We start from the raw sequence: 118,543 nt of genomic DNA on the forward strand, positions 1-118,543 counted from the left end.
AAGCATGATTCAAAAACTTTGATTAAAAAATTGTGAAACAGACCAACAAAACCCAAAAACAACCACAAATCATAACAAAGCCAGCAAATACCTACACCTATATGTTACCTATGTGTTTGGCCACGACATTATTTTTTGTATATTGTAGTGGTATTTCTTAGTCTCATTTCTGTAAAATAAGAGAGGCACAAAACGGTGAACTTTAGCAGCTGCAACAGCGTCATAAGTAACATGTGACAGTTCAAGATAATAGTTGACTACAGCTAGTAATTTACCCTAACTCAAGTTGTCAAGGTCAAGAAAATCCAACGACCAAAACTAGCAGCAGCCGTACAGGAAACACACATGCAACTAAAAAAAGTGTAACATAGAATAAAGTCCAAGAGTTCCATATAGAACTGTGCTCTATACAGTGTGGTGGTCTGAACAACCCAAACAAAAAGAAAGGTAACACAAAGAATAATAAGTAAGCAAAGCAGACCAAGGAGAATGGCTACTCTGTAGTTGATACTCTACCTGGTAAAACATAATTAAACTCATGCACTCTGATATTAGTTCAGTTAAATGGAATATTGTTGGAACTTTGCTGTGCATTCAGTGGTATCCTGTGTGTAAGGCATTTCCAGTATGTGAACTCAGTCTTGCTGCTGGTATCGACTTCATGAAGAATAGATTGTCATTAATCCTGGATGTGTGAATGAAGTCTCACATTTCCTGTTTTCTGCTATCCATGGATTCAATTTCCTCATGTTCCTTCATCTTGTAATTGAATGTTCCCTATGAAGAATATCAAGCTGTTGTCTCTTCTCTTATCTCTCCTGCATGGTGGGAGCTGGCAGTCTTTTCCAGTTGCTTTGGACTGGAAGGGGATGGATTACAGGGGATTTTGGAGGGAAGCATGGCATTTGGCAATGTGAATGACTGCTTTTAGTAGCAGCAATGCTGCAAGATCACTGTGCTGCTGCTGCGAAACATCCAGCTACCTTACCTATGCCTCTCTGTTCATACTAACGAACAGGAAACCCACTGACTGACTCAACCACTGTCGAGGGTCATTTAAAGGGTCTGGTTAGTTTTTAGAGTAAATTGGAAAAGGTTTCATGTTTTAAGAGGAATTGCTTGTTATCAAGTTTGTCTCTGCATTGAAGATCATTGCAAGGTATAATAACTGATGTCTGCAAAATGTGTGAAGATTGTAAGATTAATGAGGGATTACTGGTTCAGTTGATGTAAAAAAAATACATGCAGTCATTATCAGCATGGCAGATTTCTTTTTGTTCTTAAAGTGGAGTTTTCCTCTCCACTCTTGCTACATGCATGTTCGGTATGAGGGATTGCTGCAAAGTCAGCGCAAACGACTGTCCACTGTCTCTACATGCTCATCCAGGAGGGGTGAATTCTGCAACTTACTGACTCACTGTTGATGTAATTATTGTGGGAGACTTCAACATTCACATGGACAATCCTGAAGACAGAAGTGTGATAGAACTGTGTGACATTCTTACAAATTTTGGTTTGACTCAACATGTTAAACAGCAAACGCACAAACAGGGACATATTTTGGACTTGATCATCACTAAGGGTCTAAACATTTCCAAGGTGTCTGTAACTAGTGTTGCCCAATCTGACCACTTTTCTGTTATTTCTGAAAGCATCATCTCCAATGACTCAGTTTGCCAAAGAGACATTATATGAAAACGCATCTTTAAGGACGGTGCTGCTGAAACTTTTAACCAGATTTACTCTTCAACCTCCACTTTGCCCTGTAACACTGTAGATGAGTTGGTAGAAAACGTTCATTCTAAAATCTCTGACATTATTGATTCATTATTGCTCCAATTAAACTGAAGGTAATTTCTGAGAAGAAAAAGTCTCCATAGAAGTGCTCCACCAGTGTTTTCTGAAGTGAAAAAAGGGAGTGTCGAAAAGCTGAAAGCAGGTGGCGAAAGACTGGACTCCAGGTTCGCTATACCATCTATAAAGAGAGACTCCACAGATATAATTTACAGCTGAAAAATGTAAGAGAATCTTTCTTTTCTGAGATCATCAGCTAAAACATTAACAATGCTCGTGCATTATTTGCCACGGCTGACAGGTTAACAAACACTCCTGTAACTGCAGCACCTGAACTCCACTCTACCAGGGTCTGCAATGAATTTGCTAACTTCACTTAAAAAAAGCCAAAAGATCGGAGGCAGACAGCACATCCACATCAACTCCAGTACCAAAGTTGTCTCCAGCTAGAACTGATTTTTACAAAATTTCCCAATTTCACCAAATAAACTACAAAAAGGTGTGGTCTTCTGGTTCAAATCTACTTTTTATACCCAGAACCAGAACCAAACAAGGAGAAGCAGCTTTTAGTTCTTATGCTCTACTAATCTGGAATAAACACCCAGAAACCCTAAGTTGCTTTAAATCAAGATTAAAAACTTATTTGTTTAGAGTGGCACTTGGCTGCACTATCTAAACATTATTAGTTTTCAGTCCAACTTTCCTTTCATTTATCATAAATTTTTCATTTTTAATCTTTTTTATCATCTTATCATTTTAATTATAAATTTTTATTCTCATTAATTATTTGTTTTCATTAATTATTTAATTACCTTTATGCCACTGTAATCTACTTTTCCTAGGCTCCTAGGTTTATTTTATTTTTCTCATGTACAGCACTTTGAATTGCCTTGCCTTGCCTATTGTAAATTGCCTTTAGACAACATGTGTTGTGAATTGGCACTACATGAATAAACTGAATTGAACACAAATAAAATGGAGAGAATTGTGAAGAGTGACAGTGATGTTTGGTTTGTGACTTGGTTTCATGAGCACTGGCATTCTAGATTAGCAGTTCATATTTCTGACACAACACCCTAACTAATTTAGAAATGACATTTCATTTTTCCTAATTCACCTCACCTCACATCTAAAAAACTGAGTAATGAGATGTATTATTCTTCTAGTCAACAGCATTTCATGAATTAATGTTTGTTTTGAGTAACAATCTGCTGTTTTTGCCCTGCTGTGGTTGTGCTGTGAGATTGGAAATTCAAAGTACGTGACACACATAAATTGTTTCGTGTTCTTTTATCTACTGCAACAATGAAAAAAAGTCAACCACATGTTATGCATTTTTTCAGAGGTTCAACTGTGTCTTCCATTTTAAGTAAACTGAAAAATTGCTACACACCGTCATGGTAGAAAGAAAGTACATTCTCTGTTGTTCCTAGAGTTTTACAGTATAAATGATTTGATCTTTACCAGGTTCTCAAATTATTTTAACCTAACCTCATGCATATAAAAACAAACACCGCAAACGTTTGCTTCCTTAGTTCTTACATGAATTATGGATTTTCGATTGCCAATAATTTGATTTACAGTGTTGGGACCACAGCCATGGATTACAACATGAAGTCCGGTACAGACTTTTCTGGAACTCTCAAAATAAATTGCATTAACCTACTTCCGGCACAGCCAGGGAAAGAGGTACTTCCCATGATGCCGCTGTCTGTATAAAAGCACCCCCTTTCCAAAGAATTATGATTCTGGCACGTCTGCTATACCCTGTCTCCCTGGCTGCAATCAGCAGATTAGATGCACCTGGTGGCTGCTGCAGTGTAGTGCAATCTGTGGAATGCCAAGCACCTGTGTCTTCTCTGATATATACCGACTCTGACAAGCAGACGGTGCCAGATTTTTGAAAGCCATTGTGTGAGTAGATATCCAGCGTTCCTTCCTGTTTGATCATTGTTCTTGACCTTGCCTTGCCTTTTGGATTTATGCCTCTGCCTGCTCCCTGTCGGACTATTTGGATTTTGGTTGTCGACCTTGTTTCCTGCATCTGGTTTATGCCTCTGCCTGCCCCTTGCCTGATGCCTCTTGTTCCGATCGTTGACCCTGTTTCTGTCCTTGGATTATTGAGCCAGCCTAGCCCTTGGATTATTCAGCCTGGAGTCATTTCTTACCTGTGCTGTGGAGATCACCGCCTGCCGCCCACTAAGGTTTCCCCTCTGGGTTTCAAGTTCCACTCAAGACAAAAGCAGGTTAGTGACTTTTCTGATCCCTGCAAAATCTGGAGAGACTACAAGTCACTAATCCCTCTTTCCGCCTCAGTGATTCCTAGAAGCTGTGAGGAGTGTTACCTGTGTGACGTTTTCCTGTGGCTGAATAAACCTTTTAAACTTTCAGTACTGTGTCTGGCTGAATCTTGGGTCCGCCTTTTTCTGATTTATAGCAGGACCCTGCTGCGGAGCTGGCAGGAGAGACACAGCACGCTAATGTCTCTTTGCTGGCAAACAGACATAAACTCTTCAAACTGGATCCAAAGGTGCCATACGGTCAGCCGATCAAATGCACTAAGTTAAGTATGAACGAATTACTGTTCGTGTATCCGGCATATTCATTCATGAATGAGGTAATTAAGGTACAAGCTTTGCTTGACTTTCTCTCTGAGTTCTACAGAGGCAAACGTTGTTTATAGAGAGTTCCCAGCAGAGACGCTGTCTCTACGACGCCGAGTGAAGCAGTTTCCCGGTCTGAAAGGAGGACCACAGGGTAACGTGGTTACCGTAGCAACTGTGCAGTTTGGTCGGCCCGACAGAGCGAGCCGCCCCTGCCCAGCCACAGCTATGGAGGTTAGCTGTAGCTAACCTTTTGTTCACCGAGTTTCTTCAAACTTCGTCGTCGCCCGGACAACTTTTCCTCAGCACGGTTCATACAAGGTTAGGGGTCCCAAGAGCGGTCGTTCATTTGTGACTCTTCCCTTATCGATGATTACCGTGCCTCCCTACCTTCTACATCTTCTGGGCTGCCAAAAGGCAGCTGTTGAGGGGGAGATGATGTCAGGATCTGGGTTTGTGTTTGTGTTTTTGTGCTTGCTACATGTGTTCATTCTCAGGTGGTACTGGAGCTCTCAGGTGTGCTGGGTGACAGGTGCGACTTATTCCACTGATTGCCAGGAAGAGTACTTAAGCAGGAGGCTGCCAGCACTTCAATGCAAGAGTGTTTTGCCACAGTGGTACAAACTCGAGCCACACTCTAAGTCTATGCTTCGTTCTTCGACCTCGTTCAACTTTGTTTTTTGCTCCTCTGCAGATTTTGAAAGCCTAAGCTTTGGATCTATGTCACTGAGTTTTCTGGACTACATTTCTGAAAATACTCTGGAGGATCAAGCCTGTCATCATTCTGAGGATTCCTATCCTGTGATCTACCTTCGTTTGGATTCGCATCAAGCTGGCAGCTTCCTGTCCTCTTTGTCTCCTTAGCCAAGCCACAAGCGTACCCTGTCCACCCTCCAACATAAGCCACCTCACATCTAACTTGTTTACGGTAACCTGACCGCAAACACAGACCTGCACCGCAGTATCGACCTGGTCTGGTTTGGTTGTCGGCAAGTTATGTGCCCCTTAAATCCTTGTCTAGGAAGCTTTCGCCTCGTTTCATTGGACCCTATGAGATTGAGACGGTAATTAGCCCGTCTGCTGTTCGTCTTCTCCTTCCTGCAAGTCTTCGTATCCATCCCACATTCCATGTTTCCTAGATAAAGCCAGTGGTTTCATAATGACACTTTCTCCATTGTGGCATCAACAGCTTCCCTGTTCCTGCTGAAACAAAGCATCCCCACAGCATGATGTTGCCATCGTCAGGCTTCACAATGGGGGTGGGGAGGTTCAAGGTGATGTACAGAGGTACTTTTCCAGCAAACATGGTTTTTTACATGTAGGCCAAAATGTTCAGTTTGGGTTTTACTTCTTGACTCTGGAGTGCATGACTAAAGGTTGTCATGTCCACAGATTATCCCACCTGAGCTGAGGATCTCTGCAGCTCCATCAGAGCTTCCATGCTTCTCTAAATCATGCTGTTCTAAACTGGCAATTAAGTTCAGGTGCACAACCATCTCTTGCTAACACAGTGGAACAAACACCATGTCCCAATTATGTATACTTTCATACATACCACAAGTTAGCAGTTAAGAAGTTAACATTTATTTCCCCATTGAATACATGTTAATAAAGCATAAGCGTACCTACTGCTGTTCCTCAAAGACAATGAAATGGAGAGAAATGTATGGCCTTGGATGTTTACAGACATATTTAGGTCAAAATTATTTTTATTTCATGGAAGCACTTTACTCTCATCCTTGTCTCCTTCTTAATGAGGTTGTGAGCAGCAATGAGTATGAGCTTTGTCAGTGGGTAGCAGAAGCTCCGTAGTCAAATTAAAACCTAATTATGTTTTCATTTCATGCTTTTTTATTGGACCCCATAATGGAGAACTTGAAAATTGACACAGTAAGGAAGGACAATAGAAAAAGAGAGGGAATTGAAGTGTCTGAGAGGAAAATATTTTAAAAGGAGGGATAACTTTTAACTAATCCCTTGAGATTTCAAGGGATTGTACATGTGCCTTGCTTATCTGAAAACCACTGTAACACTCACAGGAATCATAAAAAATACAACCTACAAGCTGCAATGAACAGTATGCAGATGAAGGATGTGTGTACCACCGCATTTATATGTCAGCCTCCAGACTCAGAAAACACTGAACAGTGGTTAACTTTCCCAAGAATAACCAATCAACCAACATTTTCCCAAGAGGGCACTGACGACTCCTCCGGGAGGACACAAAATAACCTACAGCAACATCTAAAGCACTGCGGGGCACATAGAGTCAGTGTTCATGATTCAACAATTCAACAAGAAACTGAGCAACAATTTCATTTTTATATTCGAATGAGTTTCAAAGTCAAAAACCCTGCTGAGCGAAATTAACATAAAGGTCCATCTCGTCTTTGCCAAAAATCATCTTGATAATCCATAAGACTTTTGGGAAAATATTCTGTGAATCGATATGATAAAAGTGGAGAGGTCTGTTATATCTAGTATAAAATTAGCGTTTTACAAACAGAACATCATACTTACAGTCAAGCATAGTGGTAGTAGTGTGTTGTTGCTTTGCTGCTTCAAAACATGGACGACCTGTTGTAATTGATAGAACCATGAATTCTGCTTCCTTTTAGTAAATCCTGAAAGAGAATGTCCAGCCATTAGTTTGTGACCATAAGCTCAAGCACATGGTTATAAAGCAGTACAATTATCCAAAACACACCAGCAACTCTACATTTGATTGGCTAAAGTAATAAACAACATGGGAAAGCAAAATCAAGGATCTGGAGTGGCCTATCCAAAGTCTGGGCTTTGAACTAATTGTATTGGTGTGGCATGGGCTGAAACAGGCCAGTCATGCTGAAAACCACTCGTATATGGCTGAATTAAAACAATTCTGCAAATAGTCCTCCACAGTGATGTATAAGACTGATTGCCATTTATAACAAACACTGGATGGCAGTTGTTAATGCCAAGAGGGGGAGGAGCAGTAATTGGGTCTACAGGCAAACTACTATTTTACTTAGAGTCGGGTGCATTTGGATAGCTTTTTTCCTTAATAAATTAAATTATCATCTTAAAACTGAATTTTGTATTTACTCATGTTATCTTTTACATATATTAAAGTTTTCTCGACAATCTGAAACATTTTAGTGTGACAAAAAGCAAAAACAGATCAAATATGTCACACAACACTCCTTATCTTGTGTGGTGACTGTTTTATAACTTTTAAAGAAGTGCTTTTTTAATATATACAGGGGTTGGACAATGAAACTGAAACAGCTGTCATTTTAGTGTGGGAGGTTCCACGGCTAAATTGGACCAGCCTGGTAGTCAGTCTTCATTGATTGCACATTGCACCAGTAAGAGCAGACTGTTGCACCCAGACTGTTGCATGCCCAGAGAGAAGCATGGAGGTGGATCAGTGATGGTTTGGGCTGCCATATCATGGCATTCCCTTGGCCCAATACTTGTGCTAGATGGGCGCGTCATTGCCAAGGACTACCGAACCATTCTTGAGGACCATGTGCATCCAATGGTTCAAACATTGTATTCTGAAGGCGGTGCCGTGTATCAGGATGACAATGCACCAATACACACAGCAAGACTGGTGAAACATTGGTTTGATGAACATGAAAGTGAAGTTGAACATCTCCCATGGCCTGCACAGTCACCAGATCTAAATATTATTGAGCCACTTTGGGGTGTTTTGGAGGAGCGAATCAGGAAACGTTTTCCTCCACCAGTATCAAGTAGTGACCTGGCCACTATCCTGCAAGACGAATGGCTTAAAATCCCTCTGACCACTGTGCAGGACTTGTATATGTCATTCCCAAGACGAACTGACGCTGTATTGGCCGCAAAAGGAGGCCCTACACCATACTAATAAATTATTGTGGTCTAAAAGCAGGTGTTTCAGTTTCATTGTCCAACCCTTGTATATCGAAGCAGTTTTATAATTAAAATCTTAATGAGATCACATATACTGTCACAGGTTAAATTAAAGTTTGTGCAGACAAAATGCTTCAGAAAAAATATATTTTTTACTCTAAAGTTATGAGTAATTTATTAGTATGAAGGGTCTTGTTTGAATTAAAAAAAGAATGAGGGAAGAACCACGCTGATGTCATGACAGCACAGACCATACTTTTGCATTTAGCAATGTCAGATTTGGTAGATCTGAAATGTTTTCAAAAAAGATTATTAGTTATATGATAACTGAATGGTTATAGCAGTGTTGCCTTGCATGATGAAGATCCTGGGTTCAAATCCAGGTCAGGGTTATCGTTCATGTTCTCCTTTTCCCTGGATACTTGGTCTTCCTCCCAGAGTCCTGAATCAAGAGAAAGAAATAACCTAACCTATACCAATGTTAGGTTAATTGGTCCCCCTTAAATTGCCCTTAGGCATAAGTGTGTCTCTGTCCTGTGTCTCCATGTTGCCCCATGATAGACTGGCAACCTGCCCAGGGTGTGCCTTGCCTGTCACCCAATAACCACGGGAGATAGGGGAGTGTTGCTGTCCCAACTCTCACCTGTTTACTCCTGGAGAAAGAAGCAAGTTTTCTTGCTAAATTTAACAGGATTAAGAGAGTATAAACATTTGATTACAAACAAACAAAACAATGAAACTGATGTACAGGTTATTTTAAACAGCAATGGACCAATAATGCTCCAACCACTGTACATCCATGGGCATTTCTTTTATGGCTAATTATATTTAGCCTGTACTGTCTTTTTCTTTATTAAGCTTGATAAAATAAGCTGAAAATTGCATTGTTTTGGCACATGGGTATCCAAATGTAGCCTTAACAAAGAAGTTGAAAGTCAGGCTTGGTTAGCCCAGTTTAATAACGTCAACTACCTTTAAATCACATGTTGATACCAACAGATGTCTTCACGTAAACGTCTTTCCACTTTTTACTTTTCAACCATAGTTTTATGTTGTTGTAGGGTAGCAAAACACAGGTGTGGTTCAGTCTAATAAGAATGTGCGAACAGCGTGTTTTCAAGGAAAGAGCTTAAAGTCCTGTATTTAGTTTGTCAGTTAGGAGGCCCTATGACACAATGAATGCTCTGTTTTGGTTTTGCTCATGTAAAATCACAGTTGGAAAGCCTTTAATGAATTTACGACTATTTAAGTACCTTTTTACATTTTTTAATGTGAAAGGTTCATGCTAACTGTATCTATTCTGTTCAGCACTGTGATAAGTGTACCTGTTTGAATAGCCTCAGTGTGCCACACACAAGACAAGGAGTATTGATTTTGCCTTTTGAAAAAAAAAAAACAAGAAAGAAGACTCAAGTGTTATCTGAACATTTCTTCTGATTTACACAGTTCTGATCAGCAGTCTACACACACTCATGAGCATTAATGTCATATCAATTTATAATGATTTATTTGAGTAGGCAAACAACTGCACAGATTAATTAAAAACAAGAGTTTGGTCCATATTGTGTGTTTTCTTTAATCCACGCAAGAGTAAAAGAATAACAAACAGGCTCAAACATATGCACATCCCACCCCACTATAAATAAGTAAACTGTCTCTAACAAGTTGAACTCACTCGCACACGTTTTGCAGCCCCTAAAAAGCATCAAGAAGCACAATTCTGATGGTATATGTGACTTAATTGGCAGAGTTAATTGAAAGTGGTTGGTTTCTTGACACTGAGCAATATTTAAAGCCTAATCCACATGTTTTCAGTTGAGTTTAGATCAAGGATTGGCAAAGGCCATTCTGTAAGTAAACGTTAGCCTGCTTTGTCTGTGTTGTTTTAAATCTTTGGGGTCATTGTCCTGTTGGAACACCAAATTGTGTTGAAGTTTTTATCCTCTAGACTGATTTAATGTTAAATTAAATAGCTTGAGGTAGTCCTCCTTCTTAGTAATTCCATCCAATTTTATGAAATCCATATGTACTACTGGCAGTGAAACAGCTCCACAGCATGATACCACCATCACCATGTTTGACAGCTGGTGCAATGCTATTAAGTTTAAAAAGCCTTACTTTGACCCCTTCAAACATACTTCTTGTTACTCTGACATAGTAGTTCAATTTTACGTTTCATCAAGCCATAACCCTTTTCTCCTGAAGTCTTTTGGCTTATCTATGTGCCTGACTGTTAACATCAACCAGGCTTGAAAATGTTGTGATTTGGAGAAAGGGGCTTTTTTCCAAGTGAGAACTTCCTGACCAATTCAGAATCAGAATCAGCTTTATTGCCAAGTTTGTACTTACAAACAAGGAATTTGAAGGTAAATCTCTAAACAATTTATGTGCAGGGTGTGTGGGGTCTGCAGAGATTTTTGCAGCTCTTTTTTTGACCCTAGACCTGTATAAGTCCTGGATGGAGGGAAGGTCAGCCCTGATTATTCTCTCTGCAGTCCTGATTATTTGTTGCAGTCTGGACCTGTCCTGTTTTGTGGATGAGCCAAACCACACTGAGATGGATGAAGACAGGACAGACTGAATGATGGCAGTGTAGAAGATGACCAGCAGCTCCTGTGGAAGGTTGTACTTCTTGAGTTGCCTCAGGAAGTACAGTCTCTGCTGGGCCTTCTTTCGAACAGTGTCTATGTGTGAAGACCATCTCAGGTCCTCAGAGATGGTGGTTCCTAGGAACCTGAAGTGGTCCACAGCTGCTACGGTGTTATTGAGGATGGTGAGGGGGGTGTATGGGGGTGGTGTTCTCCGAAAGTCCACCACCATTTCCACAGTCTTGAGTGGGTTCAGTTCAAGGTAGTTCTGACCGCACCAGTGTACCATCCGATCCACTTGCTGTCTCTATGCCGACTCATCACCGTCCTGGATCAGTCCAATGACAGTGGTGTCATCTGCAAACTTAAGGAGTTTCACGGACGAGTCCGATGAGGTGCAGTCATTTGTGTACAGAGAGAAGAGGAGTGGGGATAGAACACACCCCTGGGGGGCACCAGTACTTATTGATCTGGATCGGGAGAAGATGCTCCCCAGTCTCACCTGCTGCTGTCGGTCTGTCAGGAAGCTGTTGATCCACTATTGCCTATCATGTGAGGGTGACAGTTCATGTCTTCTTCTAGACCTTGGTAAAGTTGTAACACATCTGAATTGCTTTACTTATACTTAATTTTGTGCCATTGTTGATGATGAGTTGTATGTTGTATAACCATTCCACACTGGTAAAACACGGGATGTATAAACAAATAAAAAGCCAAAAAGAATATGACTTAGACCAGAAACTCTTCCAGGTTTACTGAAAAAGGTCCTATTTATTCTAGTCTCATAACACGGTGGGACTATAGGTTGAAATGCTTCAGTGTAAAGCTGAAATAACATTTTCTGACCAAACGCAGACAAAGACTGCACTAAATCCTGCACCTTACTACTGTTGTGCATTATAAGAATGTGTTTTAAAATAAAACAGGCATGTGCACACACATAAACACACATATTCTCCTTTTCCCCTGTGGTGTACTATCTTGGATGACTGATTGATTGTACAACAGAACAAAACAGACACAATTAATTCATCTTGTTAGTGTCTCCCTAGGGGACCATGTTGACATGTTAGCCGCACAAACAGACACACAGTGGCTTTCTCTTACCCCCGGCGCGAAACCCCCACCGCCTCCCTGGCCCGTTCGGTCTCCCACATCTTTTCAATCACTCTCTGCACTCTGACTTTTGCCCATTTTGTTTGTCACAGGCCCCCTTCTGACCCCCTGACCTTTACTCTGTCAATCAGTCAAACAGCAGCTTATTAGCCAACACATCCACATCCTTGCCTCTCTTCCAACCTGCTGCTGTAACTCTTTTAATTACAACGAGTTAAAAAATTACGAGCCCAGAACACCGAGTCGCTTGGCAGGTTTGCTTTAATTGGCTCATGTAGTAATTTCAGACAGAGGAATGGGAGTGGGTCACAGGGTGGGTCGTACATGGGTGGTGGAGAGAGAGATATAGAGATTGACTTTCAAATGACCTCCTTAATCAATTGACAGACGATAGGGATGCTGCTGCAGTGCTTGTTTCTACTCACTCTGCCCTGCCCCGCCTCTTCAACCTCCCCCACTGAAATTCCCTTCCCCACACACTCATCTGAATATTAGCAATGTAATAAGATGCCTGCTTTGCTTCAGGTTTGCAGTTTTAAGGAAAAGAGATGGCTATATATCAGTATTTGCCTACTGGCACCTCTATTGGTGGCCAGCTCTGTAATTAAATCTCAGTGGCGGGCCCTTTTTGGCCGCTGTACATTTCAGAATTGAGATGGAGAAGAGCCCCAAGAAAAGCTACACATACACATCCCAGCAGCATTCCACTTTCAGCCATGAATTCATAATGATTTGAAATGATTTATGGCTCCACCCTCCCTCATATGGAAAGCCACCTCTGGAAGCACTCTCCTATATTAAAAAGGAATGCACTGCTCCACCACATCGCTGTAAGAGGTAAGGTTGGTCAGCCTAAACAAGTCATAAAGCTCTTCTTGCCTCAGTAGTTCCTGGACTCTGGTGCTCCACTGCAGTTTGTTCTATGGAGGCTCCACCCATCCAATAATACAGATATATTTGTGTCCTTTGCAGCAAATGTGCATTAAGATGTAGGTCGCTTAGGGGCTAAGTGGATATGTGTGTGCAGATGGCGACAGTGACAGAGATGTAGGAATAATGGCAGCTGACCAAAGGATCCATATAGGGATGACATCACCCTCCAAAGAAATAGAGGAGGGTTGATTTTCTTGCAAAACAGGTTCAGAATAATAATGCAGGAGGGGATCTCTGAGCACTGCTGCTCTTGAAACTCCTAATCTAACCATGTCTCCACCCCTGCACCCTTCACTGTCCATAACTCTTCTGTAGCTGGTCCTTTATCACTGGGTCCTGACACCTGTCCTTTTCCCACTCCTGACTCACGTTCACACGTTTTTCTCTCAAAGTGCAGGTTACTGGCCACTAATCAGGTCTCTGCCTTTTCCAATCACAGTGGTGCCACTTCTCCTTCAGCTCCAATCTGTTTCCTTTTTCTTTGGGTTTGTTGTATTCAGTGAGTTGCTTTAAGCCCGAAAGGATGCCATGCCTGACACCTTGTCACTTCAAGGCAACATCCCTTGTTTGAGAAGTAAAATGTATAACAATAATAACAATTATTAATTATTATTATTAATTATTATTATTAGCATTATTAGCATTAATAGCAATATTATTGTTATTATTATGCATTTGGTTGCTACTTGGGTGTGTCTTGGACTCAAAATTCAGTAACTGCATTTCAGACCGATATCTGTGCCTTGCAAAACTATTCATACCTCTAAACGTTTCCACATTTTCTCACCTCTTAACCACAAACTTTAACACATTTCATTGTAATCTTATGTGGTAGACTGTGGATTTAAATTTGCTCCCCTTTACTCTGATATCACCCTAAATAAAATACAGTGCGGCCAAGTGCCTTCAGAGTCAGGCAATTAGTAATATTCTGCAAAAGCCTAAGTACTTTTTTTGAAAACATTGGTGAACAAACAGTTTTGTGGATGCCAAGGATTACAGCAGACAGGTCAGGGATGAAGTGGTATCCTGAGTTTCAAACATTCCACAGAGTACTGTGCAATCCATCATCTGGCAATGGAAAGAGTATGGCAGCCTTCAAACCTGCCAACAAATGGCCACAGCAACTTAGAGACACACCCAAAATGCCCATGGTAACTCTGAAGGAACTGCAGAGATCCAGAACTCATCTGTTGTTCTGATCAGATGTGGCCAAAAGTGAACTTTCTGGCCTACATGCACAACACTGTGTAGTGGTAAACTAGCTCTTCACATCTCTCTGAACACACCAATACAACAGTAAGATGGTGGAAGCATCATGCTGTGGGGATGCTTTTTCGTAATCAAAAAACAAGTAAAGTGGTGAAAGTTGATGGCAACATGGATGCCTTGAAAATGTTTGCAAACTTTCTCCATCCTATTTTATAAAGAGTAATGAGCAGCAATGTCAGTCTGATGGAGACATACCCTAAAAGACTTAAAGATAAGTAATTGTAGTGAAAGCATGTTCTACAAAGTATTGACTCACCCACTTCACCAGGGAAGGACCTAACAATAAGTCTAAGGTTTTCATCAGGGTGCCATTGTTTGTCCTATACAGAACAGTCCATCCCTCCATAGATACGCCTCCCGATATGCTGACCCACCATCAAACCGATCATGCTGAACAGTAGTGGAGGCAGCATAATGTTCACCACAGCTTCTCCAGACCCTTTCACGTCTGTCACATGAGCTCAGAGTGAACCTACTCTCATCTATGAAAAGAACAGGGCACTGGTGCTGAACCTGGCAATGCTGGTGTTCTCTGGGTGATGCCAGTTGAGCTCCATGCTCAACCACTAGAGGGCGTCGGGCCCTTGGGCCACCCTCATGAAATCTGTTTCTAATGGTTCGGTTGGAGACATTCAAGTCAGGGGGCCCCTGGAGGTCACTTTATGTGGCTCTGGCAGTACTCATCCTGTTCCTCCTTGCACAAATGAGCAGATACCGGTCCTGCTGATGGGTTAAGGACCTCCAACGGCCCAGCTCTTCCAGAGTAACTGCCTGTCTCCTGGATATCCTCCATGCTTTTAAGGCTGTGCTGGGAGACACAGCAAACCTGGCAATTGAACTTATTGATGTGCCATCCTGATGGAGTTCGACTGCCTGTACAATCTCTGTAGGGTGCTTTCAGATTTTTATCTGTAAAAGAATATAAACACTACAATATGTATCCCTTTAAACTATGAGGTGCAGGACCACTGAAGAAGAAAATGTTATGCATACATGTTCATGCTGTGAAGCTGGAGGCAGTCAGTAATGTCTCTAGTAAGTGCAGAGGCTGGGAGAGGCTGCCAGTCATGTGGAAAATGGTCTCATTTGTTTAGACTAATTACAGCAACATCTCTAAGCCAATGGTTTACTGATTTCCTCAAGTCGAAAGGCTACATGTTTGCCTTAAAGTTGCTTCTTATGACTTTCTGCTTAGTTTACTTTCCTGTAAAGCAAGTTCCTCCTCCTCTCCCTTACCCACCGCGTCTCTCCATCCTTTCTCCTCTGAGTTCTCTCCATCCATCTTCTTTCTCACCATATCTCTCCGCCTCCATGTTTGCCTCACTCCCCGGCTGTTTGAAGGAGAGCTCTTTGAGGGTCCACTGACTTAATTAGTGTAATAGGGTTTGGACACTTGAGACTAAATAAGTAAAAAAGATGGAGAACAGAGGCTGTAGAAGGGGGCAAATGAAAGGACATTGTTATTAGTTTTATACAAAAGCCTTGGTCCACGACTCTAACAAAAACGCCCCAGTGCTCCATGGAGGAATGGTCTGTTGGAGCATTTGCTGCATGTTTTATAACTCCTTCATTAGTGTTAATGTTTAATGTTTAATTGTTTAATTTATGCTAGAAGGAAATAACGACAATTTTTGCACATTTCCACAGCAGTGATTCCGAAGCGTTCCCAAGCCTTTTAAAAAAAAAAAATCCTAATTGTTTGAGTTGGTGATTTTCACCTTGTTTATGGTCACCCTTCTTAACTGCAGTTCAAGGTGTATTCAGGGATCACTGAGGGAATTAACTGAGTGTGCTGCAAACTAGATGAACTTTTTGACATTTTGTCACATTACAAAGCACTAACATATTTGAATTGTATTGGGATTTTAGGCAACAGCCCATCACAAAGTAGAGCATAACTGTAAAGTAATATCTAAAAACTGAAATGTTCATTCTTTTTTGCAAAGTAACTCATACTTAGTCAGACTGGATGGAGAGCATTTGTGAACAGCAATTTTCAAGTCTTGCCACAAACTGGATTTAGGTCTGGGCTTTGAATGGGACATTCTGACACATAAATATGCTTTGATTAAAACCATTGAATTGTACCTCTGGTTTTATGTTTTATCGTGTCCTGCTGGAAGGTGAACCCTCACTCCAGTCTCTGTAGTCTCATGTAGCCTCTAATAGGTTTACTTCCATGACACACTGAGCTCCATCCTTCTTCCCATCAAGTCTGACCAACTTCTTTGCCCCTACTAAAGTAATACATACCCACAGCATGATACTGCCACCACCAAGTTTCAGGATGGAAATTGTGTTTAGCATGATGTGCAGTTTTAGTTGTTTTGTTTTTTCAACTTCATAGAGCATTTTGCATCTAGGCAATAAGTTAAACTTGAGTCTCTCTGGACCAGAGACCCATCTTTGTATTTCTTTCAACAATGGCTTTCTTTTTGCCACTTTTCCTTAAAATTCAGATTTGTTAGGTCCACAACTCATATTTTCCATTCATCACAGGCCTGCTTGTCTGGCTAAGATTGTTCTGTTCCCATTAAATTAAATTCAAGGTTGTGGTAGTAATGTGACAAATTGTAAAAAAAAAAGTTATAGGGGTATGAATTCTTTTGGAGGGGACTGTAAATCTGACAGATATCCCTCCATAAGTCTGGTTTCCATATGTTCAGCAGGAGATATTGTTAACCTAGGCTTTCCCCAGCTACACAATTTAAATCTGGACTCCAATGAAAGGAAGCGAAACAGGACAGGATGAATAAAACAATGATATGCACAAAAACACAGATGGCAAGAAGAAGGAAGCTGGGGAGGGGATAACTAAGAGCCAGTGGCTTGTCCGTCTTCATTCTGGTTTATTTACATTTTTCTGAGGATTTTCTCTGTATACTGGCACACACATAACAAGAAAAAGCATGTAGCTATTTAATATTACAGTTAATCTAGTTACAGCACATATCTTCAAGCATATCTTAATTGCCAAAAACATCAAATTACATTCATATAGAAGCAAACTGAACTTAACTCTACAATAGGTGAATGCTGAATGCTCACACTCCGACATATCTCCACAAATCTATTTTCTTTGAGCTCAATTATATGTATTCAGCAGCACATAGCGCCTAATTCAGTCCTTATTGAAATGTAGTTGTCTTTTTATTACAAGGTTGGGTCAATATGCAATTTGTTATTTCCTTTAGTTGACAGTTTGGCCTAATGCCAATCAGCATCCTCTTACAAACTGCCAGAAATATTGAAGGCTTATTATCCTATGAGCACCAGTCAGTTGCTGTTCGGTCAACAGATTTCCCACCTGTGTTGTGATGTGTTGTCTTTAGCCCCCACAGTGGCACTAGATGAAAGGTCAAGTGTCTTTAGGAACAGAAGATTCAGACCTTTGAGGACTACAAAAATAGGCCAACAGTAGGAAAATCAGAAGAACATGAAAAAGCAGATATTGTTATTCCAAGGCATTTTGCTGTGAAGTGCATTAGAAGAAAGGTTTTCCCACATGCAGAGAAAATGAAAAGATAAAGTTTTTTATTTTTTTAAAACTGCACCTCTTTTGGATGCTGGCATTGGTTTTAAATGTCCTGCTTTTTTTCTTGCACAATACATGCTGTCCTCTGGAGCAGGTTGGAGGCATGGTTAGGGGAAAGGTACACCCTTGTTGCTTCCATAGGATTTGGGGAGGGAAAATATGAGGTTCAAATTATCAAATGCACTTGATTAATATATCATCAGCAGGTGTGACTACATCTATTAATGCAGGGGTTTTGGCGGTTTGCATCTGGCACGTTAAGACTGTGTGTTAATACAATGCCAAGGTGGAAACACAGCAGCATAGACCTCAGAAATACAACTGTTGGTGCTTAAAATGCCATTTTCATACAATATGAAGTCTTTCATATCAAGTGTAATAATGTTACAGTTAATAACATTACAGTTAGAAGAAGACAGATGAGTGTGGAATCCATGTTCATCAGTTCTCATCAGTACTAAGAAAGAGAACCTTCTCGCAGAAATGAATGTCTTGGATTTTCAAATTTCCTTTTCAATTAACTACAAAACTTCTCAAACAATATTCCACAACTTTGTTGAAAGAAAGAAAACTTTTACCGGGGGGGGGGGATAAATCAACTTTTCTCAAAACAGCAATTTATTAATTATTAATAATTAAAACAGAATGTTGCACTAAAATACTTGAATGCTTCCCATGTATAAACATTACATGTTTCAATGAACATATTGCCACTGAATTAAAACATTTTTGAGCTCTAAGCTCAAGTCATGGCATGGGCTACGTAAGGGCAGGGGTCACAAGCTTTAACAGGTTCAAATAGCAGCAGAACATCCACAGTATGATGAAATGTCTTTGCAGGAGACCACGTAAATGAGCATCAGAACACCAGTTGCCAGAATCTTTTACCCAGTAGGGCTGACAGTGGCTACAATGAAAGGCAGCTTATAGCAACAGAAACTGCTGTACACATAATTCGACACATAATGAGAAACATTTTGACAAAAACACCCAAATAATCTTATGTCTGTGAGCCAAATTAATAAGCTCTTAAAGAGAACTTCACAAAAGCATCAGCAGGCCTAATTTGGTCCCAGGTCAGTTGCTTATTACTACTGCTTTAGAGTTCAGTTTGAAAGTTCGATCTTTCAGGTAAAACAGTAACAGTAAGAAATTACAAAAAAGCTTAACGGACAGTTGAAACTACCGCTCAAGTTAACAGAGTAACAAAAACACAGTGAATAAAAACAGCACACTTAATAGCCCTTAGGTCACAACACTGTAAAGGTTTTATTCATTCATTCCCGCAGTTTGTTTTTGAAGACCTGGATGTTGGTTGAAAGCCTGTCTATCAAGTTCCATCAGGATCTTTTGAATGAATTCAAAAGTGTACCTTAGGTCAGTTGGATAGCTCAGGTTCAGGTCACATGATCCCAAACAGTAAGGCCCAAGCAGTGGCGACATCATTGAGTTCACGAACCACCTCCAAACCTCCAACTATGACGCAAACATCTTCTGGAGACTGATCAATGTCTGCATCTGGATGTTTAATCACGTAGATGCCGATGAACGTCTGTTCCAACCCTGCAGGTTTACTTGCCAGTTAGCAACGAGGGTAGGGCAAAGAAGAGTGAACGGCAACAGTTGCATACAGTGTGTTATGTGAATAGTGTTACTATGAAGATGGTGGTGAGGTGACAGATTTATTACACAAAGTAGCAGCACAAACTATAATATGCAAGTAATTATACACAAACCTGGTCAATGACAGCCATAATGTTTTTGACTTTGTGTCCTACTGCTCCGCCTTTCTTACGGACCACTCTGGCCAAGTTGTCCGAGTAGTGGTCCAGCTGATCCAGCTGGGACAAATACTTCAAGATAAGCATGATGGTGATGGACTCTTGTTGATACAGTTGTCCCACAGTCTTTACAAGACCACATTTATGTCTGTTGGAAAAAGAAAGTGAGATTAACATATAAATGCAACATATCAATCAACTGCCTTACTTTACAGATGCTAACGGAGCTGACAGCGCTTTTCGGCAGTATCTGAGGTATATCTTACACTGTAACAAAACATACATTATTATACGTATGTGATAATCCACCGCTTCACGGATTGATTTTTCAACGGCTTTGTTGAAAACAAATGCAAACGCCCGGGAGTAAGGTTCGCAAACCAGGGAAGAGTGACCAGACTTGGTTCCACTCACCTCACCTCAGCCTCTGCCACAATATAATGTATAAAAATTACCAGACAATAATTGCTTCATGAAGTAGAGGCAGTGAAAAGATGTTTACTTAGCTTTATTTAGAAGATGGCTGCAGATGTACCCAATGCGTGTATCTCCATGTGCAATGAAAAGGATATACGTAATTGTGAACGAGATTAAAGAAGACATATTGTGTTCTGAAAGGGGCAAATTTAAGTGATTCCGTTTTACATCTTTTTTATTTTACAGAGTTGAGTTGGGGAAACTTAACACAGCCTAATAAACCTGACATTGCATACTTTTACTTTCAAACACTACAACTAACTCAATATGATACAGACAACTCATGGACTTTAAGTAATTAGACTATAATGTTTTATAGCCAACAATAATGGCATTCCATGAATGAACACAAGTAACATCAACTTATTGGGACATGCAGTATGTACCTCAGATATCTGGTTATCACCTACATCAATCCATCAAACCTATAAATTGTCAATAACAACCAATGGTACTTTCACATATTGTGCAGTCAGACTTTTCACCAGCATCGATGCACCCTCACAGCTTCACACCATTAAAAGGGTCCGCACAATTTATATGTGTCAGTGGCTAGCAAAGAAATCTCTGAATAAGATGCATAGACTATGCCCTGCTATACCATGCACAGATGGGAGTGGCTTATAAAGACACAATGGCTGGTTTGAATTCAGGATGAAAGTGCCATCCTAACATTCTGGCTGTCCTAAAGCTAGCGAGGAACTTGCATTGTAGATTATTTCTCTGCAGCACATTTATGTTATCTGTTGATGAGAAAATAAACTTTAAGGTGATTGTGGTAATATATATATATATATCCAGTCCACATGATACACCACAAGCATAGTTTCTCTTCACTCTTCACTGTGGAAAGCATTTTAACAACCTTTTTGCCACTTAAATCTGTGTCTGCATGAGGATAAGAGATTATAATTCAGCAGAAAATATCAGTTTAGCAAAATATCTGACCAGAACAGTTCTTTACCATGGTACACAAATGCACACACACAACACACATCTACCTTGACTCCTCCAGGGGCTGGAATCAGCCTATCAGACAGCTGAGGCAGGTTCCCAGTAGGGGTGCAAGCAATATAAATGGTGCTCCCAGCTCCCCATTAGTCTGTCTGAGAGGAAGATGTAGGGGGTGGACATACGGGGTGGGGTGAGGCTCAGGTGCTGAGCAGGCAGGCCTCCTCTCGTCTTGTCTAAGTTGTTGTACTTGTTGGTCAAACTGCCGCCATCCATCTTAAGCCAAGCTAAACCTTAGAGCTACCTGGAGACTAACTATTCAGCTCTATTTTAGCCTTTAAACAGGAAGTAGAAGTGTATTATCAAATTTATTATTATGCAGTTTACAATGACTCAAGTATTGTGTTGAAATCAACTAGCTTTGTTTTGTAAGTTCTTAAAATACAGTAATCATTGTGTTGGACCTATCAATATGAGATTTCAGCTTGATTAGGGATCTTGATAAATCAAGTGAACTAGGTCAATGAAATATTTTTAGATGCTTAGAAATAGTGTTGCAGTCTTCAGCTCATTGAAACTCTTGGATAACTGTCAAAAGATAGTGTGTTTTCATCAGGATGAGAGAAGGGCATGGTGTTTGTTTTTAAACCTGCCTTCTGGCATCTGTTTTGTCCAACACTTTTAATAATCCACAGAGCCTATAGACCTGGTCTCTGTTGTCTCGATATGAGATAGTCTGAACTTCTGACTGATCAGCGGTCATGTGTGTGCTTTGGGGCCGGAAGCAAGTGGGTCTCTTTGTCCTGGTAGCAGCAGGTGTATAAATAACATCCCAATATCAAATAAAGATGAAGAGCTGAGGGACTGAAACACACACTGCCTTCCCCGTCTCCTCATCAGACTGCAGCTCTGATTCGAGTTCATCTGCTCATCATCAGCATCGCCCCCCGGCTGCACAGGGCTCCCTCCCTTCCTCTCTTGTGTGCTGGGCCACTTGTTATAATTCTGGGTCTGTAGGCCTAGTGTGTTCCGGCATAATTTTGCCAAGTGTCCTGCTTACGCGCAGGCTGACAGCTGCTCCCAAATCTACTGCTTCACTGAACCGAATTACAAGCCAGCAGGCCTTGTTTGCCTCACATTGTTGGTACCTGTTAGGAAAATAAGCACAATCCATGGTGGCGAATGTAAAGGTAAATAGGAAATCAGACTAAACAGAACTGTTAGTCTTACAGTGGGCTGTAAAACGTTATGGTACTATCGCTTGAAGATTTTAGTACGTTGTCACATAACAATGTAAATACAATTAGTACTTTACTGGGATTTAATAGTATAGACCAACACAAAGTAGTACATGTGAAGAGTGGGGTGTGGCTGGTTCTAACATTTTTAAAAACATAAATTTGGCAGGTGTTCCATGCATTTTTGTTCAGAATCCATTATTACTGCAATTACAGCTGCAGGTTGTTCACTTTATGTTCATACCACCTTTTTCCTACTAGACCCTATTTCTTTGCCCATTCTTTGTTGCAACATGACTCAGACTCCTTTTTTCAAGTCATGTTTTTTATTTGGATCTAAGTCTGGACTTTGACCGGGCCATTCTAACACATGAATATGTTTTGATCTTGATCATCAGGACTGTCATGGAATTAGCTTTATACATCTTCCCATCATCATCTGCTTCTCTGTGCCTGGTGAAGAAAATTCTAACAGCATGATGCTGCCCTATGCATATTGTTTTGCACGCAGGTCAAAAGTTACATTTTGGTCTCATCTGACCAGAGCACCTTCTCCTACATGTTGGCTGTGATTTCCCAAGCTTCAAACATCTCCTAGAGCACTGATATGGTCATCATGTCGGTGTGGCAAGCTTAAAGCCATAAGATGTCCTGTTTCATTTTGGCCCAAAGCCACACGGGGGGCACAGCAAACATTTAGAAAAAGCTCTTCTTGTCAGATGTGACTTAATGGCTTCTGCGCAGTGCTGCACGGTGGTGCATTGTCGATTGTATTCGTAATGTGAAACAATTGGAAATTTTTCAAGAGAGATGAATGTTTTTGAGACGCGATGCAATTTGTTGAGTAATGACGTTTTTATGGTAGCTAATGAATTAACATTAATGACCTGTAGATCAGTGAATGGACTGAATTTATCCACAGGGATGATTAGTTCATGGTGGGCCACCCTGTAAATCCATCAGAAATGAAAAATTGGAACTGACCAACTAAAACATTTGACCTGCATGAACAAAACCTGTCGCATTGTGTTTGTAACTCCCTGACGTGTCATTTTGTTTAAAAACGCACTCATAAGTTGTGCATGTGTGCACGCCAGTGTGTGTATTTCACCTTGTTAATGAAAGATTTCCTCCATCCCTCCCTCTCTCCTCCCTCCCTCCCTCCCTCTCTGTCCTCCTCATACATCGGAGGCAGTGCGCTGGAGCGGCCGCAGAAAGCGGTGCGGATCCCAGTGTGTGCCGATCTCCGGAGGTTCCCGGATAATCCAGCTGGACCCCCAGTGGACTGGATCTTCCCTCTGGTTTACCCACACTTAGCAAAAGTGATTTTTTTTTCACATTCCTTGTGAGGATTTTTAACCACTCAGCGCAGGTAAGCCGTTTTAGTATTACAAGTTTCCATCACTCCGTGGACACTCGCGTTTCCACTGAGGCTGCTCCTCTGGGGGGTGGGCTGCCGTCTGAGATTTACTGCAGATGGGGTTTAAAAGATAGAGAGTGACGCTGAAACAAGCACCCAGAAATGAAGTGAACAAGTAGTAGACAGTGTCCCGGTCCGCTCCAGTCTCTGTGCACAAGGTCTCAGTTTACGATGCTCAAGTGCGGAGCTGGAAGTTTTTGTGTAGTCAGCTGTACCTACGGAGACCGAATCAGGTTGTCAGACTAAATTTTACATACTTGCTGCACTATTTGTACTTCAGGAAGGAAACATTTGAAATCGCTGAAAGCGTCACTTTGCGATCGGACCCGTGTCCAACCTGAATTACCGCGTCCGTGTTTTCTGACCATCAGACAACGTGTGTCAGTTGCAGGCATCTGGGTCGAATAAAGATTAAAAGTAATTTTCCTCCAGGTTGGATCTCCGTCTTTACGCGGAGTCAGTTCATTTATCAAGGAGAAAGTCCGACACCAAAGCGGCTGTGAAACCAAACACGCTCAAAGAAAACCGATTAGAAGAGTTCTGCTACCTCCTTATGTTTTTATTTTATTTTATTTTTATCATCACATCTTACAAAAACTACTGAAAAGTGACTGTGTAAAGCATCAGATTTCCTGAATACACAAATCGACGCTTCTCTGCGCGTAAAACCCAACATGTCGCTCAAGTTCGAAGTTGAACCCTTTTTATCTTTTTTTTTTAAAGTTAAAACTTACAAATTTTAACCAGTGGGAATTTTGAATTGAGAGAGAAATATTTGTGTTTTAATCTTCACAATACATTACTAATATCTTTTATTTTAAGTCACTTCCTAATCAAAAAAATAAGCAGCCGAATATCTCTGTTGCGCTGTTTAACTTCACAGTTTGAAATCAGGAGCATAACCTAACAACACTGATAAAAATAAACCGTTAGACCTTAGCCAATCGACTTGGTGTAATAATTAGCTTAAATGTTATTTGGATTAACTTTAATTAATACTTCTGAACTGTTACCTAATAAATTTGTTAAATTCTAAGTAATTATTAATATAATTATCTTGTTGGTATTCTATGTTAAAAAGAAACAAAAAGCTGGAAAAAAGAAATAAAAGAAACCAAACTATTAAATATGTCTAAATTACATAGGAGCCTTGTAAACCTTTCCTGTGACAACTAAGATGTGCTTATTGCTTATTGGTATCAGGATCAGGATCCAGGAGCTCTAGCAAGTTTCACTTTAGCATTAGTGCTATGGCTAAACTAGCTAGCTGAATACAAACTTTGTTACTCCAACACAAACATATTCTCAACCTCCAACCTGCTGGCAGTTATTAACGTCTGGTAAATTATTATATACATTCACAGTAGAACCCATGAAAACATATCAGTCTACTGTTCTCTGCTGGTCACCACAATCAATGAATGAGGATAAGGGTTAACTAATCCAACATGTTCCTTTAAAGTTTAGATAAGAGTTCTTATAGAAATTAAAGATCTGATGTTGTTAGAATTTAACCATTGTCAAGCATTACATTTGCAAACTAATTTGCCTAATTACATTTTTATTTTAATGGCTAATATTTCATATCTTCCAAAATTAATTTTTACAGTGTAACAATTGACCATAGAAGCAGGCTGTATCTGTACTTATTTACAACTATTCTGTTATCATAAAAAAGAGAACAAAGAAACAACTATTAATATACTTTGAATCACCTTATGTGCATCATTTAATACATGCCTGCTTAAACAGGTCCAGAGAGGAAGTTCTGCTTGGGTACAACACAAAAGTAATATCTCAGTACTCAAGAGCTGTGTGTCCAAATGGGTAGCCCATACAAATGCAGCGTGGCGCTCTACTGCAGCCTCTGGCGACTGGTGATAAGGCTCAAGGGAACTGACTCTCACTCTGAACCCTCGGAGTGTCGTAGCTACTGCTTACAGGGAGAAGCTCGGGGACCATTTTGATTAAGGGATAATAAACCCATTTATAGAGGGCTTGCAGGTGATGCAAGTTGGAGGAGAGAAGGTAAAAGAAGAGGGTTGGTTCTAAGCCCTTATTTCTGGGTACCGCACAATATCATCACACACTGCAGCACAAGGAGAGCAACTTTCTTTCTCACAGAAAACTTCTACTTTGAGCTTAGAATGGAACATGATCATGATGTATTCTGACCAGTAATTAGATTATGAGCGGCAGCATTATTATTAGTGCAGTAATATCATATACTCTGGACTTCGCTGTGAGGAGTTAGCAGACAGTGTTAACCTCAACTGACTTTCATCACCACAATGAAATCTACCAGACCACAGGGAGCAGTTTTGATCTGATGAAGTCTTAACTTCTTATGACTGCAGTGCAATCCATAATCAGCTTCCATTTGCAGAGAACAAGTGATATGCACATTTTAGGAATCTGAATTATGTGACAGGTAACATTTATGGTCTGAAGACTGTTGTCCATCAACAGAGTCTGCATGACACTGATGTGAACCTGGTTTTTCTACAGTGATTACAAACTGATACAATCTGACTGTCCCAGCAGAGCGTCAATCATCATTAAGCATTCATTCTCTGTCTGTTCTTGTTCTGGTGAAAGTTAAAGAAAATGTCCAGGATAGTAGCGCTCAATGAGACATTATGTCTGATCCCTGTGAAATTAACATGTTTAGCTATACTTAGTTTGGAGACCAGAAGCAGCTCAGGTATTTGTTAGAAATTAGGTTGTAACAAAACATACCTTCAATGCAAAGGAACAAAACACGATTTTGGGTTCACAAAATAATACTTCAACAATATTTTTAATAAAGTTGAGAATACCCATTTTTTGTTTTTACAATAAGAATAATGTTTTACAAATCAGAAATGCAGATTTTAATCTGTAGAATTATAAAGTCCATGTTTGACCAGTCCATATAGAAAGTTTTATTCTTGCCTAATTGTAAAGTTGTTCTACTGACAAAAAAAGCATTAAAATGCTTGTTCAGGTTTCATCATTGTAACTATTTAGATTTTGATATTGATATAAGATGTGAGTGATGGAAACGGAAGTCAAATTGTGCACACAAACTTGCCCAATAAAGTTGATTCTAAATTTGGACAAAAAAATAAACATCTTTGGTCCAGACTCATTGAAAAAATAAGTCATCACCCTTTAGTTTAACACCGACGCTCCAAAGCAGATGTGTTTTTTGCAGCTAACAGCTACTTGTGTTCTCACAATGTTTACAAATCCTTTTTATCTTGTCTTTTTGTCACTATTTCCATTTTCTAGTGAGTACCAAAATGATGTGGGGAGCAATAGACACCTGTGTGCATTGCTATGTTGCTGCTGCAGGTGGGTCTGTTGCAAATTGGTCACAGGTCTGAACCGCCTGCACCTAAAATGCTCTAAAAGGTTTTCTCCTGCATGTTATCTGATTCATGGTGATTGAGAGAGATGCAGCACTGTTATCAGTCATAACAAGTTGGGGTCTGGTCATTTTACCTATCCACTCCATGGCTGTAAAATATCAAGCTGAAGAAATTCTGTTGAGTTGACATGGCTATTATCTCCAAATCAGACTATGATTCCACGCTGAGTTGGATCGAACCAACTTAAATTTAATTATCATTTCTAATATTTTTGCCTAAAAAGGTATGATAATTAATAGAGATTTTGTAAATAGTTTAGATTGCAGGAGGTGATCAGATTTGTTTGGGTCAGAAAATTGCTCTCCCACTTTTAAGAATGGGGGAGCAGTTGCTCAACCTGCTCCATTGTTCAGGCACTATGATTAGGTATATTTATGCAAAAAAAAAAATTTAAAATGAGGAAAATAGTACTTACAAACGATAGAAACAATATATTGGCTGTTGATGCTGTTTGTATTTTGCTACTACCCCTTTCAATTGACTTTAGTTGGGTTGATGGGTCTCTTTCACTGTTAGGTTTTGGGTCAAACACTGAAAAGTATTAGCCTACTAATGAGTATACATAGATGAAGCAGTTTGAATGTAGTGTTACCTGGATCTCTGTTTCCCCTGACCTTTAAAAATCCCCCACATCAATAAATGAGTGATGTAAAGGGAGTTCTGACATCTACTAAGGAGCTGTACATCATTTGTACTGTGTTAGTGCTGCATTTAAAGGTGCATGTGACACATGTGAGGGGAAATGAGGTTGTGCATGTGTGAGTGTGCAGCTGCATTAGCATAAGTCTCAGATATTAGGCCCTGTCATGTTCGGTAAATAGCCATTTATCACGCACCCCTCTCGCTGCGATGGTACCCACAAGATCCAATCCATTTGCGATACATTAGATGTCCACCCAGCGTGCACTCATCTGTGTGTGTGTGTTTCATAATTTATTATCATGCTTAAGGAGTTGTGACACAGAGATGGCGTGTGCACATTTGCTAGAGAGCAGACAAGTTGCAGGAAGAGACGGGATACTTCATATTTTGAATTGCAATCCAATTTTCTTCACATTGTAGTGTATAGAGTGCAAGAGTCTGGGTGAGTGGCTCTGCATTCCTGGACCCAGAATTATTCTGATTGGGTGTGTGCATCTGTATAACAAAGCAGAAGATTGATGGATGATAGGGTGGAGTGAAAATGACTCTCCACAGACACACTATCCTTGAATCTGCCTGAGTTTTCTTTCCTATTCTTCTCACTTTGATATACTCAGTTTGCCCTGCACTAGACTTTTCACCTGCAAGGCGGGATCAGCATTAGAATGATGTAAAGAGCAAGAGGTCTGCGCGGTTCCCTGCAGCACGAACAAAGACTCTGGGTCTGAAAAGTGAAGCTTTACGTGTCTAAAGTCTCAGGGGAAAAGGGATATTCCTCCGTGCAACTGAGAAATGTTTTTATATATATATATAGTTACATTATATATTAAAGATGGCCTATTACATAAGATCAATTAAAAAATAATATTTATTTTAAGTTATTTTAATTATTTTAAATATTAAATAATATTTTAAAGAAAAATGTCAGGTGACTATGTTCATTTCAATGCCCTTAATACCTGGTTGGGGCTCCTTTTGCATGGCTTACTGCATCAATGCAGCGTGGCACAGAAGTAATCAATCTGTGGTTCTGCTGAGGTGTAATAGAAGCCCAGGTTGCTTTGATAGCAGCCTGCAAGTCATCTGCATTGTTGGGTCTGGGGTCCCTCATCTTTCTTTTGATAATCCCCCACATATTCTCAATGCGGTTCAGGCCAATTTGCTTGCCAATCAAGCTGAGTAACACCATGATTATTGAACCAGTTATGGTATCTTTAGTAGTGTGAGCTGGGAACAAGCCCTGCTGGAAAATTAAATCAGCATTTCCTTAAAGCTTTTCAGCAAGAAAGCATGAAGTGCTCTAAAATGTCCTAGTAGATGGCTGCGTTGAGAAAAAGTGAAATGCAAATTTTACCTTCATCTAAAAAAAGGAATTTGAACCATTGAGCAACAGTCCAGTTCTTTTTCTTTTTTTTTTCTTCTTGGATCAGTCCACTCCTTGTGAAGCTCCCCCGTTTCTTAATGCACCTTTTCCTTCCACTCAACTTTCTATGAATATGCTTGGTTACAGCACTGTGAACAACCAGCCCTTTAGCAATGACCTTTTATGGCTTATGTGTCTTCTGGACATCTGTCAAATCAGACACCGCCCCCATGATTGTGTTGGCCAGAATATTATATTAAAAACTGCGACCCACTATGGAATAAGCGGTAGAAAATGACTGACTGACTGACTTTTTTAAAATGGAGTTTAAATGAAAATTCAACATGGAAAACTCACCATTACCTCCAGCTTCGTCTAATTACTCCTCCATGCAGCTCTGCTCCACCAATCAGCGTCAAGTCTGCATTTCTCCCCAGCCAATCATCCTTCAAGGCTCCGCTTTACAAGATCTTCATCCAAGGAACCCTCCGTTCTGCAGCTGGACCTTGACCCTCCTCCACCCCATCTCCACCATTTGGCTTCCAAACTCTTTCCAAATCTCCTCAGGCCTCCACTCCACCACCAGGATCGGATCCCAGGGGGGAAGACATCTTTAAATCTAACCCTAAGATGTTCATTCAAGCCCATGTCATTCTCAGCATTCACGTCTTCCACTGGGGTCCGAGCGCCAAAGATATAAACATTCACTAATAAACTTTTCTAATTGCATCCCTGTCGTCTCTTGTGAGTTTCCAGGTTGAATTGGTGTTATGTAACATTCTATGTTTTTGAAACACTGCATTTTGGGTTTTCATTAACTATAATCTATAATCATAAAAATGACAAGAAATAATTCAATTTAATTTCAATTCAGTTTTATTTATATAGCGCCAATTCACAACACGTCATCTCAAGGCACTTCACAAATGGTTTGGAATGGTGCGGGGTTAAACTACTGAGTGTTGGAGTTCGGCCGTTTTAGAATGGGCAATGTGTAGGGGTGCTAAGTAAAATAATAAACTGTTAAAGTTTGTCCATCTGGTGGCCATTGTCATACTAAAAACCACAAGGATTGAGAATATCTTTCTCTGTCAGACTAATTATAACCATTGGAAAAGAGAAGGGGTCACACAGGTAGCAGAAATGGAGGGTGTGTTTGCACCTCAACCATAACTAAGCCGGTTTAGGCTAAACCTGACTCCCCCTTACTCCATCCAACAGGGAGGGAGGAAGGCAGAGGTAAAAATAATTGGCGAGTGTTGTTTCCTGTTGCATTGTGTGAAAGGTGGGTAACTAAAGATTTGAAATTTTTCACCTAATGTATAATGAATCTAAATAAAGTACGAGTTTCACTTTCTGAAATGAGTCACAAAAATAATAGACTTTAATAAATAATAAACTTTTTCGTGATATTCTAATTTTCTAATTCTAATGTACCTGTTTATATTTTTGTTCCTTGCATTCTGCAGTTAACCCAGTCCCACCCTGACTCAACCCCAATCACCAATTTTATAAAGCCCATTATTACCCCTCATAGAACAGGGTAAATTGTGTTCCACCTTTTATTTACTGACATTAAACCTTGTCTTTATTAATTTCTTACACTTTCCTTGGTTGCCTTTTCCTTATCTTTATACCTCACATTAAAGAGACAGCTTGTAAAAGATATCAGAGCTGTATTCTCAGTGGCGATAGGGATCAATTTTTACGAACTGCCTTTGCAGCTTTCAGCAAGTGGGATTCCATACACCAAAAACACACACACACACACACACACACACACACACACACACACACACACACATACAATATTTTCTGTATCACTTGATTAACATAATGCATAATCCAGCCCTTTCTAGTAACTAGCTATCCAAAAGGATGCTATGCCTAATGAGGATATTGAAAGCTATTTTCTATTTTTTTAATCCCTTGTTTCAAAATGATGTGTTGTATGATTTAAATATTAAAACTCCCTACTGTTTAATTAGGTCAGGTGCCAAAATAAAAGAAAATACACTGAAACATTTCCAACTGTCTGTGATTATTAATTTAATCTAATAGGTCATTCTTTGAACACTTTCCTCTGTGGTAGAGGATCATTTCCTTTTTTTGTAGAATTTAGGTCTTGCACAAGTGAGCTTCATAATGCGTGGAAGAAGTGTAGAAAGATGTGAATTAATGAAAAGAAATGAGTGAATTACTGAAACACCTGAAATCAGCATTTTGTGTTGACAAATAAAAATGTTTTCAGCGATTAAACTATAGCAAATAGTACTGTCAGAGTGGTTAGATATTATAACTTAAATAAAGTCACTCCACACAGCCTTTAAAACTGTAAAAGTTAGAAAACTTTAATGGGATTTTGTACAGAGATGGAGTTCCGATCAGGATTACAACCCTGTGTTCTACAGCCATAACTTTATTTGACAGTAGTTACACTCTGAAACAAAAATAAAATTGCTTCAAAGTAAGACTGTAAGAATATTAACATTTCTATCTCCCTACTAATACTAAGAGAAAAACACTTGAGCATTTTTAAGAATTTTTAAGGCAAAGGGTTCTGTATAGGGATGTATAACTGTATTATAATATTTTTATTGTCTTAATTAGTGCAATATCAGTTAGTACTATGCAAATTAGCAGCAATTTAGATTCAATAAATACTTGGACAGCAAAACAGTGTAAAATAATATCTACTAAAAGTGTTAATATCTTCAATGGAAGTTTGCACCTTGGATTCAGTTGAAAAAGTAATTAGAGAACAAAAATAAATAAAAAGATCTGGTCCATCTAAATTTAATGCAACAATTAGCAAACGGATAACTTATTGGCCATGTGTAATACTTCACTAGGAACAGTAGTTTTAATAACCTTTTCAAATTCCTCATAAACGTCAAAGTGCCCATATTGTCAGGGTGTGACATTCTGGACTTTGTTTATGGTTTCTTGTGATAGTTTATTTTTGTCTAGATGTTTCTATTTTGGTTTTTGTATCATGTTTATTAGTTCCAGCCTCCGTTATAGGTTAGCTTTAGTTATTGTTTACATTCTGGTTTGTGCTTATTCTATTCCTCACACTCTTTGTTTATACGTAGGTTGCCAGTTCTTAGGTTGTTGTTGTTCTTCTGTTTCCTTCAGTTTCTTTGTTTCCTTCAGTTCTTGGTTATTCTAGATTTCTTATGCTTTTGGTTATTTTATCTTGGTATATGATTTTGCTTAGGTCTGTGTCTCCTTATTGTTAATTACTCCCTTTGCCCATGTTTTAGTCTATGCATTAGTTTCACCTGTTCCTTCAGCCTCCCTGCCTCCTTGTCACACCTGTTCCCTGATCCTTTGATTACCTGCCCTTTGTATTCCCTCACTATATTAGTTAGTCTGGTATATGTGTTCAATGCTGGTTCCTTCGTTCACCACTCTGTTCACTACCTTCGTCTAAGGGCTATACTTACCATGTGCCTGCAGAGTCAACTTGTGAAAGTTTTGGATTTCGTCTATGTTTTGTACTTGCAGTGCTTTTTCTTCGTTTTTTGAAAACGCTTTTTGAATAAAGCTGAAGACTTATTCAACATGCTGCTGCCAAGCTCTTGTCTGCGCTTTGGTCCGACCCAAACTCAGAACGTGACACGTATTTAAGATGTCACCAAGTGTGTAGAGCTACTCAACCTTTTAGTCACCATTCTGTAGCAGAGCTGGGGTAAGCACTTACCAACATTCATTGGCTTTTCCTGTTTGTCTGATAGACAAATTTCCTCATAGACCACAGCAGCAAGTCACAGCCCCTCACTCTCTGCCATCTTTTACTGCAATGCTGTATTCGTCTCATGAAGAGATCAACATGCTTGATAGCTCGTCGACTCACCTGCTGCTCATACTGGGCAGGTTTGTGTGATAGAACCGAAAATGAGCAGCTGTTTTAACTGCACAATGATGTTCAGGCCATTTGGTTCCCTTTAAGAAGTGCTGTGTAGAAGTGAACCAAACCAAATTGAAGGTGTAAAGTTTTTTGGCATCCCTCATCCAATTGAACATGGTCCTGTCGAACATTCTGTTATGAAAATGCTCTCATTTTGGCTCTAAATGCTCTAAATTTGGCTCCCAAATTCTAATTCTAATTCTAGAATTGCGCCGCTCAAGGTGGCAGCAGGTTGGAGTAGCTCAGTCAAAAACTATTTCTATCATGGGAGAAGAAGTGGAAGTGGCGGAGGAGTATAAATACCTCGGTGTTCACCTGGACAACAGACTAGAGTGGAGATGCAACTGTGAAGCCATCTACAAGAAGGGACAGAGCAGACTGTACTTCTTGAGGAAGCTTAGGTCCTTTGGTGTTTGCAGCAAGATGCTGCATATCTTCTATAAGTCTGTTGTGGAAAGTGTGATCTCTTGTGCCATCATCTGCTGGGGAAGCAGCATCAAAGCCAGGGACTTAAAAAAGCTCAACAAGCTGATAAAAAAGGCTGGCTCTGTTCTGGGGACTCCACTGGAACCTCTGGAGATCATTGTGGAAAGATGGATTCTTCATAAAATGAAGAACATTATGGAGAACCCTGAGCATCCTCTTCATGAGACTGTCCTACAACAACAGAGTGTGTTCAGTCAGAGGCTTCTTCAGATGTGCTGTAAGACGGAGCACTACAGGAGATCCTTCCTGCCCACAGCCATCAGCATCTACAACGGCTCTTTGAAGAAACCTTCCTAATGAGCTACAACAACATTTAATTTCCTTTGGGATTAATAAAGTATTTTTGAATTGAATTGAAATCAGCAACATAGGTGGCCTGACAAATAGTGGGCAAGGTGAGAATATATGTGTATGTTCTTGTTGATGCAACAGAGACAATAAAGTTTGTGTCTTCCTGCAGTAATATTAGTTTACATCAATTTGGACTGACACAAGTCAAGTTATGGTTATTATAACACATCCCTATGGCCCAAGCTGATGCCCAGCTCTTTGCACACTGTCTCCAATGATCTGCAGGTAATTTTAAGTCACCCAAGGGATACTGTCTCCCTTGAGGGATGACTAGCACTAATCAATTCAGCAGCTTCAGCTGACAAACAGAGCCAGACAAAGTGGGGAAATATGTGGCAAAATGGATGTTATTCTGTCATTCTCTGTTGTTGTGATGGTGGATTCAATTTCCTATTTCTCTTGTGAGTTACAGCCCTCCTCTGTCCCATTTCTGTTTTTATTGACAGGTGACCTGAAACTGGTTGCAAAGAGAGAGGACAGGAAAACAAATGGACGGAGAGCAGAGAGAAAGTGGATAAGAAAGAGAAAGATGGACAAGAAGGATTCCTCCTGGAACAGGGCAGTCCTTTTCGATGCAGAGCTTTGATTTAAAAAGCAGACAGGGGGCATTACTTGAAAAAAGTGTAGAGGATTTTGTGCTGTAATGAGAATAATCACTTTTTATGTCTTAATTGCATTATTCTAAAGGCAGAAAAAGTTCCAACCCTTTTTCCGAAAGCCCTCAGGTCTTACGAGCTCCGTTATTATGGAGAAGACATACTCACTAACTGCCCATTATGATGAGTTCCAAGAAATAAAATACGGTGGTCGCTATAGCAGTGACATCCTCAGCAATGGCATGACCCTTCACCTGGGGGGCAGCCTGGACCGCCATATGAGCCGAGGAAGGGGAGGGACCTGGTCAAATGGTCGAAACAAAGATGTGAGCGGCAACAGCAGCAACAGAGGCCTTCCTCGCTGGAGCAGAAGGGAGATCTGCCTCCTCTCAGCATTGGTCTTTGCTGCAGGCATGTGTGTCATCCTGGGGAGCATGCTGGCACTCAAGTACATTTCACTTGATGCCCAGCAAGACCCGTTGTGCAGACAGGACTGCCAAAGCAAACGCTCCCTTCTGCGGGCAGCTCGCTTTGTTCAAGCCAATATTGACCCAACCATCCAGCCCTGCCAGGACTTCTATTCCTTTGCCTGTGGGGGCTGGCTAAGGCGCCATGGTATCCCGGAGGACAAGCTCAGCTATGGCATCATCACAGCTATTGGAGAACATAATGAGGAGAAACTACAGCGCCTCCTGCTGGAGCCAATTCAGAGACGTGGGCCAGACTCCGCAGAACGTAAGGTCAAGGAGTTCTATCGTTCCTGTATCAGCATCGAAGAGATTGACAAACTTGGCTCGGAACCCATGATAGAGGTGTTAAGTAGCTGTGGAGGATGGGACCTAGTGGGAGCTCCTCCTGGCGCTGCTGGGTGGGAGAGGGAGGGCGCTCCCCAGCGGCCGGACTTCAATGAGCTGCTCTACAGGACGCAGGGGGTTTACAGCACTGCCGTCTTCTTCTCCCTTACCGTCAACGTGGACGATAAAAACTCCTCCAGGAACGCCATCAGGGTGAGATCAGAGAACCAAGCGCACCTGTTTGATGATTCTTGTTGGGTGGCCATCTAGGTGTTCCTCTTTGTGTTTTTTGTTGTATAATGTCTTGCAAGCCTATGAAGGCTGATCACCATACCATGGTGCATGACACTTAAAAAAATTTAATCATATCCAATCTAAAAGTTTAACAACGAACTGGGCCTATGAACTAGCCCTTGGCTTAGAGGACCTATAGAGCGGAATTTTTTTTTAAATGTAGCAATGTTTAATTGTTTTTCTTTTCCCTGTACTGGCTGTGTGTAAGCATAGTGGAAAAGCATTTTGAGTCAATATGACTAGAAAAGCACAACATATGTTCAGTGCATTTACTGTTATTTAAATCTGTCAACACAACAGGGCAATTAAAGAACTACTTAATTTCTTACTTCAAAATAAAAGCCCAAAACATAGATAGAGGGTGTCAAGCTTAAAGCACTTACATTTCTATCTGGGCTCATAATGGCTTACACTTGCTTCAAAAGTCATGCTGACAGCAACTTAACACCACTTCAACTGTGACATACTTCACTTTGTAGAAAAATATTGTGTTTTATTATCGTGAAATCTTGTGCCATGAGCATTACGCCCCAATGCCCTGTAATGCTGTCAATAGAATGTTCCAATCGCAGTTGGTGAGGAAGTTATTGCGCGTTTAGAATATGTTATGATAAGCAATCATTGGGTCTCAGGGTTAGACAAACAACTTTTGGCTGTATTTGTAAAACAAATGTATTAGCCTGTGGGAACACTCAAAGGGTCAATTACCCTGAAACTAACCCAACCAAAATCCACCCACCCACAAAGTGTAAGCTGGCCATTGTCTGAGATTAATACTTGTTCGACTGTTTGAATTATTAATTAAATGTTATAAATAATTCTGATATTAGGGATTCAGTGTGTTGAATGAAATATTGGGATTACAGAAAAGCTTTAAATCATTCACCAGCTCTTTGAGTGTACATCTGTGGAGCGTTTATAGGAAGATAGAGAAAAACTTACATGAATGTAAATCAAATGGCATTCTCAGCCTTTTATTTTCCATGTTTTTGCAGATTGATCAAGAGGGACTGACACTGCCAGAAAGAAGCCTCTACCTGGGTCAGGATGAGGACAGTGTGAAGGTGAACAAGATTCAGTTTTTCCGCCTTGTTTTTTGCTGTCATCTCTCAGCATCTTTTCCTCTTTTTAATTCCTTCCATTTCTGTATTTTTGTATTTTAGTTTCCCTATTTGATCTAATTTACAGCTCCTTGCAAAAATATTCATTCAGTTGTTAATATTTTTACATTTTGTCACTTTTCAAACACAAACTTTGTTTTATTTGACTGTGATTTTAGCTGAAAGTCTAACATGGTGTACAATTGTAAAATAGAAGGAAAAGGTCCCATGGCTTTCAATGTCAAAATCTGAAAAGGGTGGTGTTGCCAATGCATTCAACTCCCTTTACTCTCGTATCCCTAAACACAATCCAGTGCACCCAGCTACCTGCCAGGTGTTCTGTGAAGGCCTTAGAGGTTTGTAGGGAACATTAGAGAACAAACAGCATAATAAAGACCAGGAAACACAGCAGACAGGTCAGGGAGGAAGCTATGGAGAAGTTTAAAGCAGAGTTTGGTTATACAACAAGATTCCAAACTTTAAACATCTCACAGAGCTCTATTCCATCCATAACTTAATAATACAAATAGTATGGCCTAACTGCAAACCTACATGATCATCAACCTAAAGTGATAGGTCAGGCACAAAGAGCATTGATCAGAGAAGCAACCAACATGAATTTGAAATATCTGCAGGAGTTGAAAGCATTAACAGCGCAGGTGGAGGTTCTGCCAAAAGGACAATTATTAGTTGTTCATTCCACAAATCTGGCTTTTATGGACGAACAGGAGGAAAAAAGCCAGTGTTGAAAGAAAATAAAAATTTTTGTTTGCTATGAGTCATGTATGGGACACAGCAGACATGTAAATGAAGGCACTCTGCTTAGATAAGGTCAAAATTGAACATGCATAATCCTATGTGTGGTGGATTGGGCTGCCATTCTTCAGAAGGGACAGGGAAGTTGGCTAGAGTAGATTAAAAGACTGATTGAGCTTGAGCTATTTTGCAAAGAAAAATGGGCAAAACCTTTAGTCTTTAAATGTGCTGGCAGAGACACACAGCAGAAAAAATTGCAAACCTTATGTTGCATTTAATTTGTCTCAGAAGGCAGAGCTTGGAGCTGGGAACGACATACCTGTGTTGAGAGCATTCTAGCTGCAAGTCCGAAAACACTGGAATTTTCTAAGTATTTTGAAGCTACCTGCTATTAGCAATGCAAGCCAATAATATTTTTTTCTCTTACTTTTATTAGTTAAAACAGAAGGGAACATTTTAACAAATTTCTATTCTAAATCGATTGCTCAGCGAGTTCCAATATTCCCAATCAGGATTCCAACATTGGCAGGGATTTTTGTGGTTTTTCCAACTGGGAACTCTAAGTGGATATATAATTTTATTTCCGCAACAAAGTTATGTGTGACTTTGTGTTGATCTATCATATAAAATTCAAACAAAATATACAGAATCTGATGGTTAACAAAATGTTAAAAGGGTAGGAATATTTCCACGAGACACTGCCTTCCTACTCTCTCTTTTAATATTTATCTTTCATTTCCTAAAGGGCCTCATTCTACATCCCTCTGTCCCTCCTTCTCCCTTTTCCATCTAAATCCTCACTGCCCTTTTCCTTTCCTCCATCTGGCCCAAATGACTCTCCCCTTGCTCTTCTTCATCAATCCACCTGTTTTCTTCGGCCACCCACTATGCTTTTGTTATCCCTTCCACTTTGCCACATGTTACCACTGCCACCAGTCATTATTGGTGCCGTCGCCATAGCGCCTTCTGTCCTTTAGTGCTGATGTCACTATATTTCTCAGATCCTGGCGGCGTACAAGGCCCTGATGGAGCGCCTTCTGAGCATGCTGGGCGCTCACAATGCCACACAGAAGTCAAAGGAGATTATACAGCTGGAGACCCAACTGGCCAATGTGAGCACGGTCTTCTGCACATGTGCAATCATGCATGCTGGTGGTTGTGCTTTTGTATTGTTTAGACACTTATTTCTTTCTGCAGATCACTATGTCGGAGTATGATGACCAAAGAAAAGACATCAGCACCATGTATAACCGTATCACCCTCAGGCAGCTGCAGCGCATCGCACCTAGCGTGAGTGCAGCACACACAAACAAACAAACACATAAGGTGCTTTAAAAAAGTTCTGTTTTGGCTTTTATGTCACAAAAAATTTTTTAGATCATCAAAACAAAATGCACTTCTTAAATGATGATTTCATTTATTTTGAGGAAGAAGCTATCCAAACCAACTAGGCTCTCTTTGAAGAAATAATTGCACCCTAACCCCAGTAACTGGTTCTGCCACCCTTAGCAGCAGCAACTGTCATAAAGCGTTTGACTTAATTGGCAATGAGTCTATTACATCACAGTGAGGGAATGTTGACCCTCTCTTTTTTATGGAATTGCTTCTGCCACATTGGCAGGTTTTCGAGTTTGAACAGCACATTCAAAGTCAGGTCACACCAGCTCTATCGTGTTTAAGTCCAGATTATATTGTCAGATCATTTGCATGCTGCATAACTCATGTCTGCTGCAGGTTTAGGTAACAAACACTCCTACAGTTTTGTTTTGTTTTGTTTTTTTCTAGTAGAAAGCTAAATTTATGGGTCTATCAATTATGGCAAGTCATCCAGGTCCTGAAGCAGCAAAGCAACTACCATCCCCATGCTTGACTGGAGAAATGACTCGAAACGTTGCATTAGATTTAAATCAAAAAGTGTCAGAATATTTTCCTAAATGTTTTGTGCATCATCAAGAGGGCTTTTTGGCAAATGGGGGAGAGATATGTGTTTGTTTTGGTCAGCAGATGTTTTTACTCTGTGAATCTACCATGGAGGCCATTTTTGTGAAGTCTTTTTTTTGTTGAATTTTGATCACCAACCTTAGAGCTACCCAAGGACTGAGGTAAATGAGACTTGCAGTGCTTTGATGTTTGACCTCAAGGATTAGTTGTCACTGCATTCATTGGTAGGTTTGCCACTCCTGGGAAGGTTCACCACTGTTTAGTGTTTTCTCCGTTTGTAAATAATGGCTCTTACTTCAATTAAATGAACTGTCGAAACCTCATAAACAGCTTTGTAACTCTTTCCAGACTACTAGATGTCAATGACTGCTTCTCTGTTCTTATATTTTTCTAGATCTGGACATGATGTGTTGCTTTTTTAAATATTTTTGCCTACTTCATTTTTGTCAGACAGGTTCTATTTCCTTGACTGATTTCTGTCTGAACCTAGGGACCAGACAGTAATCCAGCTGGGTTGCATCACAGTCAATTAATGAGTTACCTAGTGAGTGATTTTTGTTTACACATGGGTCAGGATGATTAGCTTCTTCATGAAATAATTCATAATTTGAAAACAGTTTTTTGTATTTACATGGGTTATCTTGGTCTAATGTAAAATTGTGTTTGACTATCTGAAACATTTAAGTGTGACAAAAATAGGAAAAAACAACAGAAAAATATTTCAGGGGCAAATAGTTTTTTACAGCACCATATGTGTAGATGTTCATGGATTTGTTTGGCAGAAGCAGATATAATAGATTAAGACTTGAATTCCAATGGAGTCTATTAAGTAGTGCTGTGAGAGTGTGTTTGTGACTGGGAAGCAATGAAACAGTGGAAACACACAGAAAGAGGCCTAAGTGGCTCTCAAAAGCTCACACAGAGAAGCAGAATGAGACACAGAATGGAAGAAACTGTTCAAAGAACTGAGAAAATAAGAAGACATTGGGGGGTATTTGGAAAACAAAATTTAGAAAATGGAGGAGGGAAAGGAACAGTAGATAGAGGTTAGGAGGAAGACAGAGAAAGAAAAGAGGAAGAGTCCCATGAGATGCTTCACTGTCTAGGAAAGGATGGATGAAAGTTGACTCAGAAGAAATGGAACCTGGGCAGAAGATACAGAGCTGAGTTTAAGGAGGCCAGCAAACAACAGTAGCAATAAAAACTTTGCAAAAGCTTAACACAAGTGTCAATAAATGGTATGTGAGAGAGCACGTCTGGTGTGTAGCAGATTGGATGATGCTGCTAAAAGGCAATTTGTTGCAGCAATTTATTTGGAATGAAGTTTTAGTTCCTCGCTGCTAGCTCATTAAATGGCCAGGTTGGTCTTCTCAGTAGCCTGGCTGCAGCAGACACATGTGCTAACTCGTAGTTTTTTACAAACATTAAATGTAAATGAAAGTTACATTAAAACGAGTGTTGAGGGACACTTCTGAGGTGGTAAGCAATGGTTGTGAATCTTTTTAAAAGACTGGACAAAAATTTAAACCAAAGCTTCCATCAGTGGAAAGATGTTTGGTCATCAGTAAAGGATGCATTGTGACACAAATAATTGACAATTTTACCTTACATTGGATGTGTCATATTGAAGTCCTCTGAAACAGAGCAGATTACAAAAGATCAGGTGTGAATAAAGAATCACCAATGACAATGTGGTCGAAAGTCGATCTCAGTTTTTCTAAAGCTTTGACTTGCAATAGCAATTTTATATAATTCTGATTTCTCTCAGCAACGATCTTCCAAAAGATGCAACATAAGAAGATATAGGGACAGCTTTCAAAAAAAGTTTTCTACCCTTATGTTGCATCTGTGAGAAAGCTGTTGCTGTGAAACAGGGCTCAACTATTTTAAAACAAAAACACACCTGTCATTAGCATTTTATATTAGCAATTAGCACAGTTAGCATGGCCACCAAAATCACTGTCTCCACGTGCATATAAAGAATCAAAATCAGCTTTTTTGGCCAAGATTGTGTGCACAAACAAAGAATTGGGCTCACAGCATAAGTATAAATATATAAACTTACAATACAAGGAACAGAATGTACATAGATGTGTATTTACAGACAGTTTTTTATCTAAAGAAAAGAAAAAACGAAAGCCAGGGCTGTGGTAGTGCAAATATGCTTATTTTGTTTCAGGGCAGAGTGGCTAAATACTCTAGCTGTAAGGTGTGCATTGTGTTCATCAGAGAGACAGCCTGGGGGAAGAAACTGTTTCTGTGGCAGCAGGTTTTTGAAAATGGCGCTCTGTAGCACAGACCTGAAGGTAAAAGTCTAAACAGTTTGTGTCCAGAATGTGTGGGGCCTCAAAAAATGTTAGCTGCCCTTTTCCCGACCTGTAAAAGTTGAAATTTAAAAGGCCACAGACATTTGAAATCCAGCATCCATGACAGATAGTGCTTGAAAACTCAAAAGGATATAACAGGGAACTCAGTTTAGCCTCCCTGTTATCTGATGAAAGTTTCCCTCTCTCCCTTGCAGACATGACATGACGTGTAAAAATTAGTTTCCTTTCAAGTAGCTTCTTTCATCTCTGTGCATCTTCTTAGTTTTTAACCAATAATTGTTAGGGTTTGTTGTTTCTGCGACCCGCTGTTATTTATTGTATATTCACCGATCAGAAAAATATTGGATTATTGAGTTTCTATCCCACAGGTCAGGGCAGTTTAAACTCAAAACCGGTCCATTCAGGCCAACAGCTGATATATTGGTGCATCTCTAGCCATGAATAAATTATCCGAAGCATCTATGCACTGAATAGAACAGCATTGAAAAGGATAGCTGGGTGCCGAGCCTTTGAGCATTGGCCACTAGTATTGCCCTTTACACCTTGTAGACTCTTGTTCCAAATTCACTGAAAACTGCTTCTGGTCATAATATAGCTAAGTTGGCATATGCACCCATATGTACCCATACCAAGGATCATATTAGAAGAACTTTGCCACCATGTAACGGTCAAAGTTATGTCCAATTATGCCTCATTTTTCTAATTGGTGTAATAAAATCCATACATTTATATCTATTGTAGGTGCTATATTCAAATGAACAAACTCCACTTAAAGATATGCTTGACAGCAAAAACACATATCATTTTTATATGTTTTGTTTTACTGTAAATTAATTCAGGCAGTAAGGTGTCAGGTCTTTAAAGACAGTTGCCTTTGTTAAGAGACACAATAAGCCTTATGGATCTACCTTCTTCCACAGCTTCACTGGAAGCGGTTGTTGGACAGAATTTTCCACGACAACTTCTCAGAAGATGAAGAGATTGTGGTGCTCGCCACTGATTACATCCAGAAAGTCTCGGACATCATCAAGAACACTTCAAAGAGGTGAGGAAAGAGAAATAGGGCGCAAGTGTGGAGTTTGGGTTGGTGAGCAGTCAGAGAAAGATGGGGGTGGGAAATGTACGGAAAATCGATTTCATTTGACTCATGCATTTTTGAAGTTGTACCTTTAGAGCATAAGCGCTTTAGTTTGAGGTTGTTTTCTGTGTGTGTGTGTGTGTGTGTGTGTGTGTGCGTGTGTGTGTGTGTGTGTGTGTGTGTGTGTGTGTGTGAGTGTGTGTGTGCGTGTGTGTGTGTGTGTGTGTGTGTGTGTTCTGACTTTGGATTAGGCCTGCCCCTGGTGTTTGGAGCACAACAAAGTGTCACCAGATGTACAGATTGGTTTTTTAGTGCTGCTGTGCATGTATTTGTATGTGCATCTGTGTTTGTGAGTGTTTGGAGGGAGTCACTGCTGGGTGAATTTCCAGTTCTACTGCAGCTGATTATTATTGATCTACACCCACACCTTCCTACCTCCTGCAGTCCCAGACATAGGCAGACCCCTGTTCACATACACGTTTTCACCTCCTTCTTGACAGACTTCAGGGGAGGCCATAGAGGGCTGCTTCCCATCAGGGTGTGTGTTACACCACTGACAGCTTGCAAGTAGTCACTCTGCTATACACATATACACAGCGGCTCTCAGCCGCCATGCATGGCTGAATGGTTGTATGACAGGCGGGTGGATTTCTTGCTTGTCATTTCTGTCTGAGGCAGGATATGTGTCCGTGTAACAACATAACCAATTCAGACATTTTGGTAATTTCATGAATGGCCAGTTCATGACGCTACAGTCTCACTCAGTGCTGCCATTTCTTTACCTCCTCTCACTGATTCAACCACACCCCGAATGTTTTATCTTGAAACTTCTGATTGATTTTGTGCAAATCTGAGGCTTGATAATATATTGATTGCTTACACACAAGATATGTAATCAAGTAACCAGAAACATATCCACTTAAAGTCATAGTATGAAATTGCAAATTGACAAAAGTCAGACTACGGTTGGAGATGACTGATGGCTTTTGTTTTGCAGAAGCTAAACTAATCAACTGATGCAGTAATAGATTACCTTATAAGAGTGATCAATGGGAGAAAGTTCTTTGTTGACCTGTGTTGTCTCAGTGAAATGAATTACCCAGAAACCAACACTTTGTTTCTGTTAGACAAACATATTTTTTTTAGTTTCTGTTCTTGCCCAATAATCATTTTCAATACATACACTGAACACCATTAAAAAAATATAACTTTGATTAATGAAAACTTAGGTGTGGCATAGTCAAAATTATGAAATGGGAAATACCTTACTGCCCTGTACATTCTAAAGTGATTCTCCTTTTAAAAAATGTAACTTCTTTACACAAAACTAAAGGGATTGTAGTCACAAACTATTGTAAGGACAATCTGAGATCATAAAAAAGGATGGCAAGCTAAAGAGCAATAGGCAAATTGTGCCAAAGCTTTTTGTTTTGTGAGATCAACATTAGCCACAGAAGAAATGTAAGTACATAATTTTTCTCTAATAGATTTCTCACACCAATGCAGGCACGAACTAATACCTGACATGGCTTTGAAATAGCAAAAATGTCCACTAAATCTTCCTGCTAAGATTGTAGGGATACCGGTCACTGGACATTTAATGGTTCTTCACCTGCAAAAAGAACCATAGCGCAAATATCTGCAGTGATCATTCATCGGCACTTTGATACGTGGAATGAGTGGATCTATTTCAAAAAGGTCAGTCTGGTTATCATTGCATTTTAAAATGTCAGCTGACTAATTTGCCTAATCTTTGCATATAACAAAGTCCGGAGAAAACCTTTTTTCCCTGGAAAGTTTCCAAACCATTTGTCACAAGCAGCTTGAGTCCTTGCTCAGGATCAAGTCCCAAAAACACCATTGTTGTTCAACACACAAATGACAGTAAACCACTTCTTTGAAAAAAAATACTGCAGAATTTGCTCAAGTTAGAATAATAATTAGGATTGATTATCGTAAACTTGAAAACCATTGTCTACTAACTTTCTATTCACAAAATTTACAACAATGACTGATTGTTTGTGCCTGTGTGTGTGTGTGTGGTTTGGAAGACCAAAAAAATCAAACAGCAGCGGATGTCATGTTTTCAAACTGGTTTTCATAACAAAATGGTTGATGTGACAAGAACAATGGACTGAGGTACAAGACAGCGGACCCGATGGACCACATGTTGCATGTAAGACCATGTGGACTGTTACTGTTGGTATCCTCTGCAGAGGACAATGAGGGGGTTATTTGAATTTCCCTTGAGCTCTACAGGTCCTTCTCAAAAAATTAGCATATTGTGATAAAGTTCATTATTTTCTATAATGTAATGATGAAAATTCAATATTTATATATTTTAGATTCATTGCACACTAACTGAAATATTTCAGGTCTTTTATTGTCTTAATACGGATGATTTTGGCATACAGCTCATGAAAACCCAAAATTCCTATCTCACAAAATTAGCATATTTCATCCGACCAATAAAAGAAAAGTGTTTTTAATACAAAAAACGTCAACCTTCAAATAATCATGTACAGTTATGCACTCAATACTTGGTCGGGAATCCTTTTGCAGAAATGACTGCTTCAATGTGGCGTGGCATGGAGGCAATCAGCCTGTGGCACTGCTGAGGTCTTATGGAGGCCCAGGATGCTTCGATAGCGGCCTTTAGCTCCTCCAGAGTGTTGGGTCTTGAGTCTCTCAACGTTCTCTTCACAATATCCCACAGATTCTCTATGGGGTTCAGGTCAGGAGAGTTGGCAGGCCAATTGAGCACAGTGATACCATGGTCAGTAAACCATTTACCAGTGGTTTTGGCACTGTGAGCAGGTGCCAGGTCGTGCTGAAAAATGAAATCTTCATCTCCATAAAGCTTTTCAGCAGATGGAAGCATGAAGTGCTCCAAAATCTCCTGATAGCTAGCTGCATTGACCCTGCCCTTGATAAAACACAGTGGACCAACACCAGCAGCTGACACGGCACCCCAGACCATCACTGACTGTGGGTACTTGACACTGGACTTCTGGCATTTTGGCATTTCCTTCTCCCCAGTCTTCCTCCAAAATTAACTGCTCTGTGTCATCTTGTGAAAGTTTTCATGACATGAGGTGACAGACCGCTGCTCTAAATGCCTTCTTCATTTTGCCAGGTTTGCTTTTTACAAGCAAATTGTTTTTTGGTCTTGTCCTCAAAAATTTTGTTTCTTAATTCTATCAGAAGATACACCAGCATTACCAGACAGTTCATGTAGAACATTGTAGCTGCAGGTAGTAGAAATACATTCTGGAATAAGGGAGAAACTTAGGTAACAAGGTAACAAAGTTGGTCTATTTGCCCAGGTTTTTCATCCATCTTTTGTACACTCTACGTACTTTAGGTATGATTGCTATAGTGACATGCTAATGTCAACACACCCATTAAGTCCAACAGATGCAAGCAGTTTGCACCCTTTTTGGATCAGGTCCCATTTGTTTTCTCTTCATTCATAACTTTAGCAAGTGCAGAAATGTACAAAAGTGATCCTGGAGAAATAGAGAAATATTTCTTCACATAAGGCTCTTCAGAACTGTAGGACCAATGACTGATGTGTCATGGAGGAATCAGGCATATCTAAATAAGTTCTTGATGCACAGCTGCAGTTTGTAAAAGACAGTTAACTCAGTCATGTTTTTAACTAATTTACTGGACAATAAAAACCTTTTATTTAAATAAAAAAAGGGATCAGAATGTAAAATACTTTAGGCTTATAAAAATATGTAGGGCTACTATATGAATTGACAGGATGAAAAAGAAACAGTTTATTTACTGAGATACATTATTTGTATTACTAAATAAGAAAAGGTTGTTTGTTTAGTGGTAAGGGGTGCTGCCTGTGCGCTTGCTCCCCACTCCTCATCCAGGAAATGTGTGTCTAATTTTGCTTTCAGTGCATTGGCTGAACAAGGAACATATTCCTCAGGGAAAATCAGCTGTGTTGGCATTGAGGAAGCGTTTACCTGAGATCTGTTCGTGAAGCACCATTTGTTGGGATGTTCTTTAGTCATAAAGCTGGTATCCAGAGCAAAAAATAGAAACGGGACTTTACACATGAATTTCACATTTAATTTGTAGGATACAGAAACCATTTGCAACAGCATTACACACTAGAAGACAAGATTATTTATTTGTTCTATCATATACGAACAGCTTATGAATTTGTTTGTGTTTTGAGGTAAATTACATGGAGTCAGCTAGTTGTACTACAGTACATGGGGATACAACATAGAAATTACTTATTTATTTGGTATATAAAGTACCGACCCTCCAAAAACAAAAATCTTTTTTTTTTTTTTTTTTTTTTTTATCTTACATTTTTATGTGAACACAAATCTGAAGACCCTTTAACATTTTTACAAGATTTATTCTTTATTATTGTTTTCTTCTTTATTTTGCTCTTTATTTTTGTCTGTTGTATGAGTGTTACCTTAATTTCTTGTTGTTTTTTTTTTGGTTGTTTTGCCTAAATATTAAGGGATAATCCACTTTGTTAAGTATGGTACTATTGCTGCTTTCACATCCATTAGACCTGTTCAACTCCACTTCTAATGTTCGGTCTGGTGCCATGTGTTTGCCAATTATCCCTTTCAGCTGTCCGTCTATCCATCGCTCTTGATGGCTTTTGTAATGAGTTCTACACTATGGTTCAATCATCGCTCTCTACCTGTTGTTTGTTTTCTTCAATACAGTCTAAATGACAGTATGTGCTTTCTCTATTTTATCTTTCATTGAGCATTTGGCAGATATGGGTTTCGGCTTGGAGCTACAAACACTTTCCACTCAAAGGTGCAGTTGTTCCCTTGGAAAACCTGACTCACGTCATTCTCAGTTGTTCAAAATGATCAGTACGCAACAGCAGTATGTGATGTAGTTTTTTTGCCCCTCTTCCTGCACTTTACAGGAGGTTGAGTATGCTTGGTTGGTAGAACTCTGTAGCTTCCTGGTTGAGGCTTGTTTGATAGATTTTACAACCAAAAAATTATTACAAGTTTACTAAATTTCCTCACTAAGCTGTTTAAAGCTGCCATCATCTTTTAAAAGATCAAATACACAAATGCAAGTCATGAACAAAACCATGTTGGGCTGTCATGGTTGACACGCCTCTTCAACATTGCGTGGCGGACGGGGACAGTGCCTCTGGACTGGCAGACTGGGGTGGTGATCCCCCTTCAAAAGAAGGGGGACCGGAGGGTGTGTTCCAACTACAGCGGGATCACACTCCTCAGCCTCCCTGATAAGGCCTACGCCAGGGTATTGGAGAGGAGAGTCCAGCCGATAGTCGAACCTCGGCTTCAGGAGGAGCAGTGTGGTTTTCGTCCCGGCCGTGGAACACTGGACCAGCTCTATACCCTCTACAGGGTGCTCGAGGGTTCATGGGAGTTTGTCCAACCGGTTCACATGTGTTTTGTGGACCTGGAGAAGGCATTCCTCTGTGTCCCTTGTGATGCCCTGTGGGGGGTGTTCCAGGAGTATGAAATTGGGGGCCCCTTATTAGGGGCCATCTGGTCCCTGTACAAGCGGAGCAGGAGTTTGGTCTACATTGCCGGCACTAAGTCGGACCTGTTCCCGGTGCATGTTGGACTCTGGCAGGGCTGCCCTTTGTCACCGGTCCTGTTCATAACTTTTATGGACAGGATTTCTAGACGCAGCCAAGGGCCGGAGGGGGTCTGGTTTGGGGACCAGTGGATTTTGTCTCTTCTTTTTGCAGATGACGTGGTCCTGCTGGCCCCCTCTAGCCAAGACCTACAGCATGCGCTGGGGCAGTTCAAAGCCAAGTGTGAAGTGGCTGGAATGAAGATCAGCTCCTCCAAGTCCGAGGCCATGGTACCCGACCGGAAAAGGGTGGCTTGTCCTCTTCAGGTTGGAGGGGAGTTCCTGCCTCAAGTGGAGGAGTTTAAGTATCTCGGGGTCTTGTTCACAAGTGGGGGAAAAATGGAGTGGGAGATCGACAGATGGATCGGTGCGGCTGCCGCAGTAATGGGGGCACTGTGCCGGTCCGTTGTGGTGAAGAGAGAGCTGAGCCGAAAAGCAAAGCTCTCAATTTACCGGTCGGTCTACGTTCCTACCCTCACCTATGGCCATGAACTTTGGGTCATGACCGAAAGAACGAGATCCCGGATACAGGCAGCTGTAATGAGCTTCCTCTGTAGGGTGGCCGGGCACTCCCTTAGAGATAGGGTGAGGAGCTCGGCCATCCGGGAGGGGCTCGGAGTAGAGGCGCTGCTCCTCCACATCGAGAGGAGCCAGTTGAGGTGGCTCGGGCATCTATACCGGATGTCTCCTGAATGCCTTCCTCGGGAGGTGTTCCAGGCACGTCCCACTGGGAGGAGGCCCAGGGGACAGCCCAGGACACGCTGGAGGGACTATGTCTCTCGGCTGGCCTGGGAACGCCTTGGGCTCCCCCCGGAGGAGCTGGAGGAGGTGTCTGGGGAGAGGGATGTCTGGGCGTCTCTGCTGAGTCTGCTGCCCCCGCGACCCGGTCCTTGATAAACGGAAGACGACGAGTATGAGTAAATTTCCTCACTAAGCTGTTTAAAGCTGCCATCATCTTTTAAAAGATCAAATACACAAATGCAAGTCATGAACAAAAAGCAAGTATCTCAGTTTCCACAAACGGATGCCAGGTTCCATAATGTCATCAGTGAAGACAGTGTTGGGACCCAGCCATGGATTTCAACATTAAACTCTGGTACGGACTTTTCTGGAACTTTCAAAATAAATTGCATTTAACTGACTTCCAGCAACTGAGGAAAGGGAGGTAGCAGCAGACTTCCCATGATGCCTCTGTCTGAATAAGAGCAGCCCCTCTCCAACAAGCTGACCTCTTCTACACCGGTGTTTATCGGGATAGGAGGGGGACAAAGCGCGCTAATGTCTTTTGCTGGCAAAAAGACAAACTCTTCAAACTGGATCCAAGAGTGTCATAAGATCACGCGATCATATGCACAAGTTAAGTATGAGTGAAGCACTCTTTGTGTACCCGGTGATTTCATTCATAAAGAGGGGAAATTAAGGTATAAGCATTGCTTACTTTCTCTCCGAGGCCTGCCGAAACTGTGTCGCAGAGAAATCCCCAGTAGAGAAGATGTTTCTACCAGCCGAGTCTGAAGGAAGGACAATGGCCCGCATCACCGTGGATACGGTAATGAATAGCTGGTTGGCGGACACAACGAGCCGTTTTTCGTCCACAGCTCGAGGTTAGCGGGAAACTAACCCTTGTTCACTGTGGATACCTTCTTCAAACTTCATCGTCACTTGGACAACATTCCTCACCACAGTTCATGAGGTTAAGTGTTTGGGCAGAGCAGAAAAATAATAGAAAGATTTAGATTGAAATGATCTAAATGTTTTTCATCTTATGAAGTTTGGTTTTGTTTGTGTGAAACTCGGCTATCTTAGTGCTAGCAGGCTATCTGCAGCACGCGTGCCCTGTTTGTGTTCTGTGTTTGTGTTTTTAAAGTTAAGTCAAACTTCATTTCAAGGGTGATTTTAAACACAGAAGATTGCTCATAACGCGCCGTCTGCGCTTATGCATTTTAACCCTTATATTAACCGAGGTATTTTAAAGGTATGTGATTGTTTCTGGTGCTAAGCTATCAGCTTCTTTGTTAGCTCAACGCTAACCGGTAAGAACACGTGCTTGCTACTAAAGAGTATTTAACAGAAAGGTTGTTAGTTTTCAAGCTATTGAATAATAGTCCCTAAACATTATTTTACTAAATCTGATAACTAAGTAAACACTATTAAGCCCCATTTCTCCAGAAAGGTTTGGCTGTTTTCCAAAATATTCCCTTAATAATATTTCTTCAAATATTATTTCAATAAATAAAGGCAGCTAATTAGACGCCGTTGAGAAATGGTCATCCAGAAGGTTGGTTTCATTCAGCAGATCATTATTTAAAACATTATTTTATTAAAATAATATTTTATCTGATCTTGCATTGTGAATTGTTGTCTAAAGGTATGCTGATTATTGTCTAAGTTGGTTCCAAGACTAACTTAACTTCACTTCCAGGTTCTTCAAGATAATCCTTGGTTCTCCAACATAAACATTGCATGGTAATGTTGCATCACTCTTTTGGTCATGGTTTTCAATCATCTTTCATCAACTTGTTTATATTGCACATAGTCCATTAGTCTTCCCTATTCTTCAATTCTGCTTGGTAGTTTAGTTGGATTATTTTAGCATAGTAAAGAGTTTGTTAATTGAAATATGTTTGACTTTGAGTTGACTTATTTTTGTTAATAAATTCTTGTATTTTAAGAAATTGTGTGAATTCATTCCATGTGTGTGCAGAGTTTTGCTGTTCAATAATGTCAGAGCACGTTTCACACCTTTCTATTTTGTCCTAATACCATCTCGTTACTGGGCCGGTATTCACAGGATAACCCTTAACAGACCGAAATATTATTTGATAAAATATTAATATTAAATAATATTCTCAGATTAATAATCACAACAACAGAATGGCAAAGCTGTGTGAGAGCTAAACCTACTGTTGCATTTCAAAGTCAAGTTAGCATTCAGGTACTGCTGATCAAATGCACTTGATCAACCAATAATCTGCATTTTTTTGCAATTTGGAGGCCTGTAGCATAGAGGTGGTTGTTAACACGATGCCAGGATGGAAAGGCAAGGACAGTCCGTGGAATACTCAGACATGTTTCAAAAAGCCACGATTTACTTCTAATACTCATTACTTGTACCACTATTACACACAGACCACAAATAATACAAATCGTCAAGATTTGCCAAATTTCAGGATTCTTAGTTTAATCATAATAGGTCTCTGAATACTCAGCTGATTCATAATGTATTCTTAGTCCCTGTAATTCTTGAGCAATCTGGAATTCAAGGCACATGTCTTGAGCTGTTCAAAATTTGGGGCCAAATTCCTGATTCCAAAACATCTCAGTTAATTCTTAACTAATTCCTAGTTTTTTCATAGGAATTAAATTATTTTTTTTCCTATGTATTCTTAACTCAGTCAGGGATTGGTGAAGCATTGTCTTGACCACTCAGGACCATCGTGTCTAGAACTGCCCAAATGTCTCTTCTGTCTTTGGAAAAGAATGAAAAAATTAGTAATAAGGAAAATAATTAATAAAATCAAGGTAAAAAACAAACAAAACTAAAATATTTTTTTGGGAAAAATCACTGAAAAATCACTGAAATAATTCAATCCAACTAGCCCCTCATCACTTTTTATTACATCTTGATGGAAAATCCCATGAATTGTCAAGAATGGTAGCAAATTTAAATTTAATTGTACCTGATTCTTCTGCATGTTGTTAACTGATTCCTTGTAATGAATTTTTGTGCAATCAACCCAAACTCTGTACTAGTATAAAAAGCAAGTCAGCGGAATCTCCATTGATGAGAGGGGATTTTCCCAACAGCCGCGTTCGGGTACCGCTTGTAAACTAGGTTGTCAAACTATCGGAAAAACTCTAAAGTAAACATGTTTTATTCTAACAAAGGGGCACATTCGTATTTCAACATTTCCTAAACATCTATATTCACTGTTTTCAAGTGTTATATTATTGTATAATCTATCTATTTATGCATTGGCTATGCCTGCTTATACTACTTTATAAATTGAAAGAAATCCAAACAAACCTCGAGCACGTTATATACTTTTAGAACATGATAAAATCATATTAATTTCAGCGGTTTTGTTTGTTTCTGACCGAATTTTAAAAAAAAAACAACATATTATTTTCTTGATTGAAACATACCAGACACATATCAAACTGTGAATTTAAAACCCGAATACATATCGAACTGTGGTATTTGTGTACTGGTACACCCACACAAGTTAAATTTGCTGTCTTAGTTTTTGAATGCCATTGTATCTCCAGGCAGATACCATGATGTTGCAGTTCACCTTTCCAGTGTTAATAATTTAGCCTGGTAGGACCTCACCCTCCTTCTGACTCCTCCTCAGTCCTCGTGCCTCAAAGTTTTTCCTTCTCTCTGATCCTCTTCAAACTTTTTCTCTTATCATCTGCTCCTCCCGTTGTGCCCATCTGTCTTTTCTTTCCTTCCACTCCTCTCTCTGCATCTTGCACAACTCTGTCAAATGAAGTCTTTTTCTTCACAGTTCTCTTTCAATTCCCAAACAATCCCTACTCTCCTTTCCCTCCATCTACACTTTGTTCATCTCCACATCTCCTCATTCATATACACAAAACTTCCTTTTCTCTCTCAGCTTCCTGTAACAATGTTTTTTAAACCTCGTTCTTAGTAGCCTCCGACACCCTTTTTTACCGGCTTCTGACTCAGATGAGGTTAATTGTTGGAATTTTAAAAAGGTTGGGAGAAAAGGAGTTGGTATATTTTAATAAGGACATTATTAAATAAGCTCAATGTCCTCACATCATGAGTGCAGTTTTCATGCAGTCAGAAATTAAAAAAAACGTTGTCAGAGAACTTTTGTAAGATTGATCAACCTTGTTTAACATCTTTATTTGTGGGGTGCTTATATCTAGGAGTGAAAAAGAAACTAATGCAACAACATCAATCTTTTGAAGTTAAAACCATTGGTCTTAGAACTGTGACTTGATCTAGTACAGAGTTTTATAGCCCAGTTTATAGTTTAGTTGAAGTTTATTGTCACTCAGTGTTGTCCAAATAAATGTTCGAAGCAGTCAATGTCAACATCAACACCTAATACATCTTAAATATCACGAATATTCTAACAATTGACAGTTATACCATATAACAACAGTAATCGTTCAGACTGATAAAACAGACGATGGAGATATCCTGACATTCTAAGAACAATCACAAGCATTTTTTCTCAATTTGAGATGTCCTTTAAAATAAAGTTCTGCACAGCATGTGCTCATCATCCATACACTTTTTTTTTTTTTACATGTCCTGTCAAGACATGTCAGGCATACATATAGAGAAGCTGCTTGCCTACATTTGACAGGGCAGCTTTGTTTTACAAAAAGGATATCTGATATCCTAATTGATTTATTGACCTTATTAAATCAGGGTTGCATGTGGAATCAAAGTAGACAGGTTGTATGGCCTCAACATTTAGGATTAATTGCATGGGTGCACGAGTGTGAACATTTGTGCGTATGTGTGTGTTGGTGTGTGTTTGTGTGTGTGTGTGTTTGGGTGTTGTCCCTCTCACAGTTTTTAATGCAGCCAATCCCATTAAGAATAGGTGTGTGTGGAGTAGGTATGTGTGCTAGTTCGCCCCCTGGTATAGCAAAGATGTTGCAATGGTGAGAAGAGTAGCAACCTGGCAAAACTCGGCACTCAAGAGCAGCAAGGGGCAGGTAGCCTCAGCTCCCACAGCAGCTACAGGCAGAGAGACACCCCTACCGAGCAACCTTACGACTGACACGGAGGCGGGTCGACATCGGAGCATAGGAGTAGCAGCCCCCAGGGCAGAGAGGCACAGCAAGAGACACAGGTTACCAAACCCCCCCCCATTAGACCCCACCACCACATCCCCCAGTACAAGTCAAGCCAGCAACCCAGTCGCCCTGGGGTGCACAAGCTTTAATTTACCATAGATTTTCTTTAATCCATACATGGTGATAGATATACATGGTAGCGAAAATCTAGATAGATAGATAGATAGATAGATAGATAGATAGATAGATAGATAGATAGATAGATAGATAGATAGATAGATAGATAGATAGATAGATAGATAGATAGATAGATAGATAGATAGATAGATAGATAGATAGATAGATAGATAGATAGATAGATAGATAGATAGATAGATAGATAGATAGATAGATAGATAGATAGATAGATAGATAGATAGATAGATAGATAGATAGATAGATAGATATCTCTACTCAAATGGCCTCCACAGTCACCAGATCTCAATCCAATAGAGCACCTTTGGGATGTGGTGGAACGGGAGATTCGCATCATGGATGTGCAGCCAACAAATCTGCAGCATCTGTATGATGCTATAATGTCAATATGGACCAAACTCTCTGAGGAATGTTTCCAGTACCTTGTTGAATCTATGCCACAAAGGATTAAGGCAGTTCTGAAGGCAAAAGAGGGTCCAACCCGGTACTAGCAAGGTGTACCTAATAAAGTGCCTGGTGAGTGTATATAAAGGTTAGCTGGTTTCACAGTTTGATGCAGTGATTGCAGATAGTCTGCGACATCAGTTGGTGACAAGATAAAAGACAAAAACACACCTGTGTGGTGCAATATGTACCATGTATTAATATTTGCCATTAAGACACCTTGGACAGTTGCCCAGAAGTGCACAGAGATCACTTAACTTTGTGCAGTCATGCAGCAGTTGGTAGTAAGTAGCGGGATCTGGTGTTGGTGGTTATAATTAAAAATAACTGGGCACATTTTCATTCAGACATTCAGACGTCTTATGCATCGCAAATTATATCACTCCTGCTGAATTCAACTCCACTTATTTTCTTTTATACCGCAATACCAGCTTTGGTTATGAAAGATTACATGCCCTGGAATATATGATTTGTGATTTATGAACAGCCACAGTACATTTAAAGAGGGACATATGATGGAACTGATTTGTGATAGTATTGTCTTAGGCATACACAAACTTATTATGCAGGGAAACCATAATAGTGTTCAAATAAACTGAAATCTACCCTAATGTGACCTGAAACATTTGAAGCAGTACTGGGACTTGGCTGTGGTGCAATTTGTAGAATCCTTGTGGACTGTACTGCAGAGATACAAAGAAACTCTGGATGCAGAAGTTGGCTTTGGAGAAATCTGATTGGTACAGGACAAGTAGAGTTGTGTAATTATTTAAATAGATTTTGGTTCTCCTCCAGAGAGCTTTCTTGATTCAAACTGAAAATTGTAGGGTCTTCTACTTCAATATTGTAGCAAGGTCCGATTTCATAGATGCTCTGTTGCCCTCATTGTAGCCATTTTCTGCTCTCAAGATGCAGTGCAGTTTTCTTTTTGCCAGGGGGCTGTTCTTAAAGATGCCATCAACTACCTTCTTCAGCAAGCACTGTGGGGATCATGTTCTCTGATTTCCCCAGTGCGTATAACACAATTCAGCCAGAAAATACGGGTGGATATCTCTACACCAACCTGGATTATTGACTACCTGACAAACAGGCCTCAGTGTTTAAAACTGACAGGTTGTGCATCATAGAGGGCGATCTCTAGCTCAGGGGCACCATTAAAGCTTGTACAGCCTATTCATCCACAGAGACACACTGATGACCCTGCAGCCAGGGGTTTTGTCAGTGCTGGGCAGAGGGCTGAGCACGGAACTGGCTGAGGGCTTTGTGTCATGATTAGGGTACAATCACAATTAAAGTCAATCTTATTAGAAGTAAGAAGGATCATTGCACTGTTTTCATCTTAAGACAAAAGGTGGGGCTGGTGAAGGACAACAGATACCTGGCTGTCTATATGGACAACAGCTTAGAGTGAAAATGCAACACTAGGTGTGTTTGGATCAGACAAATCAAAGCAGGTATTTGCTGAGGTTTAGGACTTTCAATGTTAGCAGTAGAATGTTGCATAAATTTTCCAGAAAATAACTTTAGTTTTTCCATATCTGTCAAGGCAGCATAATTAAAGCAAGCAAAATAAATAAATTGAACAGTCTGGTTATAAAGGTTGGATCTGTGCTGAGGTCTGCTCATGATTGAAAGATAAATACCGTATAATATTTTTACTAATAATCTAGTGCAACAACGAACTTTCCTGATTAAAAAATACAAGTATTTTAAATGCACCTTTGTCAATTTAATTTATGAGGTGGATGCAGCATCTATGTTTATAACATGACTTACACAAACTGCATTTTATCACTGATTCCCATCAGCAGAAAGATGTCAGAATTTGCCTTCTCATCCACTCTGTATTTAAAAAAATGATCAACCCAAAACCATCCTTGTCAACTCTGATATGTGCAGCAGTGCTCTACATCAGTTTGAAGGAATTAAAACTGCCACAACCAAAAACTCCTCATACAGTTGCAGTCAGGAATTTACATACACTCAGAAACACATTTAAATCTACATCTGCCGTCAGTTTTAAACACCTAGCTCTCCTACTGGTGGTGTAGCCTCCACCATGACGTACCTACCACACCTAACAGCTGGTACAGTGTTCTTTGGTGCGCACGTTCCTTGAATTCTCAAAATACTTCTTGTCATTGTCATCAAATAGCTCAATATTTGTTTTTGTGACCATGAAACATCCCTGAAACTATTCAACTTATATATATATATATATATACACACTCACCGGCCACTTTATTAAGTACACCTTGGTAGTACCGGGTTGGAACCCCTTTTGCCTTCAGAACTGCCTTAATCCTTGGTGGCATAGATTCAACAAGGTACTGGAAACATTCCTCAGAGAGTTTGGTCCATATTGACATGATAGCAGATTTGTCAGCTACACATCCATGATGCGAATCTCCCGTTCCACCTGATCCCAAAGGTGCTCTATTGGATTGAGATCTGATGACTGTGGAGGCCATTTGAGTACAGTGAACTCATTGTATTGTTCAAGAAACCAGTCTGAGATGATTCGCGCTTTATGACATGGCGCGTTATCCTGCTGGAAGTAACCATCAGAAGATGGGTACACTGTGGTCATAAAGTGATGGACATGGTCAGCAACAATACTCAGGTAGGCTGTGTCATTGACACGATGCTCAATTGGTACTAAGGGGCCCAAAGTGTGCCAAGAAAATATCCCCCACACCATTACACCACCGCCACCAGCCTGAACCGTTGAGACAAGGCAGGATGGATCCATGCCTTCATGTTGTTGATGCCAAATTCTGACCCTACCATCTGAATGTTGCAGCAGAAATCGAGACTCATCAGACCAGGCAACGTTTTTCCAATCTTCTATTGTCCAATTTTGGGGAGCCTGTGCGATTTGTAGCCTCAGTTTTCTGTTCTTATCTGACAGGAGTGGCACCCGGTGTGATCTTCTGCTGCTGTAGCCCATCCACCTCAAGGTTCGACGTGTTGTGTGTTCAGAGAGGCTCTTCTGCATGCCTTGGTCGTAACAAGTGGTTATTTGAGTTACTGTTGCCTTTCTATCAGCTTGAACCAGTCTGGCCATTCTCCTCTGACCTCTGGCATCAACAAGACATTTTCTCTTTTTTGGACCATTCTCTGTAAACGCTAGAGATGGTACTGCGTGAAAATCCCAGTAGATCAGCAGTTTCTGAAATACTCAGACCAGCCCGTATGGCACCAACAAACATGCCACGTTCAAGGTCACTTAAATCACCTTTCTTCCCCATTCTGATGCTCGGTTTGAACTGCAGCAGATCGTCTTGACCATGTCTACATGCCTAAATGCACTGAGTTGCTGCCATGTGATTGGCTGATTAGAAATTTGCGTTAAAAAGTAGTTGGACAGGTGTACCTAAAAATGTGACAGGTGAGTGTAAGTCCATCTATAATTTGCTGTCACTTCAATCCACCTTGCAGCCACAATACTTTCAAAAAACACACAAAATACACCAGCATATGTTTAGGTTCAGCCTGGAGTATTTTGAGAATGGGGATACCCAGAAATTAGAGAGTCCACTGTGTTCTTCATTTGCCCCAGAATTAGGAATGTTCACATGTCATTTTATCCAACTCCAAGTCTAGTCTCAAGCCTTTTGTCCCAATTCAGAGTCAAGTCTCTAATGACATACATAGACATCGAATTCATCAAAGATTCTGTCTTTTCAAACAGTCAAGCAGGTCTCATGCAACGGTTATACCTTCACTCAGTAGCTCAATCTTGAGAGAATTCAGCCATGTCGAATGTCCTTTTTGTTTTGTTTTTTTTCCTTGAGGCTGTTGTAGTTCCTATTTTAAACAATGGATGGCACTGAAAATAAAATATTTCTGTATCCCAAAATAGACGGCAGAGGAAGAGTACATAGAGGGAATGCATAGCTAATACAGCTCTTAGTAAATGTTACTTTTACATGAGTGTTACTTTTACGGTATTTTTACAAGCCTGTCAAAGATGAACACTTAAGAGCAACAAAGAGCATGTAGACCTGGCTCCAGAAGGCAGCAGCAGTCCCAGGCAGCCAGACATTAAGCATCAACACCACGGGTCATGAGCTGTTTTAAATGGAGATGTGCACAACCGCCGGAAACGACAAGGCATGTTCTCCAGAAACAATGTGCGCATGTGCACTTCTGTAACAAGGTACTCTGAGTTAGGACAGTAACAGTGAGCGCTAAGCAGGTCTTAGTCTTGCCAGCTATTTTTTTTTCCTAGAAACAGAAGGGTTGAAGGGAGAGGTATCAGTGTAGTTGTTGTTGGGTGTTATAATTGTGTCATAATTATTTTAATCAGTGAATGCTCCAATTTGTCCCATTTTATGACACAATTATCGTCAGCCTGCATCTTGGAACTAATGAATCACCTGGTCACGTAGTGAATAATTCTGTAGTGTGACAATTCCTACTTATGTCATGGGAACCAAAGATTAGTTACCCCTAAAGGAGCCTGTGTATTACAGAAAATCATATTGCAGGCTTGGCGAACAAAGATAACATCCTCACGAGAGTCGTGATTTTGAACTTAAAAAGAAATTATCAAGGCCCAACATTTTTCAAACCCTTAACAGAGATAAGTTTATGGTAGTCTTTTAATTTTACCAATATGTTTCTTCTGAATGGAAGTAGTATTGAAAATCTGTGTGTCCCATCCGTAGGAATCCCTTGAGACTGAGAGTCTGTAGAGGCAGTTAAAGATTAGGGTGATGGCAAGGAGGACTTCCAAGCTGTGAGACATGGAGCTCATCACCAGAGATTAGTCATCAAAGTAGCAGTGGAAACATGTCAAAAGCTGCTCAGCAATTAGAAGAAGGAATTGATTCCTGTAATGCCAATAGAGGACCTAAACCTCCAAGCATTTGTTTTGATTACTGAGAAGGGTATCACAAATTTTATAGGTGCCAATAAAAGGTAAATATCTATCTATCAATCCAGCCATCTTTTGTTCATGCTTATCCTTGTATGGGGGACTCTCCAGTGGTTATTCAGTAAGTGGCAAGGTATACCAAATTAACTTATCCATCATGCTTTAGGACTGTGGGGGAAAGCTGGAGAACCCACTCATTTAAACTCCCCCTTCCTGCTTCAAGGCAACAGTGCTACCAACCGCACCACCATGCAGCCCTAAAATGTGAATAAAAAGGACTTCAGTTTTGAAAAAAGTAAGTTTTTTTATTGTTGTTTTTGTTCAAGCAAAATCAAATGAGTTTTTGTAGTCCTATGAATTTGTTTAGTATCTTTTAAAAGATGCCTGTCTCATTTCCTATCAGAAAGTTCTTGGTTAAATAAAAATAATTTTAAATCTGATTCTGCAAGGGGTATAAAAAATGTCAGGCTTACCTGTAATTACTGTAGTTACATCCCTGTTTCTTTTTTCTTGTTCTCTCTCTCAGATCACTTTTGACCTGTGTTTTCTAAAGCCTTTTATCACCCTCTACATCTTTACAGCACAAAATCCCGAACTTTCTCCCCTACTCCATCATCCCCATTTTTTTACATTGATGAAGTTCCTGACATACAGGGGTTGGACAATAAAACTGAAACACCGGTTTTAGACCACAATAATTTATTAGTACGGTGTAGGGCCTCCTTTTGCGGCCAATACAGCGTCAATTCGTCTTGGGAATGACATATACAGTCCTGCATAGTGGTCAGAGGGATTTTAAGCCATTCTTCTTGCAGGATAGTGCAGGCCAGGTCGCTACGTGATACTGGTGGAGGAAAACGTTTCCTGACTCGCTCCTCCAAAGCATCCCAAAGTGGCTCAATAATATTTAGATCTGGTGACTGTGAAGGCCATGGGAGATGTTCAACTTCACTTTCATGTTCATCAAACCAATGTTTCACCAGTCTTGCTGTGTGTATTGGTGCATTGTCATCCTGATACACGGCACCGCCTTCAGGATACAATGTTTGAACCATTGGATGCACATGGTCCTCAAGAATGGTTCGGTAGTCCTTGGCAGTGCCCATCTAGCACAAGTATTGGGCCAAGGGAATGCCATGATATGGCAGCCCAAACCATCACTGATCCACCCCCATGCTTCACTCTGGGCATGCAACAGTCTGGGTGGTACGCTTCTTTGGGGCTTCTCCACACCGTAACTCTCCCGGATGTGGGGAAAACAGTAAAGGTGGACTCATCAGAGAACAATATATGTTTCACATTGTCCACAGCCCAAGATTTGCGCTCCTTGCACCATTGAAATGAGTGACCAAAGGTTTGGCTATAGCAGCCCGGCCGTGTATATTGACCCTGTGGAGCTCCCGACAGACAGTTCTGGTGGAAACAGGAGAGTTGAGGTGCACATTTAATTCTGCTGTGATTTAGGCAGCTGGTTTTATGTTTTTTGGATACAATCCGGGTTAGCACCCGAACATCCCTTTCAGACAGCTTCCTCTTGCGTCCACAGTTAATCCTGTTGGATGTGGTTCGTCCTTCTTGGTGGTATGCTGACATTACCCTGGATACCATGGCTCTTGATACATCACAAAGACTTGCTGTCTTGGTCACAGATGCGCCAGCAAGACGTGCACCAACAATTTGTCCTCTTTTGAACTCTGGTATGTCACCCATAATGTTGTGTGCATTTCAATATTTTGAGCAAAACTGTGCTCTTACCCTGCTAATTGAACCTTCACACTCTGCTCTTAGTGGTGCAATGTGCAATCAAAGAAGACTGGCTACCAGGCTGGTCAAATTTAGCCATGAAACATCCCACACTAAAATGACAGATGTTTCAGTTTCATTGTCCATCCCCTGTACAGGTGCTTCTCAAAATATTAGCATATTGTGATAAAGTTAATTATTTTCCATAATGTAATGATGAACATTTAACATTCATATATTTTAGATTCATTGCACACCAATTAAAATATTTCAGGTCTTTTATTGTCTTAATACGGATGACTTTGGAATACAGCTCATGAAAACCCAAAATTCCTATCTCACAAAATTAGCATATCATTAAAAGGGTCTCTAAACGAGCTATGAACCTAATCATCTGAATCAACAAGTTATCTCTAAACACCTGCAAAAGATTCCTGAGGCCTTTAAAACTCCCAGCCTGGTTCATCACTCAAAACCCCAATCATGGGTAAGACTGCCGACCTGACTGCTGTCCAGAAGGCCACTATTGACACCCTCAAGCAAGAGGGTAAGACACAGAAAGAAATTTCTGAATGAATAGGCTGTTCCCAGAGTGCTGTATCAAGGCACCTCAGTGGGAAGTCTGTGGGAAGGAAAAAGTGTGGCAGAAAACGCTGCACAACGAGAAGAGGTGACCGGACCCTGAGGAAGATTGTGGAGAAGGGCCGATTCCAGACCTTGGGGGACCTGCGGAAGCAGTGGACTGAGTCTGGAGTAGAAACATCCAGAGCCACCGTGCACAGGCGTGTGCAGGAAATGGGCTACAGGTGCCGCATTCCCCAGGTCAAGCCACTTTTGAACCAGAAACAGCGGCAGAAGCGCCTGACTTGGGCTACAGAGAAGCAGCACTGGACTGTTGCTCAGTGTTCCAAAGTACTTTTTTCAGATGAAAGCAAATTCTGCATGTCATTCGGAAATCAAGGTGCCAGAGTCTGGAGGAAGACTGGGGAGAAGGAAATGCCAAAATGCCAGAAGTCCAGTGTCAAGTACCCACAGTCAGTGATGGTCTGGGGTGCCGTGTCAGCTGCTGGTGTTGGTCCACTGTGTTTTATCAAGGGCAGGGTCAATGCAGCTAGCTATCAGGAGATTTTGGAGCACTTCATGCTTCCATCTGCTGAAAAGCTTTATGGAGATGAAGATTTCATTTTTCAGCACGACCTGGCACCTGCTCACAGTGCCAAAACCACTGGTAAATGGTTTACTGACCATGGTATCACTGTGCTCAATTGGCCTGCCAACTCTCCTGACCTGAACCCCATAGAGAATCTGTGGGATATTGTGAAGAGAACGTTGAGAGACTCAAGACCCAACACTCTGGATGAGCTAAAGGCCGCTATCGAAGCATCCTGGGCCTCCATAAGACCTCAGCAGTGCCACAGGCTGATTGCCTCCATGCCACGCCACATTGAAGCAGTCATTTCTGCAAAAGGATTCCCGACCAAGTATTGAGTGCATAACTGTACATGATTATTTGAAGGTTGACGTTTTTTGTATTAAAAACACTTTTCTTTTATTGGTCGGATGAAATATGCTAATTTTGTGAGATAGGAATTTTGGGTTTTCATGAGCTGTATGCCAAAATCATCCGTATTAAGACAATAAAAGACCTGAAATATTTCAGTTAGTGTGCAATGAATCTAAAATATATAAATATTGAATTTTCATCATTACATTATAGAAAATAATGAACTTTATCACAATATGCTAATTTTTTGAGAAGGACCTGTATAAGTCTACTGACAATAGCTGTCACTCCTTGATGTCTCCCTTTCAACCCTCCATCACTTTTTAACTTTTTATACTCCTCTTTCTCTCTCTCTTGTGTGTGTGTGTGTGTGTGTGTGTGTGTGTGTGTGTGTGTGTGTGTGTGTGTGTGTTGTTCCCCTCACAGTTTTCAATGCAGCCAATCCCATTAGCCAGATGAGCAGACCTCCAATGAGGGGGAAAGCATAATGACAACACCGATGTCTCCCCCACATTCTTCCCTCCCTCGTACTACCGTCTGTTCTCCCCGTCATTGATGAGTAGCTGTGAATACAAGTGTGAAAATCCAGCGTGTGTGTGTGTGTCTGTTTGGGCCTGGCAATCTGAAAGCATAGCAGGAGGAGTGTGTCGGCTGTGTATTTACTTAGGTGAGTTTGAGTGTACTATGTGAGTGTTCAGGACTAATCCAGAGATGTAAAACAGCAGCAATTGAAGGTTCACGTCCCGCTGGGGCCATCAAGTATTTTCTGAGAAAGCTTTTCCCCAAACAACAGTGGATTTTATGGTGCAGTGGCTGTCAGCTGTCAAAGTTTGATTCCCAGCAGGGCCTCCTGAGCTGAGAACACATGCCTTACAGCTACCGTAAGGTATTATGTATAAAGGTCCCACTTAAAAGCATATTCTTCTGTCTGCTTAGAGTATGGGTAGACAGTGGTGGGAATTAGCATATATCTGTAATTACTCTAATTTAGCACTCAGCTTGATCAAACTCAGAAAGTTGCCCCCTAAGTGTCCATCTGAAATAAAAGTGTAGCTGGAGTGAACTTTGGAATAGAGGAGGCCCTCCTCCATTACCTGCAGGGTCATTACCTGCAGTAATGTGTTAATGTAGTGCAATGGGACAGTGTATTTTCATCTCCTTAACTAGGCCCATTAAAACCCATTCAGCTAATGAGGCATCACTCAGCCCTTTGGTAATTAAAGCCTACTGCCTAAACTGTGCAGCACTCTGACAGACAACACTTTCATTCCTCTCTGCTGTGGCTTCTTCACCAAACAAAGTCTGCTCTAGGAAGCAGACTTCCTGTGTGCCAGTTCCTACACCATGCAACATTTCTAGAAGCAAAAGTGTAATGCAGTCAACACCTTTGTTAAAATGACAGATTTTTGTAACGTAAAAAGTAGACTTTGATCAATTGTTCAAAGCTTTTTCACATATAATGTGATTTATATAATGTTCATATCAAGTAAAAAACAAATATTTATCGAAATAAATTATATATATTTTTAAATCTGGAATAGCCTTTATACATAATTGTGCATACCAAATGTCCAAATATTTTGCACTGCAGGCCAAGACCGCCAAGTTTAATACTCAGAGGCCATATTATTATTTTTTTTTACAATTGAAAATGCTAAATAATTTAGTTGCTAATTCAGAAACAATTAAACATGCAATATTTAATGAAACAGTCTCAGATGTTTGTCTCAATAAAAGAAAGATAAACAATTTTCTGACTTTTTGGGTCAAATATCTTTTATCTTTTGATCCAGAAATGTGCTTTTAGACTTATCTCCGCAACAAAACAAGAACTTTTTTTGAAAAGCCTTGCTGTATTTTGCCAAGTTTAATGAATGCACAAGTCTCTTTTTCTGAAATAAGTGACAAGAGATACTGAAATATGTTGAGCTATTTTAGGTTTTTGAGACATACCTGATACAACAGCTGCAGTTCTCACTGCTTCTTCTTAATATATAGTGTTGCTACTAGAAAGGCTCCGACCCAGGATTTTTTCAAACAATACACTTAGGCCCTGACCTTCACAGACCCCAAACAACAAGTGCTAATTTGCGTGTACTATAAATAAATTGCACGTGCAATTTTCAAAGATTGTGCATCTAATGTATAACAGGTGCAAAGCAGGTGCAGACTGCCCTATTTAAATGAGGAAATTGCATGTGCTACTGGCTGGAACAAGAAGAAAAGCAAACAGATCCTCTGCTGTGTTGCTAGAAATATGCAGCGATTGTTACGCTGCATCATTATAAATTATCCAGTTGCTGATTTTTTCCTTCTGTTTGGTTCGGCTCTTGCTTTTCTGGACTGTTACAGTTAGTTAACTTTTGTTGTGCTAATCACAGCAGGTTTGTCATCTGCTCTGAGTATATGTTTGAAGAGTTTGGAGTTTATCATAAACAGCCACAATATTTAAACCTAATATTAATAATATTAGCAACATAAAAATAGATTGTTGTAGGAATTGGCAATCTGTATGTTATAGCTTTGCTAATTTTAGAACATAGCATCACATAACTGTCCTGCAAAAACGTTTTTCGAACATTTATGTACATAAAAATAAATACTTTTCCAATGATTTTGCTGAATCCCTTTTGTTTGTTTTGCCAATATTTTAATGATATACAACGTGTTTGATTGTTTAAATAGTTTTTTGTGACACAAAATCATTTTTTATTGCATAAACAAAATCCTACCCTGGCATATGTTCACATTTAAACAATGTACTCAAACTGATCCTGCTCAGATTGCCCTGCAATGACATAACGTTACTGTCATGCTTGTTTACTGACAAGTTTAAAGGATACACTGTCTTTGTCACCACATGGAAAAGCTGCCCTAAAATTGTGATTTTTCACTTGTTAATAAGTGATTTTAGCATCCAGTTTGCAAATGAAGGATTTAATCTGCCTTTTAATGTCTTTAGTTCTTTCGTATTACTTATATTATCAACATCAAAGCACAGTGGGTCTTTTGCATTATGTGTGATTACAGGCTGTACGCGCTTCATCAGTTATGTGCCCATTTTGCCATGATCAGGTTTGTGCGTGTTCTGCAAATGATCCCTGATGCTGGAATGATGTTGAAGTGTTTTACCATATACAAATATACAAATATAATGGCCTTTGTTTGTCATTGGTTCGAAATCAGAGTTTAGATAATCCTACATAGAATCCTCTATTCTCATCTATTTTTAATATATTTATTTTTGACAGCCCAAATCTGTTGGCACATGTACAGAATATTATCTCTCCCTGTCATCTGTCATTCTATTTATGCTTTCTTCTGGACAAAGTGACAGCAGATATTTTTGTGTCCCAGTTAGCACCTGCATTTCAAACGTGATAAATCCACTAGCAAAAATTGCGCCCACAAACCGTTTCAGGCTTTGAAAATCACATTGCGGGTGGTAAGGGAAGACATTTGCATATCCTCCTCCCATGAATTTGCGCATTTGGATCATAATCATATGTTTTGCATAGTCATGAAGGCAGACACGCTAAAAAGTTCTGATTACCACCTTGTTTGTAGATCAGCTTTGCTAACGCCATCAGGTTTGCGTGCGGTTTTGTACATGCAAGTCTTTTGAAAATCAGGCCCTTACTGTCCAATTTTTTGGGTGTTTAATACGAAAAACAGAATAAAACACAAAGGAACTCTTTACGCTGCTACATTTTGTGCACTAATCTTGAATTGTATTATTCATTAAATAATACGCCTCAAAATGATTCATTTATGTCTTTAGTAACATTAGGCTACAAAGCTGCTAAATCTCTACACAGACTGCTGAGAGGGGCACAGCGAACTTCGGAAAGTAATGACAGTATTTTTTAAAAGCTGCTCTCAACTCTGTGGCTTTTATGGGCTGTAAAAGGTTGTAAAATGGTTTGAAGAGTTGCATCAGCCACCAACAAAATCACTCTTTAGTTTTAATTTAACCAGTCTTGACCTGAGAAAAAGAAGTTGCACTAAACTAAAAAACTGAGTTTTCTATTTTAGCAACACTAAGTCCAAAAGCCTGAAGGTGACAGTTTTAGCACTTTTTTATGAATAACTTTACTCATTTGCCCTGTGTGCATTGCTAAATAACATCACCCCTATATTTATTTTATACTCTGTAAATATTCACATCTTGTGTCCGTCTTCCAAGAGACTGCCAACCTTTTCAGATTCTACAAGCTTCTTGATCCATCCCAAACAAAGCAAATAGTGCATACGCTAAGTACAGTCGGTCTTGCATTTTCACACTAAAATATCTCTGAAGCACAGTGCACAGCAGAGGACTCTCCTTACCACCACACTGTTCACTGACAGAGGGTTTCCACAACAGGCTCCATCCATATAAATAACCTTTAATCATTCTGTTGCTAAATCAATAAAATCCATCTACTCCTATTTGAAATATCTGTTTATATGCAATGTGTGAGTCTGATCTCTATATTTTATTGCTTATGTGTGCAATATTTATTTGATTTCCTGAGGAAAATGACCTGCATCAACAACACAACCATGGCAGTGGGATGAGTGAATGGGTTGGTGGCCTCAGCTCATTTCAGATCCAAGATTGATGTCAGTATGGAGACCGACACCAATATTAGATCTGGACCCATCTCTAGTCTCCGCAACAAGTACAAAAAAGGTTTAATAGGAACTGCTCTTATTGTAACTATTCAGTTTGACCATGTTACATTTGCAATAAATACTTCTTATTTTAGTTTTGTTGAGCCATTAAGATGCCTGTAAACATCAAACCTGTGTGCAAAATCTACCCCAGTTCTCTTCCCGTTTCACAACCTGCTGCATGGTCTGTCACTATCTTCATATGCCTGCCACAAAGAACAGAAAACCCTCAAAGAGAGACCAGTGTTTTCCCATTTTACACTTTCCAATGACACACAGCAATAAATTAAATGTCATTGTGGGTTTGGTTTTTGCCACAATTAATTCATTGTGGATTACCTATCGAACTGTCTGTACTTTTCTTCTGAGATGCTTCAAATAAATCAGCTCAACCACCTCTCCCAGATACACAGCAGATACATATTTTAGTTCCACTATTATCATATAGTGTGGGGGAAGAAAGTTTCCTAATTTAAAAAGGATGAAGAGACAACTGGTTTCCTCTCAAAGCCAACACAGGGGACCTTTTATTCAGAACACATCTCTGAATACATCTTCATACAAAATCCCAAAGAATCCCAAAATCCCTTTCACGAGTCAAGATATATATACAACAGTCATATCATTGTTGTGTTTGTGAGACTTTTTGACCAATCAGATGTACCCTTTCACTTCCACACATTTTGGCACTCACATCATTGATTCTCAAGCGCAGTTCCAGTAATACAGAACCAGCAAACATATGCAGGAAATCAAACTGGTCCATGTGACAGTTTGTACAATAACACTTTCATCACTCCGGTGAACTCCCCATCCCTGAGCTAAACTGGACTGCTGAACTAATGTCAAAGCAACCTGGCAAGATTCAGGATAACTGTTTCCATACAGCCTACAAGTTTGCTTCTACAATAACAAGTCCATCAGTCTTTCCTCACGCCAAGACTGTTTCCTTATCTATCTTGTTCCCAGACAGGCCTTGCTGCTCAGAGTGACTTTTCCCATATGTCAAGAACAATCTACACAGAATTAATTTTACATATGGTAAAAACAATGGTAACACTTTTTAATCTACCAAACAAAGCTTTACGCTTCCACAATAGATGACATCCTCACAAGTATGATACGTTCAGGTTTCACACACACTCCCAAACCTACACAACCAGATACTCACACCGGGTGTAGCTCTAGTAAAGACATCAACTCAGGACTGTAGCAGTGCTAACAAATGTATTGTAACCTGTACATTCTCCTCAGTTGTTACCAGGAGTCCAGTAATTTACTAAACCCCCCACATTCCCTCTGTCCCCCCTTTTTTCTTTCTTTACCTGTTAATAAATTGCATTCACAACCAGGCTGTTCCTTTGGACCTAAGGGTGCTGTTGTCAAAGCGTTTTTAACTTAACATCTGTCGCACATAAGCACTATTATTCATAAAAACTGAAAAAAGAACATGGAAAACAACAACAACATGCCTCGAGGTTAGCATGCAGCTTCGCAGTAGGAGCACGGGGCATTTGTCCCTGCAGGGCGGATCAGATGTGCGAACCCAGTGGGAGCACGAGGACACACCAGTACTCCATCGTCTGGGGGGCAGAAGACACAGCTTGAATACATACACGAATGATCCATTTTCTATTCCTCTGCTTGACATTTTCCTCAACCCTCTGCTGCCTCTCTCCAGTTAGTCAGTCTGGATCGCAGGGAGCTCTTTCTTAACTGTTGGACCCTGCTGATTTCTTACTATTCAGCAGTGTCTCTCTGACTAACCCTGGTGACTGTACGTTACAGAAGTAGTATGACGTGTACTCAAAACAGCGTTGTGACTTAAAAACCCATACTTTGTAATTTAGTATTAAATACAGTTAGAACTTCTTTTAATTCCCTTGTATTTTCACATTTCATATAAAACTTAATATTGCAATATTGCATAGTATTGCAGGTAGGTTATCCTGTAAATTTAGCTGCAGATGCATGGATTTGGGCTTAAAAGGAAACTTTAAAAAATGCATTCTCAGGCAAAACTCTGGAGTGCCTGTTTTTCACATTTCTGAGAGGATTTATCAAAATTATTTGCATTTAATCTGTCACCAAATAGAATTACTAACGCAAAAACATATCCGTAAAGTAAAATGAACCTGCCTCACAACAGTCTAAATGCAGCTTATTTCCCTACTTTCATGTAAAAAACTAATGCATTGTTTATCAATGTGTGAACCTATATGTCTGATTAACATCAGGAATGAAGCTGAACCGTCCAGTCCTTGTTCTGTGATGGAATGTTGGGGCGGCAGAACTGTAAAAGAGAGACTTATTTAACATATTGTGTAGGATAATTTCCCTAAGTAAAATGATAATAAACTGTGTAAAAAATGATAGTTTAGAAAAAACAATCAGCATTTTATGTTGCTGCTAACTAGGTATATATAATTTGGCCATTTGTGAACCAAAAAAGCACACCCTCTGTTCCAAATGGTAAAAACACAGTGGTGTTTCTTTTCTAAAATAATTGCCACCTACCAGTTATGTCTGGAAGTCTAGATTTCAGAGGTCTATGAAAGAATAACCAGCAGGACAATCCGTGACATCAAGATTTTTTACTTTTGGAGATTGCGACGCTCAAATCCAGTACCTAATGAACCTATTGAAAGTAGCAGAGAAAAAGTGCAAGTTTATTTGAACTTTCCAAGATCTGTACATTATATGCCTTAAATCTTTTTCATTTTTTTATGTTACAACCACAAGGTGGTGTTCTTTTGGAAGGTTTTCTTGAAGGATTTTCCTGTATGATGCTCCTTCCATCTTCTTGTCATCTTTGACCAGCTTCCCTATCCTGTTGAAGAAAAGCATTCCCACGGCATTATAATGCCACCTCCAGAGTGTGCATGGTGTGTTCAGGATTCCAGGTTTTCTTCCCAACATAGTGCTTACATGTGAGCCAAAAAGTCCAGAGGAACAGCTTCCACATGTTTTTGTCCCCTACATGGCTTTTAACCATGTCTTCCTTCTTACCACTATTTGATTAAGGCCTTATTTGTGGAGTGCCCAACTAGATATTATTCTGTCGTCAGATTCTCCCACTTGAACTCTGGATTTCTGCAGCTTCTCCAGAGTTATCATGGAACTCTTGTTTGCTTCTGTGGTTACTCTTCTACTTGCCCTTGCTCCTTGTCAGTTTAGGTGGACGGCCATGTCTTGGTAGGTTTGCTGTTGTGCCATACTATTTATTTTCAGATGCTGGGTTGAATAGAGATCTTTGAGAAGCAATAATTCCATCCGTTTATTTTCTTTGCCAAGTTAATCTGGTTCAAAGAAAAACCTTGCTCAGACCAAAATACAGTTTAGAGTCAGTTAAAACAATTTGCATGTTTTTGGGGTTTTTTATGTAAAAGTATCTGTAAATGTACTTGACACAAGAAATGATGTAACAAAAGGCAAATCATGGAACTATTTTTTTCCCTTTAGAGTTCTTCATAACTACATGTTGTGGCGCATTGTGGCAGCGCTAAGCGAGCACCTGTCCACCGCCTTCCGAAGCACCATCCACGAGTTTTCTCGAGAGATCGACGGCACCGAGCAGCAGCTGGAGCTGGGCCGGCTCTGCCTCACTCAGGCCAACAAGCACTTTGGCATGGCCCTGGGGGCGCTGTTTGTCCAGAAGCACTTCTCTTCACAGAGCAAGGCCAAGGTTGGAATATTTGCAGACACATGTCTCTCCATCTGATGTGAATGAAGTGTACTCATTTGATCCTTTATTCCTCTATTTTCATTTTTCATAAAATACACCAGGCACAAACTAGTTTATCCAGAAAATCAGCTTTGTGTAAATGAGGCTTCATAACTACCAAATGTGACTGTTGTAATTGTGAAAGTCTCAGATTTGTGCCATGAAAAACTATACACTCTCTGGATTTACCAACTTGTCAGAGATTCTGGTCCATACTGACACCAAGGCATCACACAGTTGCTCCAGATTAGTTAAGTGCACATCCATGATGTAAATCTCCCATTCCACCATGTCCAAAAGGTGCTTTAATTGACTGGGATGTGAGGACTATGGGGGCCACTGGAGAACAGTGAACTCATTGTCATGTTCATCAAAACAGTTTAGGTTTATTTGGGTTTTGTGACATGGTGATTATCCTGCTGAAAGTAGCCAACAGAAGATGGGTGGACTGTGGGCATAAACGGATGGACATGGTCAACATCAATACTCAGGAAGGCTGTTGGGTGTAAACATTGCTCAATTAGTTCTAAGAGGTCCTTTGTGTCATGATGAGTTTGGAGGTAGGACACAAATACAGAGTGGAGTGTAGCTGAAAAACGTTTAATGAAAATATTTACTTACAGATGACCAGGTACAGGCAAGTGAAAAACAACAGAAACAGGTTGGTAGCAGGTGCATGAAAATCCAGTCAACAGACATGGAAGAACACAGGACTGGACCAGGGCAAAGACACAGGGTAGGTAACAAGGTGTTAACAGAAGTAACCAGTGAGGAACAATGACTGACACAGGTGTGAACCAGGGTTGCAGGGAGACAGAGGGAGTGACTAATTGAGCCTGATTAGCAAGGGAAATAATGGGGACATGAATGAACTGAACAGAAGATAAACAAAGAGACTAGACTAGATAAGAAAACCAAGGGAAAACAGATCTAAAGGGAAATGTAACTAAACACATGAAACATAAGAATCCAGAAAGTAACAAAAACTTAACAGAAGAGATCTAATAAACCTGAATGAACAGAAAACACCTGACTGAGAAGTAAACAGACTCAAACCTCCCCCCCCACCCCACCCCACCACACACACACACACACGCACACAGCATTTACACCACCAGCAGCCTGAACTATTGAAACAAGGCAGGATGGGTCCATGCTTTCACGCAGTTGAAATTGAGAATCCTAATACCAGGAAACGTTTTTGTCCAATTTTGTGATTCTTTGTGAATTATAACCTCAGCTTCCTGTTCGCAGCAGGAGAGCCTCTCCTGACTTCTGAAGCCAACAACACCATTTCATCCACACAACAGCCATTCATTATTTTCTCTTTTTTTGACCATTCTTTATTAACTAAAAAGAAGGTTATGTGTTAAAATCCCAGTAGAGCTGGTCCTCTGGCACCAACAACCACTGTTATGATCCTTGGCTCTTATTTGTGTTTTTTCATTATTGTTCATTATGTTCCTTGTTTTGCTATATTCATTTGTCTGTTTGGTCCTAGTCTCTTCCTTCAGTTGCTCAGCCTTCCCTGCACTGCCACCTTGGCAATTAAGCTCATGCAGCCCAGCTGTGCCTGCCCATTACCTGGATTACTCTCACCTGTGTTTGCCATGCCATCCTGTCTTTTCCTCTGTGTACTGGTCCTTCTCAAAATATTAGCATATTGTGATAAAGTTCATTATTTTCCATAATGTCATGATGAAAATTTAACATTCATATATTTTAGATTCATTGCACACTAACTGAAATATTTCAGGTCTTTTATTGTCTTAATACGGATGATTGTGGCATACAGCTCATGAAAACGCAAAATTCCTATCTCACAAAATTAGCATATTTCATCCGACCAATAAAAGAAAAGTGTTTTTAATACAAAAAACGTCAACCTTCAAATAATCATGTACAGTTATGCGCTCAATACTTGGTCGGGAATCCTTTTGCAGAAATGACTGCTTCAATGCGGCGTGGCATGGAGGCAATCAGCCTGTGGCACTGCTGAGGTCTTATGGAGGCCCAGGATGCTTCGATAGCGGCCTTTAGTTCATCCAGATTGTTGGATCTTGAGTCTCTCAACGTTCTCTTCACAATATCCCACAGATTCTCTATGGGGTTCAGGTCAGGAGAGTTGGCAGGCCAATTGAGCACAGTGATACCATGGTCAGTAAACCATTTACCAGTGGTTTTGACACTGTGAGCAGGTGCCAGGTCGTGCTGAAAAATGAAATCTTCATCTCCATAAAGCTTTTTAGCAGATGGAAGCATGAAGTGTTCCAAAATGTCCTGATAGCTAGCTGCATTGACCCTGCCCTTGATAAAACACAGTGGACCAACACCAGCAGCTGACACGGCACCCCAGACCATCACTGACTGTGGGTACTTGACACTGGACTTCTGGCATTTTGGCATTTCCTTCTCCCCAGTCTTCCTCCAGACTCTGGCACCTTGATTTCCGAATGACATGCAGAATTTGCTTTCATCCGAAAAAAGTACTTTGGACCACTGAGCAACAGTCCAGTGCTGCTTCTCTGTAGCCCAGGTCAGGCGCTTCTGCCGCTGTTTCTGGTTCAAAAGTGGCTTGACCTGGGGAATGCGGCACCTGTAGCCCATTTCCTGCGCACGCCTGTGCACGGTGGTTCTGGATGTTTCTACTCCAGACTCAGTCCACTGCTTCCGCAGGTCCCCCAAGGTCTGGAATTGGCCCTTCTCCACAATCTTCCTCAGGGTCCGGTCACCTCTTCTCGTTGTGCAGCGTTTTCTGCCACACTTTTTCCTTCCCACAGACTTCCCACTGAGGTGCCTTGATACAGCACTCTGGGAACAGCCTATTCGTTCAGAAATTTCTTTCTGTGTCTTACCCTCTTACTTGAGGGTGTCAATAGTGGCCTTCTGGACAGCAGTCAGGTCGGCAGTCTTACCCATGATTGGGGTTTTGAGTGATGAACCAGGCTGGGAGTTTTAAAGGCCTCAGGAATCTTTTGCAGGTGTTTAGAGTTAACTCGTTGATTCAGATGATTAGGTTCATAGCTCGTTTAGAGACCCTTTTAATGATATGCTAATTTTGTGAGATAGGAATTTTGGGTTTTCATGAGCTGTATGCCAAAATCATCCGTATTAAGACAATAAAAGACCTGAAATATTTCAGTTAGTGTGCAATGAATCTAAAATATATGAATGTTAAATTTTCATCATGACATTATGGAAAATAATTAACTTTATCACAATATGCTAATATTTTGAGAAGGACCTGTATATATCTCTCTGTTGCTTCCGTTGTTTGCTGCATTTTTCTGTTTGCATGCCTGCTCCATGCCAGTTACTATGCCCATGTTTGATGTCCTATTTGTCCTGTGCAACTGCTTTCATTTACATCGTTATTAAAGAACTACTTTTTACCTTAGTCATACTCAGCATGTGAGTTCTTCACAAAATGCATCATGACAACCACGGCCCGTTCAAAGTCTCCTTTGTTCAGTTTAGTTCAGACTTCAACCTTCAACACTTCTAGATGCCTAAATGCATTGACTTGCTGCCATTGTGAGTGGCTGACTTGCTTTTTGTGTTAAAAAGCATTGAAGAGTACCTAATAAAGTGACAGGTATGTGTTAAATATTGAGAAGTAAAAACCTAGAAAGCAGAACTTATTTATGTTTTATAGCAAGTAGTAATATCAGAAATGATACTATAGAGCATAAGTCACTAAAGACGACATACATAATTTGTCGATAGCATTATGCCAGTTACCAGTAATAAGCTATATCAAGGTTTTGAACAGCACCTAAATTTTACATCATGCCGGTACTATAGTTTAAAGTCCTTTTCATAGGATGCAAGAAGCTTCCTCAGCTGTTAAAGTTTAGAGTAACAGCATATTCCCTCACATGTCACTGCACATTGCTGGTTAATTGGTTGAAAGAAAGCTGCCACACTTTTCCCTTCCTTGCAAGACAATAAAATTTGGCTGAAAATACAGACTGTAGGGCATATATGGAAATAAAAGAACACCTCCCCTCACTGGTATGTAAAGTAACAGTGAGTGTTTAAAGGTTTTTAAAACACTGCCTTTTAAGAAGTGGACAGCAGGTTAGCTGCTGAAGCAGATAGCCCGACTAATTAATATTAGCTTGGTATTGTGTTAATCTTTGAAGAGCAATGTAAAACCTAAATCAGCCCATGCCTGGATGGCAACAACATACTAAAAGAATCTTACTTATACGTTCTAAGCTTGCAACAACCGCTCTAATGTTATCAGAAGGACTTACTGTGTTTTCTTAAATTCCTTAAATCTTACTACCAGCAGTTCTTTCAAAAATGCTGTAAATATCATTTTTCACAATTTAACAGTGGACAAAAACACAACAAGCTTAGAGAAGACTTAGAGAAACACTTGTCAAAACACATTCTAAGCTTACCCTGCAGCTATGACAGCTCACACTGTGAAGTCAGAATACAAACATAAGCATATGCTCCCTTTGTTATAAATAATAATTTTCTAATTTACATCTCCACCAAATACTTCTTTCTCTTTGTTTTTGTGGTTGAATGTAATAAAAAACAACCACTCTGATCAGGTCCAGATAAAAGTGACCACAGATTTGTATCTTTGGGACTTTTTGACTTGAAAAGAAAAAAACATTTAAATATATTTAAGCTGCTGCCATGTCATACCCCAAATAAATTGTTTACAGTAGAGAACAGAATCTTTCTTGGTTAACATATATTTTGTAGAAACAATAGAAAAACCAACTCATATTTCACATTCATTGAAACCTTGGTGAAAATCTCTTCATTTTCTATCTTTTGGAGGTCATCATTATATTAATGTTATTTGAGTCTACAGAGACAGTGTCCAGCAGATATTTTGACATGACTCAATGGCTCTGATGGTTGAAATGGGATCTTGAAATCCCACCGACACTAATCTCAAGTGTCCCCTGTGTACCCTGTCTAGTTTTTGTTGGTTGCTTCTTTGTTTCATTTTGCTCTCTGCCTTGGTCAGTCACAAACATTTGGCATTTAGTTCTGTTGCACCTGAGTACTACTCTATATGATTTCTTGTCTGTCTGTTGTAGGTCATGGGGATGTGGATCCCAATAGGATTCCTAAAGTCTGTAACCCCATGCTCCTTCTTTAAACCCCTCCTTGCATCCATTTCATTCTCTCCTATACAGTTACTCTCCCCTCCACAAACATCATCTTGCATAAAGCATTCTTTCACAACCATTTAAATTTCTGTCAATGCTCAGAACTTGAAAGCATGTAGCAATTTAACTCAGCTAAATAAGCTGTGGATGCTAATTAATTTTTCTGGATGGTATCTTAATTGAAAGTTTAAATCCTGAGTTCTTTACACTCCAGTTAAGATTCTAAGATAACAAGTCTAACTTTCAAAAGTGCTTTAAACTACTGGGGCCTTTCTGATAAATGCTTAGTTCACCCTAAGCTTTTTATGATCAAGCTTTTTGCTAAACAGAAGAATCTCAAAACAACATCAGTGGTTTTGAAGCTTCATGGGTGTAAATCTTGTAATCTTGTAGAGGGGAAGGGAGTGAGCATGTTGCAATTCTGTCATTGGCCATGCCAGCATTGATTGATTCTTTGTTTGGCCTGCACGGTGTTGTCATGACCACACAGGTAGTCAACCTCATTAAATATCACTCAGTTACCCTAGCTTTGGCCAGTGACATTGTGTGCAGCTTTCACTCATTTAGAGATGCTGCTTACCTCAGCATGAACAAGAATTAATGAGCCCCAGGAGCTGAAGCTGAGCGACAGAAGGCTGGGCAGAAAATGACTGGCTTTCTTGTTAAGCTTGTTATGGTGATTGGCAAACATTGTCAACAGTGTCTCTTAGGAGTGGCATTTTAAAAAGCACACATTTACCATCTAAATAGGTAGCGAAATGTTAAACAAATAGCTACTTAACAACATCTTCACTTTGGAAGCTCTTTACTCACTCATCGCATCCACACCAAAGATCTTTACTATGATGTGTTTATAGATCAGAAATAGAATTCTTGAGTTTCCTTCCAAAAGTGTTTAAAGGCAGACATATTTCCGACCTGAGCAATCCCACCGAAATGGTGACAGACGTGTAGTTCAAAGAGAAAAAGAAAAACCTACACTGGTGCTGGGAAAAGTACTCTAAAAATGTTTAATAAATAAAGGAACAAATGATCAAAACTAAGGGACTGGAAAACAAAAAAATAAATGAATAAATAAATAAAGGATAGGGGGGATAATCAATTGGGCTCACTCATCCAAGTTTTCAGGTCACCCTGGTTCCAGTTGCACCGTTGCCTTTATCCACTGTTATTTCTGGTGGCTAAGTCTGAATAAGAATGTGGTAGAGTACGTGACGGCCTGCTCCACATGTGCTCACAGCAAAAAATCCCAAAAACCTTCTGCCGATCTGTTACACCTCTCTCCATCCCCAGTCGACCTTGGTCTCACATCGCCCTGGACTTTGTTACAGGTTTGTCACTATCCAACAATAAAACAGTCTCTCTCCATCATTGACCGTTTCTCCAAAGCCTGCCATTTAATAGCTCTCACCAAACTCCCATCTGATGTCATTACTGCTGAACTGCTGATTAACCATATTTTCAGGATCTATGGACTCCTTAGTGAGATCGTGTCTGATCGAGGACCCCAGTTCATCTCTCAAGTTAGGAAGGATTTCTGCTCAGCCCTCAGTGCACAGTCCAAACTCTCTTCTGGTTTCACCCACAAACTAATGGTCAGTGTGAACATTTAAACCAGGATATGGAAAACACTCAGATGTCTCTGCGCCAAAAATTCCACTTCCTGGAGTCACCATCTCATTTGGGCTGAGTATACACATAATTCTCATGTCTCTGCAGCATCTGGTCTGTCTAAATTTGAATCCTCCTTAGGCTATAAACCATCACTCTTACCCTCATGTGTCACAGAGTCCGTCTTGCCTTCCGCTCCTAACTATCTACTCTGTTGTTGTCAATTCTGGAATCAAACCAAAACAGCCCTTCAACATTCATCCCACCAAAATAAGAAGTATGCGGACAAGAGGAGGATCCCGGCTCCCATTTGCTCACCTGGACAGGAGGTTTGGTTGTCTACTAACAACTTTCCTCTTTAGGCTTACTTCAGAAAACTGGCACCCAGATTCCTTGCTACATTCAAAATTGAATCCATCATCAGTCCTACCTCTGTCCATCTCAAACTACCTTCTCACCACACCTTTCACGTTCCCCAAATCAAGCCAGTCCAGACAAGCTCTTTGCGGTCACCCTCCACCTTCACATACACCACCTGGAAGGAAACCCAAAGGAACAATCAACACCTCCTCACCTGTCAAACTCCGTGGCGTTACTCACCTTCCCCTGGAAACTCCACGTCTTCCTAACAGTAGGACTTGTCCTCAAACATTTCTAGTTGCACATTACCTCCATTGCCTGTAGTCACTTACCTCTCTTCCTCAGTGCACCAACCAGCAGAACATGGATTCCCTGACAACCCCGTTGCATTTTCCTGTTTCTCAATAAACCAGTTTAACTTGAACTCTGCCTCTGTAATTGTTACCAGCACTAGAGTTGCCTGGTTTGCCATTATGACACATACGGGGTTTACACTGAGATACATTTAACTTGGATTAGCTTTAGAAATGTGTACCACATTACCACCTAAATTGTTTGTCAAGGAGATGTAGAGGCAGAATGACTGTGGTCAAGAATCCCATCCCACATGTCATCTGTAAATGGGTAGGTGAAGGCTCTGTTCCCAGGCTAGCCTTGGAGCTGCTACTGAAGGACAGTGCAGTGTGGAGATGAGGCTATTGGACATTGTACTTTTTAGTGTGAGTTAACAGAAAGCAACTGATCAAAGGGGTTTTCTGGTTTCTGAGGAAAATCGGAAATTAAATGCTGTTTATGGTAATTACTTGTAAAAAAAAAATATTAAACAAATATGCTTCAAATGTTTCAACCAGCTGAGAGAAGGAAGAAAAAGTAGTGTCTTGAAACAGATCCCTAAAGCCTCCTTAAACCTAAAATGCACCATCAACTTCTGAAAAAGCAAATTAGTAATTAACTGCCATTGGACTTTGAAGAAAAAAATAGTTGCAGTCCAAAATGTTTTCTGAATTGTATACAAATTTGTAGTGGATGATTAACAGCCTCCGCAGTTACACAGTTTGAACATTAACAACTCAGATGGAAATACTTCCACTTCACCAAATCCTTAATATTTAAATTAGACAAAGCCAGTTCCCAGACCTGCTTGGCTTTTTGAAGGAATTATTTTCTTTGCCGATGGTCTGTGGAATTTCAAATACAGAAAATATTTAAAAAATCTGTAGCCTTAAAAATTGTTGGGGTATCCAAATAGGCATAGATCAAAAGAGATAGAGAAGGTCTAGGGCATTTGTTCTTTTAGTCGACGAATTTGTCTAAGCAAACTGTCAGTCACCAGCCAGTTTCTTGGTGCAACTCTAAAAAATAATAACACACATAAAACACAGATTCATGTTAAATGCATTAACATCCCCTGGTAATTTTAAAAGTCCCAAGAGTGTATGAGCAAAGTCTCAAATTCCGCTAATAGATTTAGGTGAAAACAGTGATTATTAGTGAAACTTTGAGATCCAGTTTCCTCCTTTCATAATGTGATGACTAATAAAAATACCATCAGTGGTAAAATGAGACACAGTGAGCTTGTGTTCATGTTTTTCCTGTTGAGTAGAAGCTGTTGTCAGAACTGCAGCACAGCTAACTGCTACAGGAAGACAAAAAAGTAGCAGTTTAAAACTTTCATGGGCTGTTGCTTCAAACTGGATTCATTAAATTAATTTTTGCAACGAGGTGACCATTCAGTAGTTGTCAGCATTGATGTTGCTAAGAATACTGCTGAATCATAAAACAGGTCTTTATAGATGCTCTAAACTAATAAAAGATACAATAATAAAGTCTATTTATGTAGGAAAATGATTTGACTTCCAAAGTGGATCTATACGACATCTTTCAGTCTTGGGGGCTAATCCCCCCTCTCGCATCTTTCAATACTAACGTCCCTGCTTCCTACACATCTGTAAATGGTTACTTCTTTTACAAGCTCATGGCTATTTGATGTATTTTCCTTCCAGGTACAGGAGCTGGTAGAGGACATAAAGCACTCCCTGGATCTTCGGCTGCAGGAACTGGACTGGATGGATGAGGCTACCAAAGAGGCTGCCAGAGCAAAGGTTGGAAATCTAAACTGAGCCTTGAAATCATGAACATGGCTTCCTGTGAGATCAGATTACTGCTTGAGAAGACTTTAATAACTTCTTTGTGATTCTTTTCTTTTGAACAAGTCTGACTGATTGCTTGCTAAGATAAAAGTGTAATAGGATACATCAAGGGCTTGACATTGAGAAGTGAGGATTGCCTAATCCGGATCTCTCTGTGGTGCTGGTTTAGGGTCTGCACTGCAAGATATCCCTTCTAATACTTTTACAATCTAAAGTTATAATCCTTTTAGAGGGCCATGCTGAATATAAAGAGCTTCCCTGTAATCCTATTAGACTGGATTTGCTTGATTAGTTGATGCGTGCAAGAGAGTGGGTCAGAAACCAGGCACATATGTAGGGTTTTTAGTTACTGCAATGTGAATGGGGAATTTTGTTTGACAGATCTATTTGTTTCTTCCTACGTACCTCACTAATTTCTTCCCCTCTTCTTCCAGCTCAAGCACATGATGGTGATGACAGGATACCCAGATTTCTTGCTCAAACCTGAGCTCATTGATCAGGAATATGGGGTGGGTCATCAAGTACAAACACATCATCCCTTAGTCATTGTTCCAACATCCGGCTCCTTCACTGTATTACTAGAAGGATTTATTGTCAGGTCGAACCATGTATCACTGTGACTGAATTTAGTTACAAAAAATGCATTCATTTACAGGATGGTGATGAGATCATTTATAATAAAGAAGCATGTGCAAAGATTGTTGATCCAGACAGCTTTATCAAGCAATATCCTTTTAACAGACTGCTGACAAATAAGTCCAAACTGGACAAAAAACATAAAAGATAAACATTAGGATTCTGTGTTAAAGTTGGTTAAAACAAAAATCCAACTAAATATGAGAACTAGGAAAATGACAGAATTAGTCTTTGTGACCATAAGCAAACTCAGAGGATGTGAAGACACATGTTCCATGCTTAAATATTCACATCACTGGACATTTTCAATTTCTAATTGTAAAGTTGAAACAAATTGCTACATGGTTTTCAAAACATTTTACACATAAAGAATCACGTGCATTTGTATTCAAGTGCCCCAGATTTGCCCATCCTTCAAACTCAGTAAGATAGGATGAATAGCTGTTTTATTTATTCCCACAGATTCTGAATCAGTTGTAGTTCAGGGTTTCCCCAAAGTGTAGCATTAGTTTTCCAACATACGGAGTGTGTAGGCCAAACATTTTGGTTTCATGTAACCAGACAGTTAAGGGGCAGCTTTTTGGAGTGTACATAGTTGTCATGTTGGCAGAAATTCTACCTGAGCTGTGGATTTCTGTAGTTCCTCTAGAGTTACCAATGGTATCCTCTCTAACACACCTCTGATGCATTCCCTGCTATATTTACCTTTAGATAAAATTATATACAGATTTACGTGACTTTGAAAAGCAGTTGGCCGCTCTGGATTTTATTTGGGATCATCAGAATAGAGGGGGCTGAATGCAAATAAGCAACACATGTTTTAGATTTTTATTTATTTAAAAAATCTATATACTCTGTTGGTCTAGTATACAAAATCCCAATAAAATATTTTAAAGTTTGAAGGTGTGAAAAAATACTGACTACTTTTGAAAGACAATGTACATTGTTTTAAGCTGATAGGTCACAATCCTGAAACACAGCATCACCAGCATGTATTATACCAGGGTTGTATTTCTTTCTCATGTGAATGCAGTTACATTGAACTTTTACAGTCTCACTAAGCACTTATGGTGACTGATACAAATGCCACATTTACACGCACATTCGGTTGTTTTTGTCTTTTTCCTACATAATGCTGTCTTTGGTTTTTGCTATACAATCACATATTTTGTATTGTGGAATTCCAAGAATTTTTCAACAATTGGAAAATGGAAAGGCAGGTATTACACTACCGACCTTCCAGTGACAAAAAAAAAAAATAATTTGTGTCAAACAAAATAGGTTTACACTCATAACAATTGTCCAAAACCACTCTAGTGACCAAAGACACCATAGGGCGCACTTACGTTGAGTAAATGGTATTAACTGATCTGAAAGTGGAGTTTTACAACAACAAAAGTTAATTTTAATGTGTAATTAGAGTTTGTAGAGATTACAGAACTTTTTTTGAAAGCTAATTATGCTGTAACACATAGGAATGGGTGACTGATGAATGCGTATGATAGCCTAGAGCAAAGAAGCTTGTGGGAGTGTTAGCTACAGCTTAACTAAGTAAAATGTAATCTGGAAGACAAACTAAACCTTTGAAGCATTAGTTTAATTAGTTTCATTTGGACTTACTATTAATAACTGCAACCTGCAGCATCACATCAAGCTAACTTTGTGTAAGATGTTCTGTTCTAAATAATATAATGAATCTAGCTGTACCAGTAAACCCTGTTTTAATTCTTCTTTAGAATAAGTTCTACTCCTTGTATTAGAAAAGCATAGACACAACATTGTTGCATTATCTAAAAACTTGAGTTTTTGTCCATCAGCGAACAATAGGTTACATAAACCTAACATTTTATGTACCACTTCCTTTTTTATTTCATAATTTTAATTTTACACCATCTTGTAGTATCCATACCCCTTAAAATCGCTCACATCATGTCACAATTGCAGCGCTTTTTATTGAGATTTTATGTGATAGACCAAAACAAAATATCACAAAGTGGTACATAATTGTAAGTGTAAATTGTAAAAATCCTATTCAGTTATATGTACAAATAAATTTCTGAAAAATGTAGTATATATTTGTGCTCCGCCCCCTTACTAGTCACCTAATTGGTAACTAGAGTTCACCTGTTTGTAATTCAATCTCAGTATAAATTCAGTTCTCTGAAGGTCTCAAAGGCAAGGAGGGCATTGATCAGAGCAGCAGCCAAGAGTCCCATGATTACTTTGGAGCAGCTGCAGAGGTCCAGTGCTCAAGTGGAAGAGTATGTTGACAGTTCCACAATTATGGCTTTTATAGAAGAAAGGCAAGAAGACAGATGCTTCTTAAGAAAGCACAAACAAGTCACATCTGAAATGTGCTGCCAGACTTGTAAGCAATTCAGTAAACGTAGAAAAAGTTACTCTGCTTAGATGAGACTAAGTTCTTTTTGGCCTATGTGCAAAAGGGTAAATTTGGTGGAAAGTTAATACAGCACTATGCACTGAAGTACTTGGGGGTGGCAGCATCATGATGTTGGAATGCTATTGAGTTTGAAAAGAGAAACTGATCAGTGGTGATAGGAAGTTAGATGGGGTTAAATACAGGAAAACCCCATGAATGAAAACCTGTTACAGGCTGCAGCCAGAGCCATGTTTTAGAATGGCCCATTCAAAGTCTAGACCTAAATCTAATTGAGAATCTGTGATAATCAACCTGTGAAGCTCTAGTGAACTCCCTGCCCAAGAGAGTTAAGGTAGTGCTGGAAAATAATGATGGTCATACAAAGAAATTGACATTTATTGACACTTTGGGCTCAATTTTAAAATCTTGTCACAGATTCTCAATTAGATTTAGGTCTAGACTTTGAATGTTTTTGAACAGTTGCTCACACTAAAATCTATATTTTATCCTTGCTTTGCAGTTTGATGTGAACGAGAAGACCTACTTCAAGAATATCCTCAACAGCATTAAATTCAACATCAAGCTTTCTGTCAAGAAAATACATGAACAAGTGGACAAGACAGCGTGAGTGTCACCTACCCTCAAGTGTCTTTTAATTCAACAATTCCCAACATTGTCCTGTCTGCTTTAAATGCATTCCCTTTTCAAACACCCCTCCTGAAGCTCTTACTATGTGAGTCTCATATGTTTGACATGCCTAACATGTGTTCCCAGAAATCTCTCTTAGTTTGCCACATTTGCTGATGTGCCTCTAAATTAAACAAATAGATTCTAAATCAGCATAAACAGCTGCAGAAAATCCATTTGATGTACTTATCTATAGCAACCAGGCAGCTGAAGAGTGCTGTGGGACATACGGTTCATTTTTTAAAAATACAGCCCTGCTCGACTCGGATTGAGTGCCTCTCTGTTATGACAACACATTACAGTCACATTAGTATTCCAGCATGTTTTACACAATGGTATCATTAGCCCACACTCACATACGCCCTCTTTATCACCAAAAAGTTGATGTTCCATCACTCACTCTGTTTTGTCAGTGTAAAATAAAGACAGAACCAGTCCTTCTTGTCGCCCTTACATCTCTTCTCCATACATGCAGAGCCATCAGTCTTTCAGTTGGAGCAAGGGCATCTTAGTCTGTCAGTGTTAGTCGTTTGAGGGATCTGTGCCAATCGATTTTACTGGCTTTAAGTGGATTACCATAAAGGAACCATCCATGTTTTTGTATGCATAGAGGCACTTCAGCTGTGAAATCTTACAGAGTGGATATCTCACCAGTGGGTTTAGAAGGATATAGGCAGCGGTGTTTGTGATTCCTTTCGTTGTGTTTTGAGTGGATAGAGTGTGAAGGGATCTTGTCTCTAAAACCTTTCTTGTCCAACGCTATTTTTCTCCTCAGGTGGCTTCTCCCCCCACAGGCTCTTAATGCCTACTACCTCCCTAACAAGAATCAAATGGGTAAGTGCGTGACTTTTCATGGTTCATACTCATACAAGTGCCAGCTACTGCCACAAGCAAGCACACACAAAGAAAACCTTTCCCGTTTCCTGTTTAGTCATACACAATTTCATCATGTTGCTGTCTGTTTATAGCAAGCCAAACACGAAGGCTTCTGAAAGTAAAACATGTACATCCCCCTATAATCTCTCTCATTGCTCTCTTTCTACTTCAGTCGCATGTTTAATGCGCCCCTGTTGGAATAACAAGCAGTATCATCTTCCGAAGCTTTAACAAATCTAGCCTAGCGATATCACCCCTCCCCTCACCCCTCATCTTCTCCCAGGATTGGCCCACCGTCTGTGTCTGCCTACTGGATTCAATCTCTTCCAGAAAAATCAATGGTGTGCTCACAGGCTGATGCTGGAGAACAGAAGGAGTTATACAAACACAGTCATCAGAGCCCACTAGAATATTTTTTCTCAGTCGACAAACTCTTACTTCTCTCCAGGAATTCATATTTTCATATTTCTCAACCCTTCCCTTTCTTCCTTGTATTAGCTTTTTTACATACCCAGCATGTGTAGTCAGGTTTGATTCCAAGCCTAAGGATTGCTTAAAAGATGCTTCTATATACATCAAATATTTTTTGTGCTTTAATGTGAAACTTTTGATCTTTTCTGGATAGGAACGTTCCAGGTCAAGTGCCAGAGTAGTTTCAAAGATAGCTCTAAGTTGAGCTACTGTAGCACTGTTTCCTATCTTGCCATATATGCTGGCATATTAAAAAAAAACCTGGTGCTTCACAGGTTTGAACATGAGAAAATGAAACAGATTTTGTAAAACACCAAGTTCTGTCACCCTTTTGAAGTAGGTTTGTCATATTTAATGTACTCCTAGTTTTAATAGTTCATGTGTACTGAGATCAAGAATGTGCAATACATAATGTTGACCTTTGTTGAAACAGAATATGTTACTTTGTCATGACTTCACATTCTTGTTGTAACCTGAATAATTCTAAAGATCAATGAAAGCCACAACATGGTCAGGTAATTAGTAGCCAAAATAATCAAAATATAGTACTAGCAAACAGGTTCGCTATTAGTTTGAAACATTGGGGATCCCAAAATGAATGCATCTTTAGAAGCACAGACAGAGCATTTCCTTAGTGACATTAAGTTATATTATATTCAGTCATTGCTGCGATATTTGAGCAACAGTTGATTAAACGCTATAGCAACGGTGGTACATGAGAGGTATATGCCTCACAACCTGGAATTATAATTGCATGAGAGTTTTCACCATTTTAAATACAGAACATGCTTTTAAGCAAACAACAAATAGGACAAACCTCTGAGTTTGTATCATATGTGTGGAATCGGTATAACGTCTGATCTGATTATCTTAGAGAGCACTGAGGGATATATGGCTGCAGCAGATCAGATGTCGGGGCTGGAGTTTCCGTTGTATGTTTTTGTCTGTGTTTTTTGACTCCTAATAGGCGCTAGTGTTCAGCAGTGGTGGAGACAGGTGTTTTCCATCTCGGTGATTGAGTCCTGGAGTACTTAAGCAGGAAGCAGCCAGCATCTTGTCGCTCGAGTATTAGCCTCTGTGGTAGCTACTCAGCCAGCCTTGTATTAATTAAGTTTATGTGTACTTTGCCTTCGACAACGTATAACTTGTTCTTTGTTCTTCTTAGTAAACTGAACCGGCGACTACCTGGAGGTTACCCAGTCTGGCCCCGGTGGCTTCGTTCAAACACTAACTACGTTTTCAAGGACCTTCCAAGGATTATACCGGCGACTACCTGGAGGTTACCCAGGCTGGCCCCAGTGGCTTCGTTTCGCACTAGCCTTGCTCCTAGGATCTCCCCAGGAAGGACCTTCCACAAGACCTACCCAACGCTGAACTCTGGAACTTCCCCGGCTGGCTGCTTCCGGACCCGGACCTTTCAACCTAACCTGTCCACCCTCCACCTCTCCACTGATGCTTCGCCTGCACTCCAAGCTCTAACCCAAGTAACTAAGAAATCTACTATAACATTGTCTCCATATTCACTTCTTCTCCAGTCCGAATCTCTCTCCTCCTGGCGGATTGCCTACTCCCTCCTAGTAAGAGACATTTCACATTTAAGTTCCAGTTTCGTTACTACCACACTGACCCTAGCTACCTGAACCCATTGTGCTTCCTGAATGGACCATCGGATCTGTGTCTTGGGAGATTGAGGAACTGGTCTCCCGAGCACTAAGGACAGAGCCTGACCCTGGTAACAGGCCTACCAACCGTACGCATGTCTCCGCTGCGGTAAGGTCTAGGGTTATTCAGTGGTTCCACACAGCTAGGTTCTCTGCACATCCAGGGGTAAGCCACACCATTTCCCTGATTAACAGACGTTACTGGTGGCCCTCTTTGCACCAGGACGTCTGGGAATGGGTGCTTGCTTGTACAGTTTGCTTAAGATACAAGAGTAGTAACCAACCCCCAGCTGGTCTACTACAACCTTTGAGCATCCCTAAGCGTCCCTGGTTACATTTAGCTTTAGATTTTGTAACTGGGCTGCCCACTTCCAAGGATATGACAGTCATTTTGTCTATTGTTGACTGTTTCTCCAAGGCTTGTCACTTAGTACCACTTAGAAAGCTTCCCTCGGCGTTGCAAACTGCCATACTTTTGGTCAAGCACGTTTTTCACTTACACGGTATACCACAGGATATTCTGTCTGACCGAGGGCCCCAGTTTATTTCCCATGTTTGGCGACAGTTTTGCTCAGTTTTAGAAGCCAAGGTATCACTGACTTCAGGCCACCATCCCCAATCTAACGGACAAGTAGAGAGACTCAACCAGCAGCTCAAGTCCACACTTAGGTGTGTGACGTCCTCTGCCCCGTTAGACTGGGCCGAGCATCTCCCTTGGGTTGAGTATGCTATTAACTCACAGGTCTCGTCTGCTACAGGAGTTTCCCCCTTTGAAGCCTCATTAGGGTACCAGCCACCTCTGTTCGCGGCTGACGAGGTCGACGTGGCTGTGCCCTCTGTTCGCCATCATGTTCGCAGATGTGATCTGATATGGAGACAAACAGTTCAGGAGCTCAATCGGACTGCGGCCCAGAACAAACATATTGCTGACCGCAAGAGAGGGCCAGCTCCTGACTATCAGCCAGTTATCCTCCCAGGACATCCCTCTCTCAAGGCCATGTCAAAGAAGTTGTCACCTAGGTTTATTGGGTCCTACGTTATTGAGTCCTTAGTCGGTCCCTCTGCCGTTCGCCTCAGGTTGCCTTCCTCTTTACGAGTACACCCTACCTTCCATGTATCTAAAATGGACTGTGGTTCTTGCCCTTCGGCCGAACCACCTTCACCCACCCTAGACCGGTCGGGACACCCGGTTTGGACTGTTTGTCGCATCCTTGACTTCCGTCGGCGTGGATGGGGCTGGCAGTTTCTGGTGGATTGGGAGGGTTGTGGTCCCGAGGATCGTTCTTGGGTTCCTTGATCTTTTATTTGTGACCCCACTTTGATTTCTGATTTCTTTGCTTCCCATCCTTCTGTTTCTGGACCGCCAGATGGCGGTCGTTGAGGGGGGTAATGTCTGGGCTGGAGTTTCTGTTGTATGTTTTTGTCTGTGTTTTTTGACTCCTAGTAGGCGCTAGTGCTCAGCAGTGGTGGAGACAGGTGTTTTCCATCTCGGTGATTGAGTCCTGGAGTACTTAAGCAGGAAGCAGCCAGCATCTCATCGCTCGAGTATTAGCTTCTGTGGTAGCTACTCAGCCAGCCTCGTATTAATTAAGTTTATGTGTACTTTGCCTTCGACAACGTTTAACTTGTTCTTTGTTCTTCTTAGTAAACTGAACCGGCGACTACCTGGAGGTTACCCAGGCTGGCCCCGGTGGCTTCGTTCAAACACTAACTACGTTTTCAAGGATCTTCCAAGGATTATACCGGCGACTACCCGGAGGTTACCCAGGCTGGCCCCGGTGGCTTCGTTTCACACTAGCCTCGCTCCTAGGATCTCCCCAGGAAGGACCTTCCACACACACCTATCCGGCGCCAAGCTCTGGAACTTCCCCGGCTGGCTGCTTCCGGACCCGGATTCTCCAGAGACCATTCAACCTAACGTGTCCACCCTCCACCTCTCCGCTGACACTTCGCCTGCACTCCAAGCTCTAACCCAAGTAACTAAGAAATCATTGGACTTACCATTGTCTCCATATTCACTTCTTCTCCAGTCCGAATCCCTCTCCTCCTGGCGGATTGCCTACTCCCTCCTAGTAAGAGACATTTCACATTTAAGTTCCGGTTTCGTTTATTGTGCCACTTACCTGTCGTTTTTCCTTACAGTTGTTCCTGCACACCATACCGATCCATTCTCCTTAAATAAACCTTTTTTCAAACTTGTACCCGTTTCCCTTGAGCGTGATTCTGCATGTGGGTCAGAGCCATATGTAACACTATGACATCAGAGAGATAAGAGGGACAGACATGTAAAAATATTAAAAAGATTTTAAAATGTATTCAGAAGTGAACCGAAAGACAGTGAAGGGATGTCAGAACTGAAAACATTTGCTCTCTTTTGCCTGTATGAGTTAAAAATCATAATCCGACATTTTTAACCTACTGTAACATGCAATGGATGTCTGACTGATTGCATAAATATGGGCATTACCGTCATGTCTGGATGTCTGGATGGTATGAAAGCATGTTTTACTGTCTCAAGGTTTCATGTTGACAGCATGGGTTTCAACAAAGACAGATGCCTCAAATGAAAAAAGCAGGATTTGACAATTGTATTTATATGACTATTTCATTTTGTGAAGCGGCCTATTTTCACTCCCAGGTTAGTGAAAATTTGTTTCTCAAACAAGGCCAAGGATGATAGGTTGATGCAGGGATTCCTGTTTGTGCCAGTAGATGGAAACAGGATGACTTCAGTCTTTATTCTTTATTATAAATTTAAGAAATTTAAAGCCATCCAATTCCTGATATCGACCAGGCAGTCAAGGAGAGGTTGGAAGGCACATTCACCAGTGTGCTTCAGAGGAAGGTAAAGCAACATAGAAATGATAATGGATGTCATGTTCACAAAAAATAGCCCCTGGAGGCATATAAAGAAAAAAGAAGTCAAAGAATGAAATCTTGTGTGATTTGAAAGCTTCCATCAGAGAGGTAGGAGCTGAGCCATTTGAGGGCTGAGCCTGTGATACCTATCCATTGTTCCAGTCTGAAAATAAGGATCTCATGCAGATGCAAGATCGAATAGGACAAGAAGCACAGTCTCCCCAGAATCCATGGCTACAAAAATATCGTTAAATACCCTCAGCAGAGCAGACCCAGTGCTATGGTGCGATTTAAAACCTTATTCGAACACCTCCAAATAGGTTGATCCTCCAGGATATGTTTTAATTGGGAATCAACTGTTTTTTTCAAATAACTTGGACAAAAAGGGAAGTCTGGAGACTGACCTAAAGTTGGACACCACCAAAGGGTCAAGCAAAGATGAAAACTCTTTAGCACCACACCTCAAGGTCAAACTGCTATTCACAACAGAAAGAACAGGGGGCCCAAAGTAAGAAAGACCTCCTTAAGGAGTTGAGTTGAGACAAAATCAAAGGGTGAACCAGATAGCTCCATGAGGCACATTAGCTGCTCCAAGAAAGACAGAGAAATAGGCTCTGGTGTTCAACCACAACTAAACATGGAAACACAATGGATGGGTCATGAGCTGGTGGAGAAATGAGGGCCCGAGTTTTCACAATTTTGTCTAAAAAGAAGTGGAAATATTTTTCACAGAGTTTGGTGGAAGCTTCCACAGGGGCAGGTTCATTGTGATGAAGTACTCAGAGAAAAGAACTAGAAAAAATAACTCGGGGGTTTTGAGAGTTGGAGACAATAATATCAGAAAGTATTTAGATGTAGCAGCTTTTACAGCTTTCTGATAGCATCACCAGCTATCTTTCAGCAAGAAACCTGCTACCTGCCTTTTCTCCATCTCAATTCCCCCCTCCTGCACTGCTGTCTAATAGCCCAGGTGTCATCATTTAGCTATGGCTTTGATTTGGGCTTTGAATGTCTGGTTTTCACTGGGGCCACACAGTCCAGTTCCACTTCTTATTTTTAACACTAAGTAGTGGCTTTTTTCTGGCCACTCTTCCATAAAGCTCAGGACTATGAAGTGTAAGGCTTATTGTGGCCATATGGACAGATACTCCAGTTTCTGCTGTGGAACTCCTTCAGGGTTACCAGGTCACTTAGTAGAGATGGCCAGACTTCCCTCTCTCCAGACACCTCCTCCAGGTCCTCTGGGGGCAGCCTCGTTGGAGACGACTGTGGCGACTGTGGCTCAGTAGGAAGAGTAGTCGGCTTGCAATCAGAAGGTTGTGGGTTTGATTCCAGCTTCCTCCTGCCATATGTCTATGTGCCCCTGGTCAAGACTCTTGGACTTGGAGGAGCTGATCTTCATCCCAGCCGCTTCACACTCAGCTGCGAACCGCCCCAGTCATCTTGCTGTAGGTCTTGGCTAGAGGGCGCCAGCAGTGTTTGGATAGCAGGCACTGTCTCCATGGGGTAATGGGTGAGTAATGGTAGAAAACAAAATGCTACGAGGACATGTGGTACATCTTTGCTTTTTGAAGCTGCAAATCTATTGGAGCTGCTGCATCCAAATTGGGTTTCATTCAATCTAACCCAATCAGATGAGGTTTTTCCTCTGAAGGACACACCCAAAACCTGCTGGGGCTACTGTATACCTTTTCTGGCCTGAGAACATCTTGGACGACCTTTTGTTCATTTAATTTAAGACAAAAAAATTATTTGAAAGATTTTATGTATCATATCATTTTTTTAATTTGTTTTAAATCCCATTCAAGTAAAGACCTGGACAAATTGTCATTGTCTTCATTTCATTGATATCATTACTCGCTGAGAGAGCCATTGTTATATTCAGGTAAGGTTTTGTCCTAATAAAATTCGGCACAATTGTAACTCTCTAATGTTGTTGTTTTTGTGTCTGTCTCACAGTTTTTCCTGCTGGCATCCTGCAGCCTACTCTTTACAATCCTGAGTTTCCACAGTGAGTATCCCTGCTGTATCTCCACAGAGTCCACAGCTACTCCAAAGCTACAACAAAGGTTGTTAAAGCCTGCCTTGGTCTGGAATCCCTCTGGATCTCCTGATGTCCCAGCACACCTGATTAAACAAATTTAACTGCCCACCAAGAGCTCAATTACTGAACAAGTCACTGCTAATGGAAGAGGTGTCATTGAAAGGTCGTCTCCCTAAATTTAAGCCAGTCGAGTAATTTGACGGTGCGTGAAAGTAGATTGCTGTTTCTGCCTGTTCTGACTGTCACTTGTGTCTTGCTCTCAGAGGAGACTTTTGTAATAGAATATTAATGAATTACAGTAACAGAAATATTGGCCATAACAAGTTGTAACATTCAGTTGCTGTCAGCAGTTAACATACCATCATCCTTAGCTTTGAATAGAATAGAATTTTCCTTTATTTGTCCGTCAGGGGGAAAATTCAAGTGTTTCAGCAGCAAATAAAAGCACAGAGATATATCAAAAAATAAAAAACAATACTGTAAAGAAAAATAGCAGATGCAGATTCTAAGAAACGTACAAGTGCATTAGGATCATGTAAAAATGTATATTTGTGCAAAAATAGACAAGAATATGGAAACCTGTGCAAAGAGAAGCAGGAATGTAAACAATCTACTGGGTTTGTTGGGAGCAGTCATGGTTATACATTCTAACAGCTGCAGGGTGGAATGACCTACCATAATGCTCCTTCGTGCATTTAACATGTAGCAGCCTGTTGCCATAGGAGCTCTTCAGTGCTGTTAAGCGAAGTATGGGGTGGGAGACATTATCCAAGAGTGTTGCTATTTTTGATAGAATTCCCTTGTCTCTTCAGACCTGCGTTGGATTGAGGTGGCATCCTAGGACAGAACTCACCTTTCAGGAGAGCTTATCCAGTCACTTCCTCTCAATGGGTCATCTGTTTTCCAAATTCTGGATTTAAACCCAAACTGTCACACGAAACACCTAGGACACTCAGGAACAGCTGGGAGACCAGCCAAGGTCCACTGTTGAAATGAACTGGAAACTAGGATATGAAAGTTAAAGTCCAAAGTGATGCCAGTTTTACTTCACCATCACTGAAAGTATGCGAACAAATGAAGAAAAGCCTGCTCTAAAATTAAGACTTTTAAATCTTGATTGAAACGTGTCTACTTGGACAAACCAAAGTACTTTTGAACAAATGTGTTTTTCAATGATTCAGCTGCTGACTACAATGACAAAAGGATTCAAGATGCCTTGAAATTAAAGAACAAATGTTTAATTACCACATATGGTGGGGTAAGTACCATGCTATAGGGGTGTTTGGCTGCCAATAGTACTGGTGCATTGCACAAAGTGGACATAATAATAATGAATAATGAAAAAGGAGGTCTGTCTCCAAATTGTGACTCTATCCATAACTCCAAGAGGATGAATCAACATCCAACAAAATTTTAACCAAAAGTTTACTAGATTCAAGAGAAAACAAGATAATTTCACAGAGTTTTCTAGTCATTGTGAAATAAGACACAGAGCAGCACACATTTCTTAAACAACCTTCTTTTTCACTCAACACAACCTTTGTTATCAAAGCTGTTTTTAAAAAAGCAAAAGCTGTAATATTGAGCATCAGTGAAGAAAACATACAAAACTCCTAACTACATCACCTGTAGTTTTACAACTCTGCTGAACAACTCCATAGATACTCACAAACAACAGATAATTAGTCATAGCACCTTGTGCATTCAGCATTTGCTTACATTTTTATGTCTTCATTAGAGGTTATCACCCCTGCTTCTACTAGTGGCAGCTACACATGCAAATCGATTTTAATTAATGACTGTACAAACACACACACACACACACACACACACACACACACGTGTCCCCCTAAAGTTATTACTGCAGTAGCCACAACCTCCCACAATCTCTCACACACACTTTCACACCTCTACACTGATGTTGACTATAATGAAGCATCACACAGCCTGTTAGTTTAGCAAGGGAGTCGGCCCAGTGTGAGGCAGTGTATCGACTAGCTGTCAGAAAGTCATTTTCAGATGTAGCCTTGTGAATAGCCTTAAGTCAGCCCTCTCATTGCTCTCTGAATCTGCATGTACAACACAGACACCCCTCCTGCTCTGCACGAAGGAGAAGGAGGAGTAGCCTGATGTTTTCCGGGATCTGGGGCCACTGGGAGGAACACAGGAAACCTTTGGGCACTTACACAATGATGAAAATGGTTTTGGTTTTTTTCTAGCAATCAAAAACTTGGGAAATTAAGATTTATTTAAGTCACTCTATGGATCTTGCATTGCTTGTGAAACATATATTTGAGCCTTTCCAATTAATCTAAGCAAAGAAAGTTGCCATTACTCTGATCCAAGCAAGGTCTCAAGTACTCGTTTTTTTAATCCAGCTTGGCTCAGCAGAATCTGCAATGAGGACAAAGGGACAAAGGAAAATAAAACCAAGAAGCTGATATTAATGAGACACCTGAAATCAGTCAAATGGCATTTTTATTTCATTTTATTTTATTATTTGCCAGATGCTTTAAAGAGGCATACAACACTAACTTTGAAAAATCAGTAAGATATTAGTGTCCAGAGGGACCTCAACATGTAGTATGTTGAGGACGTATCTCTTGGGGAGCAGCTTTAAGGCTGCCCACTGTAAAAACAAGTCTAGTTATTAGCAAATATTAATACATGTCTAGTTATTATTATCCAAAATATACTTATTTATCTATCACTGCACCAGCTTGGAAACCAGGAACTAAGAGCAATAACTACATCAGTCTTAAATGCCTTATTTGTCAATCTGTATCATTCCTGACACTTCCAGTGCAAACCATCGACGGTATCAGGGGCCTTTCAACCAGCAACTTTCACAGAATTCAAACCACTTCAATAAATTTTATTTAAGCTACAGTGATCGAAATATGTGGTGCTAATAAACCACATGATTTCTAACTACCATTCGATTTAAAATTGCAATCATAAATGTAAGCATGTGAGAGTGTGTGTCTGAGTGTGTGAGGGTAAGTGTAAAACAAGAACAACAAACCATCAAAGGATTTCCCAAGAGGCTATCTTCATCACGCTGTCAGTCTATTCTTTTAACAAGGTGGCTGCTTTGGTTTTTGGTGTTACAACACACGTGGTGGAGAGAATAGTGTATCTTTAAAGAGCCGGGTATTTGAATCTCTCTATGGGACCAAAGTTTTGATTTCATGAGAAAGGAGTTAATTGTTAGTCTCTTTCACCAAAACGTTCTGTGATAAAACCGCAAAGACAAGCTGGCTCTGAGTTCCCTGTGGATATTCATGAATCACAAGTAGATACTGGGGATGTCCCGCACAGCTTTGATCGTTCAAAAAAAAAGCCGGTACTGAAGGATGAAAGGTGTCGTGCTTTGTCAGCACTACGCTTAAAATATGTGGTCTGAATTCTCCCCATCCCATTCTTTTTAAAACAGTGATGGGCGACCTTCCTGTTGCTACTGCAAATGCTTCAAATTTAAATTACTGTTCTCGTTAGAATTGATTTCTAAGTCTTATTTAGGCTTACCCAGTGGCTGGCTGATTGCACAAACTATACATCATCACTACATCAGAACCCCCAACTTTCTAAGTCAGCTTGCCGCTATACAAATCAGCCGATGCGGGCCTGTGAGTACATTGCTTTTGTGAGTCATAGGCATAACAGAGACACGCTGATTTCAACCTTCCCTCACCGCATCGGTCCGAAACACATAAGGTGCCTATTTGCCATCTCTAATCCAGCCTTGAAGTTTTTGGCTTGTATAAACTTTGCTCTCTTGTTTCAGAATCCACTTGTAATTAGAGTTGCCTGGCTTCCAAGAGAATACTGTGCATTTCAAACTAGTACTCCTGGCATAAAGGAAACAACTGCACATTTTTCAATCAACCCTTGGCTGGTGCGAGCTTTTTAGGGAACTGAAGGCTTTCATTGGCAGAAATTGCTCTCACCAGTGGAGCAACAGTAGCTGGACCTTCCAGGCAGGGAGATGTAGGGTTTGTCAGGTCAACCTACCCTCCAGGTACAGGAGGTTATGTCATGCCCCTCCGGGAATAGAGACAAAACAGAAAGAAGGTTTCAAAAGAAAAGTCAACATTTCAGAATAAAAGTCCTGTTTACCTTTTGGGAATGATGCTATGAATGCAAAACTAGAAAACATCAGCTCTAATTCAAGCATTTATCAAACTGCTGCAGTAGTAGCAGCAGTTTGATGTGCAGCTGATCAAACTGTAGCAGCAGATTGATCAGAAGGAGGTTAAAGGAGTTGTACAGAAAGTGACTCAAAATAATTATATATCTTTTATATAAAAGAGATAGATACAGTGCCAGGTTCTAATTTTCCTTTCAATGTTTCCTCGAAGGCAAAAAGAGTTTCTGTTGCAATAGAAATGTCTGATAAGGGTCACACTGGATGAAGACTCATGTAAAAATTCAGCTAGAACATGGATGATCCTTGCAGGGTCTTAAAGACATCTTTAGGTCATTATATGAATAGGCAGAGGCTCTCCATATGTGCAAAATGAGCAAAACCCAACTTGTGACGTTGTGGTTGTTTGTTATCATGTTGGTAGTATATTGGGATGCTGGGTGAAATATGTTGGCGAAAGCAGGTGTTTGAGGACCATAACTTAATGTATAAAAATTAAAAACAGAGCTGGTTTTACACCAACCCAAAAGTCACATCATGTTAGCAGCATCTTAGCTTGGTGAGATGTACTAGTGCACAGTTGCAAAACTCCACTCCTTGAGAATGACTAACCTGCATCTTTTAGATGCATCCCCGCTCCAACATAGCTGAATCAAATGGCTGAATTCCCACATCAGCATGTCCTTCAGCTCTACAGTGGCCTGGTAACGAGCCATTCATTAGACGGGATGAGTCTAAAAAATGCAGTATAGTAGCTCTCAAGGACTTGAGTTGGGCAACCAGGTGCTAGCATGTTGCACCAGGACAACACCCAAAAGAGATGTAACCGTGCGATTGTGGGGTTTGACCCATGCAGTGGAAAGAGCTGTCTTTCTTTGTATAGTATAATTTCAGCTTGACTCAGTCACATGTCAAAGTTTCATGTCAGTGAACCCCAAGTTGTCCTCCAATCTACATATTGGTATATAAATATGTGTGCACTTGTGTGAGAAGATAGATGAATGTGACCCATAGTGTAAAAGTGTTTTGAGTGATCAGTAAAACAAAACAAAAAAGTATGTATATAGGATCTATCGATATACTTTATGTGGTAATGTGGTGGTTATGGAAGGATGCTTCTGATGAGTGCAGACAAGGAATATGTCTGTAGCAGCATCATGAATTCTTTGTTACTGAAGTTTTCCAAACTTACGGCAAATTTAATAGAGAACAAATGAGTGAAAGCGCCTTTAAAAGCACTTTTCTAGATATTTTACAAAGTCAACTAACAAGACATTTCAGGTTGACTTTGCATATCTGTAAAATCCAAGCAGTCTTAAATGTTTTAGTTGATATCAGCTTCATAGGAATGTGTAAGAAAGTCCTCTGGGGGCCATAAACCTGATCTCCCTAAATATGTATCTGCTTGTTCTAACTCTGAACAAAACAGTTAACATTTAATGTCAGGTACTACATGAAACACAATTGTAAGCACATTTCAGGTAAGCACATCAGGTAGCACAAAACAGGAAGGTTAACTTAGCTAGTTTTAGCAAAACGATGAAGCCAAGTTAACTTTCCTGTCCAATTCAAGAGAGAGTTTGACAGAAGTAAGAAAGAGCTGAACAGTGACAGCTACTGTATGTGTGTCAGAAAACTGATTCAGTAAGGAAACAGTTCTAGGTAGCTCTAAAGTTAGCCAACAGTTACCACTGAAAGGACAGTTGACAATTTTAACTTTTTATTTTTTAAAAACCTGCTATTTCTTCCCTGCTACTGTTCAGATATGCCTATGAAGTTCAAATTTCAGTCATTTCCCACATTTCCACTCTGCTCTCAGATCTTTGAACTATGGAGGAATAGGAGCTATCATTGGGCATGAGCTGACGCACGGTTATGATGACTGGGGTAAGACTGACAACCTCTCTGCCCATGTTCTATTACTGAAACATCCTTTATTTTTTACCATTTTACTTCACCTTCATGCAGTGCTTTTCTATTATTTATTAAGTACTTTTGATCCCAGTCAAAACTATGGCTTTACCAGGTTGCTCATCTGATAGCTGCTATTCACCTAACAAGCAAGTGGACAATATAGCTTGGGGGGGTCCGCCTAATGCTTAATTGCAAGATAAAGGGGTTTAGTCTACAAACATAGTAAGAGGAACCTAGAGTATAATCTGCTCTTGCAGCTGCCAAAAATAAAGCAACAGCATGTCTGCCAGTGTCTTGACTGGGAAGAAAAGTTATAGATTATGCTGTTTTCATGCTGATATTCACCATCCCCCCTGCACTTTTGCCCTTCATCTTAGTGATGCAATGGTTCATGTCCCTAGGGGGCCAGTACGACCGCTATGGCAACCTCAAACAGTGGTGGACTCAAGACTCCTACAGAAAGTTTCAGAGGAAGGCTGAATGCATTGTCAAGCTCTACGATAACTTCACTGTGTATAACCAGAAGGTGGGTTTTAACCCACACACCCCAAGTAACACTGATTGGAAAGGCATTTTTTTAAATAATACAATACAGTTGATAGTTCAGATCCTTTGCTGTTATATATTCATTCTTATGGTACTCTCTCTACTCTATCTTTCTTAAGAAAGCATGTCTGTCTTGTATAATGGAGGCTCTCGCAACATATGGTTAAAACTTGCTATACGACTAAGGACTACTGGTCAGAGTGCCCCGGGTATGACCGGTTATGTTTTATTTTGCTATTATTTTACTATTGGAACAAGACAAGGCTAATTGTAACTTCCATATTTTAATTACAAAACATGTAATTATTAAAATATCCCAATCAGAAGAAGGATTCATAAGATAAAAAGAACTTTTCACCAATTTCTTGCTGACCATCCTTGTACTTCTTGCAGGGTTTCAGTCTGTTCTTGATATTTTTCTTGGACCAACGCAGCTTATTTGCTGCCGTTCTTGTAAACATGGCTGTTGTCCAAAAGTCTTCATTTTAATGTGCATCCAGATGTATTCACAAAAACTTGCTGCCAGTGTTGAGCAAGCTCTGCACTGGTGGGACCACATTGTTGTTGTGGGGTCATCTGGAAGAGATTGTTCTGAACTCCTCTTTACTGCTGCTCCACTTTTCAACTTGAAGTTTTTGATGATCAGGGAAATTGTTCTATCTCTTGTAAAATTTAACAGCCAGCTCTTTGCATTGGAGATCATTTTTATGTGAAGTGATTAGGGCTTAACAAATTTCTTTAAAGGTAACTATTGCTAACATCCATCATTGTCAACAGCTGTTTATTCCTACTTAGTAAGGACTCCAGCTGTTAATGTACGAGAGACAGCATAGGCCATGAGCAGATTTGGGATTTTAACCAAGGATCCTCTTGCTGCTAGGCAGCAGTGCTAACAGCATCATCACCATGTTGCCCCCACAGCAGAAGACACTTATGACACTTCATCCACATCTGTTCTGCTTTTATAGCGATCAGTTTGTGGATTGGATTGATGACCTGACTTCAGCTTGACTCTCTTACAGCCTTATTTGTGCTTATGATTGAACAGAAATCAGCTGATCATTATTCCTCTGTCCAAAGTGGGTTTTGTTATAAAATAAAAACCTTTTTTAAAGTTAAATTCCTGAATTAAATCTCTTTACAATGCAGCATTATGCAACGCATCAATCTGCACAATATTCAAACACAATGCGTGAGTTGCAAAGTGTGCAAAACAACACTGGTGTCAAAGCTAACAGTTTTGGGCACGACTGCATAAAGCCAAAACTACCACGTGTTAATTTAGGAAACAGAACAGGAAATGGTTCCAGGAGATCACAATATCAGTCCAAGAACAAATGTGATGACACCTTTTAAACCAGCAATGTCCCATTTATACAGGGTCTTCTAAAATTAAAAAGTCAAAAAATAAAACAAAATACCTGCAGGCTGTTTCGGGTGTAGCTAAATGAACTTGACACAACATGCAGATATAACACTGTAGGATGCAAGCCCCACTGAAGAACTTACTGGTGTTTTGGAGCGTCCGTCTCCTAGCCAGAGTGAACTTGATATTGCAGTTCTTTAAAAAGCTTTTCACTGTTTCTTAATCTCCCTTTCTGTGTGTGTAGGTGAATGGCCGCCTGACATTAGGAGAGAACATAGCTGACATGGGAGGACTAAAATTATCGTACTATGTAAGTTTGAACAATAACTTTGCAGTTATTGTTCAATTTTTCCACCATAGCTTTGAAAAATCAAAATATTCCCATTAATACATTCAGATCAGATCAGATCCTTTGTTTGATTTGAATTATTCTTCATAAACTATTCTACTTTGTCTGTTTAAATGAGAAAAGCTGAACTACACTAGACTCAAGATAAAAGATCTGATTAATTTGAATTTCATTCCTTAAATATTTGAGTTTCCTTAGAAAGAAATTTGTGGATGTTGAATGATTCAGCCAGAATATGATGTCTCCAATGAACTGAAGCGAATTTTATGCTGGCATATACAAATGCTCATTTCCCTACAGTTACAGAGTTTAACATACACAGCAGCCCAAAGTAGTCATTTTAACATTTTGTCACATTACAGTCACAAACTCTTATGTATTTTTGAGGGGATTTAATGTGATAGACAAATAAAACGTTGCACATAATTGTGAAATGGGAGAAAGAAAATACAAATATTTCAGAACTTCAGAAGAATGGGTGCATTTTTATCCCTCATTACTTTGACACCTCTAAATAAAATTTAGTGCCACAGATTTCTGGAGAACTCCCCTAATTACTTAATAGAGTCCTTTGAGGAATTTATTCTCAGCATAAATGCAATTGTTCTGTGAAGGCCTCAGAGGTTTGTTAGAGAACATTAGAGAACAAACAGCCTCTTGAAAACCGAAGAGCACAGCAGACAAGTCAGGGATGAGGTTGTGGAGCAGTTACAGCAAGATTAGGTTATAAAAGAATATATAAACTTTAATCTCACAGAGCTCTGTTCAATTAATTTCTGAACATGGAAACAGAATGGCACAACTGCAAAACTACAAAGACATGGCTGACCACCTAAACCTACCAGGCTAGGACAGCATTACTCACAAGTCCTGTTTGCTGTTTTCCAAAAGCCATGTGTGAGAGACACCAAACATGTAGAAGAAGGTGCTTTAGTCAGGTGAGACCAAACCTGAACTTTTTTATTTACTTGCACAATACTATATGCGATTGAAAACACTTCACATCACCATAACCATAAAGTGAAATATTGGTGGTCGCAGCACCTGCTTTTTTTTCAGCAGGGACAAGGTCAGAGTTCAAGGGAAGATGATTGGAGCTAAATTCAGGGCAATCCTGAAAGCAAATCTCCTAATGGCTACAAAAGACTTGACACTAAGGTGGAGGTTCAACTTCCAGCAGGACAATGAACCTAAACATACAGCCAGAGCTACAATGGAATGGTTTAGATCAGAGTTTATTCATGTGTTTGAATGGCCCAGTCAAAGTCCAAACTTAAATCCAATTTAGAATCTGTGGCAAAGCTTAAAAATTAGCTGTTCACAAAGCTTCTCCTCCCAATCAGACTGAGCTTGATCTGTTTTCTATAGAAGAATGAACAGAATGGGAGAGAAAATGTTTTCTACAACGTGGGACTTGAATCCAAATACATGCCACACTTTTCAGATTGTTATTTACAATTCTACAATACTTTCACATAAATTCCCAATAAAAATGCATTTGTATGTTTTAGTAGCATGCTTTAATGTGAAGCTCTTTGGGTGTTTATTATTTTGTAAGACACTATAACATAACAGGCTATAACAGGCAGTTAATATACCTGGTTTCTGATTTCCCTCTGGAAAATGAGAAACCTTTTAACATCTGAGTTGAAGGTTATTTGTTTTTCTATTTCCTGTCAGTCATTATCTCCTCACTTCTTCTTGCAGGCATATCAGAAATGGGTGAGGGAACATGGTCCAGAGAGGCCCCTCCCTGGCCTAAAATACACCCACGAACAGCTGCTCTTCATAGCCTTTGCTCAGGTACGGAAGCTTCTCTGAAGAATCTGCAGCTCTATTTTTCTTTACATTAGCATATTAAATCATATCAGGTGCCACTCTCAGCTGGAGCTGGAATGTGGAGGGCAGGTTGGAGGTGTCGCATATCAACATTAGCTGATAGATGCATTAAGTATTAGATGGATCAAATCAGCAGTCTTGATGACAGCACGGTGTCTCCAAGCGCCAGACCACCCTTGATCCTTCCAAGTATTACGAGTCATCATTGAAATTCAAAGGTTTCATTGAAATTCATGGCTTAATGTAACCAAGGCAGCACTTTAGAATGCAACGTGGTGTGTTTAAGATCATTTTTTAAAACTCCTGCCCTGAGGGAAGTGTTATGAAAATCAGGAATATGTGCTTACATTCATTTGAAATGTCATATGCGAGTGTGAATAAAACGCTTGAGGCGACACGATTACCTCGACCAAAATTAATGTGGCCCTCCAACCTGCGCAGCAGGCTGACACACATGCCTTTCAAACATAATGACTTATTAGGTCTGACTTTAAAAACAAAGTTCAGGGAAATGTGGTCATCATAGCAGGAGGATTTTATAAGTAATAATCACAAATAAATTGCATTTTTTTCTTTAGTTAATTTGTTATCCATTGTATAAAACTAAGAAAAAATCCAAATCACAATGTTACTCAGTGTTCGATCGCATCCTAAATAAAGAAAGATGAAAGACAGAAAGCCATATTACATTCCTTTTTTTATCAACATTCCTGCTGGCTGCGTACAGAAGGGGACAGATGCATTAGTCTGGAAAAGATGTGTAAAAAGCTTCAAACTAATTATTTCTTTATTGCAGTAGCATAATTCCACCCTGAACAACTTCTAAAAATGAAAGCTTTTTCTCTTAGGCCAACCTTTGACTACATTTTTGTTTTTAACACAGCGGCACAGTTGCTGGTACCCCTAAGAGTCTGTTTAATATAAAAGTAACAGAAGAATTGTTTCAATTTACATAATACCTATTTTAAGTCGATCTGAGTTTAGAGGAACTTCTCCTACTTGGTTAGGTGTAAAACAGCGGATGAATATGTGGAAAAGTGCATTCTTACTGTTAAGTATAGTGAAGGATGTGTGATGCTGTGAGCCAGTTTCTTTTCTAAAGGCACCGAACGGCTTGGGAAACTTGTTAGCATGTAGAGCATCTAAACACCTTGTTAGTTAACCAGATTTTAAATAAATGACTGGTGGACTCTGTCAGGAAACCAAAAATGTGTCATCATTGGGTCCTTCATGGATAATGATCCAAAACATGTGGTTCAGAAACACAAAATCAACCGTCTCCTATGGCCATCTCAGTCCCCAGGACCTAAATCCTGTAGTTAATCTGAGCAGAAGAGAAGGGAGTATCAGAGAGGACCAGAATTCTGGACCATCTAGAGCACATATGTCAAAGTCAAGGCCCGCGGGCCGGAGTCGGCCCGCGAATTAATTATCTATTGCCCTCTGGATGATATTTAATTACTATTAGAACCGGCCCGCAGGCCACAGGCGTCCGCTGGCGTTTTGCACGCACCAACACTACATTCCCCACAATGCAACGGTAGTCCGCGAAGTCACTGTAGCATGCACAAGCGGCTTCATTGTTCATCAGCAATCACAGCAGAGATCAACTTTCAGGTACCCCCCTCCTCAAACATGGCTAAACGTAAGGTGGACGCTGAGAACAGGGGGTTTCAAGCCAGGTGGGAGGCAGAGTACATGTTCACGGAGGCAAAAGGCAAACCTGTGTGTCTTCTGTGTGGAGAACGTTTGGCTGTAATTAAAGAATATAATGCAATATAAAGTTTATAATGCACACACTTTTATTTATGTATTCATCTTGATATTAAGAAACATACTTTGTATTTCAAACCAATTAAATTTTTCGCTGTTTGCCTGTTGAAAATGTTTCCACTTGAGGTTACTGACAGAGCCATAACAAAATATTGCTTTTATTCATTTAATTATTAAATAATGTACTCTGTGTTAAGTCTTGGTTCAATAGGCTATGTGCAATCATTTCAATATGTTTTAATAAACATTGAACCAGTCTGGCCCTTGGCTTGTAGCAAATTTGGTTTTTTGGCCCTCGGTGTATTTGACTTTGACATCCCTGATCTAGAGAGATTGTGCAAAGATTTCTCTCACTTCCAGCAGAAAACTAAATGGTGAGCTTCTAGCTTTTCTTAGATTTCCATCAAATTAAACTGTTGGCATTGCTGAAGCAAGAGACAAACTTTTGGAAATGTTGAATTGAAACAATAATAGGACACCAGAAATATCCATGAAAACATTGGATTGTCTTTGTATCTTTGCAGTAGAAGAGCCCAAAGTGTTCCATGCAGCACCTCCAATATCCAGCTACCAAAACAACAGATATGAAGGCTCTCAGTAAATGCTATAGACCTAAACTAACAGCCAACAGTTCCATGTGCAAGGTGCAGAGACATTCCTTTGTGCACTTCTCTATCCCTACTGCTGTCTGCAGCCTAATTGCATCTGTTCAGCCAGTGAGACAGGAGATGGAGGTGGAAATACTGTAGTTTTCTCTCAATTTTGTTCCTACTCTACAGTCATGCCTTAAAGGTTGTGCAATGACACAAAAGACTAACATTTTCTGACAAAGGATTTTTTTTTTTGCATTTTTTACAACATCCTCAAGTACAATTAAAACATTCATGAAGGCTATTATATGCACATCTATCAAAGAATGAGTATTTAGTGTTGAAACGTAATTTTCATACATTTCAGAGTTCACTCTTAATGTCTAGATCTCAACTTCTAGGCCAATTCCTGACCCAGTGTGGTCTATTCTTTTCTTATTGGTGCTTGGAGTTAATCAAAATTTGTTGGTTTTGGGACAGTTTCATCTGTCCTTAGTTTTTATAAGCTAAGAAAGCACCTTGCAATGAGTTAATATGCATCTAACCACTCTGCATGTAGCTGCCGAAACTTCTGGCCATGTTTGAACATCTCTCGTCAAATTATTTGTTGGGTTACACCTTTAAAAACATCTTTCTCCATCTCTTGGTTGCAAATTTGCTCAGAATAAAAAATTATTTTAAATGACTTTTTTCTCCATTTTTATTTTTTAAATTATTTTCAAATTTTGAAAAATAATTTAATAAAAATATATTTAATAAAAGCACAGCAGAAAATACCAAGAAAAGCACTACATGACCAGAACTACTGTTCAAGGGGCTTCCAGTAAAGCTCTGTTCTTTATTTTTGTGTTGTGACTATGAGTCTAAATATATTATTTAATATTAATACCTTAATATTTATTAAATAATATTTCGGTCTGTTAAGGGTTGTCCTGTGAATACCAGCCTGGTAAGTCGATGGTATTAGGACAAAATCAAAAGGGTGAGCCAAGCTGTGACATTATTGAACAGCATAAACTCTGCACACATGGAATGAATTCACACAATTTCTTAAAATACAAGAATTTATTAACAAAAATAAGTCAACTCAAAGTCAAACATATTTCAATCAACAAACTCTTTACTATGCTAAAACAATCCAACTAAACTACCAAGCATAATTAAAGAATAACGAAGACTAATGGGCTATGTACAATATAAACAAGTTGATTAAAGATGATTGAAAACCATGACCAAAAAGAGTGATGAAACATTACAATGCAATGTTTATGTTTGAGAACCAAGGATTATCTTGAAGAATCTGGAAGTGAAGTTAAGTTAGTCTTGGAACCAACTTAGGCAATAATCAGCAGACCTTTAGACAACCATTCACAATGCAAGATCAGATAAAATATTATTTAAATAAAATAATGTTTTAAAGAATGATCTGCTTAATAAAACCAACCTTCTGGATGACTAATTCTCAACGGAGCCATATCTTTTCTGGAGAAAGTATGAAACGTGCTGAGGAGGAGTTGTCCGGCGACGACGAAGTTTGAAAAAAGCTCTGTGAACAAAGGGTTAGCTTCCAGCTTACCTCCGTAGCTGTGGGAGGGGGGCGGCTTGTTCTGTCGGGCCGCCAACGGCACAGTTGCTACAGTGATGCGGCTCGCTCTGTCCTTCCTTCAGACTGGAAAACCGCTCCACTCGGCGTCGTAGCGACAAGGTCTCTGCAAGGAACTCTAGAAACAGTTTGATTCTGTAGATGTCAGGGAGAAAGTCAAGCAACGCTTGTACCTTAATTAGCCCGTTCATGAATGAATACCGGATACACAAACAATATTTCATTCGTACTTAACTTAATGCATATGATCAGTGATCGTATGACATTCTTGGATCCAGTGGAAGAGTTATGTCTGTTTGCCAGCAAAGAGACATTAGCGCGCTGTGTCCCTCCTGCCACCGGCGTGGAAGAGACAGGATGTAGCAAGAACGTTGCTTTTATTTGGACAGTGACGTCACAGGAAGTCCGCAGTTACCCCGTTTCCTGGCTGTGCCGGAAGTAGGTTCGATGCAATTTATTATGAAAGTTCCAGAAAAGTCTGTATTGGCCTTTCACATTGTGACTGTGGTCCCAACATTTGTTTTATTGTTACACAGGGATGCTTCTAAGCTCAATACAACAAAACTAAAATAAATAAAACAAAGCAAAGAGCAGTGAATTTCTTGCAGTGTCCTAGATCAGGTAAGGTATATCCATGTTAAAAGGCATATATCATGTTTTTTCATAACTTTTTCTTTTCAGTTATGCTCCAGCTTGTAGCTATTGAGACTTGTATTTATTTTCCATAACCACTATTGAAATATCTAGAAAGTCGTAACAGAAATACAGGTCCTTCTCAAAATATTAGCATATTGTGATAAAGTTAATTATTTTCCATGATGTCATGATGAAAATTTAACATTCATATATTTTAGATTCATTGCACACTAACTGAAATATTTCAGGTCTTTTATTGTCTTAATACGGATGATTGTGGCATACAGCTCATGAAAACCCAAAATTCCTATCTCACAAAATTAGCATATTTCATCCGACCAATAAAAGAAAAGTGTTTTTAATACAAAAAACGTCAACCTTCAAATAATCATGTACAGTTATGCACTCAATACTTGGTCGGGAATCCTTTTGCAGAAATGACTGCTTCAATGCGGCGTGGCATGGAGGCAATCAGCCTGTGGCACTGCTGAGGTCTTATGGAGGCCCAGGATGCTTCGATAGCGGCCTTTAGCTCATCCAGAGTGTTGGGTCTTGAGTCTCTCAACGTTCTCTTCACAATATCCCACAGATTCTCTATGGGGTTCAGGTCAGGAGAGTTGGCAGGCCAATTGAGCACAGTGATACCATGGTCAGTAAACCATTTACCCGTCGTTTTGGCACTGTGAGCAGGTGCCAGGTCGTGCTGAAAAATGAAATCTTCATCTCCATAAAGCTTTTCAGCAGATGGAAGCATGAAGTGCTCCAAAATCTCCTGATAGCTAGCTGCATTGACCCTGCCCTTGATAAAACACAGTGGACCAACACCAGCAGCTGACACGGCACCCAGACCCTCACTGACTGTGGGTACTTGACACTGGACTTCTGGCATTTTGGCATTTCCTTCTCCCCAGTCTTCCTCCAGACTCTGGCACCTTGATTTCCGAATGACATGCAGAATTTGCTTTCATCCGAAAAAAGTACTTTGGACCACTGAGCAACAGTCCAGTGCTGCTTCTCTGTAGCCCAGGTCAGGCGCTTCTGCCGCTATTTCTGGTTCAAAAGTGGCTTGACCTGGGGAATGTGGCACCTGTAGCCCATTTCCTGCACGCGCCCGTGCACGGTGGCTCTGGATGTTTCTACTCCAGACTCAGTCCACTGCTTCCGCAGGTCCTCCAAGGTCTGGAATCGGCCCTTCTCCACAATCTTCCTCAGGGTCCGGTCACCTCTTCTCGTTGTACAGCGTTTTCTGCCACACTTTTTCCTTCCCACAGACTTCCCACTGAGGTGCCTTGATACAGCACTCTGGGAACAGCCTATTCGTTCAGAAATTTCTTTCTGTGTCTTACCCTCTTGCTTGAGGGTGTCAATAGTGGCCTTCTGGACAGCAGTCAGGTCGGCAGTCTTACCCATGATTGGAGTTTTGAGTGATGAACCAGGCTGGGAGTTTTAAAGGCCCCAGGCATCTTTTGCAGGTGTTTAGAGTTAACTCGTTGATTCAGATGATTAGGTTCATAGCTCGTTTAGAGACCCTTTTAATGATATGCTAATTTTGTGAGATAGGAATTTTGGGTTTTCATGAGCTGTATGCCAAAATCATCCGTATTAAGACAATAAAAGACCTGAAATATTTCAGTTAGTGTGCAATGAATCTAAAATATATGAATGTTAAATTTTCATCATGACATTATGGAAAATAATTAACTTTATCACAATATGCTAATATTTTGAGAAGGACTTGTATAGCTAGCACAGGGCAGCTGTGAATTAAGACAAACGTTTCTGAAGAGTGATGACATGACATTTGAAACACTGACCTTTGACGTCAGTGCATCACACAGTGGCCACTTGAGGCTAAAGAAGTGTCTATGGATCACATTGAGTTCATAAAGGTTCGTATAATGATTTACCCGGTTTGGAGGAGAAAGTCACAAGTTGTGTTGCAACAGGTACTAGGAGACCTAACAAACTGGCACCCTATGCAGAAATCTAAAAGCAATTTGTCTTTAATAAACCACATTGGTAAATGACATCATTGTGACATAAGCTGTAATTCGGAAAAGTTAAATTCTGGCAGCATTTAGAAAGATGTTGTAATTTCTTCTCCAGATGTGACCAGCAGTGTTACTCTGATACACTGGCATGCATCAGCACTTCTATTTCTCACTACAACTCTGTGTCTAGAATAGTTGAATAGTTTGCTTTATATTAGTGATACATACAGGAGTTGGACAATGAAACTGAAACACCTGTCATTTTAGTGTGGGAGGTTTCATGGCTAAATTGGACCAGCCTGGTAGCCAGTCTTCATTGATTGCACATTGCACCAGTAAGAGCAGAGTGTGAAGGTTCAATTAGCAGGGTAAGAGCACAGTTTTGCTCAAAATATTGAAATGCACACAACATTATGGGTGACATACCAGAGTTCAAAAGAGGACAAATTGTTGGTGCACGTCTTGCTAGCGCATCTGTGACCAACACAGCAAGTCTTTGTGATGTATCAAGAGCCACGGTATCCAGGGTAATGTCAGCATACCACCAAGAAGGACGAACCACATCCAACAGGATTAACTGTGGATGCAAGAGGAAGCTGTCTGAAAGGGATGTTCAGGTGCTAACCCGGATTGTATCCAAAAAACATAAAACCACGGCTGCCCAAATCACGGCAGAATTAAATGTGCACCTCAACTCTTCTGTTTCCACCAGAACTGTCCGTCGGGAGCTCCATAGGGTCAATATACACGGCCGGGCTGCTATAGCCAAACCTTTGGTCACTCATGCCAATGCCAAACGTCAGTTTCAATGGTGCAAGGAGCGCAAATCTTGGGCTGTGGACTATGTGAAACTATATTGTTCTCTGATGAGTCCACCTTTACTGTTTTCCCCACATCCGGGAGCGTTACGGTGTGGAGAAGCCCCAAAGAAGCGTACCACCCAGACTGTTGCATGCCCAGAGTGAAGCATGGGGGTGGATCAGTGATGGTTTGGGCTGCCATATCATGGCATTCCCTTGGCCCAATACTTGTGCTAGATGGGCGTGTCACTGCCAAGGACTATCGAACCATTCTTGAGGACCATGTGCATCCAATGGTTCAAACATTGTATCCTGAAGGCGGTGCCGTGTATCAGGATGACAATGCACCAATACACACAGCAAGACTGGTGAAAGATTGGTTTGATGAACATGAAAGTGAAGTTGAACATCTCCCATGGCCTGCACAGTCACCAGATCTAAATATTATTGAGCCACTTTGGGGTGTTTTGGAGGAGCGAGTCAGGAAACGTTTTCCTCCACCAGTATCACGTAGTGACCTGGCCACTATCCTGCAAGAAGAATGGCTTAAAATCCCTCTGACCACTGTGCAGGACTTGTATATGTCATTCCCAAGACGAATTGACGCTGTATTGGCCGCAAAAGGAGGCCCTACGCCATACTAATAAATTATTGTGGTCGAAAACCAGGTGTTTCAGTTTCATTGTCCAACCCCTGTACATGGGTTTGCAAGTCGCACTTTTCTCCATATAATCAATCCACTCATTAACGCTTTAACTATATAACATTACAGTAATGAAGCTGCCAAAGCATTATTTGGCGGACATCAGCAGATATTATTCTGGCAGAGGACACATTAGATATCAATAAAATGCTGTACCAGAAAGCATTTACTTACCTGCTAACTTTATGCTCACAAACAACAGCTGGGGTCACATCATGGCTGAGCCGTACTTGAGACACCTCTCCTAACCGAGGCATGAACTGTTGTGTTCTCTTGGGTTTGGGTTGTTTCTTCTCTTCATTCCATGATTCAAGTTGGTTAATGATAAAGGAGAAAAAAGTCCACACACACGATATAGACGGCCTATGGTGGGTTTAGTGTGCTTAGTCCATCTTTTTTGTGTTGCCAGTAAGCAGCCACACATCCTTTTGACATATTCCTTTTAAAGAGGTATTTTTAAATTAAGAAAACAGTTTGATGTCTGTTCACAGCCTTAGAGAGCAACCTGCTTCAAGATTCTGGTGGTACGTCATCGTAGTACGTTCCTGTTTTAGTGGGAGTAACTCCAAAGGCTGTTTTTTGTCAAACTGTGTTTTAAACTTATGTTATAAAATCAATGAGCACAGACTGTGATTTATTTATCTTTAGTGTTTTTACTATGTTTAGGTTTTCTAGCTCCAAAATGATAAATGCACTTCAAGTCACTGTTGTGTTGTTTTTTCCGTGTCAGAACTGGTGCATGAAGAGAAGATCTCAGTCCATCTATCTGCAGCTGCTCACTGACAAGCATGCACCAGAGCACTACAGGTGACATGGGTTTATGTAATTTTATGTTTTGAAAAATCATTCTACTATAAAGTAGTCATGAACATTGAGATATGTTACACATTCCACTTCACCTTTCACCTTTTTTCTGTTTGCTTCACCTGCAGGGTGCTTGGCAGTGTTTCACAGTTTGATGAGTTTGCCCGTGTTTTCCATTGTCCCAGAGGATCTCCAATGAACCCTGTGGAAAAATGTTCCGTTTGGTGACCCAGTGACTCTGGATTTTTAAGCTCCCTGCAAAACTCACCTTTTCCTCAAACACATCACACATTCTCAAAGCTCATCGGGGAGAAAACGGAGTGTATAAACCCCTGCATATGGACCCACATCGTCATCGTCAGTGACTGAGTCCACGCTGGTCAAACCAAGCATGGGTCACATGACTGTTGCTTGTGTACATACTGTATGTCATGTGATTATAAATATTTTTCTATGTTTGAATTTATTTTGAAATCATCTATTTTTCTATTTAGCAGATATCTCATACATCATCTGTAGGATTCAGAGAGTTTAGGCGTCATGTTCTCTTGTTTGTTTCTCCGTAAATAAGAATTATTTCACATGAACTGAAAAATGCCCAATCTGAGGTGAATATGGATTTTTAGCACCTTTGTGGCAGCCAAACAATCAGGAAGTATCCATCTGCAGGGATTGCTCTCAGTCCCCCCACCATTTTGCTATTATAACCTGTTATTAAGCCTAATAGTAACCGGGCTGCAGCTAAATTTATATTTCTATTATCCCACAGTAAAAGCCAAATATTTACATACATTATAAAAAGATGCATAACATTTTTTTTCTCAATCTATGGTATTAGATCTCACTAAACCTTTTCCATTTTCGGTCACTTAGGATTATCAAACTTATTTCTATTCTCCAAAATCCAGGATAATAATAGATTTTTTCTTTAGAATTTTCAAATTTCTTTCTACAAACCCAGATGTCAACATGTACTAAGATTGCTACGTGTCTAAAATATTGGGCACACGCAGATGATGCTTTCATGGCTTTGTAACCTCCGAACAAATTAATTCACGACATCTGAGTTCAGTGGAGCCACACCTGTGGATGTATTTTCCTTGACATCATGGGAAAAATCTAAAGATATCAGGCAGATAACTGCGGACTTCCACAAGTCTGGTTAGTCCTTGGGTACAATTTCTAGATACCTGAAGGTGCCACATTTAGAGATGAACGTCCCAGAGAACAACATGTTTTGGTGTGAAATGTGCGTATCAACCCCAGAACAGCAGCAAAAGACCTTGTGAAGATGCTGCTGAAGCTAGTAGGAGAGTCATTATCCACTGTAAAATGAGTCCTGAACCTACATGGGCTTAAATGGCATTCAAAAAGTACAAATGGACTTATGGAAAAGACCATCATTTTAAGAGACATGTCCTGTGATCTGATGAAATCATCCCAACTGTGAAGCACAAAGGTGGCAGCATCATGTTGTGTGTATTGCAACATCTAAAGACATCAGCCAGAAAGTTTAAGTTTGGGTACAAATGAATCTTTCAGATTGACAATGACCCTATGTATAATGCCAAATTAGTAACAAATTGGCTTAAGGACAACAAAATTAAAGTTTGGGAGTGGCCACCACAAATCTCTGATCTCAGGGGGTTTGGGGGCAGATCTGAAATGGCACCAGTTACACTAGTTCTGTCAGGAACGGGTCAAACTTCCAGCAAACTATTGTGAGTACGTTGTGGAAAGAAAACCCAAAACGTTTGACCTAGCTCATTCAGTTAGTTTAAAGGCAATTCTACCAAGCATTAAACAAGTGCACGTAAACCTCAGAATTTAACGAAAGCTTTAAGAAAACAAACAAAAAATATTATTCTGGCATGTAGCAAATAGGAATAATATTTTTCTGCTAAATTTAACTGATCTAAACAGAAAAAGATTAAGTCTAATTTAATGACAGTAAGAAAAAAGGTAGTTTTGTTTATTCACATTTGTATTAAAATATGTCTTTAGTGAACTGGAGAACTTTGAACAGACTTGTCCTTTCCAACACACCAACTGGAAATGATATCATGCGTGAACTGAAAGGCCTTTCAGACAGTAAGGCCTCAAAATGGTGTTTGGACTTAGAGCGATGTTGAGAACCTGGAGCTAAAGCTGCATATTCTTGAAAATGTAGGCATTCTCCCACTCTGGTGTTGGAATTGTTTAATTTGTGTTGCAACGCTACCCTCTTGTGGCCACTGAGAGCAATGGTCAGTGTTCAGCTCGTCTCGACTGTTGTAATCAATGTTTGCCTGCATTGGTCTCTTGTTACTGTGAGTGTTTGTGAGGTTTTTTAAAGACTTGTTGACTCACGCTGAGTAATTTTCTCAGGATTTGTAGCAAAGGGCAGCACCAAAGAGAGAAATCTTCTCTTCAAGCAATGCTGCCAAGACACAGGAGAAGAAGAACAGTGTTCTATTGGAGGTTGTATGTTACATGTAACTCATCACAGAAACCAACATCATGGTCCAACTGTAATTATGGAGAATCATACATTTGTACACAGTGTTTTCTATAAAGAATTTGTTAAGGCAAAAACAGAAGAATCTTTGTACAGTGAAGTATATCAGATGTAATGGTTGTTGAAGTGAGTGCATGTTTCCATCCAGACCAGCATTCAATTCTGATCAATTAACATGAAGGATCACACACGCACACCTCAGTGTACAGCTGCTAACTCACATGTGGCTGCTCTCTCTTCCTCTCTGTTGGCCGCTGTTTAATGTTCTAATAAAACAGGATCACTGCCTGTGTCCAGGTGGTTGGCTAATCTGTGCCACTGTGTTTTCAGTTGTGTCCTCACAAGCTTGGAGTGAAACCCGGTGACTCTTGGCGTAACATGATCGGGCTCTCCCACTCTGCCTCTGGATTGTTAATGTCATGCAAAACTCAGCAGAAATCCAGCGCAAGCTGTGCAAACTAGAAGGTTGTTTTATTTAACATACAGAGACTTGCACAAGTTTTAATATCACATGAACCTATTTACATTTTGTGACATTACGACAACAAACTTCAGTGCATTTTAATTTGGATTTTATTTGCTAGACCAACACCAAGTAGTTCAGAGTTTTGAGGTGGAGATTGGTGCGCATAAAACTATGGAAGCAAATCGTTACCATATTTCAAATGAAAAAGCATTTCCAGAAATGCTTTTTCATTTTAAGAATGTGGCTGCATTATTTGACCCATAAATAAAATTAGTAATCAATCATCCTATTTGCTTTTTCTTATTCATGACTGCACATTTTATGCCATAATCAAAAAGAAAACAAAGCAGACATTGTTTTTTCGTTTTTGTGGTCTGCCCGCAAAGTACTGCCCAGAACGCATTCCGAGCGGCGGGCGCAGAAGAGTGACGTCAGCAGCCGCTCTTCCTCAGCTCCCTGCTGACCGAGCTACCCATCTTGTTCGGTAGGGGGCGCTGTGCACGTCTGCAGTGCATTACATTGCAAACGTGCCGAGAAATTGATTAAATTGCAGCAGGCCGAGCTCAATTTGTGGCAGTGGCAGGAAGAACTGGTAGTTCCGGTGGCAGGCTGTGGCATCCTCATGGCAGCCTCATGGCCTGGGACATCCAGCGTGTTTTTAAGCATTTATTTATAATTTTCTGTGAGTGACAATTCAGAATAGCCGCTCATGCTCTATAATAAACCGGCTGTTTGTGCAATAAATCTTCGTCATCCTTTCAACACGTCACACATACACATAGTGCTATTTATTTTCCATGTCAAATAAATACAATCACCTTATGTTATGGTTCTAAAGCTGTTTATTAAATAATAATCAATAATGAAATCATTATGTAAAGGTAACAGGCTATAACAATAATGACAACCCATTTGCCGATAATCAGCATCAGCTTCCACAAAAACAGCGGCAACCGCATTGGCAAGCTTTTATGGCCGGTCTGGCACCTTCTGGCATCCTCGCGGAATCCCGTGCCATCTTGCGGCAGACTGTGGCAGTTCCGGTGGCAGCTTCGGTGGCAGGCTGTAGCGGACCTACCAGTTCTTCCTGCCACTGCCACAAATTGAGCTCGGCCTGCTGCAATTCAATCAGTTTCTCGGCACGTTTGCAATGTAATGCAATGCAGACGTGCACAGCGCCCCCTACCGAACATGCTGGGTAGCTCGGTCAGCAGGGAGCTGAGGAAGAGCGGCTGCTGACGTCACTCTTCTGCGCCCGCCGCTCGGAATGCTTTTTGGTTTTCGAGTTCTGGGCAGTACTTTGCGGGCAGACCACGAAAACGAAACAGCAATTTCTGCTTTGTTTTCTTTTTGATTATGGCATAAAATGTGCAGTCATGAAGAAGAAAATGCAAATAGGATGATTGATTACTAATTTTATTTATGGGTCAAATAATGCAGCCACATTTTCAAATTTTACATTTCAAATTGAATTTTGGTATCTATTTGCTGGGGTACATTTTGAAAAATAAATCTCAAATGTCTTTTTCTTTTTCATTTTAATTAAGTGAAAGAATGAGCAGTCTTGAAGAAGAAAATTAAAATGCAAATAGGATTATTGATTACTAATTTCATTTATGAGTCAAACAATGCAGCCACATTCTTAAAATGAAAAAGCATTTCTGAAAATGCTTTTTCATTTGAAATATGGTAACGATTTGTTTCCATATAAAACAGGGCTGCATTTTTAGTCAGCTAAAGATGAAGAACTCCATATGAAACACATTACGCAAAACAATAAAAGACAACCCAAAATAATCCAAATACCAAAATAAGTGAGAAGAAAACCACAACGATCCACAGATATGGCATGGGTCATCTCACAGAGCACTGATAAATTCTTTATCTAACAATGAAAAGAGTATGGTACACTGCAAACCTAAACCCACAGACTTGCAAAATCATCAATCAGGTAAGCATAAGGCCCATGGTAACTCTGGAGGAGCTGCAAAGACCCACAGCTCATGTGGGAAAATCTGTTGATAGGACAAATATTAATCACGCACACCACAAACCCAACCTTAAAGGAAGAGTGGTAAGATTACTAAAACTAATGCTGCACATAGCCACAAATATGCTCTTCTGGATTAAACCCGTTTTGGTGAAGTAAAATTATTAATGTATTCTATAAACACAACCAATTAGAAGTAACTTAATAAAGATGTGCTTACTGTCCCCCTCTGTTAAACCTATGCTTTTCAGGAGTATTTTAACTAAACCAAGAGAGAGTCAAACAAGGGGATCCACTTACTGTTTTGATTCGGTTTCAAAGAGTAAAAAACAGACACATTCTGTTAGTCAAATGTATTCATTGACTGATAATTAACACATTTTCAGATTTGCCGTTCTGCAACATTTAAGAGTGTGAGCACAAAGATAACACATTACACCATCTGAAATTGTATAACCTAAATTTAAGTTTTAAGATTTTTACAATAACGTCTGCATAACAAAACCAAACAAAACCTGTGGTTAAAAAGCCTTTGGCCTACCAATATCTACTGATGTGTGAACTGCATCAGAAAGAAGCAGCTCAGTCAGCACTATGGATTTTTTTATAAATTGTGTAGAGCCATGCATATTTCCACTGATATATACACCTCTCAGCAGATGATTCCCTATAAATGAGAGACCCAGTAGCGAAGATTAGATTTGTAGAACGGTGCTAGAAATCAGAATTTTCAGCAAAAATCACTGTTTTCTCTTTACTGAAATATAAAAACAGTTCTGTTTCTTTATGCTTGTGTTAAAATGGAAAAATTACGGATTTCTGTTTATACTCCATGTTATGATTTGGGGTTGTTTGGTTTTTGGTTACTGTTTTTTTCTTATGTTTTTCAGTTCGTTCTTTTGTTATTATTCTTCTTAGATTTTGAATCATGCTTCTGTTATTTTCCTGGTCATGCTTTAGTTTTGTCATCTTGTTCATGTTTTGTCAAGTTTTGTTTTGTTTGTATATTCGAGTCTCTGTTTTTGCCGCAGCCACGTTTTGTTCTGTCTGTCATTTAAGTTTATTCTGTTCACCTGCTTCAAGTTAATCTGTCTCCTTGCTCCACCTGGTTTTCACTCCATATATACACACCTGTTCAGTTAGTCATCGCAGAAACATCTGTCATGCTCATGTCTTGTTTTCTAACCAAGTCTTGTTTTTTGATCATGACATGCCTGTCTTGCCTGCCCGTTTGTTTTGTTCCTGCCTCCTGTAGTGAGTGAGTGTTTTGTTATTAAATCTTTTGCACTTACCGTCATGCTGCCTTCTGGTCTGCATTCTGGGGTCCTATATCTCACAAACCATAACACTCTAATCCTATAGGAATCATGCAGATCTTCTGGTAGGTAGTAGAAATTGAGATTTAGGGAGATGGTAGACCTAGAAGGAAAACATTTTGATTTTAAATATTCCTATTTCACCTTTAAAAATAAGTATCTAGTATTAGAAATTACCTTAAACCCCCAGAAGCAGTAAAAGCATGTCCCCCTTTCAGAGGGGCACCTGGAAACCTGAAACTTATTTTCCTGTAAAATAACAGGGGTTAAATGCCTCTTGTGAACAAGCTTAAACCGGGCCCCCTTATTCTGTTTCAAATGAAGGTGGCTTGGATCAGGACTATCAGTCATCTTTAACATTGCGTACACAAATCCTAAATCCTCCTCCCGTTTATAAATAATATTTAGAAGCACATAAGTCAGAGGCCATTAATGAATAAAAAGCAGATATAAAATATGTTTTTGTCTTTAGCATAAATTTCTCTTCATCACTATAAGCACCAATGAAGGGAAAGACTGACCTGTGATACCAGCTGGCCTTTTATGAGCGGCTCAATTTGACTGCATGGTTTTATAATCAGAACTGAACCTGAGCCTGACTCTATGACTGGATTCTATTTGAATGAAATGGATTGATTTCAACATAATTTTTAGAGAACTGGATTATTTATAATTGGATGTCACTATGGCTATGCCTTAAGTCACATTTCTTATAAATTGGTGCTATATAATTACACTTAACTCAACATTGTGTGCCACTATAACTCAGTAATAAATGATTAGATTTCATTAGATTTTCTGCAGCGCATCTGAAACGAGAGAAATGACCCAAAAAAAAAAAAACGAATTTACTGCAACCATTTTATTTGAGAAACCTGCTGCTATAAAATGTTAATTCAGTCATCTCTCCCACTGTTTGATGATGATTCTTTTTGTCAAAGAGAAACCAAAAGGAACATGCAACGACAAACACAAAATCTCAGAAAGAAACCGTGAGCATGGAGGCAAAATGACTTTTCTTTTTTAATTTTTACATGTAGAAATATATTCAGCTCAGGTTTTACTCTGGACTGAAACAAAGTTGATTACTGAAACAGTTTTAGTTGTGTTAAAACGTTTTTATGAAGAGCTGTTTTAATAAGTAGCCAAAC

At 40.1% G+C, this 118,543-nt stretch overlaps 1 protein-coding gene across 2 annotated transcripts; it reads left to right on the forward strand.

The window, feature by feature from the left end:
- The first annotated feature begins 23,368 nt into the window (after positions 1-23,368).
- LOC124884543 (endothelin-converting enzyme-like 1) lies at positions 23,369-113,929 on the forward strand. Of its 2 annotated transcripts, none has more exons than XM_047392499.1 (18): positions 23,369-23,536; positions 34,199-35,355; positions 36,432-36,500; positions 38,294-38,404; positions 38,490-38,582; positions 42,481-42,605; positions 70,925-71,147; positions 80,302-80,400; positions 80,883-80,957; positions 83,985-84,088; positions 84,927-84,985; positions 91,978-92,029; positions 98,029-98,096; positions 98,501-98,649; positions 100,280-100,345; positions 102,092-102,187; positions 111,050-111,126; positions 111,252-113,929. In XM_047392499.1, exons 2-18 carry the CDS (start codon positions 34,498-34,500, stop codon positions 111,349-111,351), a joined length of 2,424 nt encoding a protein of 807 aa, XP_047248455.1. In that variant the 5' UTR covers positions 23,369-23,536; positions 34,199-34,497; the 3' UTR covers positions 111,352-113,929. The 2 variants fall into 2 exon arrangements, with proteins under 2 accessions (XP_047248455.1, XP_047248456.1); XM_047392500.1 differs by having other exon boundaries at positions 98,525-98,649.
- The last annotated feature ends 4,614 nt before the right edge of the window (positions 113,930-118,543 follow it).

Source organism: Girardinichthys multiradiatus, chromosome 18 (assembly GCF_021462225.1).
Source record: "Girardinichthys multiradiatus isolate DD_20200921_A chromosome 18, DD_fGirMul_XY1, whole genome shotgun sequence".
Classification (NCBI taxonomy): Eukaryota; Metazoa; Chordata; class Actinopteri; order Cyprinodontiformes; family Goodeidae; genus Girardinichthys; species Girardinichthys multiradiatus.

Coding starts and splice junctions, on each gene's coding strand:
- LOC124884543 (XM_047392499.1), top strand. CDS start 34,498: ATGGAGAAGACATACTCACTAACTGCCCATTATGATGAGTTCCAAGAA. Junction 38,583..42,480: donor TGCAGCGCATCGCACCTAGC/GTGAGTGCAGCA, acceptor CTTCTTCCACAG/CTTCACTGGAAGCGGTTGTT. Junction 98,650..100,279: donor TCACTGTGTATAACCAGAAG/GTGGGTTTTAAC, acceptor CTGTGTGTGTAG/GTGAATGGCCGCCTGACATT.